The sequence below is a fragment of the Equus asinus genome, chromosome 5 (genome assembly GCF_041296235.1).
Source record: "Equus asinus isolate D_3611 breed Donkey chromosome 5, EquAss-T2T_v2, whole genome shotgun sequence".
NCBI lineage: Eukaryota > Metazoa > Chordata > Mammalia > Perissodactyla > Equidae > Equus > Equus asinus.
Window position 1 is genome coordinate 87,226,371 of NC_091794.1, and position 144,179 is coordinate 87,370,549.

General features: G+C 39.9%; 4 protein-coding genes and 2 pseudogenes across 28 annotated transcripts; 3 read left to right on the plus strand and 3 right to left on the minus strand.

Moving 5' to 3' along the window:
* Window positions 1-711: 711 nt before the first annotated feature.
* Window positions 712-3,475, minus strand: LOC106830511 (large ribosomal subunit protein uL1 pseudogene; annotated as a pseudogene).
* An 8,312-nt stretch (window positions 3,476-11,787) lies between these two features.
* Window positions 11,788-52,909, minus strand: ZMYM1 (zinc finger MYM-type containing 1). Of its 20 annotated transcripts, none has more exons than XM_070510352.1 (11): window positions 52,790-52,883; window positions 44,300-44,469; window positions 43,094-43,166; window positions 42,644-42,893; window positions 41,130-41,311; window positions 37,370-37,544; window positions 37,067-37,279; window positions 34,900-35,053; window positions 33,878-34,015; window positions 33,654-33,691; window positions 27,808-33,128 (listed from the first exon to the last, which is right to left on the minus strand). In XM_070510352.1, the coding sequence occupies exons 7-11, from the start codon at window positions 37,250-37,252 to the stop codon at window positions 30,816-30,818; spliced, it is 2,829 nt and encodes a 942-aa protein (XP_070366453.1). In that variant the 5' UTR covers window positions 37,253-37,279; window positions 37,370-37,544; window positions 41,130-41,311; window positions 42,644-42,893; window positions 43,094-43,166; window positions 44,300-44,469; window positions 52,790-52,883; the 3' UTR covers window positions 27,808-30,815. The 20 variants fall into 20 exon arrangements, with proteins under 20 accessions (XP_070366465.1, XP_014695571.3, XP_070366453.1 ...); XM_070510357.1 differs by having other exon boundaries at window positions 34,900-35,008; window positions 36,960-37,279; window positions 52,790-52,873; XM_070510354.1 differs by having other exon boundaries at window positions 34,900-35,008; window positions 52,790-52,867.
* On the minus strand, window positions 18,634-19,676 carry LOC123285487 (large ribosomal subunit protein uL6-like; annotated as a pseudogene).
* Window positions 52,910-86,278: 33,369 nt separating the features above from the next.
* ZMYM6 (zinc finger MYM-type containing 6) lies at window positions 86,279-120,706 on the plus strand. 5 transcript variants are annotated; one of them, XM_070510375.1, is made up of 16 exons: window positions 86,279-86,692; window positions 87,829-87,995; window positions 94,945-95,029; window positions 95,514-95,763; window positions 98,783-98,957; window positions 99,053-99,244; window positions 101,212-101,362; window positions 102,045-102,160; window positions 102,970-103,227; window positions 103,391-103,541; window positions 104,118-104,290; window positions 105,371-105,518; window positions 106,990-107,130; window positions 107,576-107,613; window positions 116,667-116,811; window positions 118,784-120,706. In XM_070510375.1, the coding sequence occupies exons 2-16, from the start codon at window positions 87,903-87,905 to the stop codon at window positions 120,613-120,615; spliced, it is 3,948 nt and encodes a 1,315-aa protein (XP_070366476.1). In that variant the 5' UTR covers window positions 86,279-86,692; window positions 87,829-87,902; the 3' UTR covers window positions 120,616-120,706. The 5 variants fall into 5 exon arrangements, with proteins under 5 accessions (XP_070366476.1, XP_070366477.1, XP_014719508.3 ...); XM_070510376.1 differs by lacking the exon at window positions 86,279-86,692 and adding an exon at window positions 86,743-86,857; XM_014864022.3 differs by lacking the exon at window positions 86,279-86,692 and adding an exon at window positions 86,765-86,968.
* Window positions 120,707-122,031: 1,325 nt separating this feature from the next.
* Window positions 122,032-125,326, plus strand: TMEM35B (transmembrane protein 35B). Of its 2 annotated transcripts, none has more exons than XM_014864020.3 (3): window positions 122,032-122,230; window positions 123,607-123,787; window positions 124,752-125,326. In XM_014864020.3, exons 1-3 carry the CDS (start codon window positions 122,123-122,125, stop codon window positions 124,922-124,924), a joined length of 462 nt encoding a protein of 153 aa, XP_014719506.3. In that variant the 5' UTR covers window positions 122,032-122,122; the 3' UTR covers window positions 124,925-125,326. The 2 variants fall into 2 exon arrangements, with proteins under 2 accessions (XP_014719506.3, XP_014719507.3); XM_014864021.3 differs by having other exon boundaries at window positions 123,664-123,787.
* A 3,023-nt stretch (window positions 125,327-128,349) lies between these two features.
* LOC123285419 (platelet-activating factor receptor-like) lies at window positions 128,350-131,986 on the plus strand. The gene is made up of 2 exons (XM_070510379.1): window positions 128,350-128,481; window positions 129,118-131,986. Exon 2 carries the CDS (start codon window positions 129,125-129,127, stop codon window positions 130,127-130,129), a length of 1,005 nt encoding a protein of 334 aa, XP_070366480.1. The 5' UTR covers window positions 128,350-128,481; window positions 129,118-129,124; the 3' UTR covers window positions 130,130-131,986.
* The last annotated feature ends 12,193 nt before the right edge of the window (window positions 131,987-144,179 follow it).

A 144,179-nucleotide genomic window follows, 5' to 3' on the forward strand; every position in this document is an offset into this window, starting at 1 on the left:
AGGGAGAGGAGATCCGCTTACCTCCTTTCACTTCCTCTGGGGGTCCAGCACCTCCACCTTCAGACTTATGGCTGTGTGGGTCTCTCAGACATCTTTATTGTTGTCTGAATATCCTCTGTTGGTATATTAATGTCCTTTTCATTGTATCTTAGCAGGGGAGAGTCTAAAGGAAGAGCTCACTCCACTATGATGCTGACATCATCCCCCACACCATAGTTTTTTAAAACAGCAAGATCATAGGAATAGTGTAAGCAGAGGGCAGAGCAGTAGGCTGAGGTCAGATCATGGAAAGCCTTGTAGGCCACGTTAAGGATTTTGATATTTATCATAAGAGCTTTTCCTTGTTGTTTCTTTCTTTTTCTAAAAAAAGATTTCATTTTTCCTTTTCCTCCAAAAGCCCCCCGGTACATAGTTGTGTATTTTTAGTTGTGGGTCCTTCTGGTTGTGGCATGTGGGATGCTGCCTCAGCATGGCTTGATGAGCAGTCCCATGTCCACACCCAGGATTCGAACTGGCAAAACCCTGGGCCGCTGCAGCAGAGCACGCAAACTTAATGACTCGGCCATGGTGCTGGCCCCAGGAAGAACCTTTTTAAACATTTCTTGTGATGCAAGTCTGCTGGTGATGAATTCTCTCAAGTTCTGTTTGTCTGAAAATATCTTTATTTTGCCTTTATTCTTAAGGATATATTAACTGGATATATTATATATATATTTTTTCTAGGTTGATGGGTTTTCTTTCAGTACTTTAAAGATGTCTTGTCAGTGTGTTCTTGCTTACATTATTATTTTTTTGTTTTTGTTCTTTGACTGATGGCACTTGGGTTTACTAAACTGTGCCTTAGTACAGACATTGGGGCTTGCTCATGGTGCTCTTGACGTATAAAGCCTGGCCCTTCTGGCAGTTATTCTTGAGCCATGACACCAGGAAACTGACAGCTAAGTGGATGTTTCACACAAGCTCATTATCTGTCATCTTAAGTAGCCAACATCCACTGCTAGACACAGCAACTTCTTCTTCATCTGGGACTTAATCATGGACTTCACTTCATCAACTTTGGCCACCATATTCTCATTGTCAGTCAGTGAGGAAGGGAACTTGTCAGCTTTATTCAGGTCTGGGCCCAGGATTCATGGGATCTGCTTGACCAGAGACTCTGAAGCCTAAAAGGGGTCATACTTTTTGGCCAGCTTCTTGACCAGCTTCTCATTCTTGTCAAGTTTCTTCAGTGCCTCAATGCCCATGTGGGGGATATCCACAGCCTTGGCCTCATCACAGTGCTGCTGGTCCCCCAGGGCACACATGGGGAATTTGGGGCAGGGAGTGGACTTAAGCCTGACGGTGCTGGAAAAGCATTTGTCCTTCTGAGGGTCATAGTTCTTCAAGATGATCTGCAGCTCCACTGCTTCCAAAACTTCTGGCGCTGGGCAGGTTCTGGTGCAGGACTTCCAGGGAGATTTGCTGCTGTTGGTGCCTCTTGCTGCAATAAGCAGAAAAGAGTTGCTTGCATTATTTTTGATGAGAAATTAGTTGTCATCTTTTTCTTTGTTCTCCTGTTATAATATGTCTTTCTAGCTGTTTTTAAGCATTTCTCTATCTCTGGTTTTCAGCATCTTCATTAAGATGTGTCTTGGGATGGTTTGCTTTGAGTTATTCTGCTTTGGATTTGCTGAAATTGTTGAATCTTTTGGTTTATAGTTCCAACAGATTTTTAAAAGTTTGCCACTACTTCTTTTTTCTTTTATTCCAGCAACATTGGATTATAACATATAGCTTTCAGATGTACATCATAATATATTTCAAATTCTGTGTAGATTATATCATGTTCACCACCCCAAAACTAATTATAATCTGTCACCACACATGTGAGCCTCATCACCCCTGTTGCCCTCCCCTGGCCCCCCTTTCCCTCTGGTAACCACCAATCCAATCTCTGCTGCTATGTGTTTGTTTGTCATTGTTTTTATCTTCTACTTATGAGGGAGATCATACTGTATTTGACTTTCTCCCTCTGACTTATTTCACTTAGCCTAATGCTCTCAAGGTCCATCCATGTTGTCACAAATGGCCGGATTTCATCATTTCCTATGGCTGAGTAGCATTCCATAGTGTATAAATAGCACATCTTCTTTATCCATTCGTCCCTTGATGGGCACCTAGGTTGCTTCCAAGTCTTGGCTATTGTGAATAATGCTTCAATGAACATAGGGGTGCATGTATCTTTATGCTTTTGCATTTTCAAGTTCTTTGGATAAATACCCAGCACTGGACTAGCTGGATCACATGGTAGATCTATTCTTAATTTTCTGAGGATACTCCTTACTGCTTTCCATAGTGGCTGCACCAGTTTGCACTCCCACCAGCAGTGTATGAGGGTTCCCTTCTCTCCGTATCCTCTCCAACACTTGTTGTTTCCTGTCTTGTTAATTACAGCCATTCTGACTGGAGTGAGGTGATATCTCATTGTAGTTTTGATTTGCATTTCCCTGATAGCTCATGATGTTGAAAATCTTTTCATGTGCCTGTTTGGTCACTACTTCTTGAAATATTTTTCCTGCCCTCTTCCTTTTCTTACACTCCTATTACATATAAGTTAGATTGCTTGACATTATCCCACAGATCACTGAGACTCTGTTCATTTTCCATTAGTTTTGTTTTTCTTTGGGCTTCAGTGAACTTGAAGACATAACAGTATGATTTGCTATGTCTTCAAATTCATTGATCTTTACTTCTGTAATGTCTAATTTTCTATATCCCCAATAAGTGAATTTTTCATTTATTATATTTTTCTAAAAGAAAATATAGTATCTTATGGAAGATATATTTTTCAAGAACTCTAGAAAATTTCTAGAAGTTCCATTAGTTCTATTTTAATATTCATCATGTTATGTTTTCCTTTTTAAATATAGGTGCAAAGGTATAATGCTGTTTTTAACATTATTCTCTGCTAGTTCCATCATCTCTGTCATTCTGTTTTTTTTTTTTAATTAACTGATCTCTCCTGGTATAGGTCATATTTTCCAACCTCTTGTCATGTCTAGTAATTTTTGACTGGATGCTGGACATTGTTATTTCATGTTGTTGAGCTTCTTTCTTTTAAGAGTATTTAGTTTAGTTTTGGCTGGCAGTTAGATTTTCTAGAGCAAGTCCAGAATGGCCTTTTCTCTAGAGCTAATTCTAGTGTCTCTACTGGATGCCCCAGGTGTTTAACAAGGTTTCTCTATTCTGGATAATCAGAACATAAATGTCTCCCAGCCCTGGATAAGCTCTAGGAACTGTTCATCTTAGAGCTCTCTAATCGTTGCTCTTTTTTTCAGCAATTGTTCTTTGTCTGACCTTGTGGAGTCTCATTCTATACATGCACAGCTCAGTGTTCTGCTGAGGATTCAAAAGGACCTTATGCAGATTTCTTTCTCTGCTTACCTCCCTCCTTTCTAGTACTCTGCTCCACAAATTCCAGCTGCTTCAGCCCCATCAAACTCCTATCTCTGTCTCCTCAATGCAGCAAGACCATCATGCTCTGCTTGGGTCCTCCTTCCTATGCTGTGGATTGGATAATGCCTCCAGGCAGGCAGCTATAGCAATCATAGGGCTCACCTCATTTGTTACTCTTCTTTCACAGATCACAGTCCTGCATAGCCTATTTTCCAATGTGTGTGGACTGAATTGTATCCCCCCAAATTCTTATATTCAAGTCTTAACTCCCAGTACATATCAGAATGTGACTGTATTTGGAGATAGAGTGTTTAAAGAGGTAATTAAGGTTAAAATGAGGTCCTGAGTTTGGGGCTCTAAACCAATATGACTGGTGTCCTTATAAGAAGGGGAAGAGAGACCAAGCCCATGTGAGAACATAGCAAAAAGTCACCATCTGCAGACCAAGGAGAGAGGCCTCAGAAGAAATCAAACCTGCTGACACCTTGATCTTGAACTTCTGGTCTCCAGAACTATGAGAAAATAAGCTTCTGATGTTTTGGCCATCCAGTCTGTGGTATTTATTTTGTTATGGCAGCCACAGCAATCTAATACACAATGTATGAACAACAGTTGTTTAATATACTTTGCGTGGTTTTCTAGTTGTTTACAGCAGAAAGGCAAATCTGGTGCCAGTCCTCTGCCTGAGCTGGGAGCTGGATCCAACAGATTTGTTTTACTAGGGGACAGAACAAGTTGGGAAAAGTTACAAATATTCACACAAACCTTCATTTTACACTGGAAAACATGATGAATTTTGTTTTTAAAAAACAGCTTTATTGAGGCATAATTGATTACAAAAAGCTGCACACATTTAAAGTATAAATTTGATAAGATTTAACATATGTATACACCATAAAATCATCACCATGATCAAGATAATAAACATGGCTGTCATACCCCAAAATTTCCTTGTGCCCTTTAGTAATCCCTGAGTCCTGCCACTCCATAACCCTCCTTTCCCCCTACCAATCTTCAGGCAACCACTGACCTGCTTTGTCATCACTATAGATTAGTTGGCATTTTCCATAATTTTATATAAATGGAAGCATACAGCATGCACTCTTTTTGTCTGAAAACTCAGCATAAATTTTTTTGAGATTCATTCACATTGTTATGTGTATTAACAGTTTATTCTTTTTTGTCATTGGGCTATTTCTCTCGATATACCACAATTTTTTAATCCATTCAAATATTGATCGGCATTTGACTTCTTTCCAATGTAGGGCTATTACAAATAAAGTTGCTGTAAATATTCAGGTAAAAGTCTTTGTGAGACATATGCTTTCAGTTTTCTTGGATAAACACCTACAAGTGGAGTGATGGCTACCTGGCACTACTGAGTTTTTCTCCCCTGCTTTGTTTCTCTCCGAAGCATATATCACCTAATAAACTATATAATTTACTTCTTCATTCTGTTTATTGTCAGTCTCCCTTCACCAGAAGGGAGGTTTCATAAAGTCAGGGGACATTTTGTCTGGTTTATTGCTGTTTCCTCACTGCCTCGGATAGTGTCTCATCATAGCAGGTGCTCGATAATCAGGACAGAAACACATATTGCCTACTATGGGTTAGGCACATTTTAGGTACTTTGCATATGTAAACATTTAGTGAATTATTGAGCTAATATATTCTCTTTTTTTTTGGTGAAACTCACTTGGAAAATGATATTGGATTTGTAGGTTTTATCTTGTGAAGCGTTTGTGAATAGGGTTATTAGCCATTAAACAGGAATGGCAAATGTTTATTTGGCAGACTAACCCCAGGTTGTGGTAGTGGCTATGCATGCCATTGTGTTGTGAGGATTCTTAAGAGAAATCTGGGTTTACTACTATGACTGATCACGATATCTGCCATGGTTACTCAGCACAGAGAATAGAAACATGGCATTTCTTGTTTAGAGCACACAGTTTATTGAAAGGAGGGAAGACTATAACATCACTTTGGCTTAAATGTCTGGTTTTGATATATATGGAATGTATTGTATTAATTTAATTTTATTTTTTAGGTTTTAAGGAATTTGGTGATGTCCAAAAGTCAAATACTGCACATAATACTCAACATAATATTGAATTGCAACACTGAAAATACCCACAAAAGAAAGGATCTATACTTAATACTTGTATTCTATCTAAATCTGTTTTTTCTCCTAATGTGTATAAAAAACTTTTTTCAGCTTCAGCCATAGCTATTGAGGTTTCTGTTTCGGATTGTTCGATTATCTTTCATCAGGGGAAAACTGCAGGGGAAAATCGCTTATGGGAGGATTGCACTTCTCAGCTGTTCTGTTCCATACCATGCATTAGCAGGCAAATTTCATCTATCGGTTCACCAACTTCTACCAAGAAAACTTACCCAAGCTGCTCAGAGTAAAACAGAATGCTAAAGTCTGTGACCTGTTTCTTCATTTCTGTGCATGTCGTTCTTAGAGAATTGGGTTTAATTTTCTACATTTCTGTGTTTCTGAAGAAATGTCACTTTAGAACAAATATGTCACTTTTGCTTTCCAACTTCTTATTAGATTTCCTCATAAAAACTTCATTAATTGAGGGGTTTATAGATTCTAAATTACTAGGAACTTTGTTTTTCCTCAAGGCTAAATAATATGACTAGCTATTTGAAGGAACACCTGAAACTAATTATTCTACCTCTCTCAGTTGAAATTCTCTATAAAAGCAATAATGTAAAATGGTCCTATTATGCCCCATTCTTGTAGGGAACTACTATTTAAACATCATTCATTATTTTAAAAAGGCTAGGAAATCTTCAAGGCCTAGAGAAAAATAATGTTACTCTTGTAATACTATGTGGGAAGCTATTTCTTTTGAATTAATTTATGACAAAGGAGTCCAGAATATACAATGGGGAAAAGACCGTCTCACCAATAAATGGTGCTGGGAAAACTAGACAGCCACATGCAAAAGAATGAAACTAGGCCACTATCTTACACTACCATACACAAAAATTAACTCAAAATGGATCAAAGACTTGAATGTAAGAGCTGAAATGACAAAACTCCTAGAAGAAAACATAGGCAGTAAGCTCCTTGACACTGGTCTTGGCAATGATGTTTTGGATCTGACACCAAAAGCAAAGGCAACAAAGGCAAGAATCAACAGGTGGGACTAGATGAGGCTAAAAAGCTTCTGCATAGCAAAGGAAACCACCGACAAAATGAAAAAGCAACCTACTGAATGGGAGAAAATATTTGTAAATCATATATCCAATAAGGGGTTAATATCCAAAATATATAAAGAACTCATACAATGCAATAGCAAAAAACCCAAACAATCTGATTAAAAATTGGGCAGAGGATCTGAATAGACATTTTTCCAAAGAAGACATACAGATGGCCAACAGGTACCTGACAAGGTGTTCAACATCACTAATCATCAGGGAAATAGAAATCAAAACTACAACTCACATCTGTTGGGATGGCTATTGTCAAAAAGACAAGAAATAACAAGTGTTGGTGAGCAAGTGGAGGAAAGAGGGAACCCTTGTGCACTGTTGGTGGGAATGTAAATTGGTGCAGCCACTATGGAAAACAGTATGGAGGTTCCTCAAAAAATTAAAAATAGAACTATCAATGATCCAGCAATTCCACTTCTGAGTATATATCCAAAGAAAATGAAAACACTAACTTGAAAAGATATATGCACCCTCATGTTCATTACAGTGTATTTACAATAGCCAAGGCACAGAAACAACTTAAGTGCCCATTGATGGATGAATGGATAAAGAAATTGTGAGATATATATATATATATATATATACACACACACACACACAGTGGAAAATTATTTGGCAATAAAAAAGAATGAAGTCTTGCCATTTGTGACAACATGGATGGAACTTGAGAAAGACAAATACAGTATGATCTCACTTATATGTGGAATCTAGAAAAAACCCCAAAAATGAGCTCATAGATATAAAGAACAGGATGGTGGTTGCCAGGGGCAGGGGATGAGGGTGGGGTGAAGGTGGTCAAAAGGTACAAACTCCCAGTTATAAATAAATAAACTACTTACATCCAAGCCTTTGTCTTGGGCTCTGCTTTTGTGTGAAAAAACAACAACAACAACTAAGAAACCCACCAATTTTGTCTCTAAATATGATTTGGATATGAAACAGATGTTCTTGTATCACTTGTAAGTTGTCCCTAAAATGTGTACCTGAGTGTCCATACAGTTCCTTGTGCCTGAGAGTCACTAATTCAGCCAACGCATAACAGTTTAATTGAGGTATAATTGATGCACAATACAACATACATATTTAAAGTGTATAATTCGATGAGTTTTGACATATGCAATCACCCGTGGAACTATAGCTGTGTCAAGATAATGAACATATCCATCACCCCCAAAAGCTCCTCTTGCTTCTTTGTAACCCATCACTTTCTCCCCACCCAGGAAACCACTGAGACAGTTTCTGTCACTCTATATTAGTTTTCATTTTCTAGAATTTGATATAAATGAAATACACAATTTACTTTTTTCAGTCCAGCTTCTTTCATTCAACAAAATTATTTTGAGATTCATCCATATAGTTGTGAGTATCAATAGTTTGTTCCTTTTTACTGCTGAGTAGTATTCTGTTATATGGACATACCACAATTTGTTTATCCATTTACCTGTTGAAGGGTGTGATGGTTAATTTTATGTGTCAACTTGACTGGGCTAAGGGATGCCCAGATAGCTCATAAAACATTATTTTTTTGGTGCTCCTGTAAGGGTGTTTCCAGAAGAGATCAGCATTTGAATTGGTAAACTGAGTAAAAAGATCATCCTCACCAATGTGGGTGGACATCACCCAATCTGTTGAGGGCCTGAATAGAATCTTCTATTCAGAGAGGCAGAGGGTGAATTGTTCTCTGCTTGAGTTGGGACGTCTATTGTCTCTTGTCCTTGGAGTTCCTCCTGGTTCTTCAGACTTGGATTGGGACTTTCACCATCAGTTCCCCGGATCTCAGGCCTTTCAGGCTTGAACTGAATAAAATCTCACCACTGGGTTTCCTGATTCTCCAGTTTGCAGAAGGCAGTGGGACTTCCTGGCCTCCAAAATTGCGCAAGTCAATTCCTATAATAAATCTCCCCATGTACTCACTTATTATATTTAAGGAGATATCTATCTCCTTATGTTTCTCAGGAGAACCCTGACTAATACAATGGGCATTTGGATTGTTTTCACTTTGGGGCTATTATAATGAAGCTGCTGTGAATATCTGTGTACAAGTTTGTGTCTAGACATAGGCATTCATTTCCCTTAGGTGCTAAATATTTAAGAGCAGAACAGCTAGGGCACATGGTAGGTGTATGTTAAACATTTAAAGAAACTGTCAAACTGTTTTCCAAAGTGCTTGTACCATCTTATATTTCCACCAGCAGTGCACGACTGTTTCAGTTGTTCCACATCCTTGTCAACACCTAAATTTTGCCAATCTTTTAAATTTTAATTACTCTAGTGGGTTGATAGAAGTTTCACTTTGAAGTGTAAATTTGTGTTTTCCTAATAGCTAATGATGTTGAGTATCTTTTCATGTACTTATTTGCCATCCATACATCTTCTTTGGTGAAGTGTCTATTTATATCTGTTGCAAATTTTTAAATTGAATTGTAGGAATTCTTTATATATTGTAGATCCAAGTCTTTTGTTGGATATGTTTGGCAAAGATTCTCCTCTGGTCCGTGGCTTGCTTTTTCCTTTTCATAACAGTCTTTTGAAGAGCAAAAGTTTTTAACTTTGATTATGTGCAATTTATTGTTTTTTTCCTTTATAGTTTGTGCTCTTCATGTCCTATTTAAGAAATCTTTGCTAAATCCATTCATTCAGATTATTCATTCAGGTTTTCTTCCTTAACTTCTAATAAAAGTTTTACAGATTGTTATATTTTTTAATTAGATTGTAAAAAAAATTAAATTGCAAATTTTTCTTTTATAGTTACCATGAAAGACTCTTGGTAATAATATTTACTTTTTCCTTTGTACAATACATATGATTTTCAATCTAATTTATACAGTTTTTATAATTTTCTAAAATGTCAGTATTCTCCATTTTTTGTCACATAATGTATAGTTATCAAACTTTTATTTCTTTGATTTAGTCATTATTTACAAAATAGCCAGAAGAAATTCTCAAAACTTTTAAATTGTCTTCCTTTCCATCTAATTTGTTCACCTTTTTTTTTTTTTAAAGATTTTTTTATTTTTTCCTTTTTCTCCCCAAAGCCCCCCAGTACATAGTTGTATATTCTTCGTTGTGGGTTCTTCTAGTTGTGGCATGTGGGACGCTGCCTCAGCATGGTCTGATGAGCAGTGCCATGTCTGCGCCCAGGATTCGAACCAACGAAACACTGGGCCGCCTGCAGCGGAGCGCGCGAACTTAACCACTCGGCCACGGGGCCAGCCCCTAATTTGTTCATCTTTTTACAACACATCTTCGTTCCATGAACTTGCAGGTTTTTAAATCTATCTGTAGCACAGTTTTACCTAACTGTAACAGTGAGCGTTAATCTTCTATGTTTGATCTGATTCTATTTTTTTTTCTTTTTTTGGATTTCATTGCTGGCCCTTCTGTCTTTCTGATTCCTATCATATATTTTTCTCACTCTTTAGTCCTCCTGACTCTTCGGCCTCTTCCATGACCATCCTTGACATTCTCTCACTCCTCGTTTTGTTTCCTCCTCTGTTGAGCCTATATTTCCTCTGGTTCCGTGGAGTGGGCCTTCACTCTCATACTTCCACAGGCTGCTTGTTGGTTTTCCTCTTCTACCTTTTTCTTTTTTTCTGAGGACAAATCTGGTCATCCTTTTCTTTTTGAGGAAGATTAGCCCTGAGCTAACATCTGCTGCCAATCCTCCTTCTTTTGCTGAGGAAGACTGGCCCTGAGCTAACGTCTGTGACCATCTTCCTCTATTTTTTATGTGGGATGCCTGCCACAGCATGGCTTGACAAGTCGTGCGTAGGTCCACACCCAGAATCCCAACCAGTGAACCCTGGGCCGTAGAAGCAGAACCAGCGAATTTAACTGCTGCACCACTGGGCTGGCCCCTGTTCATCCTTTTAAAATGTAGCCACTCTGGTCATTTTCTACCCTGCCTTCTCTCTTGTGGATTTTCATCCTCATTTGATACTCCTCCTCCTTCTTTCTCCTCCCTCCCCCTCCCCCTTCTCCTTTTCCATCTCCCTTACTATGTCTTGGATGGCACAGCCATTACTTGAGCTGGTTTCTATATTATATGTTCTAAGTGCATACAGAACCATAAAAGGTCGTCTAATCCAAGCCTTTTCTTTTGGTTTTGAGGAAACTGAGACCCAGAAAAGTTATCAGGTGCAATCGTCACGTTGCTACATTCAGTGTTTTCACAGAATGTTTTTTCAGCTCATGTTCAGACAAACTGAATAGATCTGAGAGGACACAACTGATTCAAAAGTCATTCTCTAACACACTGATTCCCAAAGTTGACTGTGCATCAGAATCACCCGTGGAGTTTTTTTTTCATTTCCTTTTTCCCCCCGTTTTATTAAGAAATAATTGACATATATCACTGTATAAGTTTAAGGTGTACAGCATGATGGTTGGAGTTGCATATATTGTGAAATGACTACCACAATAGGTTTAGTTAAAATCCATTGTCTCATACGGATACAATAGAAAGAAAAGAAAAAAAATTTCTCCTTGTGATGAGATCTCTTAGGATTTACTCTTAACAACTTTCAAGTATACCACACAGCAGTGGGAACTAGAGTCATCATGTTGTACATTACATCCCTAGTACTTATTTCTGGACGTTTGTACCTTTCGAGCACCTTCCTCCAATTTCCCTTCCCTTGAGCCCTTGCCTCTGGTAAACACAAATCTGATCTCTTATTCTATGAGTTTGGTGGTTTTCTGGTTTTTTAGAGTCCACGTAAAAGAGAGATCACACAGTATTTGTCTTTCTCTGTCTGATTTATTTCACTTAGCATAATGCCTTCAAAGCCCATTCATGTTGTCACAAATGGTATGATTTCTTTTCTTTCTTTTTGCTGAGGAAGATTTGTCCTGAGCTAACATCTGTGCCAATCTTCCTCTATTTTGTATGTGGGTCACCACCACAGCATGACTGATGAGTGGTGTAGGTCCACACCCAGGATCCGAACCGGCAAAACAGGCTCGCTGAAGTGGAGCATGCTGAACACAACCACTATGCCACGAGGCCAGCCCCTCTTCTTTTTAATGGCTGAATAATATTCTATTGTGTGTATTTTTATATCCGAAACCCTGTAGAACTTTTAAAACCACAGTTTCATCAGCTTTGCCCCAGACTTACTGAATCAGAATCTCCAGGGAGAGGACATGGGAATCCATGGAAAAGCTTATGCCTTGCCAGGTTTGGGAACTAATGCTATAAGGCAATAAAAGAAAGAAGAGAGAAAATTTTTACTTGCCTTTGAAGTAAAATTCTCTTTGCTAAAAAATTAAACTAATTTAATAAGCTGGTGGAAAGACACTGGCAACATTTAGGTTGTGATAAAAAATAGCTAATATTTGTTGAGTCCTTATAATGAGCTTAGCAAATGCTTTTCATGCATCCATCTATTTAATCCTCATAACAACATTATGAGGTACATTCTTATATTATCTTCATTTTACAGAAATCTGGAAGGATAAAGTAAATCACCCAAGTTCACGTACTAGTAAAGTGGAAAAGAAGGGAAAGAATTTTGTCAGGATGACCCAGAGCTGGTCAGAGTTAACTGTTGGGGATTTTTCTAGAACTTTTGTACCCTACATCTGGAAACCTTTAGAATTTAATTAATCCCCTGAATATATATTAGCTGGCATAAATGTGTATTCCTACCTCATTTATAGTGGTGTTTAAATTCTATAACTTATAATGGAGTTCATGTTCTTTATGTAGATTATATTTAAAGTCTCGTCTAAAGGTATGATTTTTCTTTTTTTAGATCATGAACTCAGATAGCATCTTTTGTGAGTGTGAGGTCTGACATACAATCACACTTTTCTCAATTTAAATATCACCAAGATCCAAGGAAATAACCAGTTAATTCCAAAACAGGTTTGATTAGGTCCTATATTAAAACTCCTGCATTTAATTTTCCCATAGGAAAGCCCCTAAGTCTCGCCCTCTGAGCTCTTTAAAAATAATCGAAGGTAGTTTTAGCAGGCTCGTTAGTTGGTTTGTAAGCCTTCAGCAAATCAGAGCAGTAAAGCAGCAAAGGGCTGCTCTGACTTGGTGTGCCGGCTGTGAAGAGGGCCTGCCACGCATTTGCTTGGGCAAGAGGCTGCTCCCTCTGCACAGGATTTTTTCTTCCCTACCAAGGTAACTTTTATCAGCTCTTAGAGGTTTGCCTCAAGTGTCACCATTTTCTTATTCTTTCTCCAAAACCTTATTTATCAACCCCCACCCCTCAACCAGCACTTGAATCAACTTGTTGCTCCCTGCAATTCCCATAATGCTTTAAACATAGTTCTTATACAACATATTACATTTTTTATGAAACTCTAAGAATGTGTGTGAAAATGTGAAGTTTTTGAGAAGGTGACCAGATGGTACCTATCTTTTTATCCACAGGGCCTAGCACAGTGGCAGGTACCTATGTTTAGTACCATCTGTTTGAGATGGGGCAATGTCTAGCACACTTTTCAAGAATCTATTCCAAATATCAAAATTAAAAAGACTTCCACTTCTGCTCAAGATGGAAGCAAGAGGAACCAGATTTACCCTCCTGCCAAAAATAAAAACAAAAACCTAAAACCCAGGCCAAATATGTGCAGTAATGGGTTCAAGGAGTGGACATCAGGCAACAAAGGACAATGGCTGCTGAGACAAGAAACAAATGAGGAGAACCTTGTGACTGCCCCGGTGGGCCGCCCCGAGGGTCTCCAGGGTGTGGGCCGGGAAGGGGACACCAGGCAGAGCTCAGTGGACTCAGTTTAGCATGTGGAGCTGAGCATCCAGGGTGGCCAGCGCTCACAGGAAGAGGAGAAGCTTACACAGAGGGGGAAACCTGGATACTGGATCAAAGAAACAGGTAGGCAGGCCTTAGTGTGGAGATTCACGTCTATCTGGCTAGGAGTTATGCTGTGTTTACTGTTTCTTGTAGCTGTGGTGTCAGAGGCAAAAATTCCCTCTGCGGCCCTTATTTTGTTTCCCTTGTTGTCTTGAGTGTCCCTGGAGGCTCTCTAAACGGGGTCTGGGCTTGCAGTCCTTTTGGCTGTAATCCTGTCGTTGTGGGGAACCCTCCTGAGGTGGTGGGGAGGCAGGGAGAGACGGCAGCCCCCACCCTGCGGCTAGGTCTCTGGCTCTTTACTGTGCCTCGGGGGGAATCTCCCTTCCCCAGGTCTGTTTGGCTTTAGTAAAGCCCCAGTCGATTAGGCTCTGGCAAAACGCTTTCCCTTGAGGGCAGGCCTTGTTAGGGAGAACAGAGAGATCTGGAAGTATTTCAGAATGGTTACTTTTCCTGTCCTCTTGCCAGAAGCACAAGGGAGATTTTTCTCCAGTCTTCACTGTAAGAACCTAGCCCGGAACCTGGAGGTAAAACTCACAAAAGTGTGGACCTTCCCCTAAGAGGGGGAAAGTGGGCCCCCTGGAGTTGTTTCTATTTTTCTGAGGAAGATTCGCCCTGAGCTAACATCCATGCCCATCTTCCTCTGTTTTGTATGTGGGTTGCCACCACAGCATGGCTGCCTACGGGTGGTGTAGGCCCACGCCCAGGAACTGAACCGGGGCTGCCAAAGTGGAGTGTGCGGAATTAACCACGAGGCCATGGGGCCAGCCCACCCCGCTGGAATTTTTAACTCTCAAGCTTGTGCACACTGAGCCTCTGGCAGCCTGTTAATGATAGTTTAAGGTGTTCCTATTGGTGCTGGCTTCAGCAGCAGCCTTCTCCTCCTGGACTTCTCCTCCCAGCAAGCTGAGATTATCTGTATCTGCCTGTCTCTCCAGTTTTGGGGGCAGCAGTTTGCCCCCTGACTTCCACTTTCTGATGGATCTAACAAGAGTTGATTTCCAGTTTGTTCAACTTTTTCTTGTTGTGAGGATGGGAGTGATGCCTTCCAGGTTCTTTGCGTGTCAGACTGGAAACTCTGGACGTCTGCAGAGAACCTCCTTCAAATTTTCAGCAGAGGGCTAATCAGCATGTGTATGAGGAAACTCCCCAAGGCCCAGAGAAAACCATCAGAATGCACTGGAGAACAGTGCCTGGCACTCACACAGGGCTGGGAATGGTGTCTCCTCCCAACAAGCAGACTAGAAAGACTCCTAATTCTCACTGGGAGAATACTCAGGAAGGTCTTGTCTCAGCCTGATTAGTCCTCGACTGAGCACTGCTTCAGACCCACCAAATTATGAAAGCAAGAGCAAACAGCATCAAACTATTTCCAAGTAACTGAATCACAGAACAAAGCTCAAGAAGGTTCATAAAAATACACAAATATTCATTACTCAACAAGGTAAAATTCATAATTTCTACCATTCAGTTGATGATTACTAGGCATACAAGGAAAACACGACCCATATTGAAAAAAAATCCTCAGTGAAAATACACACGCACACATCCACATACATAGCCCATGTAGATTATCTTAAATTCTAAGTAACTCATCCTGGTAGATTCCATTTTCTTTCTTTTGCAAAAGAGGAGTGTTAAGTGACTTGCTCAAGGCTGCCCAACTAACAGGTGCCAGGGTTGGGATTCAAACCCTATCCAACTGGCCCCAGAGCTGGAGCTTCTTGCACGACACTGTACTGTTCTCTATTGTCTCCATCCTCTCGTCATCTTTGTATTAGACTTGAAACAAGAAGGCAGAGTGTCCTCTTACTTGACTTCAGCTGGGAATGTGGGTGTCTGAACATGTCTGCAGGTCTGCAAAGAACTGCAAAAGAGCTTGAGTACTGATTTTTGGATTACAAATAAATTTTAGCAAGGCGAATTGGCAAATATGGAATCCATGAATAGTCTTTAGAGTATCTTCATGTCATCCTCAATTCTGAAGGATATTTTTCACTGGATATAGAATTCCAGGTTGTCAGTTATTTTCTTCCAGCTCTTTGAGGACATCATCCAGGCCCTATTGTTCCCCTTGAGACGTCAGTAGTTACTCTAACTACTGCTCCTTTTAAGAGAATCTCTTCCCACTCCCAGCTTTTTTCTCTTTGTGTTTGGTTTTCTGTTGTTCCACTATGATGTATTTAGGTGAATTTCTTTTTATTAATCTTGCTTGCAATGTTTGACTTCTTGAATCTCTAATTTAATGTCTTTTTGTTTTAAAAAAAGTTCTCAGCAATTATTTCTTCAAATATCGATTCTGCTGCAATCTCTCCTTCTGAGACTCCAATTAAAATGTTAGAACTTTCGATCAAATCTGCTATGACTAGGCTGACCGTTTAACTTAATGTCTATCCTGGGGCACTTATAATAATAATTATTGTTATTAATAACAACTATTAATACTAATCCTAGGACAACAGGCATAAACTGGACGGTCCTAGGCAACCATGCTAGATGGTCACTTTGTCTTTCATTTTCTCTCCTATATTTTTAAAATATTCTTTGTAAATTGAGATATGATTTACATACCATCAAATTCAGCGGTTGTTACTGTATACACAAGGCTGTGCAAACATCACCACCACTACCTAATTCCAGGACACTTTCATTTAAAAAACTCTGCACTGTCACTCCACATTCCTCCCTGCCCCCAGGTCCTGGCAACCACTAATCTACTTTTTGTCTCTTCAGATTCCCTATTCTGGACATTTCAGATAAATGGAATCTTATAATATGTGACATTTTGTGCCTGGCTTCTTTCACTTAATGTAATGTTTTCAAGGTTCATCGATGTAGCATGTATCACTATTTCATTCTTTTCTATGGCTGAATAATATTCCACTGTATGGACATACCACATTTTGTTTATCCATTTATCAGTTGATGGACATTGGGTTGTTTCCACTTTTTAGCTATTATGAATAGTGATGCTATGAATATTTATGTACAAGTTTCTGTGTGAAACTTTTTAGCTATTATGAATAGTGATGCTATGAATATTTATGTACAAGTTTCTGTGTGAACATGTGTTTTCAGTTCTTTTGGGTATACATCAAGGAATGAGATTCCTAGGTCATATGGTAATTTTTAACATTTTGAGAAACTGCCAAACTGTTTTCCTCAGTGGCTGTATCATTTTACATTCACACCAACAATACATGAGGGTTCTAATTTCTCACCAACATTTGTTATTTTCCTTTTTTTTTTTTTAAGGAAGATTAGCCCTGAGCTAACATCTGCTGCCAATCCTCCTCTTTTTTTGCTGAGGAAGACTGGCCCTGAGATAACATCCATGCCTATCTTCCTCTACTTTATATGTGAGACGCCTACCACAGGGTGGCTTGCCAAGCGGTGCCATGTCTGCATCCGGGATCCAAACTGGTGAACCCCAGGCCGCCAAAGCAGAATGTGCACACTTAAATGCTGCACCAGCAGGCTGGCCCCATTATTTTCCACTTTTTGATTGTGGCCCTCGTAGTGGGTAAGAAGTACTATTTCATTGTGGTTTTGAAATGTAGTTCCCTAATGACTAATGACATTGGGCATCTTTTCATGTGGTTATTAGCCAATTTTCTTTGGAAAAACATCTCACATTCTTTCTCCATTTTTAAATTGGGTTATTTGTCTTTTTGTTGTTGAGTTGTGAGAGTTTTTTATATATTCTGGATACTGGGCCCTTATTAGATATGATTTGCAAATATTTTCTCCCATTCTGTGGTTGTCTTTCGCCTGAATTTTTATCTCTTTATCTTTCTGTGCTTTATTCAGAATAATTTCTTCACATCTACCTTTCAATACACTCATTTTTTCTAGGGCTTATCTAAAGCTGCTGTTACTCATTTATCAGGTTCCTAATTTTACCTATGGCATTTTTCTGGTCTAGCATTTCTAGTTGGTGTTTTACAAAATTCTATGCCGCTTTTTTCTTTTCCCCGAGGAAGATTAGCCCTGAGCTAACATCGGCCAATCCTCCTCTTTTTGCTGAAGAAGACTGGCCCTGAGCTAACATCCGTGCCCATCTTCCTCTACTTTATACATGGGATGCCTGCCACAGCATGGCTTTTGCCAAGCGGTGTCATGTCCGCACCCGGGATCCAAACCGGTGAACCCCGGGCTGCCGAGAAGTGGAACGTGTGAACTTAACTGCTGTGCCACCAGTCTGGCCCAAGTGGTGGTTCTATTTTTAATTATTTGAGGAATCTCCATGTTGTTTTCCTTTCCAACCAACAGTGCACAAGTGTTCCCTTTCCTCCATATTCCCACCAACACTTGTTATCACTTATCAGCCATTCTAACAGGTGTGAGGTGATATCTCATTGTGGTTTTGACTTGCATTTCCCTGATGAATAGTGACGTTGAGCACTTTTTCCTGTACCTGTTGGCCATCTGTATGTCTTCTTTGGAAAAATATCTATGCAGTTCCTTTGCCCATTTTTTCTTCTTCTTCTTTTTTGGTAAGGAAGATTGGCCCTGAGTTAACATCTGTGCCAATCTTCCTCTATTTTGTATGTGGGTCACCACCACAGCATGGCTTGATGGGTGGTGGAGGTCCTCACCTGGGATCTGAACCTGTAAACCTAGGACACTGAAGCAGAGTGCATCAAATTTAACTGCTGTGCCACTGAGCTGGCCCCCCAGCCCATTTTTTAATTGGACTGTTCATTTTTTTGCTTTTGAGTTGTGTGAGCTATTTATTTTGGATATTAACCCCTTATCAGATACATGATTTACAAATACTTTCTCCCACTCAGCAGATTGCCTTTTCATTACAAAATGATGGTCTCCTTTGCTGTGCAGAAGCTTTTTAGTTTGATGATGTCCCACTTGTCGCCTTTTGCTTTTATTCCCTTTGCTTTTGGTGTCAAATACAAAAAATCATCACCAAAACTGATGTCAAGGAGCTTATCCTCTAAGCTTCCTTCTAGTTTTATGGCTTCAGGACTTACTCTCAAGTCTTTAATACATTTTGAGTTGATTTTTGTGTATGTAAAGTGTGTGTTTATTGTAGCATCTAAATGTTTTGTAGTGAAAGGGCCCAACTTTTACTTTTTTCTCTGGAAACTTTAATTTTTTTTGCTCTTCATCTTTGATGTTTTAAATCTTACCATAAACTGTCTAGATTTTTTAAAGTCTATCTTTTTCCTTCCCCCAAATCAATACATCTTTTATTGTATCTTTAAAATATCCCAAATAAGTCTTAGGAATCACCTGGCATCTTGTTTCCGTAGCTGGACAATTTAGATCTTATTCATTAGCTTGCTGAACTATTCCTTTTTCAGAGACATAGATACTATCAAAAATTTTTCTGATACCCTTGTTTTTAACTGTTGTGCCTCGCTAAATCAAAGCAGCTGAATTTGATACAAGTTAATGTCCTTTCTTTCAAGAATTAATTCACATTTCTGGGCTTGAGATTCTGAACGAGCAATGCCTGGCCTCATCTGAACCCTGCAAATGTGTTTTTCACCCAAGAAATTTCAGATCTTTTTTTTTTTTTTTGGCACCCGGGCTAACAACTGTTGCCAATCTTTTTTTTTTTTTTTTTTCCCCTGCTTTATTTCCCAAACCCCTCTGGTACATAGTTGTATATCTTAGTTGCAGGTCCTTCTAGTTGTCGGATGTGGGATGCCACCTCAATGTGGCCTGACAAGCTGTGCCATGTCCGTGCCCAGGATCCGAACCATGGGCTGCCGCAGCAGATTACGTGAACTTAATCACTCGGCCACGGAGCCGGCCCCTCAGATCTCATCTTGTAATGGAAGGTCAGTGTAACACTCTTGATCATCTTCTGTATGTGACGATAGATAATGGGAACGGTAGCCAGTTCCCTTCTATTTCTCCACCATTTGTCAACCTGGAGTCTCTTTTCCTTCTAGGGAGACTGAGTTCTACATTGACGTGATTGAAGCCCCTCTTTTGGGGCCCTTCACAATAACTGCACAGCCCTTGAGAGTGATGTTGACATGTTCTGGAATGCTGACAGTCTGATCGCTAAGAATGGCCTTCATTCTTGTAGTAGATGCAGCAAAGACTTTTTAAGTCTATCTTGTTAGGCATTTTTAAACACTTTTTAGCAATTATAGATCTCTTTCTCTATATCTGGGAAATTCAAAACATTTTTTAAATTTGTAATTAATTTCAAACTAACAGAAAAGTTGCAAGAATAAGAATAGCACGAAGAACATCCATATAATATCGTTTACTCACTTTCTCCTATCGATAACATTTTACTCCACATACTTTATCATATGAGACTCTCCTTCTATGGGTACACGTATGTTACACATGTAATACATTTTTTTAAATGAACCATTTGATTGTAGTTTCTATTCTAGGGAATTATTTACTTCTCTCTTCCCCACCACCCCCTGTCTGGAACTCATTTTATACAGATGTTATTTATACTTCTATTCTTCATGTCTCAGCTATTTTTTTAAAAAAAATTCTTCTATTTCTGTATGTTTCCTAATTCTTCTTGGGACAATTCGGTATCCTGATATGATTATCAGGTTATTACTATTTTCCTTGGCTGTAGACTTTCTGTTGTTCAACCTGCCTTTTTCTCCCCCAATTTTTTTTTTATTGTGGTAAAATATATACAGCATAAAATTCACCATCTTAACCATTTTTAAGTGTACAGTTCCATAGCATTAGGTTGTGCAACCATCACTACCAGCCATCTCCATAGGTCTTTTAATCAAAACTGAAACTCTATACCCATTAAACAATAACTCTCCATTTCCTCCTTTGCCCAGCCCCTGGAAACCACCATTTTACTTTCTTCTCTATGATTATGACTATTCTCAGTACCTCATATAAGTGGAATCATACAGTATTTGCTTTTGTGTGACTGTCTTGTTTCACTTAGCATAATGTCCTCAAGGTTTATCTATGTTGCAACATATGTCCAAATTTCCTCCCTTTTTAAGGCGAAATAATATTCCTTTGTATGCCTATAGCACAGTTTGCTTCTCTATTCATTCATTGATGGACACTTTGGGTTGCTTCCATGGTTTAGCTATTGTGAATAATGCTGCTGTGAACATGAGTGTAAAAGTATCTCTTCAAGATCCTGTTTCAGTTCTTTTGAGTATATACCCACAAGTGGATGTGCTGGACCAGATGGAAATCCTATTTTTAACTTTTTGAGGAACTTCCATACTGTTTTTCATAGGAGCTGTACCATTTTACATTCTCACCAACAGTGCACAAAGGTTCCAACTTCTTCAGATCCTTGCCGACATTTGTTACTGTTTTTTTTTTTTTAAAGTAGCCATCCTAATGGGTGTGAGGTGGTCTCATTGTAGTTTTGATGTACATTTCCATAATGACTGGTGATACTGAGCATCTTTCTCATGTTCTTATTGGCCATTTGAATACTTTCTTTGAAGAAATGTCTATTCAAGATCTTTGCCCATTCTTGGATCTGGTTGGGATTTTTGTTGTTGAGTTTTAGGAGTTCTTTATAGTATGGATATTAATCTCTTATCAGATATGTGAATTGCAAATATTTCATCCAGTTCTGTGGGTCATTTTATTCTGTTGATAGTGTCTTTTGATACACAAGATTTAAAAATTTTTATGAAGTCTAATTTCTCTATTCCTTCATTTTTTGCCCTTGCATTTCGTGTCTTATCCAAGAAAATTATTGCCAAATCCAATATGAAGCTGTGTCTCATGTTTTCTTCTAAGAGTTTTATGTCTTACAGTTAGGTTATGGATCCACTTTTTGTTAATTTTCGTTTATGCTCTGAGGTAAGAGTCCAACTTCATTCTTTTGTATGTGGATATCCAGTTTTCCCAGCACTATTTATGGAAAAAACTGTCTTTTCCTCCTTGAATGGTCTCAGGACTTGTTGCAAATCATTTGACAATATATGTGAGGGTTTATTTCTGGACTCTATTCCATTGTTCTATATGTGTGTTTATGCCAGTACCACGCTGTTTTGATTACTATAGCCTAATGTATTTTCCAGTTTTTCCTCTATTGTTAATTTCTAACTTCATGCCATTGTAGTCAGAGAAAATATCTATCTTTTTAAATCTACTGAAACTTAACTGTGGCCTGACACATGGTCCTGAAAAACGCCCCACATGCACTTTAGAAGAATGCACATTTTGTTGTCGTTGGGTGAAGTGTTCTGTACATGTCTGTTGATTGACAGCTGATGGTGAGTCTCCATGGCTTGTTTCTGATATTTTTCTGGGGTAGTGCTCTTAATATTTTACCTTTAAGCATAATGTTATATATACTATTGGCTAGGTATATATATATATATATATATATACACTCATATCACCTATATTTTAAAGAAATGTTTTTATTCTAATTTTACCAAGGTTTTTTAAATCAGATACAAATGTTCAAGCTGAATGCTTTTATGGTATTTATTGAGATATTACTTTCTTAACTTGATATATTATTGTGATGCATTTCATTAATAAATTTCCTAATATTGAAATACCTTTACATTCCTGACATGAACTTCAGTGCACAATAGTTCATTAAAAAACATTTTACTATAGAAAACTTCACATACAGAAGTTGGGTAACAATACAATGAATCCCTATGTACCCATCACCTAGAATAAACAACCATGAAATCACAGCCGATCCTGTTTCATCTCACTCTCACACACTCCCCCTCCTCCACCATAGTCTTTTGAAATCCCAGATTTCATAAAATTTCTTCTACTAACACTTGAAGTATTTATCTCTTAAAGACAGCGACTTTTTAAAACATACATACCACAATTTCACTATTATGCCCTCATAATTAACAAACTTTAATATCAAATGTCCACATTTATTTAAGGCTGGATACAAACAAGGTTGCACGCTGCAATTTGTGACATGACTCTTACTTCTGTTCTAATCTATAGGACCCTCTGCATTATCTTCCTTTTTCCTTGTACATTTTTGTTGGAGAAAGTGTGCTTACCCTGTGCAGTCTCTCAGGATTTGGATTTTGCTGGTTACACTTCAAAGATGATGTTTAATATGTTCTTCTGACCCTGTCTTTCCAGTAAATGGACAGTCAAGATTATTTTTGGGTGGTTCTGTATCCGTCAGAGTCCACTGAGGAGACTGAAACCTTACATGAGTTATCTGCACTATTGAACTAAAAGGGCACAAAGAGAGCACTAAGGTTTTTTTTTTTTTTTTTGAGGAAGATCGGCCCTGAGCTAACATCTGCTGCCAACCCTCCTCTTTTTGCTGAGGAAGACTGGCCCTGAGCTAGCATCCGTGCCCATCTTCCTCTGCTTTATATGTGGGACGCCTACCACAGCATGGCTTGACAAGCAGTGCCATGTCTGCACCCGGGATCCGAACTGGCGAATCCCGGGCCACCAAAGTGGAACGTGTGCACTTAACCACTGTGCCAGTGGGCCGGCCCCTGGCCAGTTTTTTTGTGATATTAGCAGCCATTGATGATCACTGCCTAGATCCATTAATTCAAAAAGGTGATATTTTAATTTTGTTACTTCTTCATTTAATACTTCTGGAAAACTTTATCACCTCTTATTTAAATGCCTCCCCGGTCAATCTGATTATCTGTACCTCATTCTCTAATAGATTCCTCAGGTAGGGGTCATGGAAACAATGTTCCATGAGTTTGCATATTGTTGACAGTTTGCCTGTTTTTTTTGTTTTTTGCTGAAGATGATCTGCCCTGAGCTAACACCTGTGCCAATCTCCCTCTATTTTGTATGTGGGTTGCTGCCACAGCATGGCCACCAACAAGTGGTGTAGATCCACCCCCAGGTACTAAATGTGGCCCACGGAAGTGGAATGCGTGAAACTTAACCACTCGGCCAGGAAGCTGGCCCCTTGCCTGTGGCTTTTATACCTAAAGTCAATTTGGTTAGATATAAACTCCTGAGTAAGTTCATGTTACTTCATTGCCTTCTGGCTTGGTGTCATTATGAAAAAGTATGAGACTACTCAGATTCACCTTTCATTATATGTGGCTTGGTTTTTTGCCTGGATTCTCAAAGGATTTTTTATCTTTAAAAAAATTTTTTTTCCACAACTAGAAAGACGTGCAACTAAGATATACAACTGTGTACGGGGGGGGGGGTTGGGGAGATAAAAGCAGAAAAAAAAAAAAAAAGAAAAAAAAATTTTTTTAATTTTAATTTTTTTGGTTTTTTAGGCCATGACTCAGCCTTGACCATTCTAGGTCAATGTTCCTAGGCACACAGTGTGTCTTTTCAATAAAGTCTTTCTAATTTCAAGGAAGTTCTCTTGAATTACAGCATATGGGCCAGGGTCCAGTCAGGAGCCAGAAGCCATGCTAGTTATCTGAACAGCAAGAATATAAAAACATATTAACTAGGAATAAGGTTAACTCGGTTACTGAAAAATAAACATACCAAGATGTCGTGGAAGTAGCACCTAAAATCCTCAGAGTTGAAAGAACAGAAAAAGGAGCTAGGAATTCAAGCTTAGAAGGGCCTCATGGAGCTGAAGGCCAGGCCTCTGAGGAGGGATGCTGGAGCTGGCCTCAGCTTGGGCCTAAGACCTAGAGCCCTCAAGGGGGAGTGCTGGTGAGTCTAGAGGAGGCGGCTTGATGAAACTGGCTCTGCAAGTCTTGTAAAACTGCAGCCTGGCTTCAGCCCTGCTAGGGAAGGACGTGCTGCGGCCAGAATGGACCAGCGTTGCTGGAATGATGCTCACAAGAACCACAAGTACACATAAAGCCCATGGGAAGGAACAGATCTTTTCTCCTCAGACTTGCAGTCTCCCTTTAGTGTCCCCTATTGGCCGAGGGGACAGAGATGCGGCCAGAGGAGCAGACATGTGGTCTGCAGAGTTCTAGGTTCATCATCACAAAGCAGAGGACAGTCATTTGCTGCATAATGATGTTTCGGTCAACAACAGACCACATACACGACAGCGGTCCCACAAAATCATGACAGAGGAAAAGATCCTCTCGCCTAATGAGGTCGTAGCCATCATAACGTTGTACAGCTAAAGGAGAGGCAAGAGAAAAGGAAACTGCAGCAGAGGAAAAAGAACCCTCAAGAAAATTCAGTGAAGGGTTTAGCAGAAGCTTTTGCAGACTTCAACAAGCTACTTAAGAAGTTTGAAAACATGGACCCCCAACACCAAAAGGTTTTCATTAATAAAGAATGTTCATGGTGCATTCTCCGCTTACCTGCAAATCTATGATGAAAAATGGACACAAACCAAGCAAACCACCACGACTTATGTTTCAAGAATGACACCTCCTCAAGAAGAGCCTCAGCAGGACCTTCAGAAGGGAATCCAGAAGGCACTGTTATCCTGAGACAACAGCTCCGTGTGTGTTATTGCCTCTGAAGACCTTCCAGTGGGACAAGATGCGGAGGTGGAAAACAGTGATATTGATCCCAACCCTGTGTAGGCCTAAGCTAACATGTGTGTCTGTGCCTTAGTGTTTAACAAGATGTTAAAGAACATTTAGATAGAAAAAAGCTTATAAAATAAGGATATAAAGAAAATGTTTTTGTAGTTGTACAATGTGTTTGCATTTTATCACAAAACAGTCAAAAAGTTAAAAAAAAATTAAAAGGCAAAAAAGTTACAGTAAGCTAAGGTTATTATTCAAGAAAAATATTTAATAAATTTAGTGTAGCCTAAGCGTAGCGTTGATAAAGTCTACGGTAGGGTCCAGTAATGTCCTAGGCCTTCACTGACTCACCCAGAGCAGCTCCCAATCCTGCACACTCCCTTCATGGTAAGTGCCCAATACAGGTGTACCATTTTTAATCTTTTATGCCATATTTTGATTGTAACTTGTATAGTATTGTATTGTAAATGTTTAGATACAAACACCATTGTGTTGCAATTGCCTACAGTATTCCGCAGAGTAACAGCCGTACAGGTTTGTAGCCTAGGGGCAACAGGCTATGCCACGGAGCCGAGGGTGCGTAGCAGCCCATACCATTTAGGTTTGTGTAAGTGCACTCTATGATGTTCACACAATGACGAAAGTGCCTAATGACACACTTCTAAGAACATATTCACGTTGTTAAGCGACACATAACCGCATAGAAGACTGGGTGTGGAGCTGAGACAAAAGCTTACTAACCAGCATTTACAGTTCTTAGCATTTGCTCTTTTTTATTGCTATAGATCATACAGTTTTTAGTATTTCTTTCCTTTGCTTTGGGCTTCTTCTTCAAGGATTTTTTACATGGATATCAGGTTTCCTATATTCGATATCACTTTCTCTTGAATCCAATTTAAACTCTCTTTTCTTGGGGCTGACCCTGTGGCCTAGTGGTTAAGTTTGGTGCACTCTGCTTTGGTGGCCTGGGTTTTGGTTCCCGGGCATATACAAGTACTGTAGGTACACCACTTGTTGGCGGCTATGCTGTGCTGGCAACCCACATCCAAAACAGAGGGAGACTGGCACAGATGTTAACTCAGGGCAAATCTTCCTCAAGCAAAAAGAGGAAGGTTGGCAACAGATGTTAGCTCAGGGTGAATCTTCCTCAGCAAAAAAAGGAAATAAAGCTGGATTTAAAATAAAGTAGGGGCCAGCCCAGTGGCATAGTGGTTCGGTTCACGCACTCCACTTCTGTGGTCTGGGTTTCACACGTTTGGATCCTAGCTACGGACCTCCACACCGCTCATCAGGCCATGCTGTCGCTCATATATAAAGTGGACGAAAAATGGCACAGATGTTAGCTCAGAGCCAATCTTCCTTACGAAAAAAAGAAAAGAAAAAATAAAATAGACAACTCTCTTCTCTTTACTTAAAACATTTTCCTGGGGCCAGTCCAGTGGCACAGCGGTTAAGAGTTCGCCTGTTCTGCTTAGGCAGCCTAGAGTTCGCTGGTTCAGTTCCCGGGGTGTGGACATGGCACTGCTTGGCAAGCCATGCTGTGGTAGGCATCCCACGTATAAAGCAGAGGAAGGTGGGCATGGATGTTAGCTCAGGGCCAATCTTCCTCAGCAAAAAGAGGAGGACCGGCAGTAGTTAGCTCAGGGTTAATCTTCCTCAAAAACAAACAAGCAAAAAAAGCATTTTCCTCCCTTCCATCCTCTTTCTCTTAGGGATTATCAATTGTGTGTATTCACTTTTGAGTTCCTTCTAGTTTAGTTTTCACTCTTAAAGTGATTTATACTTCTTTTAATTCCTAATGCATCCCTGAATTCTTGTCACTTATCTATTCAAATCTTTTATTCACTCATCGGAGTTATTCTGATTTATTCTTCTACAGCTTTTATCATTTTCTTAATTTCTTTTAGCTTGGTTTGAAATAATTTTTGTTTTCTAAGGATTTACTCTGTCCTATATTCTTATAATTTTGTATCATTTTCCAAGATTCTTTTCTCTTGTCCACTTTCATGTGAAATGCATTTTCCTGTACTTTTAGGAGAGAGGGGACAGAATAAACTTTCCTAACCTAAAGGCTCATGAAATCCTATTATTTTCACAAAGTGACTACAATAAATGACCTAGTACTGAGATCTGCTTCCTTTACTTGTCTCCCTCACTTTAATCTGTACATTCTTTCCTTTGCACCTATTGTCCCTGTCTTGCTCAATTTGGTGTCTATAGCCAGTAGTTTCTCCTTAAATGGCTTTTGTTTTGAAACGCAGCTTATGTTTGGTAGTTTCAAGAGTTCATGAGGACCTAGACTACTCCATCTTCAGAACTTAGCACAGTCCCATTACAGGCACCTGCAAATCGGCCTCGGCAGGAACATTCTTTGTTTGGACTGTTGTTTTCAGATTGGTCTGCCACGCCTTCCAGTGAAACCTGCTGACTTGGGGGATCTCCTACTGCCAAGGCTGACAAACACCCCAGTGCTCTTCCTCCACGGGCTTCTGTGCAGACAGCCAACACCATTCAGGCCTTTAGCTGCTTTTGAGTTACCTAATCTTACTTTGGGATTGTGAGGATGCTGTGTCACCAAGATTTGTTGCAGATGCTGTGCACAGGTTTTTGCTTTCACGGAGGGATCTGGGGAGATTAAAAACCAGACTGCTATCTGCCCCTTCTGTTCTTTAATGCACTTCTGGTGGTTAATCTTTTATCCAGGAATGTTTGCGAAAACAGTTTTTGTAACAGGTGGTGGCACACAGTGATGGAGAGCAGGGGCTGTGGAGTCACTCTCTGGGCACAAACCCTAGACTCACCACTTACTCACTAGGTGATCCATGCATAAGCCCTGTGTCTTAGTTTCTTCTGTAAAATAATAGGTTGTCGTGAGAACTAAGTGAAACAACATACGTAAAGTACTGAGAAAACTATTAGGTTACACAGCAGGTATTCGACAAAGATAGCTGTTTTAATTATTGTAGTTTTCTTTTTCAGGTCTAGGTCTCATGCGGCATTATAACAGACTGCAAAAAAGGGTAACAAACAAAACATCTGAAAATTAAGGGAAAAAACCCAAAAACCAACCTCTTGAAATTAATTCTCGCTTCCATGACAAGATAGAAACCACAACTATAAATAGCTAGAAAATAATGAAAATGATAAAAACATATGGTAGATCAAGGTGACTTCAAAGAAAAGATCATAACATCATGCATTTTCACTACAAACAGAAAAGAATAAAATGTCTGTAATAAGCACTCAATACAAGAGGTTAACCAACTGCCTTCTGTTTTCTTTTTTTAAAAAGATAAAAATAGAAATTAAAGCACAACCAGAAGGACCTACAACTAGAATAGAGAACTATGCACTGGGGGGCTTTGGGGAGGAGGAGGAAAAAAGAAGAAAAAAGAAACTAAAGAATTCTTTTTTAAAAAAGTAAAATGGCAGTTCCAAATGTTGGTAAGCTTTTTGAACAACAGAGACACAGCTATTGGTGGTGGAAATGGAAAAATGGTCTAACTGAGAGGTCTGATAAAAGTGGAAGACGCATTAGCCTTGACCCATCAAGTCTCCTTCTAGGTAAGCACCCCAGAGCAGACCTTCCCCACTGGTGTGCCGGGGCATGCGTTTGGGTAGGGATTTAAATGGCCACAACTTCCAAAGCCTCATCTTTTATCCTAGTGCAGAAAACAAGTACTCTTTTCTATATTATAATCTGTCTAGAAGAAAAGAGTTGGTATGCAACCTCTTCTAGTATTTTTCTTGGAGTTCCCTATTAGAAAGCTAAGTTTTACTAGAATCAGGGCCTTATTTTATTCTTTGCTGGATCTCCAGCAGCTAGGAAGTGTCTGATAGAGAGTCCTTGCTCAATAAATATTTGTTGAATATATAAATGCATACTACATATAAAAATGTTCACTGGAGTATTATAAAAGTGCAAAATCAGAGACAATACAAAATGTCTGTTTATATAGAGAAAGAATGAACATGCATACTCATATAATGGAGTATTATTCAGCAGTTAAAATAAATGAACTAGAAATCCATGTATAAATCTCAAAAACAAGTGAAAAACGCAAATCACAGAAAGATATGTACAATGCAACTTATATAAAGTTCTATATAGAGTTTATCAACATGTGAAACAAGGCTATGTGTTAAGTATAAAATTATACGTGCATGGAATGATGCATTCCAAATAATCGTTGCCTTGGGGAAAAGAGGAGAATGTTATCAGGAAAAGATTTGCAAGGGAGCTTCAACTAAATCTGTAATATTTTATTTCTGAAGTTAACAATCTGGAACATGGCAAAATGTTAGGATTTAATAGGACTAAAGACTACTTGTTACATTCTTTGTATTTTTATATGTTAGAATCAGTTATAATTTTTTAAAAAGTAAAGTAGGATTGATAAATAAATCTAAGAATGCATACGAAAAACAACTAAATAAAATAAATAACTAGTTTACCTAATCAAGAAAGAAGATGTGTACAGAAGATGATCAATGAAGAAAGTCAGTTAAGGTATATAGAAGAAATTAAGAGAACACTTTCTACAACTCTAAACAAACACATTGAAAAGAAAGCCTCAATGAAATGGATGCTCTTTCTAGAAAAATGACAAATTATAAAAATTGATGAGAGAGAGAAAGACACAGTAAGGGAAAAAGTGGCAGAGAAATTTCTGTCAAAAAAATAAAATTTCAGGCCTAGATATATCTACCACTAAATTCTTTCAAATCTTTGAGGAACAGATTTCTTTTGTTATTTAAACTTTTCTATAGTATAAAGACAGAAAAAGAGTCCTTTCTTTTGGCATTATTTGAAAAAGCTATATTTTCATAAAGAAGATTAAGAATTCCTATTGTGTCAACCAAAAACACTACAATATTTAGAGTTTTAATGTTTAAATGTGACAGCTCACAGAAAAGGAAATACCAATGGCTCAAACAGATACCAAAGCTTATTTGTGAGTGAAAATACAAAATTCTACTGAGATTTAACCTCCAGAGAATAAAATACCATAATTCAACTAACAGACTGGCAAAGATCAAAATGTTAGATAACACTGTTTAACAAAGATCTGAGGAAACAGGCAATCTTACACATTGTTGGTAGGAATGTAAATCAACACAATCCTTACAGAAAGCTATTTGCCAACGTCTATTAAAAATAAGAATGCACAAATCTTCTGACCTAGTAATTCCAATTTAAAATTTTATCATGCAGTAACTCACGTGCAGTATGATCTATGAAAAAGGTTATTAAACGCAGCACTATTTACAATAGCAAGATTGGAAAGAATTAAACTGTTTGTCAGCAGCGACTGCTCAAATATATTAGTACATCCATACAATGAAATACTATGCAGTTGCAAAAAAAAAAAGAATCAAGAAACTCTTTACAGGGGCCGCCCCGTGGCTGAGTGGTTAAGTTCGCTCGCTCTGCTTTGGGGGCCCAGGGTTTCACCGGTTCGCCTCCTGGGCGCGGACATGGCACCACTGGTCAGGCCACGCTGAGGCAGCATCCCACATGCCACAACTAGAAGGATCCACAACTAAACATATACAACTATGTACCAAGGGGCTTTGGGGAGAAAAAGGAAAAATAAAATCTTTATTTTTTTTTAAAAAAACCTCTTTACATACTGATATGGGACAATCTCAAAAATAGCATTTTAAGTGGAAAAGACAAGCTGAAGAACAGTGTGCACTGCATGGTACCATTTATGAAAAATATCTCCAGAAGGGCACTTGAGAAACACATAATAATTCAGGGAGGGGGAACTGGGCTACAAAAAGGAAGGGAATTTTTCACTGCATATCATTCCATGTTTTTTGAATTTTGAACTAAATGTTACTTGTTTTGATGAAAAAATTTTTCCTAAAAGACAAAATTTTGGAATAAAAACTGTAACAGCCCAACAGAAATACAAAATTCTTTTAGGGAAATTCAAAATAAGTACTATATTTCTTTCATCTGATGGATGAACTTTTCCACAATTCCATTCAGTCTTTCAGGCTCCATCAGTTTATTTACCAATTCCTGCTCAACAGCCATTAGGGCCAGGCCACTAAGCTTCACTTGTCCCATGGTACGACATAAATATGTTTTAAGACGGGGCAGTGTAGAAAATGAGTTTTCAGCACTTGCTGAAGTAATCGGCCAAGACAAAGCAATATATAATAGCTTTGATATGCAAGGAATATTATTGTGAAGACCATGCTGAATAAACAAATAGCCAAGATTGATGAAATTGATACAATCATAATCTATGACAAAGTTGAGCTTTGCATATTGCCGATAAAATCTAAGTTCTGGAATGATGTCTGCATCAAGTTTATAAAATTCCTGGACATGTTTGGCTGTTGCTTCATTTAATGGTTCATGCCATTTAAATAACAGTTCTGAAATCTGCTTCACTTTGCAATAATCAAACTCTGAAAAACATAATTTTAAATTTTGTAATATAGTATCCAATCCTTGGTAATAAATATTAATTTTATATTGTTCTTCTGTTGAGGTAGGAAAAAACATACTATCTGAATTGCCAAGATCTATTGTTTTCTGAATTTTTCTTTTTTTCTGAAAAGAAGGTCTTTCAACTTCAAAACCTTTACAGGTTATTTTCTGACATATTTCCTCTGCTCCATCCCAGACAGTTTTGAAATACACATCACTTCTTTCAGATGATAAACATTCCAAAATTGCTTCTATTTTTGAAGACAAGGAGAAAATGTCTATGGTTTCACTTTGAAGCTCTTTGGAAAGAATTCCTGTAACACTTAGCACCCGATAAAGAAATTTCAAACAAAAGATAAATTCAAATTTGGAAACCAATGTCAACAAATCATTCAATTCATCGGCCAAACTTGTGTTTGAAGAATGGCTTGATACAACTTCCAGTGTTTCAATAATCTCTGGAAGACCCTCAATCACAGATAGTAATGTACGATCATGGATTGTCCAACATGAATGTGATGTATGTTTCTTGCATGTTTTGTTTTGACTTAGCTTACAAATGTTTCGAAAATTTGCAGACATTTCCCCAGACATATGAATAGTGTTGAACAAAGAACTGAGAGTATTTAGGGCACTTCGGAGTTCTTTTACTTCTTTACAAAACCTAATCACCGCTAAATCCAAAAAATGTGCATAACAATGTACGTATAAAGCTCTTGGCTCTTCCTTCTTGAATTCTGCTGCGATTTTATTAAATTTTCCCCTCAAATTAGTGGTACTATCATAGGCCTGGCCATGTATTTTATTCAAATCAGCTCCAATTTGCTGCAGGTAAGTTCTGATAGCCCTATGCAAACTGGTCCCAGTCATCTCCTCAACATCGATAAAACCCAAGAACCTTTCTTTAATCAAGATAGCCTTTGAGGTTTTTTGTGGGTATCTTACACAAACTGAAAACTGTTCTTTAGTGGCACTGTCAGTGGTCTCATCACATATTATTGAAAAAGCTGAGGAGAGATTGATCTCATTCACAATATCTTGCAACATTTCAGTCTTTACTATTTCAATAATATCATTTTGAATTTGTGTACTATTATAGAAGTCAACTTGCGAATTCATAAGTCGAAATATTTCTTCTCCTTTATCTTTTGCTCTAATTTCTACCAATTCTAAAAAACTGCCTTTATTCACAGATGAAACAGACTGGTCATTTTCTCTTAAGGGTAAACACTGCTTTCCAAAAAATAAAATATTTTCAATTATAAGCTTTAGGTACTTTTTATTTTCTTCAATCTTTTTTGCACGAATAGATAAGTGAGCATTGATAGCTTCATCACAAAACTGGTATTCCCTCCAAAATTGCAATGACTTCAAATGCATTTCACTTTTTTCATGCTTTCTGAATTTTTCCAGAGTTTTTTTCCAATTAGAAATTCCTTGGGCCGCAAGTGACTCTCCCCCACAGCTACATTTTTTTTGGCAGAACAACTGGCATGAATAACAGAACATGGTATCCTTTTTAATACTGTTTCCCAAATGCTGAAAATTTGAACGCCAAGATTTTTTAATATTTCGTGATTTACCTTTAACTTTTTGTATTTTGGATGTAAATTTTGAGTGACACAGTCCATCACTTATTTTCACAGATTTCATATTGTATGTAGCATCTTGGTTTGACACTTGATCTTTCTGTACTTCTATACTGGAGCCAACTGTATGCTGACCGAGTACTGATGAAGATGGTGAAAGGCTTGGCTGTTCCACACTACTATGAGCAACACTACTATTTGATTCACAGGGTGAACTCTTAGAAATCTTTGAGAGAAAATGATAAAACAACATTTAACAGTTTTCAAATAATCAATTAAAACGTTGAACATATCTATTCTAATAACACAATAAAATGAATAGGTAAGTTACAGTATGAGCTCCACTAGGGGGAAACATTAAGAATTATTTATAACTTATTTATTTGCAATCTAGATTCAGCATTAAATGTTCAAAGGATCTTTAAGTATGTAATTGCAATAAAAATAATTTTTATTGTTCAGGTAATTAGAATTGCTTAATCAATATTTTAAAAATAAAGAATCCAAAGGAAAAACTATGACTAGTAATACTTCTGTTTAAATATTCTTATTAACAATTTCAAGTCAAACGAGATCTGGGAAATTGAATGTGAACAGCGGAAGGTGTTTATTGTTCTACTTTTTTGAGCTCTAGGATGAAAATGGGAATGAATACAGCTTATACATATATGTACATATATATAAACGAATACACACATACAAAAGCAGCTGAAAAAAGACAGTAGCAAAAAAAATTAAGACTAAAACTTACATCTGCAATGACATTTGCTGTTACTGAAGAAACTGTACCTATTAAAATAAATTAGAGCATAAATTAAAGATCTTATACTACAATCTACAAAATAACATCATAAACTATAATTGCTTATTTCATATCAGGCAATAAAACCAAACTTAGAATATGCACAGATTCATCAAGTACGGCAAAACAGTATGTATGTTATATATGTCAAATATCTTCACATCACTTTTTACCTTGTAAGACATCAGAGTTCATGATGGGCAGGGCAACATGAGCTTCTGCCAATGACACAATATTGCTTATAACTGGAGTCGTATCTTTCTTTGGAGAAAGAAGCTCTGTTGAAGCACTATGCACCAAGGAAACATTTACTGATAAAAAAAAAAAGATTTCTCATAAACCAGGCAGTATCAATCAATCGCAAAGTGCTGTTTAATAACAAGTGTTTGAACAAACAATGCAAATATCTAATGGCTTTAGGTATTGCTGAGTATTGGAGTAATTTTTATTAGGGCTTAGGGATAGCCAGGTTCTTTAGACTAACATTAATAACAACATTAAATCGATAATTTGCATTTCCTATCATTTTATATCTTTTACCTTTGCACACAATTTTTCAGTTCTTTTATACTATTGCTTGAAATTTCAAGCAAATCTTCACCGAGAAATTACCCATGAAGAAGAGAAAAGAGATTCCTACAGAACCTCCACATGGATATCATTTCTAACTCTGCCAGGCTTCAGAAACCTCAACATGAATGGAGCTGGGTTCATGTTTAAGCTAGTATTGCAGAGATTTTCTCTAATAAGCCAGTTCGCATGATGTACAAGCCCCAGGGGCATCATTCACTCTACTGTCTGTGTAATCAGCACCAGTGGACCTATATGAGGCTCTCTGATGGAATACTTAGTTGGCTCTAGATTATTTGTGCTTTTTTATTAGTGAATTTCAAAGTATTTCCAACTAGCTCTACTTCATGTGAAAAATGTAACTAATAGCCTTGTTTTTACAAAGCAGGGCTAAGTACAAGATTTTATGCTCTAAGACAACAATCTCTACAAATAAATATTAAATCTCTGGTGGTAAAGCAGCCTTACTTTTATACAGAAATACTGGCGAACAATGCAACAAGTTTTGGATTGTTTTGACTTTTAAGTTGGTTTAACTGGAAAATGAATCAAGGTTATAAAGTAAAGGAAAGCGGTAATATTCTTCAAACTACTAAGCCTCTGATAACTGCTAAACAAATATTACCTGTAGAAGATTCCATCTTAGCTTTATTGTAAGCAGAGAAACAATTAATAGAGCAGAACAGCTCTGTCTTCCCCAAGTCATTGGTAGTCTCAATCATTTCATCTGAGGGCTTCAACAATTTGCAAAGAACAGATGTAAGTGTTTTAGCTGGTTTCTGTTTAGAGATTAAAATAATATTCATATTCCTGGTATACGAGATACATTGCTAACAAACAAAAACAAACCCACTACCACTGCTCTTAGCTGAAATATTACAAATAACGACAGTGAAGTCACATTTTACACTTTCTTAAAAACCAGAATAAAAGGCACTATTGATTGCAATGACTAAAATAAAGGAAACTGGTTTATTAGATAACTATTTATATCATATGTCAGATTTATTAGTAGCAGTAATAATACATATGCAAGCAGTGAAGAAAGTGATCATAGAAGATGTTCATCATTCCAGGTAATCAAAGCCAACTGGATAAATAAACAAAGTGTTATAATTCTAGGTCTTTCCTCAACGCCAGCTTGGGCATCAACTCAGGAAAGCCTTCTATTCGTGCTAAGGAGGAGCCAGAAAAGGATGCTTAACGCATGTTACAAGATGCTGTGGGAATCACTGTTTTTCTAGGGTAACTTCATGGTAAATCAAGCATATTGTAAGAAAGCAGTATACAAGCAGTAAGAGGTACAAAATACAGTGCGTTCAGTAAGCAGTAAGTGTGCAAAGGAAAAGGATATGAACTGTGAGGTTCACCACCTAGTCTCTCGTGAAACACGGACCGTTATTCCTGAACTTAACACCGACAGCAACGATGAACTAGAACTGCTTTTGGGCACACAAAGTTCAAAGACAAATGAAAATAACTTATACAGATTTTCCTTTTCTGTGAAAGAACAGAATACTGGCAAAGGAACAATAAAACAAAAAGTAGAGTATAATTTGAAAATTTCTATTTTTATCATTATAAATTTTTATATTTTGAGAAACCCCTAACAATTCACCAATATTTAACATTAAGCAACATTAGTGGCATAATTTATAATTAATTTATTATTCATACAGGAAAGCTAATACTAAATTAATATACTCTATGAAGAAGATGTGGCCAAAATAACTACAATTATACAAAACAATCCACTTTTTAAAATAAAAAGACACCCTGTTTTTAGATTCATAAATTTGAACATTTTTCTAATTCTTGATTACAGTTCACTAACGCAGTGGGTCTTCGCCATTATCACTAGCACACAACATCTTCCATGCAGGGCAGAGGGTTAGATGGTGCTTTTTCACTCAGTATATCCAGGTCAGCCCTGCCCCACCACACAGGCTGAGTAACTGAGTACTCAATGTAGGCCTTTAAACAGGATAAGGCCTATTTAATGAGTGTGAGGCATAAAGAAGGAAAAGAAGGAACAGCATTTCTTGCCTTCGGAAGAAGGCTTCCATTCTCCCATTTCTGTTCCCAAGGCAGGATACTCTTATGGTGTGGGTATTCTGCCATGGATAACATATGGCTCACAAATGACCTATTTGAACTGCTGAGAATCCCATCTTCAACTGCTTATTTTTAAGGAAGAATTCATATTAGGTCTGAAGGCATCATCTGAACAAGCAAGACATGTGACAGTTCCATCTCATGAAAGGGGTTCAGATCACTAATTGTGTTCACCTCACTCAGTCCACCAAAGTAGGGCCAGCTTCACTGCTCTCAGAACCACCCAATCAAGGCTCTCCTATTAGAAACAGGGGATGATTTCTCATTGGTTTATTTCCTCCCATGATTGATTCAGAAAAAGCATTTGACATACAAGAGTCATCTTAACCTTGCTCAGGTGTAAGAATTAAATAAATGGAATTAAAAACTGCTTGCCTTTTCTTTAAGATAAGATGATCACCCTGAGATTCTTCAGGAAAATCTCCATACCGCACTTATCATGAATTATTATGCAAGAAGGAGCTGTCAGTGGTCTTTTATTTCATCTCCTTCACCATCTTACCAACTGAAACTATTCCCAAAGGTACTAAAATACATATCCCCATGGTTTTCTAAAGTGGAACCACTCACAAGGCAACCAACGGAAGGAACTCAATCTCCGATTTTTCATTTGATTCCTATGCAGTCAGATTCAAATGGAGTGGTCCTCACTTTGTGCCAATGGTCTTTATTCATACCTGCTTATATGCTGTAACACTCTTTGAATTACTAAAGTAATGAGACTGTCCTTCCATCGGAAGTATACAGAACAGACTAGAGCTGGTGTAACAGTAAGCTCCACAGTTCTCACAACAGTTCATGATGAGGTTGTTAGCAGAGTGAAACTTTGAAAAACAGGCAGTACTGCAAAGACTATGTTTCATGTTCTGGTATTTTACTTCATACTGAATCTAGGATTGAAGAAAAAAGATTCAGTAAAAACTCTGATATTTAAGCAGAATAATCAGAGTTCCTAAAGGTTAAAAAAAAATGCAACTTACAACAGTAGTCTTCTGACATATGCTGCACTTGGCTAAAATGGTATTAGTACATATGGTAACAAATGGTTTTCTTTTTTCTTCATATGATGAAAGACAAGATTGGCTGCAAAAACTTTTGCTAGAGGTAGTATCTTCCAGCTGGACACTGATCACATCCTTTGGATTTAAGATGTCTCTAAAAATAAATAACAAGAGTACCATTAAACATTTTTACCACAGTTATCATTTCTTTCTCTTCATAAGCTAAATCACTCCCTCAAATAACTCTCTCCTATTGTTTCATTTCCCTAAAGAACTGTGTAACATCATCAGCCTTGAAATAAGGAGATCTCAATTGGGTATCTAGTTCTACCATTTATATTAAGTAACAACAGATAAATCATTTATACTCCCTAAATGTTATTTCCTCATCTGTAAAGTGGGAATGTAAAACCCATCTGATAGTGCTGTTTTGAGGATTATCTAGCCTGTATTAGTTGGTGTTAGTGATAATAGAATGACGATGAGAAATCATACCTGACCAACTCTGGAATCTACAGGATAGAGGATTTCAAAGTATGCTCTGCAAATCCCTGGGGATCTCCCAGATACTTTCAGGGGGTTCACAAGATCAAAACTATTTCCATAATATTAAGATGTTATTTGCCTTTTTCACTGTGTTGACATTTGAACTGATGATGCAAAAGCAAGAGTGGGCCCCTGCAATTCCACTCCTAGGTATATAATCCAAAGAATGGAAAACAGGTACTCAAGAAAGTACACATACAGACATGTTCCTAACAGAACTATTTACAATAGCCAAAAGACGGCAACAGCTCAAATGCCCCTCAATGAATGAATGGATAAACAAACTGTGGTATATACAGAGGGGAATATTGTTCAGGTATTTAAAAAAAAAGAATGAAGTACTGATATACATGCTACAACATGGATGAACGCCAACAACATTATAAGGGAAAGAAGCCAGGCACAAAAGGTCACATGTTGTAGGATTCCATCTATATGAGCTATCCAGAATAGATAAATCCATAGATAGAACAGATTGGTGGTTGCCAAGGGGAGAGGAGAGCGGAATGGGGAGAAACTGCTTAATGGATAAGGTATTTTTATTTTGGAGTGATAGAAATGTTTTGGAACTAGATGTCGTAGTTGCACAACACTGTGCATTTATTAAATGCTACTGAAATGGTTTTTGTTATATGAATTTCACCTCAATAAACTGGGAGGGAAAAAAAGCAATGGTGGGTAAAACTGCCAGAGCTTTAGCACAAATCAAGGCAGTGGCACCAAAATGTACTAGTGTTTGTTATTCACTGCCATTCATTTGCTGTAAAAACTATTCACTTTATTACTTGATCCTTGAGTACATCTTTCTAATATTCTGTGTGATGAAATGGGACACAGGCATGAAGTATTTCCCCTGCACACCAAAGTACAATGGTCATCTCAAGGAAAAGCTCATGTGGGAATGATACAAGTTACAACCTGAGTTAGATTATTTTCAGAGAACACATTTTTACTTGAAAGAACTATCAGACAAATTTATCCAGAATTGGGTATCTGGCAGATTATTTTCTCAAAAATGAATAAAGTAAAACCGGTACTTCAAGGAAAACAACCGCCAATATTCACTGCCAATGATAAAATTTGAGCTTTCACTGAAAATTAGAATTTTGGAAAAATTGTATCTGCCACTTCCAGCTTGATCGTTTTCCAACACTTAGACTTTCCTGATGAGATTAGTGATGATTTTTTTTTTTAACAAAACGTGATTTTTAAAATATTGCATAATGAAATATGTCAACATTTGGAAGATCTGCATAATTCAGTGAACCAATATTTTCCAAATGATGACAGCATATACTGCTAATCATTCATGGGTGAAAGAACCATACAAAGTACAAATAGACCAATGAATTTTAACGTTAACAGTATAAAAAATTCACTGATATGGTTTCAGATTCCACATTGCAACTAATCTTTAAGAAATCACTACTTGTTTTCTGGTGTAGTATCAAAGAAAAGCAGCCAGAATTATCTGAAAGGCTATTAAAACACACCTCCCTTTTCTAATTACATATTTGTAAGGCCAGCTTTTCTTCAGATTTCACCCAAAACAACATTTTGCAACAAACTGAACGCAGGAGCAGATATGAAAACCCAGCTAGATATTAAAATGGTTTGCAAAACTGATAAAACAATGCTTGCTAACGTTTTCTTAAAATTTCTCTTCTCACTAAGTTAAAAACAATAAATGGCTATTTTTCATAAAAATATTATTTATGTCAGCAGGCACTGAAGTTTATTACTTTTAAATGAGTTAGTCACAGTTAATTTCTCAGTTTTAATTTCTAACACAGTATATATTGGTAGATATGACCTACATAAACTAAAGCTCTTTGGGTCTTCAATAATTTTTAATAGTGTCAACAGGTCCAGAGACCAGAAAATTTGAGAACTGCTGCTACAGGAAATACCAAGATACCGGGCTATCTAGAACCCTCAGAATATCAATCTTTCAGGATAATAGTTTTCCAGATGAAAGACTCCTGAAATAAACACTATTTTAACACTTCAACATTTACACATTTTTAGTGTATTATGATCTTTCTGCTTCTTAAACAGATGGTACCCAAAATAACAGGTGCATTTCATTATCACATCAGTCATTTAACTGGTTTAAAATATAGCTCTAAATGCAGCATCTGAATTACGCTATCCTTGTACTTCATTTGACAAAAATTTTTCTAGGATTTACTGTGTGCCAGGTAGTGTTCAGGCCTTGGGGATATAAAGATGAGTATAATCTAGACCCTGATGTCAAGAGATTCATAGTCTAACTGGGGCAATATCAATTCTTTGAAAACATTAATTTTATGATCAATGCTTTAGGAGTTATGAACACTAGGAAAACACACACCATGAAATAACTAATCTAGGTAGGTGGGGGGTAGTAAGAGGAGAGGAGGGAATGGTGTGGGAATAGACAAGAGGTAAAGATATTTGAGGCAGGCCTTTAAGACAGAAAGAAATGAGTCAGATGCAAAGGGAGGCAGAAGAACCGCAATGGCAGAAGCATGGAAGTCTGAAACGCTTACTGGTTTTTACTGCTATCAGCACACTAGAGTGCTGGCTTCTAATCTCCTTAAGGCCTTATAAATAAAAAATCAAAAACGAATTTTGTTAAAAGTGCCTAAAAACAGCTTAAACAAACTCTGAGTATAGGTCTAAACAACTTTTCTACAAATAAGTGTTATAGCATTAGTGCATGGGCCTATTTTGAACCCTACAGATTGCTTTCAGGATCTCTTGCCAGTTTTCACTGGGATACTAAAGTGCAGAAACAACACTTCTTAAATATATAGTTCTCAAAAAAAATCTTATTTTTCTAATATGATTTAAACTGTCATTTTCAAAGCTATCTTTCATTTGGTCCATGAATTAGAACAAAAACTACATTAACTCAAAACAGATTTCAAATCACTGCCATAAAAGAAACTTCAACAATAACTGATAATTAGCTAAAATCTTGAGCACTATGTATTAGTACCAGAGGCTAACTGATGTAGAATAAAATGTTTTGAAAAAAGCTTAGGTTACTCTCAACAATAGGTGGATAGCCTCTCCTAGTCCAAGCATTACTACCACTTTTCCGCCAACCTGTACAATAGTATTTTCTATCAAAAAAATTTTATTCCAAAGGAAAACTCCTTCATATTTTTGCTCATATTGGATTTCTTTGCCTTAGAGAACAACTTACGCACTAAATCTTTCCTTCTTCAGCCTTTCCAATCTGTCTGGGACATCTGCTGAAGATGTATAATGGGTAAACTCCAAACATAGCAACAGGATGCCTTAACTTTTCAGGGCCTCAGTCTCCTCAAAACCCAAAGAAAATGTTTGGACTGGATGATCTCTAAGGTCCCTTCCAGTTTTATGGTTCTGCAGAGAAAGAAAGCAGGCTAAAGAGAGTGCCATACAGTGCATAGCAAAAGAGAAAAAAGACAAAGTACAGTATTGAAAAAGCACAAGAGAAAGGTAAATAGAGTTCCAGCGGGTAAGAACTCAAGCAGCAGCCAAACAAGGAGCTGAAGCAACCAATAAAAAGGGTTTGTGAGTTTGTTAAGAGAATAATAGTGCTAACTAACATTTAGTGAGTTCTTATTACATGCCAGTATTGTTCTGATCCCTTAAATATATTATTTAATGCTCATCATTCTTATGTACATTTAACAAAACAGATAGGAAGACTAAGAAGTTTTCAATGCTCTTCAAACTTTAGCATGTATATGAATCACCTAGGGATAAATGCAGTTCTGATTAAATAGGGTTGGGCAAGACCTGAGATTCTGCATTTCTAACAAGCTCCAGATGACAGCTGCTCAGGGATCACACTTTCAGTAGCAAAATGTAACTGTAAATGAAGGAAGCAAGATTCAAACACGGCAATGTGATTCCAAAACAAGGCATTATCTGAAAGGAATTTATTACACTTAGAAGCAAAATTGGTGGCCTATGTGTTTTCCTGTTCTATATTTCTTGTTCTAAAACAACAACATTTAAAACTTTAGCATTAGCATTTAATGAGCACTAAGAGACCACAACTAAGGTACAATAAGGACTCTCAAAGCATTGATCCTTTCTATATCTCAGGGTAGAGTTTGAAGTTCAGGACATTTTTCACTAATTATGAAATTACTACTACTTCCTTTCTCTGCATCTAAAGTGCCTCGCATATGTAAAAAAGTTGGCAACAAAGACTGCAATGATAGCTCACAGAAATTTTGAAAAGTTTACATTCATCCATCTATGTTTACGTATGGCTATTCAATTTTTCAAAAGAATTAAATAACTTCATTTACCATTACAAGAGAAACATTATATAATTTTGTACCTTAGAGGATCCAAAATAACTGTTATATAGTTAATTTTTTAGTAATTGCTCCCTATACAGTTAAATGATAAAACAGAATGGGCATACAATAATCCTACTTAAAGAGAATTCCAAATGCAAAAGTAGGAAAATAAGTTTTGGAAGTCATATTATTTAAAGTTGATGATAAACAGAACTCATTTTAATTTCTGCAAATCTCTCAATAAACAAAAAAACTTTCTGAAGAATCTATTAGAGGAACTGAAAGAAGAAGCAGCTTCTTTTCACTAAACCAAGGTGATACCTCTTCAGAAAAAATGAAAACGCAGAAAATTACAACCAAGACTCTGATCAAGATCTATACAGGGAAGTAAGAGGGGGCGTAATTTAGAATTATATACTTTGAGCAGTTAGAACAAGTTCTCTTGGGAGTTGCTGGTGAACTGGCAGATGAAATGTATTCAGCGATGCACGGTGTGGAGCAGAAGAGCTGAGTGGACCCTTTCCTCTGATAAGCAGTTTGCCCTTTCTGAAGAATTTTTTTACAACCAGAACAGGAAACCTGAATAGCTGCGGTTGAAACTGAAGGAAGCATTTTACTCATGCCAGATGATGCCAGAGAAAGCTGAATGCCTGTAGTCAACTGCGAAGCTATAAACACAAAACAGGAAGGGAAACAATTAGTATTTACAAAGAATGAACTATGCTTCTTTCATTTTCTGTTAGAGGTTACTTCTCCTGGATTTGAAACCCAAAACAAACAATGCACTATTCAAAGGCATTCTTAAAAAGTAGAATAAATTGGCTACCATATTGGTCAGAATAAATATTAACTTAAATAATTCTATTACCACTGTCTGAAAACGCAGTATTTATTTTCAGTTCATTCTCCTGAGTTTTGGGCTGTTGGGCTTGACAATACTCCTAAAAAAGAGTTGAAAATAATGAATACGATGTGTCTAAAACAACCAGTCATTCTATAGAAAATGATCAATTCTGCTCAAGCCTGTGCAGTGAACTATATAATTGAATCGAACCATGGTACATATGTAAGCACTCTCTTTTTGGTGACCTTTGGCTGATAACACCAATCAACTACTGTATTATTTTCTATCGTACCTACCTAGATGTGACTTCAAAAATTTTTGTGAACACAGCCTCTCAGTAGCTACTACAAATAGAGTAGAGACAGACCCAATAACGACACCTATTTTCCCTCCTTATTCTAATCACTAACAGCTAATTGTCTTCATAAAGACCTTAAACACAAAAATTGTTAGATTGGGCTGAAGGAGTCTGACAAAGGAAGACTTATTTCAGAGCAGCAGGTAATCCACCTAAACTCGATCTACGCGTTTGAACGTCCATGGGTTGAAGAAGCGACAGATACTTCCTAGATGGACAACATTCCCCACTGTCACCGACTCGATGGGAGTCATATCTGTACTTGATACCGATTTACTTTAGGCCTATTGCTGAACCGAATACTAGAAATAAATTAAAACTGAATTTACTTTTTGCTTCAGTAGAAATTTCAACTGGTTCATACACAAACATTCAAAGGAAATTTGGCCCTACTTAGAGAACACTCACAGCTTGAGTCAGTTTACCCTTTATTTGTTCTTTAGCATGCGATACGTCTTAAAAAATTTAATAAACATGAAACTAATTTGGATAAAAAAATTATAAAGAAAAAAACTAAGAATTTAAAATGTACTTAATAGAAGCAGTAGCATAAAAACGTATAACTGGTTATTTGTACTGTTTCAAGTTAAGAAAAATGAAAACAAAAATGTGTTAACTTTAGGCCCAGAATATCCTAAGCACTTCTTTTATCAATCCCCAAACCCAATTCCAAACAGTTCCTTCTTCTTTGAAATCACACTCTCGCATATACTCGCTATGGCACTTAAACAGGACATACCTTGTATTATTTGATCAACTGCTTGGGGGAAGATAGGACTTAACATTTTCAACCAATAAACCAGCATCTGCATAACTAAATTTTATAATTAAATGCTGCTCTTATAAAAAAGAAAATAAGGTAAAATATTCACCTGAGCATTGTCGAGTTCCGTCTTAATTTCATTTAGCCCCCCTAGTTGTGGTGCCACTGCCTTGTCACATTCACTATCTACCAGTGGTTCTTTCATCTTAGTATCTGATGCAAAGGAATCCTCCAGTTCCAAACTAACGGGTTTCTTCTTGGGGAACATTTTCCAGATTCCTAAAATAAAATATAAACTGATAAAGAGTCTGATTTTCAATCAGTCTTTTTAAATATGGTAATTTTCTAGAAGCACAAAAGGGTCTTTAGACAGCTTGGCCTCAAGGTTCTTTCACAGTACCGACACTGGCATCCTTCTCTTCATCTATCACTTCCCAATATAACTTTGCTTTATACCTCTCCAGTAGATACAACTCTACGCTTTCTTCTGGGACTAGTCTCTCCATTTCTATGCCCCCAGGCCTAACTATAGCATAAAACCACCAAACCTGCAAGTTTACTTTTAACTTATCAAATAGTCTTAGAAAATGTAATGCCTTCTATCTGAGGTTAACCCAACCACCTGTACTCACTGTGGCTCGCCTACACTGCCCTCCTATAGAGCCCTTTACTATCTGCATCTCCAGCTCCTCCTCCCGGCTTATTGGTCCTCTCAGATAAACACTTAAATACATTCAGGGATCCAACTTCTAAAACTATTGCTCTCTCTGACCACTCCTTCCCTCATCCTTGAAATTCTCTCTTTCCGTGAATCCTATGGCTCCAAGACCTATTTCTCCTATTTCTTTGCCAGTCTTCTTCTCAAACACTTATTTCACTTGTTCCTCCAAAGCACAATTCCCCAGGACTCCTCTCACTTGCTCTATGGGCACAACCTTGAATTCAACTGTCATCTACAGGCTGATTTTCCCCTACATTCCTGAGTTTCGGCCCATATACCTAATTGCCTATTAATTATCTCCACTTGGATGTTCCACCAGTCCCTCAAAATCAAGAGACTTAAAACTATATTGTTATATTATCCCTATAAACCTGCTTTACACATGTCTTCTTTCTTGGTAAATGGCACTATCACATATACCCAATTTCCCAAGCCAGAAATCTAGGGGGTAGTCCTAAGTTCCTCGTCTCCCAAAGTCCCCACATCTAATCACAAAATTGGATCAAATATACCTTCTAAATATGTCTTGATTCCATTTTCCCATTACACCTCATGCCTGCACCCCTCAATCAATGGACTCCTTTTTCGTAAATAGATAGCTAAAACTCAAAATCATAATATAAAAGATTGTTGTGCATTCAGGCTTAAAAAAGAATTCCATTTTGTGACTTTTGAGGAGCTACAGGATCCTTTTGATTACTCAGCCACAAGGCCTCTTTTTCAAAGATGGATTGGTTCCTTGTGTTCTTCTTTTCCCTTATTGTTTTTTGGTTAGCGCCGTCAAGCCGATTCTGACTCCTAATGACCCTGTGTACACAGCAGACAGCAGCCCTGCCTGGTCCTTTTGCACCATCCTCTCATCTTCCCGTGCCATAGACAATGCTCCACTGCTATTCGTAGGGTTTTCACAGCCAATTTTTTCAGAGGTGGGCGGCCAGGTCCTTCCTTCTAGTCTGTATTACTCTGGAAGCTCTGCTGAAACCTCTCCACCCTGAAATACCAATGGCACTGCTTTCAGCATCATGGCAACGTGTGGCTGCCACAGTATGACAACTGACAGAGGGGTGGTGTGGTTCCCTGACCAGGAAACAAATCCCAGGTCTCGGTGGTGAGAGTAGCGAATCTAAACCACTAGACCACCAGGGTTGGCTTCTCTTTTTCCTTAACTCACGTCTATTTTCCATTTTTCTGGTAGCTGCCATCTCCAATTCTAAGTCCTTTGGAACTCTTTCCCTTCCTGCCACCCTAGCTTGGCTGCAGCATACAGGTCTCCTTCACTCCCCTTCCTTGATCACCCTCAAGACAAACAGATACTTTTCAAAAAGGGCTTCATAACTGCTAAAAACAAACAAGCCCAAAATGGAGTCACTTGTGTTAAACCCCAAGACTTAATATCTAACCTAACTGCAGTTTCAGCCTCTCAGCAGTAGAATTTTAAACCAATCAGCCTGGAACTTCTTGATCAACACCAGTGACATTGTAATCTGCACAATAAGACCTCCTGCCTTCCCCACTAAGGGAAGTGACCTTGCTTGAAACAGTATTTTCTATTGCTAATAACTTCCTTGTCCCACCCTTTTTCTGCCTATAAAAAGCCTTCTATCTTGTACAACTCCTTGGAGAGTCCTTCTATTTGTTAGATGGGATGCTGCCCAATTTGTGAATCATTGAATAAAGCCTATTAGATCTTCCAATTTACTCAGTTTTGTTTTGTAACACAACTGGAAATTAATCAAAAAACCTTAACTAAATTGGAGTCGGAAAGGCCTGCAGGGGGAGCACTCAAGCCCTATCATACATCCTCAATTACTCCAAACAGAAAGAGACAGCTTGCATCTCTCACAAGAAGTACAACTACTTTACTACTGAAGGAAGATTTCTCTCCCCAACCAGCAACAGCCCAGCCAGTGAGAAATGCCAAAGCTCAGTCAATGAGAAGCCATTGCCGCCCTGAAGGGTTACTTTCCTCCAATGGACTTTTGTATAGAATAGCCTGGCCTACCCCTCTTTTTCTCTATAAAAGCAAGCTCCCTTCCTTTCTTGTCTGGATTTGCCTATGGTTCGCCTCAGCATGCACATCCAGAATTGCAATTCTTTTGGCTATTCCCGAATAAACTCACTTTGAGGGTAAAATAACAGGCAAATTTGCCTTTTAAGTTGACACAACTAATGATTATAGTTGGTATAAGATAAGTAAAACAGATATTGATAAGTTAAAGTTCTTACAGGAGTAATTCCAGGTCTATGGTTTTATTCAGAGTTAATACATAAAAAACCAAAGGAATTCTGCCATTATCTTTTATTTCTGAGTTTGGGATTCACCACCTACCTCACCCTGATCTTTAACTCAGCTTTTACTGAAAAGCCCTACCCCCAGGCAGAAAATTAAATAAATAAGGCCTGATTGTGAAGTGCAACAGAAGCTCGTAACGCCTCTTCTCAGCCCATCTGAGCATTACACACAACCAGCAAAGCAAAACTTACTGGAAATTAACTGCTAGATTGTCATTAAGTAAATATACTATGCAAATCCAAACATCAATTAAAAATAAAGAATCTATGACCTTTGGCATCTTGGAATTCCTTCAAATATGTAGGTCATCACACAAATAGGCAAATAATGGAAAGCATCCTGAAAATGTAATTAATCTAAAATATATTTCTGAGGCAGGGGAAAATGGTATATAGATACGAGAAAAACAAAAAGAGCAAAAACATATATGAATACGGGCCAGCCCCGTGGCCGAGTCATTAAGTTTGCAAGCTCCACTTCGGCAGCCCCAGGTTTTGCCAGTTTGGATCCTGGGCCCGGACACGACACTGCTCATCAGGCCATGCTGAGGCGCTGTCCCACATGCCACAACTAGAAGGACCCACAACTAGAATACACAACTATGTACTGGGGGGCTTTGGGGACAAAAAGGAAAAATAAAATCTTAAAAAAAAAAAAAACTACTGCTAAAAAGTACTAACCATCCTGAGCCGTCATCACCAATAGATATTTGCTTTACTGCAGTGGTCTGGAACCGAACATGCAATATCTCCAAGGTATGCCTGTAGTTCCTTTTCCAACAAGACGCACATTAGAGTAAAATAAGTCCTAAAGACCTCTTTTTAATACAGTTCCACCCATCTTTCCAAACTGGGGCTAAACCACAAATGCTAGAGAGTATTAATAGTCATAAAATAAATGTGGCATGTCTTCCTCCTGCTTAATACTACTTGGTAATAAGTAATTTAAAACATTTGAATTTAAACCAAAGAGGAATATATTATGAAGCAGAAAACAAAATTCACATTCATTTTTAAAGTAAAACATGAGACCACAAGGAAATTGCAAGCCATCAGGAGTGACTTCTAGACACACAAACAGAACTCCAGAGGGAATGTACACACTTTCCTCCTGGAAAATTAGTACAACATTGCTTATGTAAACCTGAAGCTTCAAACTGCTTCACCTTAATCTTTTAATTCCTCCCCACTATACTTGTGCTCATACTGTTCTCCAACCTGCAAAATCATTTTTGCTTATTCAAATCCTACTCAGCTTCTAATAAACCACTCAGCTCCAGATTTTATCACGTTGGTATGAATTAAAAATAAGACTGATAAATCTAGGAGTAACAGAGTAGCATGCTAAAATCTCCCACTGGAAACAATTATAAAATTAACAGGCTTTACCCCTGAGGGCACTTTACAGAACAGGGCAGACGAAAAAGCCCAAGTACAAAACAGTAGCGTACCGACTAAGGAGACCGGAGCTCCGGGTTGTCAAAGTCGTCGGAACTCAAGAGGCACAATCCAGGAGTGGAGGGAAATATCCCTTCCTCCGCTCATTAGCGGACTCCTAAACTGCACCTCTACAGATGAAGACTCCAAAATAACTAGCAGAAAATAGCATTTGGGAGGCTAAAGAGCTGAGAAGAGATTATAGTAGCTTTGCAGAGCTAAGAACAGAGCTGAAATTTAAGCCCGGCAAGGGTAGAGGGGACCTGGACTTTGAGCTGAGACTCCAGGGAGGCCATGCCCTAGCAGTCAGGGCCACATCCCAGGAGAAAAGATCACTTGCTCCAAGCAAGGGCAAAGCGAAACAGACTAGCCCTAACAAGGCCCAATACCAACCCTCAAGAGGATCAATGTAACTTCCGAGTACTATCTGTCTGCCTAAAGGAAACTTGGCCCTCTCTGGAGAAAGGACATCTAGGGTCTCTAAAATTTTTCATCCACAGTGTTCATAACACAATAAAAATTTATGGGCAAAAAAATCAAACAAGAGTGACTGAAAACCAAGAGGGGAAAAAAAGGCAATAGAAACAGATCCACAGGTGACTCATATCGGTAGTATCAGGTGAAGACTTTGATATGTTTGAGAAAATAGAGGATAAGATGGAGAAGTTCATTAGAGACCTGAAATTCATTTAAAAAAAGTCACGAAAATTTGAGAATAGGAAAATTAAGAATTAAATAGATGAATTTAATATCAAATTAGTGAACCAGATGACAGGTTAGTAGAAAGTAATCAGACTGATGCATAAAAGGATAAAAATACAAATAATGTAAGTAACATGTGAGACACGGCAAAAAGGTCAGACACACATGTAAACAGAGTCCCAGAATAAGAGACAACAGACAATACAACAGAAGCAGTATTTGAAAAAACACTGGCTGGACAATTTCCTCAAATGAACAAAAATATCAAACCACACAAATTCAAGCAGCTCTATGAATAACAAACAAGATAAATATAAAGAAAAACACAACCAGATACATCATGGTCACACTGCTGAAAACGAAAGTGAAAAAGAAAACCTTAGCATCTAGAGAAAAAGGACATTAACATATGAAGAAACAAAAATAAGAATGAAGGCTGTCTTCTTGTCAGAAACAATGAAGGCCAGAAACCAATGGATTATCTTTAAAGTGCTGGAAAAAAATCTACCTAAAATTCTATAGTCAGTAAAAGTATCCTTCCAAAATAAATGTGAAATGAGGACATTCTCAGATTAATGAAAACGATGAGAAGTGATTACTAGCAAACCTAAACTGTGGAAATGCTAAAGGAAATTCTTTATGCTAAAGTGAAATACTCGTGAAGTTTGGTGTAAAGATTGGAAAGGAAGAAGTAAACAAACTGTCCTTATTTGTAGACAGCAGGATTGTGTATACAGAAAACCCTGAGGAATCTCCTCTTCTTTCCAGTAAAAAACTACTAGAATAAGTGAATTTAGCAGTATCATAGGCTAACATGAGGTCAATACTTAAAAATTTCCTCTCTCATCACTTCTCTTCACCACTGTACTAGATGTTCTACTCAGGTCACTAATGCAAGGAAAAAAAGGTAGAAATTTTGAAAAGGAATAGGTAAAACTGTCATTATTTTAAGTTGTATGTTGTGTACATAGAAAATCCAAAAGGATCTGCAAATGACTACTGGAATTATTAAGTAAATTTAGCAAAGTCAATATTCAAAAATCAACTAAATTTCTTTGTACTAAAACAATTAGAAAATAAAAATTTTAAAATAACCATTCTCTATAGTATCATAAAACACCAAATATAGGAATAAATCTAATGAAATATGTCAAGATCCCTACACTGAAAACAAAACAATGCTGAGAAATTAAGGAAGATCTAAGTAAATGGAGAGAGAACAGCATGTTCACTGATTGACTCAATATCGTTAAGTCACTTTTCCCCAAAATGAGCTTCAGATCAAAATCCCAGCAGGAGATTTTGTGGAATTTGCAAGATGACTTGATGGGTATAGAATGAAAACAGCACCTAGAATAGCCAAGACAGTCTCACAAAGGAAAGCAGTTGGAGGACTTACTCTAAAGCTACAGTAATGAAGACAGTGTGGTAGGGACACAAGCAAAAATAAAACCACCGGAGTCAAGAAGCACGTATACTCTAAACTCTTATTTCTTTGCAATACAGCCACTTCTTCACATGCTACACTTCGCAAAGATTTGTTTTACTCAGCTGAGTTCTGCAAGCTCCTTTACTGGCTTGATAGGAAGGCTGGAGGCAGAAAGCTAAACGCTTTTCAAACCAAACTAAAATGTCCAAGCTTACTTCTGTAGGCAATGGGGACCCACTATTTATGAAGTGCCTAGGCCCTGGGGTTACAGAGACAGATGAGGATGTCTCACTCAGAATACTCTGCCCAGCACAGTATGCAACAATGGAAGTGTACACAAGGTACAAAGCAGAAACGAGGGAAGAGAAGGTGGTTAAAGAAGTATTCCAGAAGGTGAAATGTGAACTAGGTTTTAAAGTAGGTGTCTATGAAGCAATAATGGGGGATATTCCAGGTATAAGGGACAGCATGTGTAAAAATAAATATATGGGAACCATAAGAAGTGGAGTTATGAATGAAGATAAAATGCCAAGAGTGCTAGCGGAAAGAAAGGTAGTTGGGAAAGCAGACATAGGTCATATCAGGAAGGTCCTCAAACACCAAAAACCTTGAACTTCATCTTGTAAATCAGTAGCTTTTGGAGTTCAGCAAACATTTCATTCATATTTCGTCTTTTAAATAAAAATTTACTTTAAAAAATTAATAAAATGAGATACTTAACTGTGCTATATAACAAACGTTAAGTATTTTGGAGACTTCCAAAGCATTACTTTGTGCTAGATTAACACAGACCATCAAATAGCTTTTCCTGCCACCTGGGTGAATATAGTCCAATTCCTTGTCGCTGTATTACAGATAAAGAAGGTTACAGCTTTACACCTATCCTTTTGGGATTCTGACCTGTATATGTTCACTCACAGAAAACCCTGGAAGCAACTACACTATTTTAGCAAGGGCATCAAATCCTCTAACGCTCTTGCCTCAACCTAAGAGTTAAATTGGCAAACTGCTGAGTCCTGATACTGTCAGGGCTAAATGTAACACAGTTCTTGTCATCAATTTTAAGGGCTTCCTGTCTTCTAGATTTGTGATGAGGAATACAAGTTATTGTCACGCTTTATTAGGGATTCAACTCTTACAGAGAAAATTCACTTAACTATTTGCAAGCTTTCGATTCAGTTTAATTGAAAAGTATGCCGAGATTGCATCCTGATAAAGCTGGAAGTTACCGTTTGCAAACACCAGTCCATGCAAACCGAGACACAGTCAATCCTATCTACCAGAGCAACCTACTGAAATAAAGCGATAAACATTGCCTCTTCATCTAATCCCAATTTCAAGTCCAAACTGATGAAGAGTCAAACTTTTACGGTAATTATTATCTTTTTTTATTGCAGTAACATTGGTTTACAACATCATACAAATTTCAGGTGTACATCGTTATCTATTTTGATTTCTGTGTAGATTGCATCATCTTCACCACCCAAGGACTAGTAACCATCCATCACCACACGTGTGCCTTATTCATCCGTTTCGCCCTCCTCCCTCCCCCCAAACTTTTACAGTAATCATTTAATCTCTTTCAGCTGAGATCTCGTGTACACCTCTACTTGCAAAAGGAGTTCCATGATTTTTTTTTTAAGTTTGAAAACATCATTGCTTATTGAAGGAGAGCCACAGGTGAGATGAGATGAATGTTTTAGAAACAGAGGTGGGGGACAGAGACCCAAGGCTGAAAGCCTATTACGACGCAGGAGCAGCAGGCGGCGGGAAACGCCGGCTGTGGGGGGTGACGCCCCCCGACTCTGCGGACAACGTTAAAGAAGACGACAAACGACCCAGGGGCCTGACCCGGAACTCCCGACCCTCCCCTGGCGGAGCCCGCAGCCAGGGCCTCGTCTCTAGGAACCCTGCCCGACCCGACTCTTCAGCCTCCCTCCCACAGGCGAAACTCTCTGCCCACCTCCCGCAGGGCACAGGAACGGAAACCGACACCAGAGCCGCCGCAGGGGACTTACAAATTTCTCTTAGGCCCGCCCGCCGCACGCGGTTTCTCAAAGCAACTGCGACGCGAAGCCATCCCGCGGGCCCGCCCCTTTCCCGCCGTGCTCTGCGGCCGAGCATGCGCAGCGCAGCCCGGCCGGCGCGCCTGCTTCTCACCGGCTTGCAAACTGCGGCATTGGGATGGGAAAGGAGGTGGGAGAAGTTGGAGGGGGAGAGCCCCTAAGGCCGCCTAGGCACTTAGCCTTATCTGGGTGGCAGCCAAATTTGGACCCTTAAAGGCTGGGGTAGCGTTGGGATTGACTCAGAGTTTAGGCGGGGCAATTAGATTTCCTAGATTGGAGAGATGGCTCTCTTGGCAATTTCTGTAAATCTCAATTTCTTCATCCTTGAAATGGGGATGACTATAGCGCCTACGTCATAGGCTGTGACGATTAGAAAGGCAATGTTAGTAAAGGGCCAGGTACAGAGTAAGTTCTCAGGAAAAGGAATTATCCGCAGAGACAGAGATGGGGTTCAGGCTTCTTCCATTTTGGGGAGCTCTTAGTATATTAAAATTGAAGTAATTCCCAAACAGTGTGGCAAAAATCACGGCATATTTTAAATGCTATCTAACAAGTTAACTCTTTCAACACCTCAGAAAAGTTTAGGATCAAATAATTGTGCTATTTTAAAAGTCATAATAGGATTATAAAAGATATATAAAGTTGAATGATGAATTTATTGCAATTCTGCCTTTGACCATACTTCTTGAGATATTATTAAAAGTTTAAATGAGGCCCTTTGTGAATGGGATATCCACGCCAAAAGGGCCTCCTGACCACTGCTCCTATGGTCCCTAATGTCCTCTCCAGTTAACCTCAAATTCAGATCCTTTGGTGTTTTTGAATAATAGACTGGTAACTGAAGTTAATTTCTCCAACAGTTACTCTTACGTTCCTAATATAGTATACAATAATTAGGTATACCATTATTCTCTGTTCCCTTTTCTTGCCTTCTTTTGGCTAATTTGAACATTTTTTAGTATTCTATTTTAATTTATCTGTTGTGCTTGTGACCAGATCTCGCTGTATTTTTTTTAATGGTTGCTCTAGGAATTACAATAAACATAAGTAATTTTTCATAGTCCACTTAGAATCAATATCTTACCACTTCAAGTGTAATGCAGAAATATTACCACCATATAAATTCCTTTATCTTCTCCCCACCCTTAAGTTATAGTTGTCGTATGTATTAGAATTGTAAACCCCATCAGACAGTGTTTTAATTTTTGCTGTCAAATCAAATATTTTTAAAAGAACTGAAGAGAATAGTTTATGATGTTTACCCAGTTATTTACCACTTCTGTTGCTGTTCCTTCATTCTTGATGTTCCAGGTTTCCTTCAGGTATCCTTTCCCTTCTATCTGAAGAACTTCCTTTAGCAATTCTTTTAGAGGTTTGTTGGCAACAAATTCTTTTGGTTTTCCTCCTCTAATAACGTCTTTATGTTACCTCCATTCCTGAAGGATATTTTCATTGGATATAGAAGTGTATTTCTTGATAGGTTAGGGGAAAAAAACTTCCAGCAATGTGCTAACTCCATCAAATGACCATCACTGACCTAATCACAATTCCTGGTAGATGGAGTACAGTAGTCCCCTCTTATCCCCGGGGATATGTTCCAAGACCTCCAGTGGATGCCTGGGAGCACAGATAGTACCAGACCCTATATATACTATGTTTTTTCATATACATATATACCTGTGATAAAATCTAATTTATAAATTAGGCACAGTAAGAGATTAACAATAATAACTTCTCTTTGGCATATCCGAATTGCCAGCATCACTACTCTCAAACTTTGGGGCTGTTGTTAAGTGAAGTAAGGGTTGTTGGAACACAAGCACTCGGATACCTTGACAATCAATCTGATAACCCAGGCAGCTACCAAGTGACTAATGGGTGGGTAGAGTATATAGTGCAGATATGCCGGACAAAGGCATGATTCACATCCTGGATGGGACGCAGTGGGACAGTGAGAGAGGTCATCACACTACTCAGAGTGGCATGCAATTTAAAACTTACGAATTGCTTATTTCTGGAATTTTCCATTTAATATGTTCGGCCCATGGTTGACCTCAGGTAACTGAAATCATGGAAGGTGAAACCACTGATGAGGGCAGCTCCTGTTCTCAGATTGCAGTGTAGGTTATACAATAACAATTTTGACACCTCTCCTCCCCCCATCCAGCCATTTGTCATGTCCAACTCTTGAACTTCCAAATTATGTGAGCCAATAGATTCTCTTTTGTACTTAACCTACTTTGACGTGGTTTTCTGTCACTCACAGCTAAAAGTTCTAATAAATGAACTCATGAGCAATTCCTGACAACAAAGTGTTTTAGTTTCTAGGATAATAAAGTTTGTCTCACTAAGCAAGATAAAGCAGTTGAGCCTACAAAATGTGTAGGCTCCTGTTTTTAATAAATGACTCTGACAAGTATACGATATCAGCAAGACAGAGGCCCTAGATTTTGTGTTAGAACTTTAGGAGAACTGGAGCAGTGAGCACACATCCCTGTTTCTGATAACAGGACTAAGAAAAAAAACACTATAAAAAAGACTGAATCCTGGTCCCAGGTGAGGACTTGCATTGGGTGTGCTAACTGCTTATTTATGGGGCAGTTGTCTAATTTTTTAGATACTAATTTGTGGTGTTAGTTGTATACTTTTCCTCCTTTGGATCCTTGTCTCAGGAGTTTTGGTAGGACCAGAAGCAGAAGCTGTTGGAAGTCAAGAGCTGGTCTTATGTTTTGTAAAAATTCAATCTGACTGAAAAGATTATGAAGGTATCTAGGGAGGGAGTGTGTGTGTGTGTGTGTGTGTGTGTGTGTGTGTGTGTGTGTTTTGTTTGGGGAGACAGAGAAGTGCCTTAGAGAAAACCAAGGAAAAGATTTCAGAAGGCTAGGAAGAGGCTGCAGGTCTATAGTTGTGTGATTTGAGGGGACCAGCACCATGTTCTCTGATAGCACTGTGAGGAGAGGGCTGGACTGTGAGCACAAGGAGCTGTATCCTTGCTGAAGATGCTCGTGCCCCAAGCCACTGGTCCTGATGAAAACATGCAGACTAGGGCAATGGCCATCTCTGAGGTAACCAGTCGGGACTATTGAGCCAACAGCTGCGCAGCCTCCATGATGCTTTACTGGTGGGTAAGACCCCCCTGGGGCCTATCATACCTCTGGTGGCGTTCTCCTTGGGAATGACAATAATCACTGAGATTAAATTTTCTGCCACTACAGTAGCATGAAGTCTCAGATTTGGATTTAAGTTGATTATGAGAAAATAAATATATTATTTTCACTATACCTGAATACGCCCTAAAGTTCATACCTATTACTTTTGGATGAAGCATTGGAACCCAACTTGCTTCCTTGACTTACCTCTGAAGAGAGAGGCCCAGTAGCAGTCAAGCCATAGTCCAAGAAAAGTCCCCAGGATCTCATCCATAATCAATGACATTCATATGCTTAAGAAAACACCTAGAAAGAGTATCCCGCTTTGGGTCCAAGACTAGGAGTTCAGAAAGAATGACAATTAATACCTTAACTTTATTCTTTATATTTTATACCCCCCAAAATAGTCTTCATTATTTTTTAAGAGCCTAGTGCTAAAATTGCTTCATTTGATTATGCCATGTGGGTGGTATATCTGCTTAGTATGCTTGGTTGCAAGTAATATATATAATCTAACTTTAACAGCTTTAAACAATAAAGGGAATACATTGAGTCATAAAATTAAAAAGTATAGACAGAGTACAAGCTCCATATTTGGCTCAATCAGGACTAGGTTGCATTTTTCTGTAATTCTCTCAGCTCTGCCCTCTTTGATTGGATTTATTCTCAAACTGGCCTCCTTCATGGTAGCAAGGTTATTACCATGGAGTATACTTCCTCATTCACAACCGGGAAGAAAGAGGGTATCTCTTTTCAAAACTATTGGACCAGCTGGCCTATCTAGGGTCTTGTGCTGCTTCTGAACCAATTAGGGTGGTAAGGAGGCTGGGATACTGTTATTGAATTATACCAATCAGGGACCACCCTTGGACTTGAGGGTAGTGTCAGTCCCATGCAAAGCACATGACTACCACACAGTGGGGAGGGTTGGAATGGAGGATTGCATAAGTAGCACAATTTCAAATATATTTAAAAAAATTACTCACAGAGGGGCCGGCCCCATGGACTAGTGGTTAATTTCGGTGTGCTCCACTTTGGTGGACCAGGTTCCCTTCTCAGGGGCAGACCTACACCACTTGGTGGCAGCCATGCTATGGTGGTGACCCACATAACAAAATAGAGGAAGAGCGGCACAGATGTTAGCTCAGGGCTAATCTTCCTCAAGCAAAAAGAGGAAGATTGGCAACAGATGTTAGCTCAGGGTGAATATTCCTCAGGAAAAAAAAAACAAACAGAAAGAAAAAGAAAAAAAGACTCATAGAAAGAAGATGGGGAAATACACTAAATGTAAAGAATAGTTGTTTTTGAGACAATGAGACTGAAGGTAGATTTCTTTTTCCCTTACATTTTAACTTTATATATATATATAAATGTGTCCCAACAAGGGCAAGTTCCATTCTCCAGAGCCTCCTTCCCTGTCCCAGTTTATCGAAAGCAATCAGCCCAAAACAATCCTGATGCCAGAGACATATCCTGGGGTGGCCAATTTCGGGTCCCAAACAACGAAATAGACAACAAATTATAATAAGAAATACAAGCAAGATGATTAACCCAATGAATAAGGTTTTGATAGTAGTCCAGAAACCTGGACCTGACCAAGAGTTCAACCAATCATTTAGAGATAGGGTAGGGTCAGACATGGACTTAACTCTGGTCGCCCGTACAGGGACCTTGCTTCAGGGGATCTTCCGTACGGGGAACTCCCGTACGGGGATTTGCTTCATCGGCTTGTGAGCTCAAGTTCTGGTAAGTGCCCTTTTTCCTTGTGCCTTTCTCTTTTTCGAGGATGCATCTAAATTCACTTCTCCATCGGGAACTTTCTTGGATGGCTGTATGAATCCAAATTTGCTGCCCATGGCTACTCTATGGGGCAAATCGTGGCATTCAGCTTGAAGAGAATCAGTACCTTAAGCCTCAGGGTGATGGAGAATGAATTAATCCATTCCTTCCTGACACTATCTCTAATAGACAAATTTTACGTGGGCGCGGGACGGCCACTTAAGTCATTAGGACGGCCGCCAATCTCCAAGACTCCCGTGGAAGGTCTCTTTTCCGAAGGCTGGATTGGGATCCCTCCCATTGATGCGGGGTCGGTGAGCCGAGGAGTCAAAAGAAAGATTTCTCAGACTCTGAAGATCTGGCAGTAGTGCTCTTTTATTTAGAGAGTAGAATAGCATGGGGACAGGACCCATGGGCAGTCAGAGTTTCTGCTGCTGCTGCTGCCGCTGCTTCTGCTGGCCCCGCTGGCATGGGGACAGGGCCCATGGGCAGGCAGGGCCGCTGCTGCTGCCCCCGCTGGCATGGGGACAGGACCCATGGGCAGGCAGAGCTGGTGCGTGGGGACAGGACCCACGGGCAGTCAGAGCTCCTGCTGCTGCCCCGAGTTGAGGGTCAGGGCTAATTTTAAGGCATAGGTATATGATTCATCTCTTTACAAGACAAAGGAAAGAACATGAAAAAAAAGTTAAAATGGTATCAGTGCAGGTGGGGTCTGGTCATTGGGTGATCCCATGACTTTTAGACAAGAATCAAATCGGATTAAGTAAAGGTTAGAAAGGTTAGACGCCACCACCCTAAACCAGTTACATGAGACTGCCAGACAGCAACCAACTTAAGTTCTTGCCTTCCCCATTAAGAGCTTCTAGGGACAAGGTCATTTCTCCTCTTCTTCCTGGTACAGAGAGGGAGGCACGTTTTACAGGTAGAGATTTACCTTACAAATGTAAATGTGTCCCAACAAGGGCAAGTTCCATTCTCCAGAGCCTCCTTCCCTGTCCCAGTTTATCGAAAGCAATCAGCCCAAAACAATCCTGATGCCAAAGAGACATATCCTGGGGTGGCCAATTTCGGGTCCCTACAAGGTTACCCCCCCTTCCTTCACAAACGCAAATGTCTCTCAGAAGGGCAAGCAAAATTCCAGTCCTCGGAGCCTGCTTCTCATCTGTAGTTTTAAAAGTAACCAGCCTAAAATCCTCATCACCATGGCATCTGACCACTCTTCGAACTGCGGGAAGGTCCCAATCGGGACTCCAGTTCAAGGAAAGTACCAAACTCTAACCTTTGGTGGAGTATGGGAACCCCTTCTTGGGAGAATGGCTCTAGGATGCAATTGGGTAGAATGTCCCCCAGACTGCCGGAAAATTCCTCACTGTCTTTTTCTCTATCCTTTTATCCTGGGGACCATTCACCAGGCACCTATTACTGCCAGGCAGAATAGGGAAGATGTTCAAGGGATGCCCCCATCATCCCTTGCTACAGGAACCCCAATGGGGGGATTTTCAAGGTAATGGCTCCTTTTCTTTCTCCTTTTCTCTCGGGGACCATTCACCAGGCCTATGCTGCCAGGCAGAATAGGAAAGATGTTCACCAGGCACCTGTTACTGCCAGGCATAACAGGGAAGGTATACAAGGGATGCAATGCCGGGGGACGCCCCCATCACCCCTTGCTATAGGAACCCCACAGTAGGAACAACGGGTAGGACGCTGCCCTAGGTTCAGGGGGGATTTTTCAAGGTAATGGACCCGTTTCGTTCCTCTCTCTTAGAGTTACAATGGCCATTTTCGTCTCCGTTTGAGCTTTGCAACTGGGAAACAAAGAAATCTTTAAAGAGTAAAAGGCTCCACCCCTGGGAGCCCCAACTTTGGGTTTCTGGGCCTGATCACCCCAGCAACCCTAAGTGGGGGTGCCCTCTCTTGACGGTTGACTCATTGAGTGTTTTAGTCACCTACTGAGTCAGTTATGAGGGTAGGAGACCTGTGATTTATTCTGTAAACTGTCGTGCTAGTGTAGTGTGCCCCAGCACGGGAACTGTTGTGTGGCTCTTATCTTGATAACCCTCTGGAAGAGGCCATGAGGGCGAGGTCTGATCTCTTCTTTTCCTTTCTTTGTCTGTGTTGTTCATCATCTCCTTTGTTGTCACCAAGTCGAGGTTAAAGTTCAGGCTGGACCTTCTGTAAAATCAGAACTTAAGCCTTTTGCCAGGGACTTAACTCTCAACCTTGGCACTGGGAGTGCCTCCAGCCAGTTCCAGGCCTTTTTCTCCTGCTTCCCTACCTCAACTGTGCTGGCTCGGAGACAAAGTGCCCAGGCTGAGCGGGACTTGACTAAATCTTATAACTATGTCAACACCCGCAATCGGACTCTGCACCCTTTCTCCAGGTGCTGTCAGTCGGACACTGGCTTTACCGCCATGGGGAATGCCCTAAGCATCCCCAGAGACCCACCCTGCGGATGCATTCTAACTACATCTGGGAGAAAATTTGAGGGGTTTTTCTGTGCCTTTGTGATGCAGTTGGACAGGTAGATCAACCTGGAATGTAATTTGAGTTACAATCCAGTTTCTGGGAAATCAAGAGCAACTGTCTTTAGAAAATCCTTGCAAGACTGGAAATACAGCTCTAGAGGCAGTTCAGATTCCACCTAGTTCCTTTATCATGAAAAGGATTATCATCTCCCCTCTGCAGGAACTGCTATCTAGCCCATCACTAATTCCTAAGACTGAAGAAAAAAAAAGAGAAAAAAAGAGGAGGGGAGAGGCAAAACGGCCATAAGCGTGCCCTTGCAAAAAATCTAGCATCTTGAGTATCTTCTCCACAAATATTGGTAAAAAACAATAGCTGGAACAATAGCTGTGCAGTCTCTGTGTACGTGTGTCTATGTGTATGTTATATGTGTGATATTTTACCTCCGGATGGTATTACCAAAATTAAGAGCTCTGTTTAATTGGCTTAAAGTAAGCGCTTACACAAATTCTAAATGTAGTAGAAATTAATCCACTGTCTTTCAAGTTAACGTGATGTGAATTAACCTTTAGTAAATGAAAGCTTGTTTAAGTTTGTTGGTTTGATTGAAAATAGTCTTGTTGTCAGAGTTGTCGGTATTTGCATACGATGCAGGCATGCAGCCTGGGTTTCCTAGTCAAATAAGTTCACGTTGTCTGTTAAATTCGTCAGCAAAATAATAGCTTTAAATGATGACCAGTTTTGTCTAATGTCTCATGACGTTTTCGTAGGTAATCTGAACATAATTGTTGGAAACAAACGGTTTAAATAGATAAAAGTGGGTACAATAACTGTTTTATGGTCTGTATAATTGGGAAAAAAAACCAGCTTCGAAATTCTTTTTGGTAACAATCTTGAGTTTTGCCAAGTTAAGTTAAATGATAAAAACCTGAGTATCTGGGTCATTTTTGAATTGGATAGAACATAAACATTATTGCTAAACATATCTAAGTTACTTTTGGCTTCTTATTGCAGAGGGGCTAAAAGTCTTTAGGTCTGTTACTGTAAAGTGGCGTGTTTCTGAAATAATGAAGTGTTTAGAATGCTGATATGAAAGACAATTCGTAATTGCTTACCTTTTTAGTGTTTACTAGGTCTTTTAAGGGTTAAAAGTTATTAACGTATATAATTAAAGCTACTGGAAATTAATGAGGAAAACATTAATATACAAGGAAGTTAAAATGTGTGTTTTTAGAAAAGAGGGTACAAAGAATGGAAGTATTTTTGTTTGATGGGTTAAGAAAGAGAAATTTGTCCTAATGTACTAGAAAGGAAAAAAAAAAAAGACTTTGGGACAAATTCTGAAGGCAAAAAGAAAGTTGTAGAAGGTTTGTGAAGGAGAAATTCTGAAAGAAGTTTTATGCCTGGTCAAGTAGACTAAAATTAAAGTAAATTCAATTAAGTGAATGAGTTTTAATGTTAAAAATAAGCTGGTGCAGAAATTAAAATTTGGTTTTCTCTCAAAGGATAATTTTCTTGAACTTTTGGCCTGCTCTAACTCTACCTAGAAGACAAATCTGTTTTGTTAAAATAATAACTGATGTCACTCTTAAGATTTTTGACTCTTTCTGTTATGACTTTGAATGGATACCTGAGCATTGTTTCACAGTGAGCATTGTTTGAACAAGTGTTTTAAAGTCTTTTGGTATTTTTGACAAGCTTCTCGTCAAAAATATTCAAGTCCTGAATAAAAGGGTTTCTTTTGAAAATACTAAATTACATGGGAAGCACTGTCAAATAAGTGATGATAAACTTTCTCAGGTGTTATTATGTGGGTAAATGCTATTAATATAGGTGTCTTAAAATTATATAGCAATCCTAAAATTCTGATCCGTCTTGGTTATCGGTTGTAATTCCAATTGTTATCTTGAAGTGTTGTATGTCACAGAAGTAGTCAAGTTTCTTTATCAATTGCCCTTTTGAGTCTTTTGTCCATTTACAGATAGTTGCTGTTTTACTCTGATGCTTTTTGCTTTTGCAAATATGTTTCATCTTCAGAGAAATTCCTGGAAAGGATTCTGACACAAGGCTCTAAACTACAGGTTTCTGATAAACTTTCATATTATAAAACTGAACTGGGTAAGAAATTACAGAATTCTAACAGAAACTGAGCTCATAGATCTGCTAACAGAAGGTTAAACTCAATAATCAATTATACAGGACTGTGTGAACTGATGAGGATGATTATAATTTTTTAGGACTTCTGTTTGAAATATTGTTGAGTTTTGATGTGTTGTTTTGTTTTCTCATAATTAAGGAAATCTTTTTCTCTTTTACGCTAACTATGACTTACAGCAATTTGGTGAAATTATACCTTTATGAGCAAAATTGAAACATTTAACTTTTTTTTCCCTACCCAATCCCTCCAGAATTTAGAAACTCTTTGTGAGTGAGTATGGTTATTTCGTGGCAATATAGTTATTTGCATAAGTTCAATAAGAATCTATTCTCCTTATAACAGGACACATTGGTTATATTACCAAGGCTTTGACTGGAATGTCATATTTGAAACATACAGGCTCAGATATGACAAGACAGCTTTTCAGGAACAAAGATGGGACTTTCTGGAATACAGCCACTTGGAAATATGGGCCTGGTACCTTGTTTACAGAGATTCTGGCAATCTTACCCGGTAAGTAAGGAAGCTTGCTTATCTGGCAGGTGCAAGGAACCTCAGAATATTTTGGGGGACCTCGAGAAGAGAGAAATCCACCCAAATCTGTAGGTACTACAGGCAAAATCTGACAGCATGTCCTTGGCTTGGCTTTTCTGGCCTCGAGAGGCCTTTAGAGTTCAATCTGATATTCCTCATAAAAAATTCCAGCAAAGCAGATTTAAAAAGCCTGTATAATCAATTGCCATTCTTGCTGCACTTATGTAAATAATTGGACCAAGTTGTATTGAAACTACACTTTATTTGCAAACCAATTAATCTTAATTTGGCTATCTTTTGTAAAAATGAGGGTGATTTTAGAGAGAAAAATTATGTTTCAGTAGAAGCTATAGTACGCATTCATGGATATTAGATTCTAGCTCTTTTCTTCTACAAGATTCATCTATTACTAATCATAATGTCTCCTTGTGGCCATCTGTCTCTGATACCTGGGAGTTCCCTGGCCACAATCAAACTTTTTCCTTCAATACTACTGCCCAAATACTAACTAGATTTGCCTTGACACAGGTGGATCATAAACGACAAGTTCCAAAGATAAAGTCCCTAACTTATCGATACACACAGGAAGGACTATATCAAATTTGGGACGAATATATTTGGCTCACTCCTACTAGTGGTCAACTCAGTCAAAAGGCCACTCTATGTTGGGAACAAAGCAATCACACCTGTGATACATGGCCTAATAGCACCTGACCTATGGGAAAAATTCCCCATTATATGTGTTCTCATATCATAGCCTTAAGAAATACTGATTGGATATCATAGCCTTAAGAAATACTGGTTGGTTTGTGACTGACTGGGATAGACGGCCTAGCATACGTTGGTTAGCCCCTAATGGCACTGGATGTCTTGACAGCAGCACAGGGCGGCACTTGTGCCATTATAAAAACTGAATGTTGTGTTTATATTCCTGACTACCATCAAAATATCTCTGGCTTCCTATCTGATATGAGCCACCAAGTTAAGTCCATGTCTGACCCTACCCTATCTCTAAATGATTGGTTGAACTCTTGGTCAGGTCCAGGTTTCTGGACTACTATCAAAACCTTATTCATTGGGTTAATCATCTTACTTGTATTTCTTATTATAATTTGTTGTCTATTTCGTTGTTTGTCTTCCACATGTCAACAAAGTTTCACCTGTTGGACCACCTCTCATCAAATGATTCTCTCATCGCCAGAGGATGTGTACACCTTGTCAGCCTTGGACGACATGGGCACAGCCTTCCGGTCCGCTGAGCCTCCTACCTGTACCCATAGCCCCATTTAGGGACAGCTCTACGACCTTGTACAGCCAGAAGTAGTTACAGAAGACTGACCATCGTCCATATCCCCAAAAGATTTCGGGGCCAAAATGGGTTCAGGGGGGGTTTATGATGAGGATTTTTAGGCTGGTTACTTTTAAAACTACAGATGAGAAGCAGGCTCCGAGGACTGGAATTTTGCTTGCCCTTTTGAGACATTTGTGTTTGTGAAGGAAGGGGGGATGACCTTGTAGGTACCTGAAATTGGCCACCCCAGGATATGTCTCTTTGGCATCAGGATTGTTTTGGGCTGATTGCTTTCGATAAACTGGGACAGGGAAGGAGGCTCTGGAGAATGGAACTTGCCCTTGCTGGGACACATTTACATTTGTAAGGTAAATCTCTACCTGTAAAACGTGCCTCCCTCTCTGTACCAGGAAGAAGAGGAGAGATGACCTTGTCCCTAGAAGCTCTTAATGGGGAAGGCAAGAACTTAAGTTGGTTGCTGTCTGGCAGTCTCATGTAACTGGTTTAGGGTGGTGGCGTCTAACCTTTCTAACCTTTACTTAATCCGATTTGATTCTTGTCTAAAAGTCATGGGATCACCCAATGACCAGACCCCACCTGCACTGATACCATTTTAACTTTTTTTTCATGTTCTTTCCTTTGTCTTGTAAAGAGATGAATCATATACCTATGCCTTAAAATTAGCCCTGACCCTCAACTCGGGGCAGCAGCAGGAGCTCTGACTGCCCGTGGGTCCTGTCCCCATGCCAGCGGGGGCAGCAGACGCAGCGGCGGCAGCAGCAGCAGCAGAAACTCTGACTGCCCATGGGTCCTGTCCCCATGCTATTCTACTCTCTAAATAAAAGAGCACTACTGCCAGATCTTAAGAGTCTAAGAAATCTTTCTTTCGACTCCTCGGCTCACCGACCCCGCATCAATAGACACAGTTCCTGCCTTCACGGAGCTAGTCTGGTGGGGGATTTGGACACGTAAATAGGTATTACCAACATGAGGCTATGAGAGTGGAAGTACAGGATGTTGAGAGGCCCATAGGAGTACCATCTATCCCAGGCTTGGAGGTCAAAGAAGGCTACCATGAGAAAGTTACATAAAAGTTGATACAAGAAGACTGAGCAGGACTTAGCCAGGTAAAGAGAAGGGGGAAGAGTACTCTAGGAACAGCATGTTCAAAGACTGAGTGGCAAGAAAGAGCTTGAAGCATTTGAGGAACTGAAATAAATTCAGTGTTATTGAAGCCTGACATACAAGATGGAAGTTGTAGCAAGAACTGAAGCTGGAGGTAGATGGGGCCACATCATGCTGATCTTTAGAAACCAAATTAGGAAGTGAGAAACTAGTGGGAAGACATAAAAGAGCTTTAATCAAGGAAGTTACTTGATCAGATTTGCATTTTTAGAAAAATTGCTCTGGCTGCTGCTGTTTGGGGTCAGGATAGGAAGGGCAGAATAGCTGTATGTACCGAGACCACTTCTGAAGACCAATTCAGAAACTGTTGTAGTAATCCAAATCAGAGATGATGGTGGCCTGAACCTGGAGGCAGGAAGTAGGGATGGAGAAAAATGGACTGATTAAGGAGATATTTAAGAGAGGCATCCCTGTGGATGAATGTGGGAACATGATGATCAGAGAACCTGGTGGATAGTAGTATCATTCCATGAGATAGGGAACATAGGAGAATGAGGAGCAGTTGATGTGGTGGGTCACTGGGGACAATAATGGGCTCAATTTCAGATATGTTGAGTTTGAGGTGCTGTGGAATACCTAAAGGAAAATATTTAATAGGTAGTTGGATAAACAGTTCAGAAGCTGTCCCTGAGAAAGCGTTATAGCTTTGTGAGACATCACATAGAGCTGATGTTATGGTTCTAAGTGACACACAGAGCCATAGAAATGGGTGGTGAGAAAATACTCATTGTGGCTAGAGTGAGGTGAAAAGAACGCCAAAGAGAGAAAACTTGAGAAAATCTGATAATTAAAGGATTAGTATAGAAATGGGAACACAAGAAAGAAAGTAAGAAAAAGTGGCCGAGGCAGTATGAGGAAAACTTGGAGAATATGGTATCACAAAGCCAAATGAAGAGGGGGTTTAAAAGAGAATGACATCAACAATAGCAATGCTGTTGAATGATGAAAAAAGGAATGATAAACATCCATAGAATTTAGCAACAAAGTCAGTGAATTTACCAAGAGTGGTTTTTGTAGGAGCCAGAAGCCTGATAACAGTGGATTGAGGAGTGGGTGTGATATGAAGAAATGAAACTACTGAGTGTAGTCAGCTTTTCTAAGAGGTGTGTGACTATGACAAAGAAGATAAGGTGGTAGCTGGAGAGACATGCTCCCCTTTGTTTGGAAGAAGGAAAGAAGGGTAGGTATAATTGCAGCAAACTTTGTGATTTTGGAGCCAGGAACTGAGGAAGTTCTTGTTTAATGGCTTCTATAGTATTTTCTCTGTGCAATAAGAGGTCAGGTCATCTGCCATGAGTGAGGTGAAAGGGTCTGAGATTTGAAGAGACAGGAGAAACTGAATAATCATTATGAAAAATGGAAGAGAGGACAGACAAAAGAGACATGGAGGGATTTCTGGAAAATACTATTAGCTGAGTTGACGTTGAAGACCTTGAATTTATATTTGCACCAGCTTTGTAGGCTGTATGATTTTTACCAACAATAGTAAGCAGTCAAGGTATGACATGGAGAAGTTGATTCAGAGTTGTTTTTCCAGGTAGGTGCAACAGAAGGTCCATAGGAGAGAGCTGAGGATATTGGCAAGTGACTAGTAGAAAATATAAAAGGAAGGGAAGACAGCAGAAGGTTAGTAAACAGGATGAAAGTGGACTGATCAAGGAACCAGAGGTCTTCATAAAATAGAAGTATAGCTTTAGAGGGAGATATCGAGTGAGAAAATAGTAAAGAGAGAAGGCTGTAGTCAGAAAATGGGACATCTGAATATGTTATTTCAGAGGTGGAGCAATCTTAGGCTATAAAAGGATTCAAGATAGGGCCATTGGAATGGGGAAGCTCAAGTGGAGAGGCAAAAAAGATCACTGAAATTGAGAAGCTACAAAAACTGAGAGACCAGGGTGTTAGAAATGTCCATGAGAAAGGTGAACTCATGGCAGAAGAGGAAAACAATGAACTAGCAGCTAAATTCTTCAATGAATGTTGGAGAGTGATTAGGAGATAAGTAGATGCCAGTAATAAGGAGGAGTAGGGTCTAATAAAGCCTGATGTGATAAGCTTTAAAGGAACATGAATTTTATTATTATTATTATTATTTTATTGAGTTAATGATAGGTTACAATCTTGTGAAATTTCAGTAGTACATTATTGTTTGTCAGTCATGTTGTAGGTGCACCCCTTCTCCCTTTGTGCCCATCCCCCACACCCCCTTTCCCCTGGTAGCCACTAATCTGTTCTCTTGTCTACATTTTTAAATTCCTCATATGAGTGGAGTCATACAGAGATTGTCCTTCTCTAACTGGCTTATTTCACTTAACATAATTCCCTCAAGGTCCATCCATGTTATTGCAAATGGGATGATTTTGTTATGTTTTACAGCTGAGTAGTATTCCATTGTATATACATACCACATCTTCTTTATCCAATCATCTGTTGATGGGCACTTCATGAATTTTTACATGAGAGCAGGAATGGGGAGCACAGGGTGTCTAGACTGAACTTCAGATCCTAAGGCAGGTGGTGTAGGAAACTAAGCATCCTCCACTTGAGAGAGCTGCAGGTGAAGTAGTTTCCATTAGAAAGAAACACAGCCAGGAGACCACAGAGGAGCATGTTGAAATGAAAAGAAGATAAGAATTGGATTCACACAATATTTGGCTCCAAATTCTAACTCTATCATTACAACCTGACAGAAGCTAGGAAAGCTGCTTCACTAACCTCTGAGCCCCCTAGTTTGTTTGTAATCACTGTGAAAGATGACAGGAGTGAGCCATATTAAAATGGAGCCAGAGTAGTGATTTCAGAGGAAATGCCTAGCACGTCTTGTTCTTTTTTTATCTTCTAAACTGGACCAAACCACCCATGTTCCAAGAAGTTAGTAAGGACAAAAATATCCTGTTTGTAAGGATTGATAAAACTGGACTTTACTGATGACTGAATCACTAACCAATCAATGAAGTACAAGTCTAGCTTTTTGCCTGATGACTCAGTCTCAAGCCAACCTATGAAGTACAAACCTAGCCTTATCTCATCTAGCACCAGTGAACTCTTCCTTAATACAACTTACCTCATCTTCCTCACTTTTTCCCATAAAAACCCTGAACCCTTCTTCTGTAATTGGAGCACATTTGAGTTTCTACTTGAATCTGTCTCCCGAATTGAAATTCTTGAGATCCCCAATAAACTTTTTGCTTCTCTTGCAGTTTATGCCTCTTATTTGTTGACATTACCTGGTGTCAGAAGTGGGATCCAGAGTGGGTGACCTCCAATTCCAGCGCCACTGCACGGACATGAGCACGACATCTGCAAGAGTGTCTTGTGCTTTACTGTGTCCCCCTGGCAGCTCCAGCTGCTGGTGGTAAGTCCTCCTGGGTCCAAATCTCCCATCTTTGGTAGAAGTTCAGACTCCTTATTTGGGTGTCCTTTGATACTAGTTCTGGCCATCCTTTCACTGTCAGCTTGGTTAAGGAACTTCTGTTTGTTTTGATCCTTTGTTGGGCCTTTTGTTTTGCTGGTAAGGACTTACAAATGGGAAGTCCATTTTCTAAGGGGACTGCCAAAGGGCAGCCCCTCTTTTGAGACTCCTGCTGGTTTTATGCTTGAAGAATATGGATTTCTACATGTCGATTTTTGTCCTGTTGGAATCACATTACTCAGGGTGATTTGAGCCTTCAACTGGCCTAAAAGGGGCTCCTTTGAAATTCCTAAATTGATTCACTTGTGTACTCAATTGGAAAAAAGTTATCAAACCATACAAATTGAATGGGAAGCGTATTTCAACTGGTAGCTTGAGGCCTCTAAATGAAGCACTGAAAAAATTGCTTCTCTGCAAGCTGTTAATTCTAAACTCACTGAGGCCAATTCAGACCTCTCTCAACTTGCATTTTTCTCTCTGTCCTTTGAAGTTGTAAATTTCACCATGTCTTTAGAATGTAAACAACCCAGGAGACAACTGTCTCCTGGGCTTTTGCCATCTGGAAGAGTTTCCCCGTTTGGGCCACTTACAGCGGCTCATGGCTATTGCCATCTGGAAGAATTTCTTCATTTGAGACAGCCATGGCTGCTGCTGTCTGAGGGTTTACTCCTTATCTGCTAAGTGCTCAAATTCTGTCTTTTGTGTCATTTGTCCAAATAGCTATAGCCAGTGGGTCAGAAGCCTAGAAACAACCTGGAGCTTGCAACTGGCATTTCTATCTCTTTGTCTCTCTGTCCAGCTGTGCTTTAATATGGGAATTTCATCTTCTAAAAGTTCCTGAGAAATTTTTCCCTAAGGAACTCCAGCTGCGTTTATATTCAAGTACTATGGTCCTTCCTCTTACGAATTTTTGTCCCAGTGGACCAATAATACTAAAGATTATTTAAAATTATGGTGGCCACTTTGGGGCTCTTTTGAGTTTCCAAAATTTGTCTTTACGTTTACTAGATTTGAGAACCATGGACCAGACAAATTGAATGCAATCTTTAATTTCTAAAGAATCAAGCACGCCACCTTTGGGCACACCTGCTTAAAAACTGTGTTTCCAGAAGCTGTAAATATTGACAATGAACAGCAAAATCTTACTAAGCTTGCTTTGTGTCCTGAAAGCTTGGTTTGGTAACTGTCAACCTGGGGGCCAAAATACAGTCAGACAGACATGTGGATTGCACGCCATTTGCGGCTGGATATGGCAGGCAGAAATGAGGGTTAAACTTCATTTATGGCTAGGCTCCTACCAGACTGCCACCAGCCTCAGGGGAATTACATTGACCATTAGAAGGAACGTTCCAATTAGATAAAATCATTTAAGAAGTCTACTTAAAAGCAAAGGTTTCAAAATTCCAAAATAGCCTTATTGAAAGTTTTGTTGCAAAAAAGCTAATGAAAAATTAATGTATGAGGTACTTAGAAGAAAAGACTATACACAAGTCTGTTAAGTTAATGCCTTTACAGACATCCCCATATCTACCTTTGAAGGAGGGTCTGATGTGGGTGCCTCCCAGAGTTAACAAGACTCTGAGAGATTTTCTGGTAACCTGCTATGTTATTCCCTTAAACAATCAAGAGGAAACTAAAATTAAAAATTAATGGAGTTGTTTAATACTGCCAGAAATATTTACTGTTTGTCCCTGCTGAAACCTTACAAGATATTTGAAAGCATTTAGTAACTTATGATCAGAAATGGGCCAAATTGGAAGCTAATATTTAGAGCCAGATAGGAAATCTTTTTAAGGCCTTCTTCCATAAGTTAAAATAAAACTATGTATCCTGAAGGAAAGAAGCAAATTAGGTATGATGTAATTGGACAGGTAGATGAAACTATGATGTCATTTAAGTTACAACCCAATTTCTGAGGAATTGAGAGTAACTCTCCTTGTCTTACAACTCTTTGCAAAACTGGAAATGTAGCTCTAGAGGCAGTTCAGATTCCGTCCATTCCCTTTTACTAATTCCAGAAACCTTCCTTATTTATCTCAAAAGGCTTGTCACCTCCCTGTCAACTGTTATCTAGACCAGCTGAAGAATGGAGGAAAAAAGAGGCAAACATCTATAAAAGCACCCTTGCCCCAAATCTAGCATCTTAAAGTGTCTTCTCCACAAATATTAGTAGAAAAATAGCTTTAGCTATCTAAGCAAGATAACCTTAATTTATTCCATCTGCCAAAAACAAAATTTGAATCCAACTATTTTTTCATAACTAGTGAGGTTTGTATTACTGTACTTTATTCACAGCAGTAATTTTAAAACAATAACTATGGGGTCTCTATGCATGTGTATCTATATATTTGCCTGTTGTAAACGTGATTTTTTCTACCTCTAGATGGTATTATCAAATTTAATTTGTAGAGAGCTCTATTTAATTGGCTTAAAACCAAATAAGCACTATATAAATTGAGTATACTCTCAAAAATATAATAGAAGCTAACCCAAATGTTTTTCAAGTGAACGTGACGAAATTTTTGCTCTTCCTAGGTTTACTAAAACTCAGACACATTCCTGTTATCTCTGTTATGAAATTTGGCAGCAAAAAAATTGATGGCTGACTTTGTCTAATGTTTCATGAAATTTTTGCAGGTAATCTAAACATAATTATTGGGAAGAAGTAAACTAAATAGATGTAAGTAAAATAAAAAGGTTTTCAGGTGAACTTTTTAACAATAATTGCGTGTTATTGTACACGTGCTTAAAAATAGCTTCCAAAATCTTTTTGGTAACTTGAAATCTTAGAATTTTGCTAAGTTAAATTAAGTGATAGAAAATTCATTGAATATCTAGATCATTTTCAAATAGGATAAAATACTGAAACATTAATTGCCAAACAAGTGTAAGTTTACCTACTTTTGGCTTCTTATTATAGAAAAACTAAAAGATGTTTGGATCTTTTAGCAAACATGTCTTGTGCCACATTTAAAAAAATTTATGGTATTAGAAAATATATTTTCAGTAAAAGAAGGTATAAGGAATGGAGATATTGTTTTGTTAAGAAAGTAAGTTTGTCCTAAAGTAAAACTGGTTAAGGGAAAGAAGAAAGGATAAATTCTGAATGTAAAAAGAAAGTTATAGAGGGTTTTGGGAAGAGGAACCCTGAGAAAAGTGTTTTATGCATGGTCAAGCTGACTAGGAGTGGAATGAATTTAATTAAGTAAATGAATTTTAATATCAAATTAGAATTTGGTTTTTCTCTCAAAGGACAAAGTCTTCTCAGACTATTGGTTTGCCCTTAATAACAAATCATGAACAAAGTTTCTTTAATGTAATCTGCCTAGGAAACAAAGATTCGGTGTTTTATCTTTCTCAGGTCTTCGTTAGAAAAGCTGAGTCTTTTCTATTAAAAGAACTAAGGTTTTGCAGCTATGTAACTTTCTATATTTGTCTTTGAAATCTTTTTGTCACTTTGGTTAAATAGATGATTAAACATTAAGTTTTATAACGATCTGTGATCCTATTTAGGCAATTGTTTAAAAAATTTCTTTGATATTTTTGACAAGCTTCCTCAATCAGATTCTAAATGAAGTCTTTTTTGACCTTTAGCTAACTTTGGGGTTTTTCAGAGGATCCCTGAAACATCTCAAAAGATTTGTTCTTTCTCCTCATAAAAAGAGGGATGTCAAACTAGGCTTATCTGATATGTTAAATTACATGGGAAGCATCGTTAAATAAGAAATAACATTAAGCTTTATGTTATGCCTTTATAAATATATGTTATAAGAGGTCTAGAAATTATGTGAAATTCCTGGAAACCTAATATGTCCTGGTATAAAACGCCTGTCATCAAAATTGAGGTTCATATTAAATATCAGGAAAGTAACTTAGCTGACTTTCATGCGAAGGCAGCAACAACAAAATCTATAAAGGTTATGACACATGTGGATGAAGTCCATTCTGCTTCTGCAAAAAAAGAAAAAAAATTGATTCTTCATTGCCAGACTTTTGCCATCCTGATGACTTTGTAACATGACAGCAGTCTGCTCCTGAATCAGAGAAATTAAGATGGGTAAACAATGACCGTAAATTAAACAAACAATCAGGGCTGTGGGAAACCCAAGACGGCTGCTTGGTTCTTCCTGGCTCCCTGGCAAACCCCATTTTTTGCTTTTACATTCCTTCAAACCCATTTTTGTCCCTGCAGGCCTTAGAACTCCTCCCTCTAGGTCCTTTGACCACCTGCAGCTCAATTTCATCCAACTGCCACTTAGTATAGGTTATCATTATGTTCTTGTCATAGTACGTATGTTTTCCTGATGGGTTAAAGTCATTCTTTTCCACAAAGCTGATGTCCTCACAATTGCAAAGAAATGTATTTAGAAAATGTGTTTTCCACTTGAGACATACCTTCCAAGTCTACAGCGATCAAGGCACCCACATCACTGGGCAAATCATTTGAACCTTAATGAAAACCTTTCAGATTTCTTGGAATTATCACTGTTTCTAGCATCCTCAATCATTAGGCAACATAGAGAAAACTAATGGAAAACTGGATTCAAGCCAAAGAAATATTAAATTACATAAGACTACATGAGCTGAGGAAGATGCTCTAATGTTTTGTCTTTCCAGATTTAAAGAAATCTTTTCTCTTAAGCGATCAACAATTTGGTATGATATACTTTTGTGAACAAAGACGAAACATTTACTTTTCCTCCCTACCTGATCCCTCTAGAATTCAGAAACTCTCACTGATATATATTCACGGAATTCTCTTACATAAATAATCAGGCCAAGTTTTTCTGTGTGTGTGTGTGTGAGAGAAAGATTGCTCCTGAGCTAACATCCGTTGCCAATCCTCCTCTTTTTGCTTGAGGAAGATTGTCACTGAACTAAGATCTGTGTCCATCTTCCTCTATTTTATGTGGGATGGTGATGAGTGATGCTAGGTCCACGCCTGGGATTAGAACCTGCGAACCCCAGGCCACCGAAGTGGAGCGTACGAACCCAACCACTACCTCACCGCCCAATTTTTGATATAAACAAATTAGTTTTATTGTGATTATTATTGTGAAAAAAATAAGGGTAATTGTAGAGAGAAAAGTTATGTTTGCACCTTTGTAGATATTGGATTCTAGTCCTCTTAACCATCTTTGAGGTTTGTTATATACTGACAGTCTGGACTCCCCTGACCTAAGGTATTGCTTTTGGTCTTGCCAACTATTTGCAGTACCCTCTTTGGAAAACATGAAGTAACTCCACATGGGATGGTCACTGGCAGATCAGTATATATTGGTACACAACCTTCTGCTGATCCCTTGTTGTCTTATGTTAGGACCCCCAGTTACTGTGAGTTTTTAATGTCTTATACTCAAGTCTATTGCCAACAAGTTAAAGAAGTTTTCCTGGATTCCAATTTAAAGGATCCTGTTGGTCACAGTCTAGAGCCTGGTGACTGGGTATTCTGAAAGCATCGTCAGAGGGAGACAGCCCTCAAGCCCCACTGGAAAGGACCTTAACAAGTGCTCCTGACCACTGACACTGCCTCAGAACTAAAAGGCAATGAACTTCGGAGATACATGTCTCAGCTAATGGAGGCTCCACCCGACATCCAGTGCTGTACAAACACGGGAGACCTCCTAATCAAGTTGACTAGGAAGAGAAGCAACTGACATCTGAGGCAGACATCCCCAGATGGCTGGACCGGGTCTGTATACCTTTCACTTGCTGTTGCTTCTTATCTTATGTTCTCCCCGTCTTTCTTGGAAAGACAATACTCTTATCTGCATATCTCAGTCTATTACAGAAGGGGGAAATCTTTCTGACTATTGGATTTGTCATCAGAAGCCCCATTCTGTAAATGAATCTAGAGAATCTTTTAGTACATTTAATTACCAATCTCTCCACGCTCTCTCCCCTAGTTCATTGTGCTAAGTGTCTAGAACTTCTTGCCTAACCAATCAAAAATCCAGAGATTTAAGTGGTGACATTTGTAACTATTGTAAATGCCTTTTGTCTTACTTGAGTAAACACCTCTGGCAAGGTAGGGACAGAACTAGACAGAATTCGGGCACAAGCTAAATGGTTGGATGCTGTGCCCACTGACATCCTGTCATTCTTTGATCTCTTCAGCTGTCTGCCCTCAGGCATTGCCTCCTTGTTCAGGTCGATTCTCTAATTTGGACTTAACATTTTGTTTGTTATTATAGGAATTCTCCTTGTTGTAAAACTTTGTCTCTTCCACATAGCTCAATGTTATAAAAACACCACTTGGGGGCTGGCCTGGTGGTTTACTGGTTAAGTTTGCACGCTCTGCTTCAGCAGCCCAGGGTTCACGGATTCAGATCCTGAGTGTAGACTTAAACCACTTGTTAAGCCATGCTGTAGCAGCATCCCACATACAAAATAGGGGAATGCTGGCACAGATGTTAGCTCAGGGCCAATCTTCCTCACCAAAAGAAAAGAAAAGAAAAGAAAAGAAAAGAAAAGAAAAGAAACCCACCACTCGGGTAATGGTTACTTAGCACTTTGAAATGATGACTAAGGCTTATGAAACTTCACGTGAGAAACTTAAATGATCTGCAGAAGCTATTTATCCTTAAAATAACTGGCTAGTAGAAACTTCCTCTGCTCTGGAGCTCTTGTTGCTCAAATATAGCCTAAAGGCTCCTCAGGAAACTCCTTTCCCTCCTATGTGTGACATGACATACCAGGAATAAGACTTCCTGGTGACAAGGGACCAACAATGCATTGATGGCTGATCAGCAAAGCTTTCTAGTGTTTGATCAGCAATGCTTTTGGAGAAAGATCTTGATAAAAAGGGGAAAATGTGAAAGATGACATGAGTGGAGCTATATTAAAATAGAGCCAGAGGAGCCATTTCAGAGGAATTGCTTTTGTATGTCTTGTTTTCTTTAGCTTCCAAGCTGGACCAAACCACTAACATTCCAAGATGTCAGTAAGGACAAGAATATTCTACTTGTGAAGACTGATAAAACTGGACTTTGCTGATGACTGAATAGCTAGCCAATCAATGAAGTACAAGTCTAGCCTTTTGCCTGACGACTGAGTCTCAAGCCAATCTATGAAGTAGAAACCTAGCCTTACTTCATCCAGCACCAATGAACTCTTCCTTAATACAGCTTACCTCATCTTCCTCTCTTTTTCCTATAAAAACCCTGAGCCCCTCTCCTGTAATCAGAGCACATTTGAGTTTCTACTTGAATCTGTGTCTCCCGAATTGGAATTCTTGAGACCCCCCCAATAAACTTTTTGCTTCTCTTCCAGTTTATGCCTCTTATTTGTTGACATCATTATGTCTCTGGCTTTTTCCCTGGTAATGTGGACTTCTTGATATCTACAATAAAGTGAGGAGACATCTCTCCTCACTTTTGTGTTACACTCTACTGGAGGGGTCCCAAAGTAGTGTTAATATCTGTCAGAAGTTTTAGGAAAAACTGATATTTTAAGTTTTGATTACTGCTCTTTTTTGCTTCTTGAGGTCTCATTCTTCCTCCTTCTCTCTTACTTTCCCCAGACCTAGAGAGAACACAGGGAGGGCTATTGCCCTCAGTAGAAATCTCTAGACATCTATATATTTTTTAGTTCTTGCATCTGAATCATAAACTATTAAAGCTGGAAAAGCCCTTGGAGACTTTCTTGTTTAATCCATGCAGATTACAGATATACTGGACATTTGTCATTTTTGGCTACCTAGCATCCAACTCTCCCTCTGTTTCTAAGTACCCTGATCTCCCTTTCAGGGAAATTCTCCATTGTAAGTGAAGGCAGTTCCTCCGTCTGCCTCTTACTGCCTCCTCTCACCGTGGAAGTAAAGAGGGATAGATTGTTTCTGTATTTCCTTCCCGAGATGGCTAGTAGGTTAGCATGTGACCTAACCTTGGTCAATGAGATGATCATTCTCAGAACTTTGAATCTTATTCAAGTGGCATTGTGACAGAGACTGTCAAATGTTCACCAAATCCCATTTTCTTATCTTCCTGGGTACAGAGATGGACTACGTTTTCCTTGCAGTTAAGTGCAGCCATGTGACTTGAGTTCTGGACAATGGAATGTAGATAGAAGTGATGCCCAATATCTAGGCCTGACCTGTACAACCCTCCTACATGTGATCTTTGCTCTCTCTTTTCCCAACCATTGGCTGAATGGAGAGGACTCCATGGACAATGGAGGAGGACAGAGCCACAAGATGGAAGGAGTCTGGGTCCCCGAGAAACTGTCTGGAGGAGAGCTGCCCAGGAAAGCCACTAGACCAGGAGCACGCATGTTGGACTGTTGTGTGAGGCAGAAATAAACCTTCATTGTGGAGAACCTCTGTAATTTGGAGGTTGTTTTAGTATTTATCTCATCTGATTAAAAGACAGAATGTTTAGGGGCTGGCCCCGTGGCCGAGTGGTTAAGTTCGCGCGCTCCGCTGCAGGCGGCCCGGTGTTTCGTTGGTTCGAGTCCTGGGTGCGGACATGGCACTGCTCATCAAACCACGCTGAGGCAGCGTCCCACATGCCACAACTAGAAGAACCCACAACGAAGAATACACAACTATGTACCGGGGGGCTTTGGGGAGAAAAAGGAAAAAATAAAATCTTAAAAAAAAAAAAAAAAAAAAAGACAGAATGTTTGGTATGAGTTTTATTTTAACAATAGCAGTGACACAAATCAAGCTATTCTTGCTGACAGATCTTGGGAGGTTCCTGGTTTTGTCCATTGTCTAATCCTTTTCTTTTAGCTTCTCATCATTCTGCAAGCCACCAATATCCTTACCACATATTTTCCCTTTTCTGGCTTAAAATAACCAAACTTGGTTTCTGTTGCTTATAATCAAGAATCTAGACTCCTTCATCAGATAAGAAAATGAGGCCTTAAGTGGTAAGTGATTTGCCCTAGGGCACAATTCATAATTGGCAGATCTAGGATTATAAACCTGACCTTGTATCTCCTGATTCAGTGTCCCTTCCACTATACTATTGGGGATTCAAAAGAGCTCCAATAATTAGCACTCCTCTTCCCCACTAATTTCTAAACCAATTGAGAAATAAGACTCAGGAAATGGCAAATAAAGGTATATAACACCTTCATTACTGGAAATGGCTAGGTTGGAGGAGATAGCCTCCCCACGTGGCAGGCCTGCCTCTGTGAGACTGCTCTGCAGAGAACAGTCAAGGAAAACTAGTGTTCACTGTTGACAACTTGCTTCTATGTAGAAAGAAAACAGGAAGAGGCTAGACTGCACACAGTATCTTTTTCCAAACTTTCTACTTAGAGAACTACTACTACTTCAACTGAGGAAGAGTGAGAGGGTGGACAGAAGTCAGTACTATAATGTTAATGACTAACTCTTTGCATAAAAACCAGGAAATAAGATATGTATATATCTATATATTTAGTGCTTGCATCTGAAGCATAAACTATTAAAACTAGAAAAGCCCTTAGGGACTTTCTTGTTTAATCCATGCAGATTACAGATATACTGGGCGTTTGTCATTTTGGCTTCTAGAAATATTTTATTTTGGGGCTGGCTCCGTGGCCGAGTGGTTAAGTTCGTGCGCTCCGCTGCGGCAGTCCAGGGTTTGGATCCTGGGCGCGAACATGGCACCGCTCGTCAGGCCACGTTGAGGCGGCATCCCACATCCCACAACTAGAAGGACCTGCAACTAAGATATACAACTGTGTACGGGGGGGTTTGGGGAGATAAAGCAGAAAAGAAAAAAGAAAAAAAAAAAAAAGATTGGCATCAGTTGTTAGCCCAGCTGCCAATCCTTAAAAAAAAAAGAAAAATTTATTTTATTTCTGACAATGTGCAAAACATTGAAACAAATTCCCCTAATATTGTACCTATCACAGATAAGTGTTGTTAGTAGTTTAGTTTATATCCTTCCTTAGGACCATGCTGAAGTTGAGAGTTGTGGTATTTATGAATTAATTTGTGTGAAGCACTCATCACCTGGTATGGTGCCTGGTACAGTAGGAACTCATAAGAGCCAAAAAATGAACACAACCCAAAAGTGCATCAACAGATGAATAGATAAGTAAAATGTGGTATATCCATACAATGGATAAATAAAATATAGTAATCCATCCATATTATTTGGCAACAAAAAAAATGAAGTACTGATACATTCTATAATGTGGATGAACCTTGGAAACATTATGCTAAGTGAAAGAAGCCAGTGACAAAGGACCACATATTGTATGATCCCATTTATACAAAATGTCCTGAATAGGCAGATCTACAAAGATAGAAAGTAGATTGGTAGTTGCCTAGGAGTTGGGGAGAAATGGGGAGTGATGTCTAATAGATACAGGGTTTCTTTTTGGGGTGATGAAAATGTTCTAATATTGATTCTGGTAATGGTTGCACAACTCTGTGAATACACAAAATCCATTGAATTGTATGCTTTAAATGGGTAAATTGTATGGTATGTGAACTATATCTCAATAAAGCCATTATATATATATTTTTTTTGCCTGAGGAAGATTAGCCCTGAGCTAACATCTGTGCCAGTCTTCCTCTATTCTGCACTTGGGATGCCTCCACAGCATGGCTGATGAGTGGAGCACGTCCACACCCGAGGTCTGAACCTGCAAACCTAGACTGCTGAAGCAGAGCATATGAATCTTTTAACCACTCGGCCACGGGGCTGGCCTCCCAATTCATTTTTAAAGAAGAAACTCATTCTGTGAGAGCCACATGTAGGATACGCTCAACACAGAAGGCAGGAAAAGGTTCAGAGAATCCCAGGAGAAGAGGAAGTCCCAGAGGGAACCCGTGTGATCCTTTCTGGCCAACAGTTACAAAAAAGGTTCTGTTCCTAGAGGTCAGATAACAATCTGGTGATTTCTGAGTCAGAGAAGGACAACTTAATGCCACAAAGGGTCTCTGGGACCCATAGGGAAAATAACCTTCCCCCTCCTGGGACCAGAGAAGAAGGAGATGCCAAGGGCAGAGAAGCAGCTGCAGGAGAGGCGTAAAGTCAAGGGAAAGGAATGAAAGAGACCTCACTTCTCAGGCCTGTGGAGCAAGTTGGGGCAGAGCTGGAGGTGAGAGTGAGGATCCAGGCAAGAGTAGGCAGAGTCAGAAAGGCTGCAAGGCTGGTGCTTGCAGGTGTGTGCAGAGCTGGGGACCTGGGCCAGCCCTCTGAGGGAGAGGGAGAGAGTGAGAGCATCTTCATCATCTCTGGGAACCAGAAGTTTCTGGAGTAAGCCATGAACCAGTCTTGGTCCCACAGCCTCAGGTCATGACCACAGTGTTTGTGGGTGAGGCTTATACAGTTCCAGGAAAGAAAAAGAACATTTACTTACAAAGGAAAAAGATTAGACTAGCTTTGGACTTATACTATGACAGAAATTAAAATGCAAGAATGTTATACCTAGCCAAGACATCATTCATCAGGGCCAATTGATGACATTTCTGGAAATACTGTACAAGATGTGGTGGAGATTGCTAACATTCTTGTAAAATTCAGCCTTCCCCTTTTCTGTGGGATTATAACTATAGCCTGGAACATGACGCTATTCTGCCCTACTACCCTCACCCCAAACAAAGTTGTCTCCAATAGAATGTGCTCAGAGTGTTATGTGCCTTTTCTGAGCCCAGCAATGTAAGATCTGTGTGTTCCTCCTCCACACTCTCAGGAAGATGTCCTGCGACCCAGTTTCAATGATGGAGAAACCAGATGGGAGATGCCTGGGTCCGTAAATGATTGTGTGGAAGCACACCTGCTAATGACCTGGAACGTATGCCCTGAACTGTGACATAAGAGAAAGAAAAACTTCAGTTTATTTGAGCTATTGCATTTTGGGGTTCCTTTATTATAAAAATTTAATCTTTAATACACGGGGATTCAAAAAATATATCATCCATAACTTTATCTGAAGAAAATAAAGAGTACTCTAACTAGTCTTCAAGGTGGGGGAAAGAAAGAATGATAAACGATAAATCTGTACTCTAAATAGATCACAACATTACAACTGGGAATTTGAAATAAAAGTATAAAGTAAGGACTCGCGAAACAGCACACGCATACTGAAAGGGAATTGCTAACACCAAACTAAAAAATGTAAACTATTTTAGGGTGTCAGTGATCTATTGTTATGTAACAAACCACCCCAAAACATAGTGGCTTAAAATAACAATTTGTTGTTTCTCATGATTCTGTGATTGGCTGGGCTAAGCTGAGGAGTTCTGCCCCACTTGGTTTGACTGGGGTCATTTCTTTGGATGCACTCAGCTAGGAAGTTGGCTGGAAAGTCCAAGATGGCTTAGCCCACATCCCTGGAACCTTGGCAGGGAAGCTCAGGGACTTCTCTGTCTTCATGTGGTCCCTCTAGCAGGGTGGCCGGACTTATTTACATGGTGGCTCCAAGAAAGCAAAGACAGAAGTTGCCAGTTCTCTTAAAGCCTATAACTATCACAGTGTCACTGCCCTGCAATTTATTGGTCAAAGCGAGTCATAGGCCAGCCCAGATTCAAGTGGAGAGGAAACTGACTCTACCTCTTGATGGGAGAAGCATGATGCACATACAGAGAAGGGAGAAATTGTTGGTGGCCATCTTTTGGGAACAATCTGTCATAGTTAGCCTTCTGGCCATAACAATTCACATCCCTTTCCAGTCAAAATACACTCACCTCCTCAACCATGATGGCATTAGATCAAGTCCAGGATCTCCCATCTAAACCAGGCCCATGAAGAAGAAACTCCTCTGGTATAGTTTACTGGATGCACCTGCTCAGGTGCAAGGTTTTCAATCCAGAGACCTGTGAACTAAAAAGACAGGTTATGTTCCCCTTGCCCGCCAACCCCAACCCAATACACCTGATGATACAGAGACATAATGGCTCCAGTGGACACTTCTGTTCAAAAAGAGGAAGAACAGAAAGCACATACCAGTCATTGATCCCCAGTAATTCACTACCTGGGCATCTGCTGTCAGCTTCTCCTACTCTAAGAACAGGAGATGTTCTTTGTTTTCTTCTCTAGGAATGGTTTCACAATCCACTTTTTCAGAGGCTTTTGCATCTGTCCTCTGAGATTGTGGCTTTGCTCCCTGAGGAAGCTTTCTTTTCCATAAGAAATGGTTGCTATTTGCAGCTGAGCAGCTTTTTCTGCTTCTTTCTGCTCGTAGAAACTTGGGGCCCAGAGATCTTCTTCATTTCAAACTGTCGTTGCTCCTTATAGTCTAAGGTTTTGGTTTTGACAAAACACTTCCCTTAAAAACTTTGTGGATATTTTATGAATGTTACTGGGTTCACTCCATGCCCCCCCAACCACATCCATACTTCTCTCTGAGACAGAACTCTCTTTACTTTGGGTGTGTCAGATTGCTATGGGACGATACCCTTGTATTTCTTAGAAGCCCTCTCATCTAGAAGAGAGGGTCTATGAGGCACTGCTTAACTCCTTATGAGGTCTTACGGCTGCACTCTTGAGTTGATCTTGACCTCAAGGCCATATTTTGCCTGCAATGTCCTAGATTTGATGTTTCTTCTGAGGCCATTTCTTATTTTGACGATATTTTTCTAGCTAGAGGGACTGTCCTGGACCCTTTATATTTTGTCTAATTTCTGCTTGAAAACAAAACAGTTCCTTCTTTAGCTTACTTCTCTTTTGCAATACTTTATCATACGTGGTTAAAATAAATTAATAGGAACTTTTAATATTCTTCCTGGAAATTTCCCAATCCAGATCCACAAGTTCATAAAATACGTTTTCTATCTTCTAAGTTATTATGGGTGGCAGTGCTGCATAACACTGGTTAGTCTTTCTCCAGCCTCCAATAATAATTTCCTCACTGCTCTTCCAGCCCCCACTAACAGTCTCCTTGCTGTCTTTCCAGAATCTGCCTGCTTCCTGGTCCCAAAATCAATGTCACATGTTTTAGGTTTTAGTTATGGCAGCACTCCACTTCTAGATATCAATTCAGCAACAGTTACCTATTGCTAAATAACAAAGCACCTCAAAATTTACTGGCTTAAAACAAGCACCATTTGTTTATTCATGATTCTACAGTTTGGGCTTAGCTGGGCAATTCTTCTGCTTATCTTGCCTGGGCTCACTCCTGAGGCCGCAGTCATTCAGCGACCTGAAGGATCTAAGATGGTTCCACTCATATGTATGGGGCCTTGGGGCCTTGGTGCTGGCCATGGGGTCACTCTCTGCATGTGATTTTTCATCACTTAACAGTTTAACCCACCAACCTTGACACAGTGGTGGAATGTTCCAAGAAAGTGAAAGCAGAAGCTGCAAGGGCAATTGAGGCCTACACTTGGGAATTCACATGATATCACTTGTGTCACATTCTATCGGTCAAAATAATTCACAAGGCCAACCCAGAAACAAGGGGTAGAGAAAAAGACTTCCTCTTTGATGGGAGGAGTTGCAAAGAATTTACCATATTTAATCCCTCACAGGTAACTGCAAAAATTTTAAAGCAAATATAAGATTTAACAATTTTATGTTGAAAGCAACATAGCATAAAGAAGATACAGATGCTCAATATCACCATCTATTTAACACATTACTAGAAATTTTATCCAGTGCAATCAGGCAAGAAAATGAAATAAAAGTTATATGCTTGGAAAGGAAGAGATAAATTTGTCATTATTCTCTATATAGTTGGAAAATTAGAAAATTAAAAAAATATGGATAAACTATTAGAATTAATAAACGAATTTAGCAATGGTGCTGGCTTCAACACCAACATACAAAAGTTAATTGTAATTCTATATTTATACTAGAAATAAACAATTATAAAATGAAATTTTAACATTTAAAATACCATAAAATATCAAATATCTAGAATAAATCTAAAAAAGATGTGAGATCTCTACACTTAAAAACTATAAAACATTATTAATAGGAATTACAGACACTTAAATAAATGGAGAAATATACCATTTTCATGGATTGGAAGATTCAACCCTATATAATGCTATCTTAGGTTTCTAGGCCTGCTGTAATAAAGTCCTACAAACAGAAATTTATGGTCTCACAGTTCTGGAGACTAGAAGTCCCAACAAGGTACCAGCAGAGCCATGCTCTCTCTGAAACCCGTATGAGAGAATCCTTCCCTGCCTCTTTTAGCTTCTGGTGTTTATCACCAATCCCTGGTTTTCCTCGGCTTGCAGGTGCAGCACTTCAATCTCTGCCTCAATTGTCCCCTGGTGCTCTCCCTCTTGTGTCTGTCTCTATGTCTCCTCTTCTTATAACATGACACCAGTCGTACTGTATTAAGGGCCAACCATATTCCAATATGACCTCATCTTAACTAATTACATCTGCAACAATTGTATTCCCAAATAAGGTCACATTCAAAGGGTTAGCACTTCAACATATCTTTTTGGGAGACAAAATTCAACACAACCAATAACAAATGCCAGTGCTCCAAAACAGGTCTACAGCTTTAGTGCAATACTAAATAAAATCCTAGCTGATTCCAAAATTTATAAGGAAAATTTTATCACATTTGGCAAGCTGATTCTAAAATTTATTTGAATATGCAAAGGATGAAGAAAAGCCAAGACAACCTTAAAGAACATACTGGGAAGGAGGATATCAAGATTTTTTATAAAACTGTTACAGAAATTAATACAATGTTATATTTCCACAAAGAGAGACAAAAGGAATAGATTAGGTAGTCCTGAAACAAACCCATACATTTACAGACAACTTGCCTATGCAAAGGTGACAATACAGAGCAGTGGGGGAAAGGACAGGCTTTTAAAAAATAGTGCTTAATCAGTTTGACATTCACATGGAAAAAATTAAACCTGACTTACCTCACACCCTACACAAAACCCAACTTCAAGTGGACTGTAGATCTAAATGAGAAAGACAAAGTAATAAGTTCCAGAAATTAATAAGGACTTTTGGCAGGAATATATTTCTTTTCTTTTTTTTTTTGAGGAAGATTAGCCCTGAACTAACATCTGCTGCCAATCCTCCTCTTTTTGCTGAGGAAGACTGGCCCTGAGCTAACATCAGTGCCCATCTTCTTCTACTTTATATGTGGGATGCCTACTACAGCATGGCTTGACAAGTGGTGCATATGTCCACACCCAGGATCTGAACCAGTGAACCCCGGGCTGCAGAAGTGGAAGGTGCAAACTTAACTGCTGTGCCACCGGGCCGGCCCCCAGGAACATATGTCTTAACCAGACACAAGAAACACTAAGCATAAAGGTCTTCCATGTTCATCAAAAAACATCAATAATAAAATGGAAAGGCTGGCCACTGAGTAGGAAAAGATATTTGCAATACACATATTCAACAAAGGATTCCTACCCAGAATATAAATCCAGGAGAAAATGGCAGACAAATCCAATACAAAAATGGGTAAGAGACTTGAACAGGTACTTCATAAAAGAGGATATCCAGATACCCAAAAACATGAAAATGGACTCAACCTCATTAGTAATCTAGGAAATCCAAATTAAAAACATGAAATACCCGGGGCTGGCCCCGTGGCCGAGTGGTTAAGTTCGCGCGCTCCGCTGCAGGCAGCCCAGTGTTTCGTTAGTTCGAATCCTGGGCGCGGACATGGCACTGCTCATCAGACCACGCTGAGGCAGTGTCCCACATGCCACAACTAGAAGAACCCACAACGAAGAATACACAACTATGTACTGGGGGGGCTTTGGGGAGAAAAAGGAAAAAATAAAATCTTTAAAAAAAAAAAAAAACCCACAATGAGATATCACCTCATACTTAAAAAAAAAAAAAAAAAAAAAACATGAAATACCCTTATACTCCCTAGAATGGTTAAAATTAAAAAGATGTACAGTAGTAGTTATTGGCAATGATATGGGGCAACTGGAACTCTCATACATGGCTGGTGGGAGTGCAAACTGAAACCACTACTTTCTAAAACTGTTTGACATTATCCAGTTAAGTTTTACAAATACATGACAAGCAATTTCAATGGTAGGTATAAATCTAGTATGTGTCACAAAAGACAGGAATGTTCACAGCTGCATTACTCCTAAAAGCCTAAAATGAGAAACAACTCAATAAGTCTATCACTAGTAGATGGTAGATGGTTAAATTGTAGCATATTCATAAAATGGAATACTACACAGCAGTCAAAATGAATGAATAGCCCCACAAATCATGGATGTAGCTCCAAAACAATGTTGAATGAAAAAACACCAAATCCTGACTTTGGACAAGTTAATTAATCTTTTCATTTATATCTCTGAGATAAAAATTTGTATCTCTGGGGGTTGTGATGAGGACTAAGTGGAATGACGTATGTCAAATGCTCAGCAAGCACTTGGCTTAACAAATGTCAGGTATCATTTATCATTATTTTCTTTTAGCAGGCCACCTTTGTGGAAATGGGGATTAAAGAATGGTGCAAGCATTTACAGCACCATCTAATGTCCTTAACATCCTCCCCCAAACCCCTTCCTTTACCTTTTTACAATTGGGTCTCTGTCTCTTTAAGAAACCGACCATGTGGTTACCAGAGGGGAAGGGGGGTGGGGGAGGGCGAAAGGGGTAAAGGGGGACATTTGTAAGAGGGAAGGAAAGTGGATTTTTGGTGGTGAACACGATGTAGTCTATACAGAAGTCAAAATACAATGATGTACACTTGAAATTTATACAATGTTATAAACTAATGTGATCTCAATTTTTTTAAAAAAGAAATCAACCATAACTGAGGAGAGATGCATGCTGGGAAAATCCACTCCGCTCAGGTCCGGAGCATGATGGGAAAGGAGGGCGGAGACCAGGGCTGCGCACGCGCAGTGGGCCGGGTGTTGCGTTGGGATAGATTAGGCGGAATTCCAGTAGGAAACGAAAATCCTGCTCCCGGCGCGGGGCCTTGGGTCCTGTTGCCGCTGCCCTGCCTGGTGCTCCGCGGCGCAGGGACCGGGCAGAGGGTGAGCGCGGCGGGCGGCTGCGGCAGGGGCTGCGCGGGGCTGCTCGGGGCGGGGCGGCGGGCGCCACGTGACGAGGCGGGCGCCGGGCGGGGGCGGCGCCGGGCGGGCTGAGCCGCTGCTGAGGTGCGGGTCTCGCCGCAGGGACGCGCTGACAGGCGTTTGCAGGTTGCGTTCTCTCCATCCCATGCAGCGTTGCCGCGTTTGTGCTCGGTGACGGGCGTGGGAATTATTGGTGGGGACGAGACTTTCGGAGCGAGTACGATACTCGAAGGAGGGGTGAGCGCCCACAGATTGTTAGAACAGTGCAAGTGCTCAGAAGTTCTCTCTTCTCCGCACGGGCTTTTAAACCCGCGGCCTCTTTCCATGCCTGGCTTGACTTTGGATAAAGACAACTTTGGGGAGCTTCCTTTTTGCTGCAAGTTTACTACGGCCTGTTTGCTACATTTACTCTTAGGGGAAGGGAAGTTTGCTGAATGGCTAATAGAGTTTCTTGTTTACAGGAAGGCAATTGTGAGGCAGAGCTCAGCGGGGCTTATTCCTGGGCATGCCCCCCATGGAGACCCTACAAGGTGCAGGCGGTCCACTTTAAGTGAGGGTGTACCTCTTGGTCACTTGTGATGGCATCTGGAGCTCTGATCTATCGTTAGGCCAAGAAATGGGGCCCTTATGGAGGTCTCCAGTAAAGACTGAACCAGAGTTGGGGGTGGGGAGCTTGATGTGCCCCGATTTGAGAAAGAAAAGATGAAGCGGGCCTCCAAGTGTTAATTCTCATGGAATCCGAAACAGAATTTCTGAGGCTTTTTCTCTTAGAGCTTGGTAACTTCCTCCCACGTTTTGGTCTGCTGGTCTAATTCCCTCTGTAACCTTATAAAATACAGCAGACCAGAGTACTCATCTTTAAAGATAATAGGGAAGTGGGAGCTATTGCAAAAAGGCTTTTCTTATGTGAAGATAGCAACTAAAGGAGCAGAAGGCGGGAAGAAAGGAGAATAGAGTTAGTCGTGGTCCCAGGAGAGTTGTTTTTCAGATGCTCAACCCTAAAGCCTTGTGCTCAACACAAAGCTTTTAATGTAGATGAACATGAAGAAAAAAAAAAAGAATAAACCTGAGTACCAATCCTTTATGTTGTGTTTTAGGTGTCTACCTGTCCATTACCAAGACGAAATCTATTAGTTTTAGACTGGGGAATTTTTTTACATAAAAAATTAGAATGAAAGAGCCTTTGGATGGTGAATGTGGCAAAGCAATGGCACCACAACAGGGGCTTCTGGACAAAATTAAAGAAGAACCTGACAATGCTCAAGTAAGCATTTTATTTTGTTCTTAAACATTTTTTATTCCTTCTTTTCTGTCTGGTGAATTCACATTTTGGTTAGGCGGTTTCTGGCTTGTAAGTTAAAAAAACTCAAACAGGTTTTTTCCCCGTTAGATGAGTAAATCAGTTTTTCTACTCTAAATGAAAAAAGATCTTAGTAACTATATGATATTTATTTTGTAAAAAGAAAATAATATGTATTAGCATTTTCCGATATTCGGTACTTTTTTTTTTTAATTCTCTTGTATCTGACAGTAGTTTCCTTTTATTCTGTAAGTATTTGTGATCTACTCTATGCCAGGGGATCCAGGAGTGAGCAAAGTAAGTTTAGTCCCTTCCCTCATAGAGCTTATAAGTTAGTGGGGGAGATAGACATTACACACGTAATTGATCAAATAATATATATAATTACAAATTATGACAAGTGCTCTGGAAGAAAAGCCTAAAATGGGGGATCTGACCTTGTTTTGGTTGGGGGCAGAGGCTGGTAGGGAAGGCTTCTTGGAGGAAAGGATTTGTAAGCTGAATGTTGAAGAATAAATTGACGAGGCAAAGGCACTGTGAGGCTTCCACACAGAGGGACCTGCATATAGGAAAGCCCCGAGTTGGAAAGATGCATAGTTCTTTTGAAGAACTGCAAGACCATGGGGCCTGGAACAGAAAAGTTATGAAAACAGTGATGCTGATGATAGTGATGATCGTAACAACAATACGAATAGATGGTATTAATGTATCAATATGTAGTGCATATCATAATAACATGTGACTTTATAAATATTAACTTATTAATACTTACATGTGCTTGGATTGTGCCGGGCACCATTGTCACAACCATATTGTTATCCCCATTTTACAGATGAAGAAACCAAAGTACAAAGAGGTCAAGCAGTTTACACAGATCACCGCTCGTGAGGGGCAAAGACTGGATTCAAATCTGGGTAGTCAGACTTCAGAGTCTGTGCTATCCTGCTTCTAGGATGAGGCTCTGTAGGTAGTATGAGGCCAGAATGCAGGACCTTGTGGACCTTGTTATGAGTTTTAGTCTTTATCCTGAGAGTAGTGGGAAGCCCTTGTAGGATTTTAAGTGAGAGAGTAAGATAAACATGTTTGGGAAGATCATCTGGCTACCCTTTAGGGACCCAGATTGGAAATTGGTGGAGATCAGTGTGGAAAGACTAGTTAATTGTTTTGGCAAAAAATGATTTTTTTCTTTTTGGACAGTTCTTTTGGTTTATACTCTGTAGTTATTGGATTTATTGCATAAGCAAAGCGTAATATTAAAAATGTAAGTAATAATATAAACAACAAAATAATAAATAATAATGGTAATATTTTATTTCGCATACCACCTCAAAGGCAGTGTGATTCCAGGACGGGGATGCCTAATAGGTTTGGTCTCACTCAACTCCAGGCCTTCCTAGAGTGCTGTGCTGAGAAGGGTTCTGATCAGAGTGGTGTCCGTGGGGTGGGGGGTGGTGGCATCCATGACACTTATTTTCCCTCCAGATGATAAATTCTTCCTCTTCCTTTACCAGAAGTAACCATTTGTTCGCCAAGTCTTGTGGAGTCTACCTTTTAAGTATTTTTTGACTCTTTCTTCCTTTTCCTCTCTATTTCATTATTTCTCATTTGGACTTTCATAACAATTTCCTACCCATCTTCTTTCCTTCAGTCACAATCCCGTCAAAGCACTGTGTAGTGATGCCCTTGTACTCCTTAGAGATCTGATGACGTTACTCCCTTTAAAGTCTCTGTCTCCTCATGTGATAAAACAAACTTTTTAGCGAGACATCCAAACTATCCATGTTTAGGCCTCCTTTTCCCTCTTCAGTCTCCTCGCTCCTCCTTCCCACCTTTTCTAACTTGTGCTCCTGCCCACAGTCTGCATTTCACTCCAAGGTATATTCTGTTGAGTTTTGTTTCTTTGCCTTTGCACATGCCATTTCTTCTGCCTCCGATATCCTGAACTAGGTAGCATGGCAAAAGTTTTCTCCTCTTTTAAGATACGGTTTAACTGTCTGTCACTCAGGGATAGAATGAACTGTTGTCTTATTGTATGGCTTTCACTTTTATTGTGGCATCTGCAAGTCAGTGAGTTTTGTTTTCATAGAGAAGCTGGTCTTATTTGAGCTGAATCCCCAAATCCTAGCACAGTGACTGGCACAAAGTACATACTCAGTAATTGAAATAAAAGAGCCTGTCTTTACAGGTGAGGAAGCAGAGCCTGAAGGAATAAGAGACTTTACCAGGGTCCCACGGCTGGAGCTGGGATACAAAACCAGTTTTTTAAGATTCTAGAGCCAATGTTTCTTTTGTTATGTCTTGCCAGTGGTATATAAATGTAACCGATATTGTGCTGTCCGTTAATTGAGTGTTCTTTCTGAACATAAAAATCATGATAATGGAAATCCCACTAACAGCTTACATTGTAAATCTAAGTGCATGGGGACCTGCTCAGTTCTCTTTGGTTCATATTAATGCTGTTCAAGGTGAATAGGCTATACTTTGTCATGATAGACAATGTGAGCTGTGATAGAAAAGCCAAGTGAACAAATAGTGTGAGCCAACTTCCATGCTGCATTTGAATATTGAAAAATAAGAAATCAGAAAGGTTTAATGTTTTCTGATATACTAAGAATCTGTTCTGGTTATTAAAGTTAGAGTTGAGCTCTCATTCATTCATTCAGTGAGTTTCTATTCCTGCTTACTATAAAGCCATGGCACTTGTTGAACGTTGCTGTAAGCAGTTGGCGTATATTAATCCCTTTGATGCTCACAACCCTAGGAGTTAAGTACTGTTACCATTCCCACTTTACACATGAGGAAGCTAAGACACAGTTAGTAACGTGTTCAAGGTTACACAACTGGTAATTGGTTGAGCCAGGTTTTGAACTCAGGCAGTCTGGTTCTAGAGCCCAAACCCTTAACTGGGATACCACCGGCTAAGTTGTGTTAGTTATTTTGTTTTCAGAAGAGCTACAAAGATGGAGAGATGGGGCTTCTGCTCTGGAGGGAATTGATAGTGTAAGGGGGAGGAGAGGTATGGGAATGACAGAGGTAATTATCTGTTGAGTGACTGCATCTCACCGGGATCTATGCTAAGCATGTCTTATGCGTTCCCATTTAAACTCTACAACCATATGAGGGAAGTGTCTTTACCCCATTTTCCAAATGATGGAACGAGGCAAGGAGGGGATAAGTAACTTACCAAACTCAAAGGAAGCATCAGAGCTAGAGGAGGAATTTCGTTTTGGCTGGCTTCAAACTTGTATTCTTCCTGTTGCTTTGTGCCACGTCTGTGCAGATACGGAATCACAGTATTGGGTAATTACTATAATAAAAAAAATTCTGTAAGGGCATGGGGAGCGTAGGAGAAGGAGCCCGTGAGTCTGTCTGGAGAGGAGAGGAAGGCTTCACAGGGCGAGTAGCGCTTGAGTTAGAACCATTAGGACTTTCAGGCAGAGTAAACGGCACGTGCCCAGTTATGGAGAGGTGGGAGAATGTGGTATGTTCGGTGGTTGAGTATTTCAACAACAAAGTGAGAGGAGAGAATAGATTGAAGATATTTAGGCAGAATTGATCACACTTAGAGATAGCATATCTCTAAGGGTATGAGGGTCAAGGAAGAGGCCAGGAATACTTACAAGTTTCTGGCCTCAGGAAGTTGAGTTTTTGATAATGTCATTTAGTGAGGGGCTAGGAACAGGATTTGGGGGTAAGTAATAAGTGTAGTTTTGGATCTGTTGTGTTTAAGGGGCTAATGGGACATTCCAGTGGTGATTTGCACTGGGCGGCATTTCCACATATGGATGAGGTATTTAGAGATTAGAAAGTTAATTTACCTGTAGATGTAGTGTTGCCAGATAAAATATAGAATGCCTGGTTAAATTTGACTATCAAATAAAAAATGATTTTTAATATAAGTATGTTGCATGCAATATTTGGGACATACTTATATTAAAAATTATTTGTTATTTCCCTGAAATTCACATTTAACTGGGTGTTTTATATTTTTATTTGCTAAATGTGGTAACCCTATATAGGTGATAATTGAAGTTATGAATGTGGATGAAATTGTTCAGGGAACAAGAGTAGAGAGAGGAGAGTAAAGCTCAGCATAGAGAGCTGGGAACTGGATTAATTTAGATCTTCAAAGTGGCTTCAAACTATCCCCAACCATTAGCCTCAGCATTACCTGGAAACTTGTTAGAAATGTATATTCTTGGGTCCTGCCCCAGACCTACTGAATAGGAAGCTCTGGGGCTGAAGCCCAGCAATCTGTGTCTTAACAAGACCACTAGGGGCTTCTGATGCCACTGAATTTGGGAACCATTGACTTTAGGGGTGAGTATAAGAAGATCAATGAAGGATACTAAGGCATAGTAACGAATTTTAGTAAGACAACCAGAAGACAATGAATGGAATCCTTGCCAGTGTCAGATGTATCTGAGAAGCCATCTAAGACAAAACCTACGTGTTTTTGGGTTAGGCAATTGTGAGATGATTAGTTATCCTAAAACAGTTTCAGTTGAAGCAGTAGCCTGAAAACGTTGGGTTCAGGAGGGAATCAAAGTGAAGAAGTAGAGAAAGAATGGAGTCCAGTCATGCGTTGCTTAATGATGGGGACACGTTCTGAGAAATGCGTCAGGCGATTTCATTGTTGTGCGAACATCATAGAGCGTACCCACACAAACCTGGATGGTATAGCCAACTACGCACCTAGGCTACATGGTACTCATCTTATGGGACCACCGTCATATGTGTGGTCCGTTGTTGACTGAAATGTTGTTATGCGGTGCCTGACTGTACTTTTCTCTGGTTGTAAAAGGAGAGAGAAGAGAGGGCAGTAGTTCCTCAGGGAATAGGTTCCTTATCAGCTGAGGGGAAGAAACAAATATGGAGGTGGAGAGGCTGAAGATACACAAAGATGATGTGGAATGCTGAAAGAAGGGAGAGGGAAAGAGATCCCCAAAGCAAGCACTCTTTTAGCAATGGCTAAAAAGGTTGCCTTTTCCTGTAAGATAGGAGAAGAGTTTGCTGACCAATTCATGGGCCTGGTGGAGGGGGAATCAGGATGTTGAGGGAGTTATAACTTAGTTACTTCTTTTTTCTCTGTGAAATTGAAACATCGCTCTGCAGGAAATATGTGGGGTTGGGACTTACCAGTGATGAAGTTTGGAACAGTTACTTTGTGAAGTGAAAGGGATAGGGAAGTGTAACGGGCATATTAGAGAAATACTAGAGATTGAGTTGATGAGGAAAGTAGTTTTTTATTGAACCGTAAGCGTTCTTTTTGGTGAGCTGAAGGAGGTTCTTTTAACTTCTTCCTCTTTTTGCAAGTGCCAATAAATAAATATTCTTATTTAAGTATAATGTTTAAGAACATCCACTTTGGATTGAGTGGGCTTGGTTTCTTTCATTCAACAAATATTTATTAAATGCCATAATTATGAAAATAATAATAAGAGCTAGCATTTTTGTGTGTAACTGTCAGCTAACTATAAGGCATCATGTCATATGCTTTATTTGTATTAAATCATTTAGCCCCCATAACAGCCCTGTGGGTTGGTTAGATAATATCTTTATTTTATAAATAAGGAGGTTGAAATCAAGAATGATTAAGTAACTTCTTTGAGCCAAGATCTCATCTGTTTCTGTCTGCTGTCAGGACCCATAGTCCTCTCTGTTGTCTTATGTTGACTGTGCTGGGCATTGAAGGTACAGAGGTGGAAAAACAGATATGGTCCCTGTCCATAGTGGACGTGATCCGTTCAGTCTAGTGTGGGAGGAAGAGGGGTGTTAGACAGTCAACAAATTATCACCCAAATAAATATGAAATGGTGTCTTATGACAGGTGCCATGAGTAAAAGGAGATGGGAGAGACCACAACAGGGGGACTTAATTCCAACTGGGGCCGGGTGGGGTTTGAATTCATTATGGTAATTTTCTTATATGAGAGACTTGGGTTTGATTCCCATCTGTGCACTTAGTGTCTCTGTGACCTTGGACAAATTGCTGAACATCTCTAAGCTTCATGGCCTCGTCTATAAAGAAGGTAGAATAGTTCCTACCTTATAGGCAGCAGCTCATTTGGTGCCATAACACATGTCACGGAAAGAGCTAAATTCATGCATTTAATAGTCTTTGGCATTTAATAGTCAAAAAAAATTTCAAAAGTAACTTTGGGAACTGACATATCAGTCATTTATTTTGCCAAGTAGAGGAAGGTTAAAAATACTACTGATTATTATCACCATTGCTTCAGAAAAGTAATATTTAAAAAATTTTTTTATTGAAATATGTAAGACTGTTTTAACACCACACACAAAAAATGTGGGATGGTTGTGATCTCAGAATAAAGGACAGTCTTTTTCAAAATAGGCATGTGTATTTTTAAAATTTTGTTTCATGATTACATTTTATTTTAAAGCATTTTAAGGAATATATTAAGGATAAATCTGATTTAGGCTATGATGATTTTATGTGCAACGAGCAGTAATGTAATTGCATTAAAACTCAGGTCTTTTCTGCCATTAATGGATATGACAGCTTGTAAATCTGTTGGCTAAAATTGCTAATTTGATCTAAACTCTGAATTATTCAGATTTAATGTCATTTCTTGCTCCGTTACAAACACAGCCTAAAAAAAGGGTAGTACTGAGCATTGAAATAGTTGTGAATCCAGTATATGAAGATTACATTTGAAAAGTAGATATAACCATTATAAAAGATTTTCCAACTTTGAAAGATCCTTTTGGTAAAGATTAAATCTAATCTAATAATTTGTAAATTTAGACTTTTGCAGTATTTGTGAGGGTGATTACTATTAGAATGTAGAAGAGATGAATACGACGATTATTTTTTGCTCGAATTTCTAGTTTATTTAGATACCAACCCTGATTCATTTCTTTCTCTCTCTCTTTTTTTTTCCTTTAAGGAATATGGACATGCCCCAATGCCAAAAACTCAAGAAAGTGAACTGAAAATTACTGCTGTGTTTTCAGTCAATGACAGTCCTCTTGGTGAGAAATAGAACTGTTTAAATTAATTATGATGAATATTTGATATGGTCTGACTAGTAGAATTGAGGGAAAGCACCTCCTCATGTAAGTCTTTTTCTCCTTTAGATAAAGCAGTGCTGTGCTACCTGGGGAGCTGGTCTTGGCCAGCATTTTTAAAAAAAGCGGAATAGAGTGGGATTATATCAGAATGTGATGCATGTAGTAAGGAAACCTATTTCATGAAACTGCTGTTTCAGTTATTAAATTTTATGTATAGACACACACACACAGACACAAACGCAAACGTGTGTGTGTCCTGGGTTATAATGTGAAATGTAATTTTACTGTGGGTCATGGTTAAAAAAGTTTGAAACCCCCTGTTCTGGAGTGCTCCTTGCCTCATTAATCTTGGATTTCAAGACTGAGAGAGTTTGTCTTAAAAAACAGAGAATGTATATGTGTTCGTGTTGATACTAAAACTTTTTTTCTTATTTTTTTTTCATAGCCCAGCAGTTGACCCGAGGCTTTCAGTTTTCTGTTGCATCACCTGGCCCAAATATATTGCTTCCTTCAGTTCCAGCTGTAGCTATTCAGGTTTTCTGTTCTGGCTGTAAAAAAATGCTCTATAGGGGGCAAACTGCTTATCATAAGACGGGATCTACTCAGCTCTTCTGCTCCACGCGGTGTATCACGGGATATTCCTCATCGGCCTGCCCAGCCCCTCCTCCCAAGAAAACCTGCACAAACTGCTCCAAGTACACAATTCTTCATTACATCCCTTTCTCCTTTACTTTTTTAGTGTGTATATAGTTCAGCTCAAACATGCTATTGCTACTTTAAATCTCTTTAGCACATTTCTACAGACATAGCTTTTTAGCTGATTGAGAAATTTGCAAATTCTAAGGTTTCATAACATTAAATAAGTGACTTGGTGTTAAATGACCTGCCTAAACCAGTTTTCCTGTCTCTTTCAATGTAAATTTGACTATGGAAAAAAGTAACAAACCGTTTGTGGGAGTTGTCGGACCACTCATATATCCTGTAATTGTAGACGGCACCCACTCAAAATTATTCACTATCTTGAAAGTTATTGAAGTATAGAATAAAATAATTTCACTCTTATAATAGTATATGAAATTTATTTAAGTCTTTAGAAAGTAAAAACTATAAATGGCCATACAGATAATGTGTTTATTTCTAAAAAAGTCCTTGTGAGCTTTTGTTGGGGATCATTGTTGCTTTACAATAATGCGTAGATGCAGAGAGAGGGAGAAATAGCAACCAAGTCACGTAAGCTTCTTTCTCTACCCTAGTCCGTTTGAAGAATTTGGCATGTTTGGCCTCTTCCTGTGGCAGTGTAATTCTAGGAATACAGTGGGTTGTCAGTAGTCACTAGTGTAGACCAAGAAAAGGTAAGAGCTTGGTTTTAGATCATGGCTGTATCACTTATTAGCTATATGACCTTAGGCTGGATATTTAAGCTTTTCTAATGCTCAGTTTCTTCCTTGATAAATAGTATCTGCTTCCTTATGTTTTAATGAGACCATGTTAGCCCAAGGTCTAGCACATAGCATATGTTTAATAAGTGGGATCCTATTATTTTTAATAATAAGATTAATATTATTATTTATACTTAACATATCATTTATAGGCCCATATTTTGTCTGAGATATATGACAGTTTCTTTATCTGCTTGGTGTGTCGGCCTTAGGTATCTAAAAATAGATCCTGTTAAAATGGAAATCTCCAACTAAAAGAGAAATTTTAAAATATTTTACTTATATATTCAAATTTAGTTTTGTTTGAAAACGCCCTTCTGATACCTTACTTTAAGTCTTTTATGGCATTCTCATGAAACTGATCTGGAAGAATAAATTTAGTTTTCTGTTTTTAGATATTCTCTTTCAACATAGCAAATATCAGAAGAAAATGAATTAAGTGTTAAAGAACATAGTACAACTTATACATCCAAATGCATATTATTCTCTTAAAAATAGTCACTCTTGTCAGGGGCTTTTTCCACAGTGCTGCTCTTATTCAAAAAATGTTTTGATCTCTTGGTTTGGCATCACCTTCAGAGCCTATGAAACATTCCTTTAGACTCAGTTAGGTGACAAATCTATCTTTTCAGCATGGGTTTGATTTTTGCAAGTTGCCAAAAGTTCCTTGATGCCTTATCAGCTGACTATTGTAGGTGGTTAAACTGAGTCATACTGTTAAACATGATCTTTGACTATAAAGCTAAAAAGTTGTTCTTAGAGTTCTTATAATTTAAAAGAGAAATTAGAAAAAATGTTTGAGCCATATTGTGGGAAGAGAGATGGTCTTTCTAAGATAAACGTTAGGGCGTAACATTCGTTTGGATGTGTAAGATTTAGAATGCGTTTATGTGCGCAGATTTTCATTGAAAAGTCTTTCTCTTTGGTTTATTTATATATACATTATTACATTATGCCATTGGCAGATTCACATTATTAGGGAAAATTCTTTATTGCTGTGTTTTTAGTAGAAAAAGATCACATTTCAAAATTAATATGTCCTCTGTGTGTAAGCGTATCCCCTTGGTTTCCAAGATTCATTGTCATATTTTTAAGGTTAGGTGAGTTTTAGAAAATTAAAGTACTTCATTGTTATTATTCTTTCATAGTTTACCGTGGAACAGTTGTGTGTAATAAAGGTACAGGATGGGAGGCAGAATGGTGGAGCGAATGCCTCCAGGGACTGCAGAATCAGACTGCCTGCATTTGTGTTCTGGCTTCACTGCTTACCAGCTGTATGACTTTGGCAAGCTGCTTAACCTTCTCATTTGGTCTCCTCATCTGTAAAATGGCAATTATAATACTACATACCTCATAGAGTTTTTGTGATAGTTTAATTGGATAATTCGAGTAAAGAGAACAATACCTGGCACATAGTCATTAGTCAGTACACATTATCATAGTATATAATGTTATTGCCGTTATTATTCTTTACTGTGTGGCCTACACTAGTGTTACTAATTAGTGACCATTTCCTTCAGTTTTTTCACTTGTCAGAAGAGTGGCAAAGCTTTAGCCTCTATTTTTACCGTCAGTGCTTGTTGCAACAATGAGCTCTTACAAAATGACTCTAGGAATCTCACAGAACGACTCAGTTATCTGTGTTCTTTCTGTCTCCTTGTTTCCATCTGTCCTCTGCTACCAAGGCTGAATAGCCCTTTCGTCATCAGTTTCTTTGATCTTTTCAGTTATAGTTAGGTTTTATATATCACGGTAATTTTTTTATATTAATCCTTGGTGGTTCATCTGTTTCCCAAATCTTGCATTTAAATTAAAAAAAAAAATGTCATTCCTTGTTTCAGTCACGTTTCTACTCTTGCCAGCTAGTGGCTAGTAAGAGGTCAAGTGTTTTCTGGTCTGGGGTCGTGGGATGGCCTCTTGTTCCATTGGCTCCAGTGGATGAAACTGGGCTAGAGCTGGAAGCCTCACTGTTTTTGTCATGAGCATCTGGCTGGATATGTTTTAATATAATTCTCCCCAAGACATAAATTAGGTATTAAAACCCCATTTTATATATGAAGAAATCGAGACACTGATTCTGTCACTCATTGTCACTCAGCTGATGAGTCACAGAAGAAATCCTCAGACCCAGTTTTCCAGGTGCCTCTTCCAGGACCAGCCATTTTCTACTGTACAGTAGCTGCCCTTAGTAAATGTGGTTATTTTAGCTCACAGGGAGGAAGAAATTATAATTACGAACAACACATTTCATTTTTCTGCTGTTATTTCCTTTTAGAGACATTTTAAATCCAAAGGATGTGATCACAACACAATTTGAAAGTTCCTCTCCTAGCAAAGATTTCTGCAGCCAATCATGCCTTTCTTCTTACGAGCTAAAGAAAAAACCTGTTGTGACCATATATACCAATAGCGTCTCAACTAAGTGTAGTATGTGTCAGAAGAATGCTGACGTAAGTCACATTTTGCCTTTATTGGGATTCTACTTAAAGATCAGAGATTTTTAACTGGCTCTGCTTATTGTGTCTGTGCATGTGTTTTTTCCTAGATTCGATTTGAAGTTAAATATCAAAATGTGGTACATGGTCTTTGTAGCGATGCCTGCTTCTCAAAATTTCACTCTACCAACAACCTCACCATGAACTGCTGTGAGAACTGTGGGAGCTATTGCTATAGTAGCTGTGGTCCTTGCCAGTCCCAGAAGGTTTTTAGTTCGACCAGTGTCATAGCATATAAGCAGGTAGGAATATATGTCCGTTGCATATTGTTAAGCTCACCCCTTCTGAGATGGCCTCACAGCGGTGAAATGGAAAGTAAAAGAGTGAGCTCTTCTCATCACTTGATCCTGGTGTGTGATTTCCCCTCCAGAAAAATGGGGTAGATTTTGATACTGTAAGGCTTGATTGTGGTAGTGAGATAATACTGGTGAACTAGATTATTTTTTAAGATTTCCTTCGTGGCTAAGAATTCGCAAATGTAATTGCATGATGCTATGAGTCTGAAATATTTTGTCATATATTGATAGTGAATGAAACCTCATTTTATTATAAATAAACTATGACCAAGAGTTAAAAGATGATAAAGTCAGCAAATCTAAAGTATATCTTTTTCCTTTTAGAAAATCTATTTTTTAAATATGTTTTGGAATGAATTGTAATTATTTTGGCAACACTGCTTTATTAGGATACTTTAGCTAATTTTTATTTATTGTAATGAATAATGGATTCATTTGGTTACTAAATATATCAATTTGTGTCAATTTATTGCAGAATGATTTGGAGTCTTTAAAAAGTTATTTTTTTAAAAGAGGATGTACATAAATGATGATTAAAAATTTTTTTCAGTTAGCAAGTTTGATTTATTTTTAATTCCGCTGAGCAGTTGGTAACGGACATTCGTCTTTGAAAAGTATCTCTTTTCTAGGAATTGCCACTTTTGGCAGTCTGGCTTCTACTTTCACAGGAATAGAATCCATGGTATTTATATATATATGATCCAAAAATCAGTTCCAGTCCTAATTTTGTTCCTGGTGTTGTACCCTATCAACTGCGTAAATGATATTCCTTTTTTTTTTTTTAAAGATTTTATTTTTTTCCTTTTTCTCCCCAAAGCTCCCCAGTACATAGTTGTATATTCTTTGTTGTGGGTCCTTCTAGTTGTGGCATGTGGGACGCTGCCTCAGCGTGGTTTGATGAGCAGTGCCATGTCCGCACCCAGGATTCGAACCAACGAAACACTGGGCCGCCTGCAGCAGAGCTCACGAACTTAACCACTCGGCCACGGGGCCGGCCCCAATGATATTCCTCTTTTACTAGGAAGATTATGTAGTGAAACTTCACAGTTTATATTTTTGTACCGTCTACTTCCCCATATAATTTCTTATTAGAGATCTTATATTGTGTTAGTGACAGGCTAGTGTAGTGTTTAGGAGGCTGGACTTTGAAGTCAGGGGAAATAAGTTTTATCTCCTACTTTTTTGTTAATTTAATTAAAGTTAATTTAAACTTTTTGTTAATATAATTTTTTAAAGTGTCTCCCTATGTTGTTGAAAGGATTCTATGATACAGTAAATATAAATTGCTTATTATGGGGCCTGGCTCATGGTAAGCACTCAATAAGTAATAATATTGGTAATTCATTTAGATGGTAGCCATTATTATTATTTCTCAAAACATGAATAAACTTACAATTTTATCAGGCAGATTTTATTATGAAACGCAGCTTGAAAAACAAGTAGTTCTGTAGGATCTCCTAAAATAATTAAACATCATTTCTGTCTCCTCCCGCTCAAGAGTCTCACTAGTTAAGTAACCTTAAAGGTGGTAGCTCTCTCCTCGATTGATGTCCAGTTCTGTGTTGAGGATGGCCTTTGGGTTCGTGGATTACCTGGTCTTCTCTGATTATTTGTGATGAGAAAAGTCTGTTATGACTACCTAATTCATACTTTTAATGTGTTTTGTTGTTGCTAATATTTCTGAGTAGTTACTAATTTTCTTCAGTTTACATATTATTACTGTCTGAAAGAACTTATTTTTCCCACATCCCGACTTTCAGAAAAGTCCATACTTAGTGTGGCCTCATTGTCATGCTCAAATATTTCAACTAAAGGCAGCGGGTGTGGGTGGCTTTCTTTTTTCTTTTCTTAAACAATATGTACATATGTGTGCTTGTACTAGGTATCTAAATGTTATTTTATTTTCCTAATAGAATTCAGCCCAAACTCCTCCATATGCCTTGGGGAAATCATTGAGGCCCTCAGCTGAAATGATTGAGACTACGAATGACTCAGGAAAAACAGAACTTTTCTGCTCGATTAATTGCTTATCTGCTTACAGAGTTAAGACAGTTATTTCTTCAGGTAATGTTTAAATTTGATACATTTGTAGATTTAATAACTATTGAAGAAGAGTATAACTGCTTTTTTTTTTGAGGAAGGTTAACCCTGAGGTAACATCTGCTGTCAATCCTCCTGCTTTTGCTGAGGAAGACTGGCCCTGAGCTAACATCCATGCCCATCTTCCTCTACTTTATATGTGGGACGCCTACCACAACATGGCTTTTGCCAAGCAGTGCCATGTCCGCACCTGGGATCCGAACCAGCGAACCCTGGGCTGCTGAGAAGTGGAACGTGCGCACTTAACCGCTGTGCCACTGGGCCGGTCCCGAGTATAACTGCTTTTATTTCATTTTGTTATAAACTAAATTTATCTATATGGTTAAATAAAGACCCCAGTTAATTTAGTTTCAAAGAATTGATTTTTAAGTGAGAATAGTTTTTCACAGATTTTCTTGGTTGAGGTATTTAGTTTGTGGTTTCATACGTGAAAAGAAAGAAAAAAACACATGTAAGTTCCAATTTAGCATTTGTATAAGTGGGGCTTAATTGCGGTGAGTTGTAGTTAGCTTTACAGATTATTGTAAAGTTCCTTGATTTCTGTTTTGTATATTTCTAAGCATTTGCTTTTTTATTCTCCGAGTATGTTTTTCTATCATTTGTTCACCTGTAACTTATTCATTGGTTCTTATTTTTTGTTGCCAAGGTGTCCAGGTTTTGTGTCATAGTTGTAAAACCTCAGCAATTCCTCAGTATCACCTTGCCATGTCCAGTGGAGATATATACAGCTTCTGCAGCTCCAGCTGTGTGGTGGCTTTCCAGGTAGGAGCGAAGGTAGTGTTTTACCCCTAAGTTCTCTGAGGCATTGGTCTATGGCAAAGATCCATACTTATAAAAGATTAAATTTAAGTTAGAAAGAAAAAAATTCTGTTCAACTATGGTCCCAGAGGTCATTTCTGCAGAGTGTCTGAGCCCAGGAACTGGGCCTCAGAGCTTTCTTCCCTCCTACTTTCTCCCTTGGCTCTCTCTCCTTCCGAAGGTTGGAAGCTAGGATATGGTTGGATGGGTGGTATGGTGGTGTGCTCATGTGTCCCTTCCTCTCATCCTGGGCCAGATAAGTAATGACTCCTGGCATGGACTTGTAAGCCTCTACTTACTTGTCCCATTTTCTCCTTGCTCTCTGTGATACACAGAGTAGAGTTTAGCAGTCCTCCAGGGAGGAAAGATGCCTGATGCTGAGTCTCTGGCACCAGGAGGAAAGAGTCTCCTGGTGGCCCCTGTGCTCTGAATAGCCATCAGAGGCTAGTTAGAGATAAGGGGGCAGGTGGAGGGGTATCTTGGGGAAAAGAGACCTGCTGTCATTTACTGAAGATACATACTGGAGCTCTTTGTCTGGAATGCCTGCATTCCAGTCCTCAACCTTCTAATGTTACATTTCAGAGTTCTTCTATTCCAGACTATTCTAGTCCTTCTATTCTGGAAGTATGCCATTCAAACTCTTTCTGTGAACTACTTTATAAAATTTTAAAGAAATGTTTGTGGGGGAGTTAATTTATTAAGAGAAAATGAAAGTTACCAAGTCATGTTATTTCTTAATTGATAAAACGTTTGCCTTATTTGTGTTCGTTCAGAATGTATTCCACAAGCCGAAAAGAACAAACCCTTCAGTGGTGCCCATGTCTCAGGGCCGAGTGGTTGTAAGTCCGCCCTCCGGGTCAGCCGTGCCTGCAGGAGGAGGGGGCGCCTCTGTCATCAGCGGCTCCACTGCAGCTGGTCTCCAGCGTCTTGCTGCCCAACCCCAGCAAGCTGCTTTAACCCATTCAGTTAAACTCAGGTGTCAGCACTGTAACTATCTGTTTGCCACAAAACCAGATCTTCTTTTCTACAAGGTAAAGAGAGATCATGAGAGGGATTGTATATAAACTTATCCAATGGAACATTTTTGTCTTTCTCACCTTTGACAATCACTCCGTTTGCTTTGAAATGAGAAGGAAAAGGATTCGTTAAGGTACGGCAACTGTTTAGATTTTCCTGACTGTTCTTTCTCTGCAGGGTAAAATGTTTCTGTTTTGTGGCAAGACTTGCTCTGCTGATTACAAAAAGAAAAATAAAGTTATGGCGATGTGTGACTACTGTAAACTGCAGAAAATTATCAAGGAGACTGTACGATTTTCAGGGGTGGATAAGCCATTCTGTAGTGAAGGTAAAGAAAAAAGTTCACTTTTATCGACAGTCTGTGGTGGTTATGAAGTAATTCATGATGAGTTGGCTGTTAATCCACAATTAATTTTCAAGTCATTTTTGCTTTATGAGGTATAATTGGAGGTTTTTTGATTGAGTTTATACTTAATTCACTTTACAGTTTATCCTTTTAAATGTTACAATAATCTCAGTAAAGAAAATTTTCAGAACATAATGAGATCGATGATATTATCATAGAGTGTAGTAAATCTCTTCAGAAGTGTAGCTATGACTTCAGAGATCTTTTGGTTTCTGCACCCATTTGTAAAGAGGGTCCTCAAGCAATTGCTACTTCCTGGCTTAAGAAACTTTTATACCTCTGATGTTTCTAAATATAGATGGCCTAATATTTAGAGGAAAGTGGTATGAGTTTGCTTTGTGAATATAAAGACTGTCCTTAAACCTAGAGGCAAATTACTGTGCCAAGTATTTGGAAATTAGCTTAAAGTGGGTATCTAAGACTGTAGAAAGTCGCTTTTACCTCCTTCAAGTTGATGTGAATCTGATGTTTCTTCCTTACCTCCCTGCTGGCTCTCAGTTTGCAAATTCCTCTCTGCCCGGGACTTTGGCGAACGGTGGGGCAACTACTGTAAGATGTGCAGTTATTGCTCACAGACGTCTCCTAATTTGGTGGAAAATCGACTGGAGGGCAAGTTAGAGGAGTTTTGCTGTGAAGACTGCATGTCCAAATTTACGGTTCTGTTTTATCAGGTAAATGTCGTATGCCTCTTTGACTTTCTGACGTCAGTACAGATTATTTTCTATTTAAAGTATGTTCAAAGTATGTAAAGTGTGGTGTTTAGAACTGGGTAAAATAAATTATGGGTCCCTAAAACAAACTTAAGTTGAAGATAAACGTGAAATCTTTGAGATAAAGAGTGTCGAATTTTTGGAGACTTTGTTGTTGTTTGAGGATATGTTTATTTTGTGCTTTCTGATTAGGCGCATTGACTTGATTTATAACTTTGTGTTCTTTCGAGTTAGAACCTTTCATAGTTCTGTTCTGTTCAGTGGCTTTCTCATTCATAAAGTTCCCCTGAAGAGTTTGAAGTCAGACCTTGTTCTCACTTCCTAGGTCAAATGACTATGACTGACCTCCCTACCCACCTCCTTTTTAAAAAAACTACTTTTTTGAAAGGCTAACAATGAATTGAATCACTGATACATGTCTGGTGCATCATAGGTGTTATTTCATTTAATCCTCACCACAATCCCAAGAGGTAGGGGTATTATTGCCAATTTATAAATAAGGAAAAAGAATGAAGTCCAGGGAGGTTGAGTAACATCCCCCTGAAGAAGCTGACAGGTGACAGCTAGACAGCACCTGTAACACTGCAGTGAAATGACCTGTTTACTTGTCTCCCTACTCCCTAAAATATAATCTTGTTGGGGAGGAGGTATATCTTTTCTGTAATTATATGACCAGGACCTATCATAGTGCTTAATGCAAAGGATACCTGATTAAATATTTGAATGAATCAAAGTCCTGTGACTTCAAAGCCCATTCTTTCTACTGCAGTATGCTGCCTTTTAACCTTTTAAAAATAGAATGTATTTTATATTCCTTCATCAGTAATTTTGAAAAAAGATCAACTTTTGTATTCTCTCAGTTGAGGGCATCTATATGAAACAAATAATTAACCACAGTATTTTAAGGCAGGAATCTTACATTTTGTGGTCTCAACTGAATCATATATCCCATTTTCATAGTGCCGTCTGGTCTTCAGATTAATGTTATCTTTTCATTATTTCGTGGGTTGAAACCTGTCTGGTCTTACATTTCTTTCTCAGATGGCCAAATGTGATGGTTGTAAACGACAGGGTAAGCTAAGTGAGTCCATAAAATGGCAAGGAAATGTCAAATATTTCTGTAACCTATTTTGTGTCTTGGAGTTTTGTCACCGGCAAATTACAAATGACCGTCTTCCACAAAATAAAGGTAAAATTAAACTTGGCTAATGGGGTCTTTATGTCAGTGCTAGGATATACTATCAGCATACACAGTTGTAAATAATATAATAAAAACAAAACTTCACTGAATTTAAATAGCATGGATTTCTTTAAAACCTCCTGTAAGAATCCTTAGAGATGGCCCTTGGGGGAAAATTAATCCTGATGCTTTTTGCTATCATAATCAGACACACCAAGGACTCAATAAATGTGTAAGCACAATTTTATAGGAAAATTAGATTTAAGTGCTTTTGATTGAATTTATCTGTACATAAGTGACTTACACTGAGGGATACATGCTATTCAGTTAATAAACTAGAAGTAAAAATAGAAAATCAGGGGCTGGCCCCGTGGCTGAATGGTGAAGTTCGCGCGCTCTGCTTCGGTGGCTCTGGGTTTCGCCGGTTCGAATCCTGGGCGTGGACATGACACCACTCATCAGGCCACGCTGAGGCGGCATCCCACATGCCACAACTAGAAGGACCCACAACTAAAAATACACAACTATGTACTGGGGGCCTTTGGGAGAAAAAGGGAAAATAAAATCTGAAAACAAAACAAAATAACAAGACCTATGAAAAAAAATAGAAAATCAGGGCAAACAAAGGGAGAAGATATAAGTATGTTAATATAGTTGCTGTGACTGGTGTAAGATTTGATCCAGAGCTTGCTTAGAGCCAAGGAAAAAAACCGAACACATTAATTATTTCAGAAAAAAATAAAGTAGACCATTTCTTCACAGGTAGCTTTTTCCTGGCTAAGAATAAAATAATTTCGCAAGTAGGACAGCTAATGTGGTCAAAATATCCAGATGAATAGACAGATATGTGGCATATTCTTAAAGTAGCTCCCCAAAGTAGCACTGCTCTGAGTTAGATTAAAAGCACTTAGTCTTCTCTTCTCTGATCAAAGTCTGGATTGCTGCCGAATTGACAGAATCCACGTGTGTTGGCTCCTCACTTTCTGGCCCTTGCCAACCTTTGCGGTTGTATTAATCATCACCTTAATCACATGTGCCTGGAGCTGATCTTTTATGTAGGCCATCTGTGCCCTAAGACCAGTCAGATTGGTGGTAGAATTGTCATCTATAATATGGGTTAACAAAACCAGTGTTCTTAGGTGGATGGACAGCTACCTCACCAACTTATAAAGATTGTTGGGTTAAATTTTTGTTGGAAGCAAGCTTAGGTGTAAGAGTTTTCATGTTCACTAGTAGAAAGACCCAGTTAATCCTGAAGCTAATTTCTTTATTTTTACCTGTTAAAGATAATTTGAGGTTTATTGTTTTAGACAATCAGCCCCTCTCTAGTCCTAATGAACACTAAGCTGACCAGAATCACCCCACCCAACATTATACAGAGTTAGATATTTGCATTGCACCTTGAAAACTTAGTTGTTAGAGTTTTTTAGGTGACCTTTCTGTTTATACTAGGTCTTACCTTTTTGTTTATTTTAATCAGTAATTATTTCTAAGGCGCCATCTGCTTCAATGGAGCTCTCTTCTGCACAGACAAATACAACACCAGTGATAACCAGTGTGGTGTCATTGGCAAAAATCTCTCCTGCCCAGCCCACAGGGAACACTAACAGTGCTGTAGAAGGTATGACTTGATATAAAGGCGTTTGGTTAGACTGTAGAGGTGAGTGTTGTCTAGTGTAATATTTACATTTATCGGTCATATTTATGTTTACATTTATATGAGGAAACATGCCCTTCTTTCTCTGAGGGAAGTGGGTAGCAGCAGGGGGCCATGGATAGGGAAGGAAGTGGTCTGCATGGTTTTACTTTTTAAAGAGCTGAAATGATTTTAGTAGGTCTGCCTTTACCCCCAGAGATCCTAATACAGCAGGATGGGCTTGGGGCCTGGGCATCTGACCTTTACCAGGCAGCCCAGGTGATACTGATACTTAGTTTTCTTGGACCATTTTTTGAGAAATTCTGGTCTAGACTCTTGCCCACCTTAGTGAGAGGAAAGTAACTTCTTGGTTTCAGTGTTTACTTCTGTATAGTGTGGGGATACTAATGTCTGCTTTAATTTATAACAGGTGCAGTTACGAAAGAGGCAGTAAAGATCATTGAAGATGTAAGTTTTATTGTTAATATTTTTCCTGATAATGCCACTGGATTTTTTTTACTTTGGATATAGCCTTCTAATATGTATCTGAGTACATTTCTGTTTGCAGCGTAGTCTTTAAAAAAAGTGGAGTGCACTAAGTTTTGTTTTCGAATCTTAAAGTTTGACCCAACTAGATCACTAATAAGAATGCATTCCTCATTTATTTTATTCTTTGTCTTCTGCCTCCTTAATTTTTAAAAAATACTTGTTAATTCCATCTGGTTGCTTATTTCCCTCTTGTATTGCTGTCAAGTATGTTTCTTTTAAACTAGAAAGTCTTTTAAAAAAGTTCAGTGCAGTGTTGTTTTGTGCATCTTTGAATTATGTGAGGCTGAAGATAGTGCAAAGTAAAAATATATTTAAATTCCCACTTTATGCTTCAAATTTGAAATATTGTGAAACTTGCCAAAATTAAAAAAAATTTTTTGAAGAAATTCATAATTTGAAATCTACCAGGCAGAAAGGATGGCAGACTGTCACTGCTGTCTTGTTTCAGCATCACTTCAGCAGGAAAACAAAATTCCCATTATCCTTTATCACTGTCACATGACCCTAATGTGTCAGATCTTGCGTTAATGTGTTTGGTGACTGTTGTGCTGCTCTCTTAACATTTGCTCTTGATACAACTAAAAATCTATTTTTAATATCGTAAGACAGTGTCATTCAAGTTCATTTAGTGGTGGTACAAGTGCTAAAAAGTGTGCCCCAAATTCAGTAAATTTGGAACAGAAGTTGGATGTGATGAAACTGTGAAAATGCCAGACCACTGCTGTGATATGTCATGCTGTTAATTTAGGAGAGTGCACCCTGCAGAATATTAGAAGATAATGCTCGGAAAAACCAAAAGCGGCATTAAAGCAGGTACACCCTGGCACTGCACCCAGTGATCCCATGGATCTGTCTCTTGCTTCAGTGGTGTGTGGATGGAACAGACCTAGGGATGCTCCTTCCAGCCTCCGACCACCCTCCAACTTCTTTTCCAGTTGCAACCTTTGGAACCATCTTCTCAGTTATGCTCTCCCTCTGGGACCAGCCAGCACCGTTTTTTGAGCTTAGCTCCTTATTGCTGATCAACCATGAGCTCCCAGATTCATCAGAATTATTCCCAGGTTGCTGTCAACTGCGTGGTTAGCGCCAGCCTTCCACACCTACCTCTCTCTGGGCTTCTGTTTCAACTGTGATGATGTGGCACTGGAGAGTGTGGGCCACTTCTTCCACAAGGTGGCTAAGGAGAAGCGTGAGGGTGCCAAGCATCTCTTGAAGATGCAAGACCAGTGTGGTGGCCATGCCTTCTTCCAGGCCGTGCAGAAACTGTCCCAAGATGAGTGGGGTAAAACCCTGGATGCCGTGGAAGCTGCCGTGGTCCTGGAGAAGAACCTGAACCAAGGCTTTTTGGATCTACATGCCTTGGGTTCTGCCCAGGCAGATCCCCGTCTCTGTGACTCCCTGGAGAGCCACTTGTTAGAGGAGTGAAACTCATCAAGAAAGATGGGCAACCACCTGACTAACCTCTGCGGGCTGGCCTGCCCCCAGGCTGGGCTGGATGGGTAACTCTTTGAAAGACTCACCCTCAAGCACGATTGGGAGCCTCCAGAGCCCAGTGGCCTTTGAGGGACCCCTTGAGCATCCCCCTGGTGTCAGGGCTTCTGCCTGAGCCTCTCCTTATAGTCACTGGAGCCCTCTCATAAGCTGTGAACCCAACGGAAACAATAAAGCTTTTTGCAGCAAAGGAAAAAAAAAAGCAGGTACACTCTTTAGTTCATAAAGTTATCTTATAGCAAGGCAAGGATAATGGAATAAATGGAAAAAATCCTGGCAACACAACTGCAAGATCGATGCTGCCATAATGTGCCCCTAAGGCCAAGCTATAATCTGTGCTAAGGCATGGAGTATTTTTGATGATTTGAAGGGAAATGACAGTGAGACAAAAAGGTTTAGTACAAGTCATGGCTGGCTTTCTGATTTTAAAGCCCACCAAGGTTTTAAGAATATAAAAATGAGCAGGCAAGCTGTATCTGCTGACTCTGAAGCTATCAAAACATTTCATCTTCACCATAATTTAAAGAGGCTTTAACTTGGAAGACAGTGTAACACCTGCTAATAAAAAATCTGTGAAAGTGGTGAAGAAGGTAGATTTGTGCAAGGTTGATGAAGGAGATGTTGAAATTTTGCTCGGGCTGTTCCCCGTGGATTAATGAAAGAAGACTTGCTGGAATTGGAAAAATGAAGGTAGCAGGAAGAGGGCCCAGCAGTTGGCCTGGGCCTTCAGCACGTCAGCTAACAGTGAAGTGACCGGCATAGGCTTTTGACCGTAGTTCAGCAACGGTTGCTGTTTTTGAAGAGGGTGATCCAAATGTGGATTGCTGTTGCCTGGTGGCAAGGTGAAAGGTGAACAGTCAAGAAATCCTCAGTGAAGAAAAATGGGAGGAAAAATAAACCACATTAGATTCCTTCTTTAGCAGAAGTCTTTGAAGGAATCAGATCAGGCTCCACCGTAGTGTAGAGAGGGAGGTAGCTTGTCCTAACTTGATACTCTTCATTCTCTCATTTGTGTTCTTGGAAGTTGATAATGGTAACTTCTTAATTATTTTCAGGCAGTTTACCATATTAGTTAATGAACTATTGTTAACTCTGCATTTATGTGTATATTATGTATTATACGTTGTTATATTTTAAAATTACATGATTAATAAATTACTGTTATAGGATTAGTAATTTTATTAATTATTACACTTTTTAGAATTTTAATTAATTTACATAATTATAAATTAAGGTATTAATGTATTGTTTTCTATTAATAAGCCTTATTAATATCTGTTATAAAAATAATCTATGTTGCTTGTACTCTGAGAATGCATCCTTCCTCTACTTTATATATATGAGACAATTAGACTTGAATTATGTTAGTTTTAAATTATTCAGGATTTTCAGGAATATCCCTCGTATTAAATGAGACTGTCTTATATATGGTTTCCCTATATGGAGTACTTCTATAATTTACCAGTCGTTTAAACTGTGTTACAGAATAGCTCTGATTAATATTTTCAGTTTAGTCTATAAAAAGTATAATGATCAATAATGTAGTACTCTTAGGGTTTTTTAAAAAACTGACTGTTTTAGAATCTTTCGTTTCTCTAGGACTTTAGTGTGAATCTCTTTCAAGTTATTTAAATTGTCTTAAATTTTGGGGGAAGGTGAGATACAGGAAAATACAAAGAAGAAAATCAACTGCAAAAGTCAGCAAACTTTTCCTATAAAGGTCTAGATAGTAAGTATTTTAGACTTTGCAGGCCATATGGTCTCTGTTGCACCTTCTCACCTCTACCATTGTAGCAAAGAAGTAGCCATAGACAATACGTAAAGAGTGAGTGGCTGTGTTCCAATAAAACTTTATTGACAAAAATACGTGGTGGGCTGAACCTGGCCCACGAGCCATACTTTGCCAGGTCCTGCTCTGCTGTATTCCCACTCTCCAGCATTAACCATTGCTAGATTTGGCTTATTTGTTCAGATTTTTTTTACCTCCTACCTTTTTTTTTTTAAAAAAAAAGTTTATCACTACCATTAGTCCCCCTTCACATAACTTGATGCAACTATTATTATGAGTTTGGTGTATGTCCTTTCAGACCTTTTTTTCTTTTGGTGGCGAAGATTCACCCTGAGCTGTCATCCGTTGCCAATCTTCCTCTCTTTTTCCTTGAGGAAGATTAGCCCTGAACTAACATCTGTGCCAGTCTTCCTCTATTTTACATATGGAACACCTCCACAGCATGGCTGATGGGTGGAGTAGGTCCATGCCTGGGATCTGAACCTGCAAATCCAGGTCGCCAAAGCAGAGCGCACGAAACTTTAACCACTTGGCCACCGGGCTGGCCCCTCAGATCATTTTTAATCCTTCACATTCGTATATACAAGTCCATGGAAAATATTTAATACTGTTTCAACAAATATCTATATGATTCTTACTAGGCTTGGTGGTACATTCCTATTGACTGCTGTATGGTATTATATTTTATGCAAGTACCGCATTTTATTTATCCATTGTCCAATTGATGAACATTAGGTTACTTCCAGTTTCTCACTATTAAAAATCTCTGCTACTGTGAACATCCTTGTGTATGTCTCCTTGTTCACGTGGCAGGTGTGTGTCTAGTGTAGATAAGGAAGAGTGGAATTTTTGAGTCAAAGATAATTTGCATTTTTGGTTTTTAAATTCCTTACAGAGTGGCTGTTCCCGTTTTTATTCCCCTCAGTAGTTTATGATTGTGTTCATTTCCCACAGCCTCACTATCATTTAAGGTTGTCAGATTGAAACATTTTTGCCAATCCGTTTAGTAATATCTTATTGTTGTCTTACTTTGCATGTCACTGATTACTAGTGAGTTTGCTTATATTTCTATGTTTCTGAACATTTGAATTTTCTTTTCTTTGAATTTCCTGTTTTTAATTTTTCCCCAGTTTTGTGTTGAATTGTCTTTTATTGATTTTTAGGATTTCTTTGTATAGTCTGGATTTGGCCCCCTTTCTATTCATCATTTTCATCAATGCAAAAGCATGCAGTAATACTCCTTATCTGAAACAAATCCTTCTTTGTTTCAGATGAGGCCACTGTCCTGTTTCTCTGCTCTCCATTTTGGAAAAACAACTCTCGGGGTGGCCTCTACCTGCTGCCTCCATTTTCTGATCTGTTATCTTTCCTTACCTCACTCTAGTAACCACTTTCATCTGCACACTCCACTGACACTCTCTTGTCTTAGGTTGCCGTTCGTCTTTATTTTGCCAAATTCAACGGTCAATTTTCAGTTCTCATTCTGCTCATCCTTTCTGGAACATTCGACACACAGTTGATCTCACCTTCCTTCTTGAAATATCTTCTTCAACCGCCAGGTCATCGTACTTGTCCCGTTTCTCAATCTACATTCCTTCCTAGGGGACTCACAGCCCTGTGGTTTTAAAGACCACCTAGATGGTGGCTCATATTCAGATTTCCGTCTCTTGCCCTGACGTCTGGGCTCCAGATTCATATATCCAACTGCCTGCTTGACATTTACACATGGATAATTAACAGCCATCTCAATTAATCTGTCTAAAACAGGACTCTCTGATTTTCCCTAGATTTCCTCTCCAGGGTTCCTTACTTCTTACTACTCCTTTTGCTGCCTCCTTGGTCTGAGCCCGCCATCATCCTTCTGGATTATTGCACTGACGTCCTGCCTATCTTCCTGCTTCCATTCTTGCCCTTTGCAGGTTTTCCCTCCACATTGTTGCCGGAACGATCGTAAAACACAGATCAGATTGTGTCACTCCACTGCTTAAAAAGCTCCAGTGAAATTCTGATAAAATAAGAATAAAGGGGAAGAGCTAGTTTCTAAAATTATAGGAAAACTACAAATAAAACTATATAGTTAAAACAACTGATACTGAAGCTGTGAATAGATAGACAACTCAATAGAAAAGAAGTCCAGAAATAGACCTACATATATATATGGGAATTTAGAGATAATAAAGATGGCATTTCAGATCAGTAGGAGAAATCTAGATTGTTCAATAAAAAGTGTTGTGACAACTGAGTAGACATTTGGAAGAAAATACAGTTGGATTTCTACCTCACAAGTTAAACGAAAATGAAGTCCTGTGGAGAAGAGATTTAAATGTAAAAAAATGATAAAAGTACTAGGAAAAAATATAGGAAAGAATTTTAACACAGAAGTGGGGAAAATCTTTCTAAATATGTCACAAAACCCAGAGGCCGTAAGAGATTTTTTAGGGAGATTCGAGTACATTTCATAGGCAAAAGACAAATGAAAAGATTGCAATTCGTGTCATAAAAGGCTAGGTTGGGGCCGGCCCTGTGACTGAGTGGTTAAGTTGCACACTCTGCTTCTGCAGCTCAGGGTTTCACCAGTTCAGATCCTGGGTGTGGACCTAGCACAGCTCATCAAGCCATGCTGTGGTGTCCCACATAGCAAAACTAGAAGGACCTACAACTAGAATATACAACTATGTACTTTGGGGGCTTTGGGGAGAAGAAGAAGAAGAAGAAGAAGAAAAAAAGAGTGGCAACAGATGTTAGCTCAGGGCCAATCTTTAATTAAAAAAAAAAAGCTAGTTTTTTTCATATGTAAAGAGCCTTTATAAATCAATAAAAAGACCCAACACCCATTAGGAAAATGGGCAAAAGTATGATTTATCAGTTTACAGACTAGGAAATAAAAATAGTTCTTAAACATATGCAAAGATATTCAACTTCAAAATTAGAGAAATGCCAGTTAGAACTACAGTTCTATCAGATTGGCAAAGATAAAAATGGATAACACTATAAAGGCGTTTTTACATATTGCCAGAAGCAGTTTGTGAAACTGCTACAGAGGGCAATTTAGGAAAACCTGTTAAAATTTAAAATGTAAATACCGTTTTACCCAGGAACTTCATTTTTAGGAATTTATCCTTCAGATATATTTCGCACATTTATGAAATGAAGTATGTACAAAGATAATAATTACAGCACTGTTTGTAGTGGCAAAAGCTTGGAAACAACCTAATTGTTTCCTCAGTGGTCAGGGCCACTGTGAGTTCATCCTGAGTTATTGTGCGAATTAGGAAAAAATAGCCCTGTGTGGGTAGAGCCTGAACTGCACCCACCCCCTCTCGAATCCCGCACCTAGTCACATGGCCTGGCACGTGGAGTCCCTTGCACAAACATACACAGTGGTCCTGTTGGGACTGTGGTTAAATTCAATATACTGTATCCATACAGTGGAATACCATGCATTCGAAAGAATGTGGCAGCTCTGTATGTACAGATAGAGCAGAATCTCGTATATAATAAGTGAAAAAAGACACAAAACTGTATAGCTTACTGTCATTTGTATTTTGAACACAAACGCACACACAAAACACAAGCCTGATCATATATAGAGAATATCTCTGGAAGGCACCAATAAATAGATAATACTGGTTGCCTCTGCGAACTGGACGACGGGGGGAGAATTTTGAGAGAAGTTATTTTTCATTGTTTACTATTTCCATTTTTGGATTTTATGTCACATGTTACATCACCCATTCAAAAATTATGCATAGTTTTTTTTTAAAAGATAAAGGAAAACAGGGCAAAGGATATGAATAGACAATTCACAGAAGAGGAACTATAAAGAATGCTGAAACATAAAAAATACCTACCCACACTACTGTTCGAGAATTTTTCACTTATCGAGAAATAGCAAAAAGTTTGATAGTACTGTGTTGACTAGAGTGTTGGGAAACAGGCTCACGTACGTTCCTGAAGCTCATATAATTGGCTGTATCTTCTGTGGAAAGCAATTTGGCAGTACTATCATCATTAAAATCTGTAATATACAGATATTAACATCTGTAAAAAGTATGATTTTAATATCTGTAATATACAGATTCTAATATATTTTTGTCCCACCAAACAGCACTGGCAGACCTTCTTCTATACATAAACTAGCGCTTGCAGAGTTTATGTGTAAGGATATTTATTGTAGCGTGGTTTATGATAGCAAAAGGTTTGTAACATTTAAAAATTCAGCAGCAGAGGCTCTTCAATCTACCTATGGTACATTCAGTGTATAAAGCTGTTACTAGGCAGCTTTATTCAAAGTTATGTAAATCTACTCCAAGATAGCTTGCTAAGTGACAATGCAAGGTGCCGAACTTTGCTAATAACACGCTACCGTTTGTAGGCAGAAGCAACTTATTTAATTACCTGGACCGTCCCTAGAAGGATGTATAAGAAGCTGGGGACAGTTTTCATGTTCAAGGTTGAGTCTGGCTAGATGGCACGCAGGTGTGGAAAACTTACTTTTCATGTATACTCTTTCATACCTTTTGAGTTATTACATAATTCAAAATTATTGCATCTATTACCTATTTAAAAGGTAAATTTAAATATAGCCTCCAGTGGCTTTCCATCACACGTAACATACAATCCTGATTTTTTGTCGTTTATTTTAGCTCAGGCCTTCAGATGCTGTATCATTTGGCTTCTGCCTCCCTCTCCAAACATATTCTAGCCCCTGTTTCCTTAATTTCAGCCTTGTTCTCATTGATGTTCCTAAAGCCTGCTCAGCTCTCTCCCACTTCAGGCCTTTTGTACCTACAGTCCGTCTGCCTGGAATCCTCTGACCTCCGGCATCTGGTTGCTTCTTTGTTTGAATATTCAGAAGGCCTCTGCTCAAATGTTGACTCCACACTTACCCTCCTCCACGCCATAACTCTGCACTCCCTCACCCCACTTTATTCTTTTACAGTACTTAGCACTACCTGGAAGCAGACATTATCTCTTAGTTTTACTTGTTTATCTTCTGTGTTTCCCTCTAGAACGTAAGGCCCATAAGAACAGGATTTTGTCTTGTTCTCTGCTGATCCCCAGGGTTTAGAATAGTGCCTGGCTTGTAGTCAACATTCAGTAAATATTTATTGAATGAATAAACATGTTTTAAATATGTTTTCCTCTCTGTTGCTTATCCTTCAACTTCATTTTATAAAGACCTTCGTTTGCAAAAAAATTTGAGGTAGTCCAATGTATCAGTCTTTTTTACTTTGTTTTTAACTCTTAACTCTTCTGTTTTATTTAAGAATACTTTCTCCTTATTATGGTCGTTTCAAAGTTCTCCTCTTACTTTAAAGTTTTATTGTTCATGTTGAGATCTTCATGTTTATATTCATGTTGAGATCTTTAATGAATATGGAATATATTTTTCCGTATGGCCTGGGTTGGATCTAATTTTTCTGAATAACCAATTGTCCTAATCAGCAAAGATTGTTTTCATTGTCCTTACTATAGTCAACTATTTTTAAAAGTCAATAAATGGAAGGATACTGATTAAAAGAATTAGGAGCTAGTGTATGTTTCCCAAAGTGACTTCTTTGTTGCAATCACTGTTTTAGAGGAATTATATTTGTCTTGATATAGGCCATCTTTCAATTGATAGCAATTATTGTCAGTGGTAAGGTACTAAAAAAATCTCTCTTTGTTTTCTGAATTTGTTTTTAACTAGGGAAGTACACAGACTGATGCCCTGAAACTTCTATCTTCCCAGTCTTCCATGCTTTTAAAGAACAAAGCATTGATGTGCAAGCCCGTCACACAGACCAAGGCCACTTCTTGCAAACCACATACACAACACAAGAAGTGTCAGACAGGTATGTATCTTTGTACTTTCCACATGTAGAAAGCTTGTCTTCTGTTTTGTTTGTGTTTTTTTAAGAAAGGAAAAGAAAGTCTTTGACAGTTTCTTAAAGGTGAAAACATTAATTCTTGGATCACATACGTTGAACATCTAATTTATTCCTTTTATAATTATTGTCATTAACACTAATAACTGCTAAATTGAATCCATATGCACACAAAGCCTCGTGCAGAGTGGACAGACATCTCCTATATGTGTGCACTGCTCTTTTCAACCACACAGACAAGCTCTTATAGTTACTAAGATAGACATTTATTTAAAAGCATTAGTGATTTAATATTAGTTCTTTTTTTAAAACACTGCGAGTTGATTTGTCCGTTACTAAAAGTGTAACTATATGTCTGAGGTGTTGGTGATCAGGAAAATTATTTAAATATACTTGAAAAGGTTGTAAACTCTTGCCCCAATCCATGTTAATGTCTTTTAATCCCACTACCCTTATAGTTTCAATATCATTCATAGCCTATTCTGCCCAAAGCATTTTTTGATTTTTGTTTTTAATAATTTTACTCCACAGAATATAATGTATTAAAAAGTTTAGTCTGTCAACAAGTAATCATGAGGTTTTTTTTTTAAAGATTTTATTTTTTCCTTTTTCTCCCCAAAGCCCCCCAGTACATAGTTGTATATTTTAGTTGTGAGTCCTTCTAGTTGTGGCATGTGGGACGCTGCCTCAGCGTGGCTTGATGAGCAGTGCCATGTCCGCACCCAGGATTCGAACCAACGAAACACTGGGGCGCCTGCAGCGGAGCTCACGAACTTAACCACTCGGCCACAGGGCCAGCCCCTAATCATGAGTTTTTATGTAGAGTGCCTTTCTTTTGGTAGGAGTCCAGGAGAATCTTGGTTTTCTTCCTCAATAAATTTGATTGTTTTATATTCCTGTTAAAACGACACACTCTTTGTGTCCCTGAATTTATATTATATACACATTCACATGTGGAAGGTAGTAAAGGATCTGTGGACATCCATATGTGTGGATTAGTGTGTACCTAGACATTTTTATGAATTTCTGGATTAAATATTGGATTGTTACTCTGGTAAGCCATTTCATTTGACATTGCGTCAGAAACATCATTCCATGTCAATATACGTTTAAGTACACATTGAGATTCTTGATGGATGCGTAGATTCTAGTGTATGAAGCTTCTCTATCCCCCTAGGACTGGATATTTAGATTGCTTCTGGTGTTTTAATATTATAAACAATGTTGAGTTAAACTGTGTAAGTGGATCTTCGTCTGCCTGTCTAATTACGTCCTTAGGATAAATCCTAAGTAGTGGAATTAGATTCAGAAGCTATCAGAGACTTGTAAGGCTTTTGATACATGTTGCAAAATTGCCCTCCTGAAAGATTACATCAATTTATGCTCCACCTAGCAGTGTTTGAGAGCATCTGTTTCTCTGCACCCTCACTCACACTGATTATTAAAACTAATAATGAACCCTTATCTTTTTTCCCCAATTTAATTTGGAAAAATTTCGGAACTCAGAAAGATTGAAAATACAGCGCAATGAATACCAGTCTACCCTTCATCTAGGTTAGCCAAATGTTAACTTTTTGCAGCATTTGTTTTCTCTTTTTTTCCTGAACTTTTTTAAAGTACAGTAATTTATTCTTAATTTGATGTATTCTGTGGACTTCAGCCCTAATTCCATTAACCTATTGAACATATAGCATTGTTAGTTCATGTACCACAGCGTACAGTTTCACTTCAGTCAGTGGCCAAGCTTTGGGCAAAGGAGAAATTCAGTTTTTAATGGCATCATGGAAATGTTATGGCTTATGTTTAAGTTTTAATTAGTGTATTCTTTTGAGAAATATGCATAGTAAAAAGAATACAAATTTTAAACGTGTGAGGAAAAATGGAAAGAACATTGCTTATTTGTTCTTGGAAATAACGGCAATTCAAATATTTCATTCAGATTTACCTATACCAAATGAGAAAAATGACACAGAACTTGATTCTCCACCTGCCAAGAAAAAAAGAATAGGTTTTTTCCAGACTTGTGATGTGGAATATTTAAAAGTTGGTTTTATTATCTGTCCGGGATCCAAAGAAAGTTTGCCAAGGCCACAGTGTGTCATTTGTGGAGAAATCTTATCCACTGAAAACATGAAGCCAGCAAATCTTTCTCATCATTTGAAGACAAAACATTCAGAATTAGAAAACAAACCAGTAGATTTTTTTGAGCAAAAATCTCTTGAAATGGCATGTCGAAACAGTTCTTTAAAAAAGTGTTTACTAGTTGAAAAGTCACTTGTGAAAGCTTCTTATTTAATTGCTCTCCAAGTTGCTGCCAGCAAGAAGCCATTTTCCATCGCTGAAGAATTAATTAAACCGTATTTAGTAGAAACGTGTTCAGAGGTTTTGGGTTCCAGTGCAGGAGACAAAATGAAAACCATTCCTCTTTCTAATAATACGATCGGACACAGGATCGATGAACTGTCTGCAGACATTGAAGATCAGCTGATTCAAAAAGTCAGAGACTCCAAGTGGTTTGCCCTGCAGATAGATGAGTCTTCAGAAATCTCCAGTATCACCCTTCTTTTGTGCTATATTCGTTTCATTGACTATGATTGTAGTGATATAAAAGAAGAATTATTATGTTGCCTTGAGATGCCGTCTCAAATAACTGGTTTTGAAATATTTGAACTAATAAATAACTATATTGATAGTAAATCTCTGAGTTGGAAACACTGTGTGGGTCTCTGTACAGATGGGGCTGCAAGCATGACTGGCAGGTGTTCTGGTTTAAGGGCAAAGGTTCAAGAAGTTGCCACGAATACAGTGGCATTTACACATTGTTTTATTCACCGCGAACATTTAGCAGCAGAAAAGTTGTCTCCATGTTTACATGAAATTCTTTTGCAGTCAGCACAAATTTTAAGTTTCATAAAGAGCAATGCGTTGAATTCACGAATGTTAACAATTTTGTGCGAAGAGATGGGACCTGAGCATGTGAATTTACCACTTCCTGCCGAAGTACGCTGGATATCTAGAGGGAGAATTTTAACAAGATTATTTGAATTACGACATGAAATTGAAATCTTTTTAAACCAAAAGCATTCAGATTTGGCCAGGTATTTTCTTGATGAGGAATGGGTTGCAAAGCTGGCCTATTTGTCAGATATTTTTTCACTTATAAATGAACTAAATTTAAGTCTCCAAGGAACTATGACTACCCTCTTCAATTTGTATAATAAAATTGATGTATTTAAGGAAAAGTTAAAAATGTGGTTGAAGCGCACACAAGAGAATGATTATGACATGTTCCCTTCATTTTCTGAATTCTCAAACTCATCAGGCTTAAACATGAGAAGTATTGCAAGCATTATTTTTAAGCACCTGGAAGGTCTTTCTCAAATGTTCAATGACTGTTACCCACCGGAAGAAGACTTGCGTTCAGGAAATTCGTGGATACTTAATCCTTTTGTGAATCACCAAAATAGTAATCTCACGGACTTCGAAGAAGAAAAACTAGCACAGTTATCTTCAGATTTGGGATCACAATCAGTATTTAAATCAATGTCTGTAACTCAGTTTTGGATCAATGCAAAGACAAGTTACCCAGAACTCCATGAAAAGTCAATGAAATTTTTATTGCCTTTTTCAACTATTTATTTATGCGATGCGACATTTTCAGCTTTGACTGAGTCAAAGCAGAGAAACCTGTTAGTTTCTGGCCCTGCCGTAAGACTTGCAGTCACATCTTTAATTCCAAGGATAGAAAAACTAGTAAAGGAGAAAGAATAGTAACATGCATATTGCTTATTATCAAAGTCTATAATTTTGTGTTAAATTTTGAATGAGATAAGTATCCTAAAATATAACTTCCTAATGTGGATATGTGTTTTCAGTGATTAAATAAGTGTTTTAATAACTTTTCTCTTTTTATTGAGGAATTTAATAATTCTGCATTTGTAATTTTAATCATCCTGACGGTAGAGAGTTTCACTATTTTACTGATTGATCGAATAATCTGAATTAGTGACAAAGACGTAGATGACGAAAGAGCCCAGTTTATAATTCATAGCACACCTGGATGTTGAAACCGTGTGGTCTTCAGAAGCACATGATAGGACATTCCAGTCTTCAGCCAGCCAGCCACCTACCCCAGCAGGTTGCGAGTAGGTAGAAAACAAAGACCTAAGCTGCTTGACTAACAGGAAATGGAAGCAGCAGGAGCATTTGAGACCCCTGTTAGGGGCCTTTGTGGCCCACTGGACCAGGGCTTGGCAAACCTTTTTCATAAAGCGCCACATAGTGAATATTTTAGGCTTTGCAGGCCATACAGTGGCAGCTGCTCACTTCTGCGGTTGCAGCCCGAAAGCAACCATAGATAGCACACACACAAATGAGTGTGGCTGTTTCAATAAAAGTTTATATGTCAGTGCTGAAATAGGAACTTCATATAATTTTCATGTGTCATGAAAGCTGCCTTTAAAATTATTTTATCACTGAAAAATGTAAACAAACATCGTTAGCCAGGAGAGGAGGAGGGAGTGAAAAACCCAGACAGCTCATCACGTTTGGCCCCATTGTTTGCCCATCCAGGTCTCAACAGATTTCCAGGGAAGAGCTCATGGGCCGGGCTGGCCTGTTGGGTTTTGTCCAGTGAAAACCTCTCTTCCCCCCGGCTGCAGGTATCTGACTTGTCAAACACCTGTCACGGTTTGATTGCAGCTGAGAGAAATTGCAAAGATAGCAAGGAACAAGAAGCGATTTTATAATTACTAGTTAGTGATTTACTACTAATAATTTCATTACTTGAGTTATTTACAAATAACTTTTTGAGCTCTTAGTGTGCCAGGCCTGTTACAGACTCGGGAGGACTCACAGGGCGTTATCCCCACTGCCCGAGGCCAGCCAGGTTGGGTGACAGCTCGGATCGCAAAGCTAGTGTGGCAGGAGGAAGCCCCGGTCTTTCAACCGTCACAGAGCTCTCTGCGAGCCGCGGCCCGGTCCCCACATTGGCCTCCACTCTGTCGGTACTGGCTGGGAGACAGAGACTATCCCCGAATCAGAGGGGCCCGGTTAGAGTCAGTGGGCCTCAGTGTCCCCATCCTTGAGATGGGGACGCCCCGCCCCAAGGCCGGCTCCTCCCGTAACCGGGACAGGAGGGAGGCCACAGCCCCGGAAGGCGCGTCCGGTCCGGGGTGGGGGGGGGGCGGGGGGGGGCGGGAGCCACGGCGGCCTGGCGGGCTTGCCGGGGGGCCTGGCCCGGGGTGGCCGAGCCCGCGTCCGGAGGGCCCGCGCGGCCATGGCGCTCCCGCTCGCCGCGCTGCGCGTCCTGCTGGGCGGTTTCTTCGCGCTCACGGGCGCCGCCAAGCTCTCGGAGCAGCTCTCGCCTCCCACGTCGGAGCGGATGGTGAGCGGCTCGGGCGGGGCGGGAGCTGCGGCCCCGGCCTTCCCCCGGCACCCCCGCCTGTCCCCGCCCGCGCCCCGCCGAGCCGCCGGCCTCCGGCGAGCCGGCGCCAGAGCGGGGGGCGAGCACCTGGACCTCGATCAGACGTGGGCCCTTCCTGGGGAGCTCCTGCGAGCTCTCCGGAGCTCCCACAGACGGCGGGGCACCGGCATGGCCCCCTCCAGCGAGCACTGGTGGCCCGGGCACATCTAGAGCCGGAGTGGGAATGCCCGGGACCCTGGGAGAGGAGGAGGGAATGGAAAAGGGACCAAGCTCCCACTGCCCCCTTCCTCCCCTTTGTTTGCTGAGTTCTTGGGGGTTATTGGTTCTTGGAGCAAGGGGTTATCAATTTCCCCTTGGCAGAGTAGGAGACCCACCGTGAAGGTCAGCAGCAGGACCCAGACTAGACAGTCTCCTAACTTGAAGTCCAGAGGGCCCTTCCATGGAGCCTGAGAGCGAGGCCTGCAAGTTGCCCTTTGGCCTCTTGTCTAGTTCCAGACTCTCAGGAAAGCTTTCATGTCCTTAGGCCCACCAATCCCCCCAGCCCTGAATAAGCCAGACCTGAAAGCCCCTGCCAGCCTCCCTCTCCCAGCCTTGGATTCTCCCCGGCCCCTTCCTTCCTGGTTTAGGGTGCTGTTGTGTGGGGAAGTACATCCGCACAGCCAGGCCTTTAGAGCTGCTTCCTTGGGCTGCTGAGTAAGGGGCCTAGATCTGAGATGGGGGAGCAGGTAAGGGTAGCCAACCTGAGGGCAGGGGTGAAGTTGTCACGTGGCCCAGGACAGAGCCTGACTGAGCAAGCTGAGTCACTTTGAGGCCCCTCAACTCCACTCGTGTCTCCTGCAGTGGGATCCAGGACCCCGCATATGATATTCAGAGTGGAATCTGTTTAATGAGCAACAGTCTGCCCTTCCATCCTCTCCCCTACCTCGAAATATCCCCTGCCTCGAGATATCCCCTGCCTGGTAGCCTGAAGAGAAAGCAGGCCAGGCAGAAAGAGAAGCTGTGGCGTTTGTAAGGCCTCAGCACTAGCTGAGGAGGCCCGAGCCTAACTTCCTTTTCCTGGAGTTTGGGGCTGAGTTGTAATCTGGTGAGAAATCAGTCCATCTCTGCACCACCGTCCAGCCCTTCTCCTGGGGATGTGAAGCCTGTTTCCTGATTCCAAAGCTCAGCCCTGCAAGGAGGCCGTGTCCTCTCCAGGCTGCCCTCTGCCCTGGACCTGACCTAAAGTGGAAGCTCCTTTGTTGGGGGAGCTGGGGACACAGGCACAGAAGCCCCTGCGGAGCGCCTGGGCAGTGGATCCTCGGGGAACGTGGCTGACAGGTGCTCCCTGCTGCCCCTAGAAAGCCCTGTTCGTGCAGTTTGCTGAGGTCTTCCCACTGAAGGTGTTCTGCTACCAGCCAGATCCCGAGAGCTACCAGGTGGCTGTGGGCTGGCTGGAACTGCTGGCTGGGTTGCTGCTGGTCCTGGGCCCACCAGTGCTGCAAGACGTCAGTAACTTGCTTTTGACCCTGCTCATGATGGGTAAGGGGGGCGCAAGTGGGCTGGGGAAACGGGGACTTCTTGCGGGGTGGGGAGGGTGTGTGTGTGCTAGAAAGATCTGGCTGTTCCCTTTTCTTTTTCTCTGGAACCAGGAGCACTCCCTGCTCTACTGCAGTTTCCATGGTCTTCAGACTAGGACAGGTGCTTTTTAAGCTTAATATACTATAACGCTCTTCTGTGTCAAATATACCTTCTACCTCATCAATTCAAGTGACTGCATGGTATTCCACCATAAAGATGTATTGTAACCTAAAAGCCCCTACCCCTCTCTCCTCACCCCTACCCCTGAGATGAGGGCATGGCGTAGCAGCTGCCACTGGACTTACGTGTCTGGCAGGTGGGAACAGCGAGCAGGGCAGCTGGGCCCCCTGAACAGAAAGGCAGAGAGTTTCCGTGTGCCAGGCGGTCCTAGCAGGCCCCCTCATGACAGCTCTGCCCACAGCCACTGCTGATGTACGAAGACAGCTGCTGCTTCAAAGGCCAGCCCTCTGCAGGCTCTTCGGTATCCCCTGGCCTTGTCTCACCATTGCTGCCACCACCTCCCTCCCTCCCCCAGGCTTGCTTTCCATCTCTGGAGCTTCCCCCGTTTTCAGATCTTTCCCACACCTCCACCACCAACCCCCGGGCCTCCTTGCCTCCAGTGGGATTAAGAAAGGAGAAGGATCAGTGAGAATTTGTTCCAAAATGCCCATCTATCCACCTCCCTGCCCTATTTAGCTTGATTCTCCCTGTTTCTTTCTTGCCTCTGAAAAGGGGCTACATTAGTTCAAGAAGCTTCTGATTCCTGGTTCTGCTCTCTCTGCCAGAGAGATGAGCACAGCCAGTTTAGGGTGTGTGTGTGGGGGTGTTTCATGGGGGGGCTTGTGCTGGAGTGGGTCGTCCTGGGCTGGAGAGCCCCAAGTTGCTGGACCTCCTGGATCCCCAGGGACCTCACTTTCCATTCTAGGGGCTCTCTTCACTTTGGTATCTCTGAAAGAGTCACTGAACACCTGCATTCCGGCCATCGTCTGCCTGGGGCTCCTGCTGCTGCTGGATATCTGCCAAGCCTTGGTCCAAACTAAGCAGGTGGTCAGAGCCACTAGGAAGACTCCAGGTGCATTCAAGGAACCCTGGGAGTAGAGTGTCTCTTGCCTCTTCGTGCCATGTCATGGTCCCAGCAGGAACATGGGGACACACAGAGTCTGCCACCTTATTACCAATATGTCCAGGGTAGGCCAGTGTAGAAACAGACAGCTTGTCTGCCTGGCCCTGCTTTTTCTCCTGGACATTTACTGCTCTTTTTTGAAGGGTATGTGTTATACATACTAGCATTCCTTATGTCATGTCAAAATAGAAAGTAAGCAGAAGAGAAATTTAAATCGCCCAAAATTTTAATGCCCTCAAATAACTACTTTCAGTTCCTTTGTATAATTGTACCTCTCAACTTTTTTCTGTGCCTTTATACAGGTATTTTTTAATGAAGATGAGACCACATGTACTACTTTATTACCTGCTTTTTAAACTTAATACACTGTGACACCATTCCGTGTCTATTTTATCTCATTGATGTTAGTGGCTGCATAGTATTCCATTGTAAGGATGTACTGTATTTATTCAGGCCCCCACTGAGGAACTTTGGATTATTCTCAATTTTTTGCTACTGTAAACCTCACAGTAATTCACCTTTGCAGAGTTACTTTCTTTCCCCAGAAGTGAGGGTGCTGGTTCAAAAGGCAGGCACATTTTTAAGGTTTTGATTACATACTTAAAATTTACACATTGGGTATGGCAGAGTATAAGTACCTGCTTCTGCCTGTGCCCTCCAAGCCACACGAGGTAGTCCCACCCATTCCTTTTTATCTTGCTGTGCACTTTAGATTTGCAGAGCTAACAGAGATGGCATTGAGTCATCCTTTTACAGGACCTGAAACTGCCAGCCTCTGGGTGACGGGGGGCACTCAGTGCAGTGCCTACATGGAGGCAGGGGACAGCCAGCTCCAAGGGATGCTGCATGTCAAAGCACTGTCGGGGGCCCGGGATGAATCCCAGAGGTCCTGGGGAGTCAGGAAGCGGGTGTGTGAGACAATTTTGGAGGGAAAATGACCATGTTAGGATACTTCCTATCACATCACCAACCATCTTCATCTCAGCGGGGGCCTTTTGGGAAGCGTTGTCCCTCCCATAAGGGAAAATAGTGAGGAAAAATAATTCATTTATTTATACAAATACTCAAGCCAGCAGCCTACAAGTTGCTTTGGGGGCAGGGACAGTGGCTTTTGGGAGCCCACAGGAGTGAAAGAGGTCTATGTATATGGCTCCATTTCATCCTCACTAGAGAATGGTAATTTCTGCTCTGACACGAGCTGGGAACCTCAGGCAAGTTGGCGCTCTTAGGTAGGTCTTTTCTTCTTGTGTCTGAAAGGACAGTGATGCAATCAGTCTACAGAACTATCACATATATCAGTACTTGTCTATGAGTACATATATGTACACGTATGTACGTAGTGGCATTCATATACTGCATATACAGAGCGTCAAAACAATAGGGAAACTATTTCTCTCGCATAAGAGGTCCAGAGATAACATAGCTTCAGTTTCAATGTTGGCTAATTTGGCTTTGTGATGACACCAAAGACTGACGTTCTTTCAACTTTCTCCTCTGCTGCCTTCAGTTTATTGGCTGCTGCCTCGGTTGCAAAATAGTTGCAGGAGTTCCAGACGGCACATTCGCACATAACATCCAAAGGTGGAAACAGAGAGGAAAGCTCTCCTAGAAGACCCCTAGATTTCTCTTCACGTCCCAGTGGCCAGAACTGTGTCACATTTCCATTCCTAGGCCAGTCACTGGTGAGGAGGATGGAATTCCCATGGTGGACTTACACGAGTTAAGATTTACCCACACCGGTCAACAAAGAAGGGAGGGGGTAGATAATGGTTTCAGCCACTTACTAGCTTATTTGCGAAATGTGGATAATAATGGTAAATACTTCATGGAGTTGCTGTGAGGATTTAGGGAGTTCAAGTGCTGACAGTAGTGCCTGGCACATAATATGTGCTCAGTAAATGCTGTTATTAAATAGCATTTGTTATTAAATAGCGGTTGGTTCTATAGATGAGAAAATGGATTCAGAAAGCTTAAGTGCCTACGTGTCAGACCTGAGACTAGAATTAAGGCCTGATTGACTCCAGAACCCACACTTTCCGCTGCCCCAGCTGCCAAAGTCGGAAGTGGGCAGACATGGCACCCCTGCTCCCTTCAGCTTGAGGGTAGATGGGATGATGGATCTGTCCGACGTGATAAAATCTGCCTTGCTTTCCAGAATTGCCCCTCTGCATGAAAAATTCGAAGCCCATGAAAATAGAGCCTGGAGCCCTAGGACCCTGGCCTCTTACCATCTCTACTCCTTCCAGGATGCCACAGACAGCCTGGACTTTGAGGAAAACCTCTCACAGCTGGCATTAGAGCGAGAGCTCCTGTTTACCAAGGCTTGGCCTGTAAGCTGATTAGCAGCTACAGGGCCCGCCATGCTTAGCTGTAGGCCCCGCCCAGCAGCTGCAGGAAAGGCAGGGTGCTGGAGGAGTGGGCTGGCCAGCTGTTGTGGAGGAGCAGTTGGGATTGACAGCAGCAGGAGTGTCGAGCTCCAGCAGTGCCGCCTCAGCCCAAGGAGAAGCCAGGCCTCCAGAAATGCGCCCTCCAAACCACAGCCTAAACCTCGGGCAGGGCAGCACAATGACAGTCAGCTGCCAGGCCTTCCTTTCACCCTTCTATTTTCCCTCCGTGTGCCCCTGGGCCCTGCAATGACACTCCCTTCCCTTGGGGCCCTGGCCACACCCCACAAACCCAGCTCACAGCTGTCACAGGTGGGCCCCAGCTCCTCCAGCTGTTGGGCCCATTCTTCTTGTGTGTCTTGGGATTAGTGGGTTGATGGGAGGGTCTGGGATGTGCAAGTGGGAGTGGATTCTGCTCTGGCTCAGCTCCTTAAAGCCAGGCCCCCAGGGCCCCAGAGAGAGCTGCAGCAGCCAGAACAGCAAAGAGGTAAGAGAGGACTGATCTGGTGAGGTGGCCGGGAGAGCTGCAGGGTGGGCACTTAGGGTCTAGAGCCATGCTGGACAGAGCTGAGAGGAGGAGAAGGGAATATGCTCACTCAGGGTCCCAGAGAGGACTGGAGCCTGAGTCAAAGGCGGAAGTGCAAAATCGGTATTGGAGGAACAGAGTTTTGGGACACCCTAGGAGTATGACTTATGTGCCCAGAGTAGGAACAGGCCATTCATTGGCTTGTTCACTTAGCCCCCTTGGGGAGAGAAGAGGACTACGCCCAGATGTCATTGTGTTGTTTTGTTTGCTTGGGGTGTCTGTCTCTAATGTGTGTGTGCCTGTGCGGGTCTACACATTTCGCTGTGTGCTGCCTGGAGGGGAAGGGAGCTAATGGTTATGAAGTATCTCCCCAGCGTCAGCCACAGTGCTCAGAGTTTTACTTATGTTTTCTCATAATCCTCCCAACAACCCTGTGAGGTAGGTATTTTAATCTCCATTTTACAGCAGAGAAGACAGGCTCAGTGAAGCTGAGTAATTTGCCCAAGGTCACATGGCAGATAAATGTCTGTATCCAGAATCTGCCTGACTCCCTGGCCTGTGCTCTTTCTGCTTTGCTGTCCAGAGTTTTGAATCAGACCCAGGACTTCTTTGTGGTCCAAAGGTGAGGACGAAGGAAACAGGTGGAAGGCCTGGGGGTTGTGAAGGCTTTTCAGCCCTGCCCAAAGTGTTCCAGGCAAGCCCCAGGAGAGGACCTTCACCAAGGCAAGGCCAAGGTCACCATGCAGGGGCCTGTCCTCTAGGTTACTGCATCCTGATCCTGTTCATTCGTGCCTTGCTCTCTCTCCCACTGGTCTGGATGGCACGTGGAGGAAGGAGGATGGGCTTTTTCCGGGAAGGACTCTATTCCAGCCTGGTTTCTCTACAACGCCTGCTGGCTCAGCCTTGCTTGGGCTTCCTGTACATGCCTGTGTCCCCACATAGCTGAACCACACGCCACCTGTGAGGGGCACCTCCACCCTCCCAGTCACTAAGGTTGGAAATTTCCAAGCCAGCTGGGACTCCTGTCTCTTCCTCATTTCCCACAGCTTGTCAGCAAGCCCATTCTACTTCAAAGAACGCTAGAGTCCCTCCCCTCTCCAGCCCCAGCGGGTGGGGGCCGAGCTCAGGACTTCCTTGCTTCTCGTGTCTCCTCCCAGCAAGGCCTGAGGAAGAGGGGACTGGTGGTGGGGAAGGTGTATGCAGGGCTGCTTCTGTGGCGAGGCTCCACAGTGACCTCTCTTCCTCTCCCTTGACCAAGGTCCGAGATGAACAGCAGTGTTGGGGACCTGGGTGTTGGTGGCTGCAGCCCCTGGGATGACCCTGCTCGCTTCATCGTGGTGCCCACGGCCTACGCCTTGGCGCTGGGCTTGGGGCTGCCCGCAAACGTGGCCGCGCTGGCAGTGTTCGTCCGCAGCGGCAGGCGCCTGGGCCAGGCCCTGCGTCTCTACCTGCTCAACCTGGCCCTGGCCGACGTGCTCTTCACGCTCACGCTGCCGCTGTGGCTCGCCTACTACCTGGGCCCGGCCCACTGGCCCTTCCCGGAGGCCGCGTGCCGCGCCGCCGGGGCTGCCTACTGCGCGGCCACCTACGCGGCCGTGGCCTTCGCGGCGCTCATCAGCGTGTGCCGCTGCGGCGCGGTGCGCGGGCCCCGGCCCGGGGTGGCCGCCCGCCTCTCGCTGCGCCGCCGGGGCCCCGCGCGCGCCGCCTGCGCCGCCGCCTGGCTGGCCGGCCTGACCTGCGCCGCGCCCTCGCTGGCCGCCCCTCGCGCGCTGCGCCCCGGCCCGGGCGGTGCCACCCGCTGCCTCGAGCACGGCGGGGCGCGCGCCGGCCTGGCCTACGCCCCCGTGGCCTTCTTCGCCGCCGCCTTCCTGCTGGTGCTCGCGGCCTACGTGAGCCTGGCGCGGGAGCTCTCGGCGCCCTCGGGCCCGGGCCCGGTCCCCGCCGGACCGCACCGGCGCGCCGCCAGGACCATGGTGCTGGGCCTCCTGCTCGTCTTCGCCCTCTGCCTGGCGCCCTACCACTTGCTGCTGGCGCCCTGGGTGGCCGGGCAGGACGGCGCCGCGGACGGCGACGGCGGCGGGTGCCGGGCCGCCTCCACGCTCGACGTCCTGCACACCCTCAGCCTGGCGCTGCTGAGCCTCAACAGCTGCCTGGACCCGCTCATCTACTGCTTCTCCGTGCGCAGCTTCCGCCAGGACTGCTGGGCGCTGGGCTGCCGCCCCGGGGCCGGGGGCCCCCGGCCGCACGCGGCCTCCTTGGCCTCCTCCTAGAGAGGCCCTGGCCTCCCCGCCCGCTTCACCTCTGCCACCCTCCCAGTGGCATCCTGGGTGGAGAAAGCTCTCCGGAAAGAAGATTCCGAATTCCGATCCTGACGCAACCATCTAGCCCAGTAACTGTAGCCATCCGGGCCATAAAAAGGGGATAGAACATTCTTCGTAACCCGAATGTTTCCTAGACTTTGCCAGCTTTTGGATACAAATTAGATGCCATTGTTTTTTAAATCTCTTGGGATAAAAACCAAAGTCCTTAAAATGGCGTACGAGGTCCTGCCTGATCTGGCTCCTGCTTCCCTCCCGGCCTCACCTTCTACCACCTCTGCCCCTTTCCGCGGTTCAGTCACCTGAGCCCCTGGAACAGACCGCTGTCCTACCCTTCAAGGCCATTTCACCTGACTTTGCCAGGAATGATGTCCCTCTCCTTTCCTAAGTTAATTCCCCTTCATTCTCACTTCCTCAAAAGTAACTCTTTATGGGGAAACCAGCAACACACCTACACAACTAGGTTAGATCTGATTGCTCCTGCATAGCTCTTTTCACGATTATCATCAAGCAGTTAATTGGGTAACCCATTGGTTTTTTCTTTCTGTCTTGCCAGAATGTATTTATGTTGATACATAAGAAAGGGCCATTTTTGTAGGTCCAAAAAGGCTGAATATTGGCAATTTTATTTCCATCCAATTCAACTTAATAAATTCTGCCTTTACCTTATTCACTGTTGTATCCTCTCGTGCCTCGCACCTAGTAAGACCTCAGTATATCAGATGAATGAATGAAACCTGAACATCATTAGCTTAGAATGCCCAAGGACTCACTCAGACACTCTGGGAGGTTTTCCTCAAGTGTTTCTGGGATTCTCCAGGCTTGCGTTGCCCGGATGTGTTCCTGACCCATTCCTGATGACTGCTTCCTTCTGCTGTTGCTGGATCCCTGCAGCTCTGCCATCACCTCCACTGTGCCGAGACTTAGTGGCAACCAAGCTGAAGATCCATCCTGTTATTAGCTGGGACGGAGATGAGCCAGACTTGCTGTTCTCCCCTTCGGTGCAGCTGGGACTCTGTCGCTGGGTGCAAATTGCTGCCAATGGCTCTGGCCGCCAGTGCTTTCGGTCCTTGTGCCTTGACGACACAGCAGTTACTTCAAGTGGAGACGGGAACCACTCTTCCTCCTTAGCCATGTTATTGGGGGCCCCACAGCAGGGCTGCTTGGGTCTCAAGGAGTTAGAGCTTATGAGTGAGAGCAGCATCTTTATGTCGCCACATCAGTGGGGTCAGGAAGGGTCCATCAATCAGCCACCATGTCTTACTGACCTTCAGGTCCTATTGCTGAATTTGCCTTCTAACAGTAAGTTTGGTAAATTCCTGCTTTTATTTTTGATGTTACCTTTCATTGCTCCCTTATTCCTTCTTTAAATTTTTTCTTTTACATTTTTACAAGTAATACATATTCACAAAAATAAATTCAAAGCAGTAGAGAAAAATGTAAAATAGAAAGTAAAGATCCCCCAGTGGTAACCACTGTTCATAGTTTCTTGTTGTGTGTATCTTTCCAGATGTTTTCTATTCCAGTGCAAATATATGAGTAGTCAATTTTCTTCAAAAATCCCCAAATGGGTTAGTATTACAAGGCTCTTCTGCACTTTTCTCACTTAGTATATCTTGTACATCTTTTTATATCGACGCATATGAATCTACCTCATTCTTTTTAATAGACTATGCTGTATTTATTTTACTAATTGGTCCTCTGTTGACGGACATTTGTTTCCATTGTCTTACTGTATAAACAACGATGCAATGGATGTGCTTGTCCGCAAATCCTTGCATACTTGTAAATCTGTAGAATAAATTCCTGGCAAGGAAATTGCTGTGTCAAGGAGTATATGTGTGCACTTAAATTGCTTAATTACATCACCAAATGGCCTCCAAAAATGCTGGACCAGTTACACACCCATCAACGGCATGTAACGGTCCCTGTTTTACCACATCCTAACCAAGGACTGGGTATTGTCACCTGCCTCCTTCTTGAATTTGGACTCCTGTCTGCATTCCAACTGTAAGCATGGTTAATGTGTTTTTTTCCTAGACAGCTTCTCAGCCTCCTGCATATCTGTTTGAAACCTGGTGAGGGTGGGAATGGGAAGAGAAAAGATATCACCTAAGACCTCACACCAGCCACACCTTAGCCTGTCTTGCTTGTTGGAGGAATTAAATGAAAGCCCAAATACACTCCAGTAGGTTCACGGTAATTGTTAGCTCTCTCCCCTTCCTTCGGGATTAGGCTGGCTCATTCTATGCAACGCTGACCAGCAACTCAGGCCAAGGCCAGGAGGCAGCCTGGGCCTACATCATGAATTCACTTGTTCTGGTGGAATGAATTGTTCAGCCCCGGGGGCCATGCAAGGCTGGATCTCTGAGGAATGATCTTGTGTCCACACTAGAACCAGCTGAATCTCCTGAGGCTGAATTTGCTTCTGTCCACATAAAAAATGGTTCCTCCTGGTTTTGTCCATTCCCGCGGTCTTGTACTATCTTGCTTTTGATGTGACTTTCCCCTTAGTAATCAGTTTCCTTTGGGAAATGTCTAACTTAGTCTTTCATGTCTGACCTGGGGAAAAGAATTTGAGAGTCGATTGCCTCTGTCTAGAGTTACAGTGTGTGAGAATCACCCCCCTCGCTCCCTGTGGGCTCAGGAGAGCTGGAACCTGGGGTGAGGTCCCAGAGGCAAAGAGCCTGAGGGATGAGAGAGATGCTTTGTACTGTCAAGCCTTTTGGATTCTTGGTCCCCTTACTTATTCCAAACCTTGAAGAATTTGCCCGAAGACTCACCCTCAATCCAGGACGAAGATTAGATACTTGACACCCCCTTTCTCCAGGATCCAAGGAAAACTCATTTGCCAAGTGTTTTCAGCAGCTGTAAATTAGTATACTCTAGACTTCCCCTCCCTCTTGCGGGGCCAGGAATGCCCAATCCCTGGCCCTACCCACCCAGGCCACACCTTGTGGCTGTGAGGTCCAAATGTGGTAAGGGGAAGCTACTTCCGGCCCAGAAAAAACAAAGCTCCTCTTCTCTCTCGGACCCCACTCTCTCCCTCAGCTCCATCGCTGTCCGGGTCTCTGGACCCCCCTCAACACCCTTCTGCCCTTGGCCGGGGCTGGTCCAGGTCCTTGGCTCTGCACACTCCTGCCTGGGCCCCTTGGCCAGCCCTGCATCCTCTGTGACCCTCCCTGCTCCTGCCTGTATCCTCCCGGCTAGCCCAGATTCCACCTGCTCCCTCAGGCTCTGTAGGAGAGCCTGTCAGACTTCAGCCTGCTTTCTCTCTCTGTCTTCAGGCCTCAAGGTGCTCTCTCGGCAGCTGTTTCTTTGCCTTGACGTCTGTTTCCTTCTCCTCTAGCTCTAGAAGGACGATAATGTTGTCCCCTCTGGGCCCTGCAGATGCCCCTGTGGCTGCAGCTATCCTTCACTGACCCTGAAACCGCCTCCTGGGACTACTACATGCCAGCCTCGGGCACTACGACTGCCTCCCCAGGACAATCACTTCTAGGGCTTTCCCAGGCCTGCCCTTTCCTGCCGTTGGTGTGGCACATGCCCACCACCTACCTCTGATGGAGATTGTCATAAATCATGGTTCCTCACCTCCCATTCTCAGTGAGCGCCAGTCCAGTTCTGAAATGTACTTGTGGTTGGGGTGCTGGGATCACACTGGCCCCCAAATTTGTGGGCAAGAGTATAAATGGAGGCCCACATACGATATATGTAGATATTTAAAAGTTATACATTAAGCAAACACGTTGTTAAATAAAATGGGTTCCATCCACCTACCTTGACCAATACACCTTTGTAATGACAGGGTAGAAAAATAAGAGTAAATCTTTGGTTTTCAGGACTGAAAGCAAATTATCAAACAGGACTGAATTCAATATTACATATGACGTTTAAACATCATATTTGGGTCAGGTATGATAAATTATTATCACAGAAAGTATACAGTATTTTAAGTTCATCATATAAATCACTATCATTCATAATATGATTTTTTTTACTATTTTTTCAAGCCATTTCTATACTCATACAGAAATTCTTAAGGTCTTTTTTCAAATTTTTCCATGATGGACAATTATTTTAAAATACAGAAAATACAACTTGTTGCTAAATTTGTTCAAAGCTCTCTTGAATCATGATTATATCTCAAAATAATGGCCAAAAAGTAATCTCTATAGAAATTAGTTTTGAGATTATTTGTCTGTGACTCTTATTCATTGTCGTGAAAACATTTTTCTTTCGTTGTTTTAATTGTCTTATATTTTATTGAAATCTCACTTTGATTGTATATTTCACATGCAGTGTTTTTCAATTTTGAAAAATCATTTTCTAATATGTATAGAAATTTCTTTTTAATTTTAAAAGTGAAATAGTTAAACTTAGCCAACTGTTTCTATGAGATTTTACTAACATTTTAAATAGCAAGCAATAGTGCAAATCAAGTAACTGTTGATAATATGTATTCAAAATTAATATTTTTTCACCAATGACCCTGGTTTGTTCCTTGAGAATTTTAGTTGTTTCAACTTTTCTAGTCCATATCATATCTTAAATAAATTAAATGTAATTGATTTAATGGCATTTAGTTGAGATTCCCATCGTGTCTGAGAGTAGTTCTGAAGTCAAATTTGACGTGTTTCATCAGCATATTTCATCTTTCCCATAGCCAGAATATATTGTGTATAATCTATGAATTACTCCAAAAAATCTCATTGCCATCAGCACAGTTGAAGCCATGTCTTTCAGTAACTCCAAACTATGTACAGTACATGGTCTGTACAAGAATATGCCTGGATTTTTGGCCCAACTTTTGCCGTGTATACCTTTCTTTGTTAATCATATTAGCACCATAACCATACATGTGTCTTTGGCAATCTTTTAAATCAACGCTGAAAATTGAAAGCTGTTTTTCAGTTCCTTATTCAAGTTAAACTTGTATTTTGGGGCTATGATTTGTGTAGGATGTAGCAACCTCACACTGCACTCTGGTTGCAATAACTAGAAAAAGCCAAATAAATTACAAAAATCATATTTTAAAGATGCTGGAGAGCTGTGGAAGCAACAATGACTAGAAGCATTGGAATTCAGCTGAGTATCCCTTCTGAGTTGAGTTAATGGTCACTGGATGTTTTCTTCCCTGGGAACCTTTGCTCAGTCTGTGCAAGAACTGAGTCTAGAACTTGACCCATGCAGAGAGCCTCTACTGGTAGAGAAAGGAACCAGTAAATCTTTTGGCAGTTTAATGGAGTTGTGGCGAAAAATTGGGGTCTGTAAAAACGCAGCTGGTTGTAACCTTAGGATGTTTTCCAAGTTCTGAGACTGAGTGTGAAAAGCTGGGAAGGGAGGCCGAGGGCTTCTAAAAGGCCAAGTGAAATGGCTCATAATCTTCAAATGCTTAGGATACAAAGTCCAGCTACAGCAATGAGGCCTGATGCAAAAATACAGCTGATATTTCCCTCAACAAATTGTCCAGATTTTGAAGCCGTGGGGGTAAAGAGGAGGGAAAAAGGAAAAAAGGCTAAAGTACCAAGTGCAGACCCTCCAAAGGGCAGAGGTGAATATTCTGCAGGTCTTTCAGGATTAGGGGCACAGAGAGCCACTAGACTCTCAGTCAAAAGCCCAGGAAAACCCAGTCTGAAAACAGGAATGAAGTGGGAGTGGACTGAATCAGACTAAAACTGCCGTCCAGCTCTGTCTCAGTTAACTCCTGATTGGACTGAAGTGACCAATCCCTCATCCCATTTGCCTAACAGAGGAAAGGTGGAACTCTCTCTGGTGGGAGATATCATGCAGAACCTCTAGATGTCTTTTCTATACAATGTCTGGCATATAATAAAAAGTCACTAGACATACAAAGAAGCAGGAAAATGTGACTGATCATCAAGAGGATGAATGGACAATAGAAATAGACCCATAACCTAGCCCTGCTCGTCAAGTCGTGCTGTGGCAGTGGCCCACATAATATAGAGGAAGATTGGCACAGGTGTTAGCTTAGCGACACTCTTCCTCAAGCAAAAAGAGGAATATTGGCAACAGATGCTAGCTTAGGGCCAATCTTCCTCAGACACACACAAAAAGAAATAGACCCAGAAATTATCCAGATGTTGGAGTAATAAGACAAGGACTTTAAATAATTATAATTAATTAAAATTATTAAAGAAAATGGAGGAAAATAGGGACAAAATGAATGGAAAAATAGATATTTTCAACAGAATTAGAATTCATGAAAAGAAATCAAATGATTGATTTCAGAACTATAGAGAAGGTAACACTGGCAGAATTTGGGATTCTTTTATAATAGAATAATAGTTAATAAACAGAATTCACACTTATATAATTTCACCCAGTCAAAAACCTATATGTGATGGGCCAGCCTGGTGGCGCAGTGGTTGAGTTTGCATGTTCTGCTTCAGCAGCCCAGTGTTTGCTGGTTCAGATCCCAGCTGCGGACATATGCACTGCTTGGCAAGCCATGCTGTGGCAGGCATCCCACGTATAAAGTAGAGGAGAATGGGCATGGATGTTAGCTCAGAACTAATCTTCCTTAAAAAAAAAAAAGATATTATTTAAAAAAACCCCTATATGTAAAAGTAAAATTAATTGGCCTCTTGCTGGAAGCAAATGTATCAATAAACACGAGTAATTAATGCTATATGGTAAATTTTTACCGTGGTAATTTTTCTGGGAAGAAAGAATCATTAGCATTTCAACACTGATGGAAGCAAAATAAGAAAAGTCTGTTATCAAGTACATTACTGGCCTCAGGCACTCAGGAAAATGAGTGGTCAAATAACCACCTAAGTTGCAGCCTGCCCGGGCTTCTGTCCTGGGGCATTAGAGGTAATCAGAGGTGGGGTATGTTACCCTGGAAAATTCAAAGAACAGGAGCAGTTTTCATAGGGAAAGGGTAAGCCATAGGAGCAAACTGTCTTTGTAAAAATATTAGCTGAGAAAAAATTATATATCAGTATGATTTGAAAGAAAATGCAAAGTCTTATATTCCAATTAGTTCAAATTATTTTGCTTGGATTGTTAATTTCTGGTTGGGAATTAAAGCAGTACAGAAACTTGGGATACAGAGGAGGAAAAAGCATGAGATCTGGAGTTAGAGAGACCTTGGATGACATCCCAGCTCCACCATGTTCCAGATATATGACCTTGGCAAAGTACTGTCCTTCCGCATGCCTCGTTTTACCCACCTGTAAACGATGAAACGGCATCCATAAGACGTCTCATACAATGCTTGGATGTATAAGGGGACCAATGGGTGGTGGTAATAATTCTTACAACTGTGATAGAATTGGTATTTGAAGATAAAATGCTCATTATTTTGAAGATTGTGTTTCTAATTTCGACTTCTTTGAGTAGACTTGCCTCTACCGTGCTGTAGGAATAAAACGCAACATAATGGGGTATAAAATGTGGCATCTAAGCACTGGTCACACACTCAGGCCAAACATTGAAGCAATATATCTATTTCTGAATATTGAAGAAAATCTGGATATGTAAAAATGAATTTACATTTATGTTTTTTTTAAAACAGAGAAGGTGGGATGTAACAATAAGAAGAAACTAGCAGCACAAATGTCAGAAGTGGAGATGTGTGAGATTTGTGCTATAATTTATCTTCTGCATTATGAATTTTGACTAAAACAAGAAGATGCACTGAAAAAATAGGTTCCTTTGGCTGATTCAGGGGAGTGGCCGTTCTGAAAAGGCTGCGGTTATTACAAGATGGGACAGGATTAAGCAAAGAGGGACAATAGCTTATATCCTCTGCTAAAAGAAGTGCTCACAGATTTCCACTGCAAATGGAACAGAGAATGTTGTTTGAAGGGAAAGGCCCTTCTAACACTGCCGCCCAACAATGAACTGTGATTGGCAATGACTGGTCAGAGCTGGGGCTTTCAGGTTGAGCCTATAGCTCATCTTTGTTTAAAACCCATAGGCATCACCATTTGCCAAGAAAACAAAAAATAAGCTTGAGTTTCTTTTATTTCCTTTTAAAAAAAAAGGAATCAAATGAACATTCTAGGACTGAAAAATACAATATCTGAAACTAGGAACTCATTGGATGGGTTTAACAGGAGATTGAACACAGATTATAAAATTAGCAGACCTCAAGAAAAGTCAATAGAAAATATCCAAATAGAGAATAAAGAATAAAATTTTTTTAAAAAACACAGAACTTAAAAGATATGAGATCAATCAAAACTCTGATATGCTTGTAATGGAGAACCAGAGGAGAGGAGAAAGAAGATGAGGGTAGAAGACATATTTGAAGAAATCAGAACCAAGAATTTTTCAAAATTTATGAAAGATATTCACTACAGATTCAAGAACTTCAGTGAACCCCAAGCAGGATAAGTAAAACAACCAACCAACCAAACCAAACCAATCATCCAAAGAAAAACCTTATAGGCATATCATAGTCAAAGAACTGAAATCCAACGATGGTAGAAAATCTTAAAATCATGCAGAAGAAAAGACACATTACAGTCATAGGGGCAATAATAAGATTAATATGTACTCTTCCAAAGAAAATATGAAAGCTATAAGACAATGGAATGACATCTTCAAAGAGTTGGGGGAAAAAAACTGACAACTTAGAAAAAAATCCTTCAGAAACAAAGGTGAGAGCCAGCCCTGATGGCCTAGTGGTTAAAGTTCGACGCTCATGGCTTCAGTGGCCTGGGTTCACTTCCCGGTCAGGGAACCACACCACCTGTCTGTCAGTTGCTATGTTGTGGCCGCAGCTCACAGCTAGGATATGCAATCATGTACTGGGGCTTTGGGGAGAGAAAAAAAAAAAGAGGAACACTGGCAATAGACGCTAGCTCAGAGTGAAGTTTTCCCCGCAAAACCACCCAACAAACAGAACACAAAGGTGAAATAAAGAAATTTTCAGACAAAGAAAAGCTGAGGACAGTCATCACTAGTATATCTACAATACCAGAAAAAATAATTTAAGGTAAACCATAAGTTGAGAATGCATATTGCAATCTCTAGGGTAAATACTGTAGGGATTATGAAAGAATATATAACAAAAAAGGCAATAGAGATAAAAAAATAAAAAATACACGATTACTTCAACAAAGGAACTCTAAAGAGCAAAGCAATAATGGGACAGAGAGAAAACAAATAGCAAGATGGTAGATTTAAACCAAACTGTATCAGTAATTACATTAAGTGTAAATGGACCAAACAATCAGATTAAGAAACAACATTGGTCTGATCAAACTAGAAACAAAAACCAATGATTTGCTTACTGTGAGATATACTTTATATAAAAGCATGCAGAATGGTTGAAAGTGAAAACATGGAAAGATACACTATATAAACGCTAACTTAGAAAGGTGGTGCAGCTAAATTAATAACAGAGTAGATTTTGAGTCAAGAAGTATTACTGGAGAAAAAAGGGACATTTCTTAATCATAAAAGAGTCAATTCAAAAATCATGTACAGCAAATCTAAATTTATATGCACCTAATCATACATCCTCAAAAATACGCAAAGAAAGGGCTAACAGGACTAAAAGGGGGAATAGACAAATCCACAATCAGATTGGAGATTTAGAATATTTCTCTCAGAAACTGATACAACACACAGACAAAAATTCATTAGGAATATGAAATGTTTGAATAACACAATTAATCAACTGTATCTAACTGATATTTATAAAACAGGATACTCAACATTATTTTCAAATGCACATGGAACATTAAACATATGATATGCCATAAAACAAGTCTCAGAAACCTTCAAAAGTTGACCTGGCCTGATTCTCTGACCAGAGTGAGATTATACTGCAAAGCAACAATAGAAAGATAAATAGAAAATCCTCCAAATATATAGATTTTAAGCAATTTATTCTTAAATAACCCATGACTCCAAGAAGAAATCACAATGTAAATGATAAAATATTTGAGCTGAATGATACAGCATTTTCATTATCATTCAGTTCCAAAAAATTTGGTTATACTTGTGAGAGTCAGCTAAAGCAATGCTTAGAGAGAAAAGTACAGCTTTAAATAAATATATTAGTAAAGAAGAAGCATTTAAAATCAGTGATATAAGCTTTCATCTCAGGAAGCTACAAAAAGAAGCACAAATTAAACCTAAGGAAAGAAGGGGAAAAGAATAAGGAATAAGAGCGGAAATCAATGAAATACAAAGCAGACTTTCAAAGGATAAAATCAACAAAGCCAAATGTTGGTTCTTTGTAAAGATTGATAAAATTGGTAAATGACTAGCATAATTGATAAAGAAAAATAAGGCAGAAAAATCAAATTATCAATATAACAATAAGTGGAAATAATTACAGCGAATATTAAAAAGATAATAAACCTGAAATGGGCAAATTCTTCAAAAGACATAATTCTGGTGCAAGAAACATAAAAAATTAGGATATTCTATATATAAAATAATATGAATCCATAATAAAACCTTCCCACAAAGAAAGTTCTAAGCCCAGATGGGTTCACTAGTAAATACCTCCAAAATTTAAGGAAGAACTAATACCATTAGTCAAAACCTCTTTCGGGGAATAAAAAAAGAGCAAATATTTCCCAACTCATTTTGTGAGGACATCATAACAATAGTATCTGATAAGGGCATTACCAGACAGGAAAATTACAGCGCAATATCTTTTGTGGACATAGATGCAGAAATCCTAAACAAGATTCTGGCAAACTTATTTCTATGATATACAAAAAGGATAATACATCACAAGTAAGGAGGATTTATTCCAACAATGTAAGATGTGGTTTAACATTAAAAAGTCAGTCAATGTAATTCACCACATTAGCAGAATAAAGAAAAACTAATAGACACAGAAAAAGCATTTAATAAAATTCAACACCCATTCGTGATAAAAAGTCTCTGCAAATGAGGAATGAAAGACTTCCTTATTCTGATAAAAGCTTTTCGCCGAAAGCTCTACAGCTAACATTATTCTTAATTATGAAATTTTGAACCCTTTACGCCCGAGGTCAGAAACAGATAATGATGTTCACTATCACCATGTCATTCAACATTTTACTGGAGATTCTAGCCAGTAAAGAAAGAAAGAAAATAATTCTAGCAGTAAAGAAAGAAAGAGAAACGTGTTAAAAAGATTGGAAGGAAAGAAGCAAAACTGTCAATATTTGTTGATGAGTGTGTACGAATCCAGGTTGATGAAATATTAGAATTAAAGAGTGAATTTACCAGGGTCACTGAGTACAAGATCAATATTCCAAAACCATGGTATATCCATATAATAGCAGGAAAAAATTAGAAAACAAAACAAAACAATATCATTTACCCTAATATATGCATGTATGCACACATGCACACACTTGCTCACACACAAATTCTGTGAATAAATCCAATGAAAGATGTGCAAGACTTTCTAAACTGAAAGATCTGAAGATATTCTTAAAGAAGGTCTAAGTTAATGAAGAGATAGACCACGTTCACAGATTGGAAGTCTCAATGCTGTTAAGATGGTAATGCTTTTCAAACTATAGATTTAATACATTCTTGGTAACAATCCAAGCAGGATTATTTTTATGGAAGTTGACAAGCTAAGTCTTAAATTTACATAAAAATATAAAGCCAAGGCAGTCTCAACAGAAAAACTTAATTTGAAAGACTTCCAATTTTTAGATAGCAAGACTTATTTTTTAATATAGGACTTGATTCAGTTTGCTAATATTTTGTTTAGGGTTTTTTGTGTCTATGTTCACGAAAGACGTTGATCAGTAGTATTCTTTTTTTTTTGAAATGTCTTTGTCTGGCCTTCATATCACAGCAATGCTGGTCTTATAAACAGGTTGGGGAGTAGTCTCATCTATTTTCTGAAAGAGTTTTATGTAGGAAGATTGTCTAATCTCATTCATAAGAGCTCCACCCCCATGACCTAATTACCTCAAAAGGCCCCACCTCCTAATGACATCACATTGGGGGTTAGGATTTCAATACATGAATTTTTGGGGATGAAAACATTCAGTCCATTGTATTTCACCCCTGCACCCCCAAATTCATGTCCTTCTCACATACCAAATACATTCATCCCAGCCCAACATCCTCCAAACTCTTAACTCCTTCTAGCATCAACCCTAAAAGCTAACATCCAAAGTCTCATCTGAATTCCATCTAAATTAGATATGGGCGAGACCCAAGGTATACTCATCCCAAGGCAAAGTTCCTCTGTGAAACCAAACAAGTTGTGTGTTTCCAAAATACAATGGTGAGACAGGCATAGGATAAACATTCCCATTCCAAAAGGAAGAAATAGGAAAGAAGAAACTGGTGATGGATCCCAAGCAAGTCCAAAACCCAGCAAGGTAAGCTCCATGAGATTTTAAGGCTGGAGAACAATAATCTTTGGCTTGATGCTCTGCCCTCCAGCCCCACCAAAACAGTGGACATTCCACCTTCTGGACCCACTGGAGTGGCCACATTATTCCTACAGCTTGATAGGGGGCCACTCACACTGTGGCTCTCTGCTGGGCCCTGCCCATGGCAAGCTCTCTGTTGGGTAGGAAGGTCATGTCCCCGGGGCTCCAGCAGGTGGTCCCGCCCCCATGGCTCTGCTGGGCTTTGTTCTGCCCTTTGAAATCTAGGTGGAAGCAACCCTGCACCTGTGCACCCTGGGCCTGTGGTGGGAATGGCAGCCTGATGATCTCTGAATCACCTTGAGAGTCCTTCTTCCCTTGTCTTGAAGAATAGTGTGTATTGGTAGCTGAATAATTCTGTGATCCATTCCTACAGGTTATGTAAGAAGTCTGATAGTCTTTGTTTTGTCCTATTTTCTGTTTCCTTTAGTCTCACTGGCAGTATTTCTGCTGTTATAATCCCATCTCTATTCCTGATTTTTTTTTCTAAGATTTTATTTTTTTCCTTTTTGTCCCCAAAGCCCCCTGGTACATAGTTGTATATTCTTCGTTGTGGGTCCTTCTAGTTGTGGCAGGTGGGACGCCGCCTCAGCGTGGCCGGATGAGCCGTGCCATGTCCGCCCAGGATTTGAACTAACGAAACACTGGGCTGCCTGCAGCGGAGCGCTCGAGCTTAGCCACTCGGCCACCGGGCCAGCCCCTCTATTCCTGATTTTTGTTGAGATAATTGATTAAATCTGTAGTTCACACCCACACCAATCTCCTCATCAAAAGGTTGGCCCACCACTCCCTTAGTGTTCTCTTCCCAACACACTTTCTCGGTTTTTTTTTTTTTTGTATATGGACAGGCTGAGAATTTCCCAGATGTTTAAGTTCTGATTCCTTTTGCTTAACAATTCTGTCTTCAATTCATTTCTCTCCTCCCTCATTTTACTATAAGCAGTTGGGAGGAACGAAGCCACTCCTTCAATACTTTGCTTAGAAATCTCAGCTAAATATCCAGTTTTACTGATTGAAAGTTGTACCTTCCACAAAACACACACACAGTTCAGCCAAATTCTTTGCCACTTTATGACAAGGATCAGCTTTTCTCCATTGCCTAAAAACATGTTCTTCATTTCCATCTGAGACCTCATCAGAATGGTTTTTGTTGTCCATATTTCTATCAACATGGTTCATGGTTGGATAGGTACTCTTTAAGAAGCTGTAAACTTTCTCTACAGATCTCCTTTTTTTCTTTCTGAGCTGTCATCAGAATAGCCTTTAAAAGTTTGTTCATGGCAATCTAGGCTGTTTCTAGCATGTGTGTCAAAACTCTTCCAGCCTCTACCTGTTATCCAGTTCCAAAGCAGCTTCCACGGTTTTAGATATTTGCTACAGCAGCACCCCCACATCTCAGTACCAATTCCTGCCCTAGACATTTCAGGCTGCTAGAACAGACTGCCATAGACTGGGTAGCTTATAAATATCAGAAATTTGTTTCTCAGAGTTCTGGAGGCTGGAAGTCCAGGATCAGGGTGCCAGCATGGTCAGGTTCTGGTGAGAGCCTTCTTTTAGGTTGCAGACGCTGACTTCTCATACCTTCAAGTAGCAGAAAGAGGGAGAGAGAGCTCTCTGGGGACCCC

Excerpts from the sequence above, each read along its gene's own strand:
- TMEM35B (XM_014864020.3), top strand. The coding sequence starts at position 122,123 with ATGGCGCTCCCGCTCGCCGCGCTGCGCGTCCTGCTGGGCGGTTTCTTC. Across the intron at positions 122,231-123,606 it reads CTCCCACGTCGGAGCGGATG|AAAGCCCTGTTCGTGCAGTT; the intron begins GTGAGCGGCTCG and ends TGCTGCCCCTAG. Across the intron at positions 123,788-124,751 it reads TTTGACCCTGCTCATGATGG|GGGCTCTCTTCACTTTGGTA; the intron begins GTAAGGGGGGCG and ends TTTCCATTCTAG.
- ZMYM6 (XM_070510375.1), top strand. The coding sequence starts at position 87,903 with ATGAAAGAGCCTTTGGATGGTGAATGTGGCAAAGCAATGGCACCACAA. Across the intron at positions 95,030-95,513 it reads AGTCAATGACAGTCCTCTTG|CCCAGCAGTTGACCCGAGGC; the intron begins GTGAGAAATAGA and ends TTTTTTTCATAG. Across the intron at positions 105,519-106,989 it reads CCGTCTTCCACAAAATAAAG|TAATTATTTCTAAGGCGCCA; the intron begins GTAAAATTAAAC and ends TATTTTAATCAG.
- LOC123285419 (XM_070510379.1), top strand. The coding sequence starts at position 129,125 with ATGAACAGCAGTGTTGGGGACCTGGGTGTTGGTGGCTGCAGCCCCTGG.
- ZMYM1 (XM_014840085.3), bottom strand. The coding sequence starts at position 44,458 with ATGTTCCCCAAGAAGAAACCCGTTAGTTTGGAACTGGAGGATTCCTTT. Across the intron at positions 33,692-33,877 it reads GAACTCTGATGTCTTACAAG|GTACAGTTTCTTCAGTAACA; the intron begins GTAAAAAGTGAT and ends TTATTTTAATAG. Across the intron at positions 33,129-33,653 it reads CAGCAAATGTCATTGCAGAT|ATTTCTAAGAGTTCACCCTG; the intron begins GTAAGTTTTAGT and ends TTTCTCTCAAAG.